The sequence below is a fragment of the Macaca nemestrina genome, chromosome 17, assembly GCF_043159975.1.
Source record: "Macaca nemestrina isolate mMacNem1 chromosome 17, mMacNem.hap1, whole genome shotgun sequence".
Taxonomy (NCBI): domain Eukaryota; kingdom Metazoa; phylum Chordata; class Mammalia; order Primates; family Cercopithecidae; genus Macaca; species Macaca nemestrina.
The window spans coordinates 40,741,772-40,885,264 of NC_092141.1; the positions used below are offsets into that span (position 1 = coordinate 40,741,772).

At 44.5% G+C, this 143,493-nt stretch overlaps 2 protein-coding genes and 1 pseudogene across 15 annotated transcripts in view; 2 read left to right on the forward strand and 1 right to left on the reverse strand.

Moving 5' to 3' along the window:
• Window positions 1-3,408: 3,408 nt before the first annotated feature.
• On the forward strand, window positions 3,409-112,881 carry LOC105485218 (ras homolog family member T1). 11 transcript variants are annotated; one of them, XR_011615591.1, is made up of 22 exons: window positions 3,409-3,541; window positions 35,572-35,630; window positions 38,955-39,036; window positions 40,445-40,488; window positions 41,077-41,130; window positions 41,276-41,328; window positions 45,694-45,802; window positions 46,115-46,216; window positions 55,659-55,757; window positions 56,588-56,696; window positions 57,437-57,557; window positions 60,152-60,236; window positions 60,610-60,755; window positions 62,322-62,422; window positions 64,125-64,255; window positions 65,275-65,358; window positions 68,673-68,792; window positions 69,803-70,005; window positions 71,055-71,150; window positions 72,846-72,968; window positions 74,480-74,593; window positions 86,731-86,854. XR_011615591.1 is itself a non-coding variant. In XM_071082680.1 (22 exons), exons 1-22 carry the CDS (start codon window positions 3,466-3,468, stop codon window positions 86,846-86,848), a joined length of 2,259 nt encoding a protein of 752 aa, XP_070938781.1. In that variant the 5' UTR covers window positions 3,409-3,465; the 3' UTR covers window positions 86,849-87,840. The 11 variants fall into 11 exon arrangements, 9 of the variants coding, with proteins under 9 accessions (XP_070938781.1, XP_070938777.1, XP_070938775.1 ...); XM_071082680.1 differs by lacking the exon at window positions 74,480-74,593 and adding an exon at window positions 84,875-85,018 and having other exon boundaries at window positions 86,731-87,840; XM_071082682.1 differs by lacking the exon at window positions 74,480-74,593 and adding an exon at window positions 84,875-85,018 and having other exon boundaries at window positions 3,438-3,541; window positions 35,576-35,630; window positions 86,731-87,840.
• Window positions 16,055-17,100, reverse strand: LOC139359392 (arginine-fifty homeobox-like; annotated as a pseudogene).
• A 12,655-nt stretch (window positions 112,882-125,536) lies between the features above and the next one.
• The window catches only part of LOC105485192 (rhomboid like 3), a 61,643-nt gene continuing 43,686 nt past the window's right edge, over window positions 125,537-143,493 (forward strand). The window contains exons 1-2 of one of the 4 annotated variants that reach the window (XM_011747408.3): window positions 125,537-126,005; window positions 127,620-127,643. In XM_011747408.3, coding sequence (XP_011745710.1) covers window positions 125,895-126,005; window positions 127,620-127,643 — 135 coding nt within the window. In that variant the 5' untranslated portion in view covers window positions 125,537-125,894. Of the gene's footprint in view, window positions 126,006-127,619; window positions 127,644-127,781; window positions 127,806-143,373 lie in introns of those variants that run through there. The other 3 variants (XM_011747409.3, XM_011747412.3, XM_071082690.1) reach the window with 3 other exon arrangements.

Below are 143,493 nucleotides of genomic sequence, written 5' to 3' on the forward strand. Positions count from 1 at the left end.
GGCTAGTTTCGAACTCCTGGCCTCAGGTGATCTGTCCACCTCGGTCTCCCAAAGTGCTGGGATTACAGGCGTGAGCCACGGCGCCCGGCTTAATTCTTTAAAATTCTTTTGTAGAGACAGGGTCTCCCTATGTTATTCAGGCAGGTCTCGAACTCCTGGGCTCAAGCAATCCTCTCATCCCCAGCCAAGCTTCCCTGCTTTAACCACCGACCTGTGCTGTCTCCAGGAGAACATCAGAGTGACCCCTAGTGGACATTTGTTAACATCATAAGGAGGGCATAAGGTTCAAGGCAAGTTAGGGAGTCAAACTGGCAGACGTATAGATGATCAGGAGATGGCTGCGGACTGTATAAAGAAACTTACATTGCAGGGGAGGCAAACCCTGGCATCCCAGACTCCCTCTCCCCAACTTTAGCAAGTGCTGGCCTCAGTTTGTACCAAACCATATCCATTGCTCGCTGAAAGTGCTTGATGTTGCCTCTTTTCTGCAGTTATTGAGTTAGGTTTTTTTTTTTTTTTCTGAGATGGAGTCTCACTCTGTCACCCAGGCTGGACTGCAGTGGTATGATCTCAGCTCACTACAACCTCCACCTCCTGGGTTCAAGAGATTCTCCTGCCTCAGCCTCCCGAATAGCTGGGATTACAGGCATGCGCCACCACACCCAGCTAACTTTTGTATTTTTAGTAGAGGCGGGTTTTCGCTATGTTGGCCAGGCTGCTCTCAAACTCCTGAGCGCAAGTGATCCTCCCACCTCGGCCTCCCACAGTGCTAGGATTACAGGTGTGAGCTATTGTGCCCTAGTCAGATTTTTATTTTTTTTTATTTAGAGACAGACTTGGGCTCCGTCACCCAGGCTTGAGTGCAATGGTGCGATCATAGCCCACTGCAGCCTCCAACTCCTGGTCTCCAGTGATCCTCCCACCTCAGCCTCCCAGCTAGAACTACAGGTGCATGCCACCACGCCCAGCTAATTTATTTTTTGTAGAGATGGGGTTTCGATGTTTCCTGTCTTGAACTCCTGGCCTCAAGAGCTCCTCCCACCTCAGCTACCCCAAGCTTTGGGATTATAGGTGTTGAAACAGCATACCTGACTGGATATGGATTTTTAAGTAAGTTTTATTTACAAAGGAGTTCTTTGCAATATTATCTCTGTGATATCCCTCTAAATAAATGCTTTTTCCCAGCCCCTGCCTACCAGACATTACCCAGTACACATCTACAACCCCATGAAGACCTTGTTACTGCTCACCCTCCTGGAGAAGCCCCAATGAAACAACATTGTCATTAACTGGCAACGCTGATTGAGAGCTCCTAGGCTAGCTCCGAGATTCTTCACAAAGCTGTGTGGTGCAAGCAGTGCCCTAAATAATTTGCCCCTCTGTAAAAGGCTTTTGTCCTCTGTGCTCTGATATTTGTATAACTTTTTTTTTTAAGGAAAAAGATTTATAGTTCATTACATTACTCATATGAAATACATTATTCACGTAAAATACATTATTTTATGAGCTCCTCCAAACAACTTCATAAGGAAGAGATCATAGCCTTCACTTGGTAGAGAGGAAACTGAGGCACAACTAGGTGACATGAGTTGCCCTAGAGTATGCACTAGGAATGGCAGAACAAAGCTCAGCCTCAGCCATGCCATCTGTGCCAGGTCACTGTGTCTTTGTGGGCCTTGCTTTTCTTATCTACAGAGTAATGGGATTGGAATAGGAGCTCTATCAGGGTTCTTCCAACTCAAACATTTTGTAACACTAAAATTCTGAGGGCTACTTTTCCCTGAAAGATCAGGTAACCAAGCCTCCTGAACTTCACATTTCCATTCAGGAGATTGAGACCATCCTGGCTAACATGGTGAAACCCCGTCTCTACTAAAAATACAAAAAAATTAGCCGGGTGTGGTGGCGGGCACCGGCAGTCCCAGCTACTCGGGAGGCTGAGGCAGGAGAATGGCATGAACCCAGGAGGCGGAGCTTGCAGTGAGCCGAGATGGCGCCACTGCACACCAGTCTGGGCAACAGAGCAAGACTCAGTTTCAAAAAAACAAAAAACAAAAAACAAAAAAACCTGTGGATTAAAACTTTTTAATAACTTTTTAATATGATAATAATGATAGCTGAGATCAGTAGGGCACACACTCTTGAGTCTGGCACTGTATCAACTGCTTGACAAGTATTATGGTATTTATTACTAACCACCATCTCAAGAGGAAGGTATTATCATCATTATTTCCATGCTACAGAAGAAGAAACAGTGGCTGAGAGAAGTAAAAATAAAAGCACTTACTTAGGATCACAGAGCTATTATGTGGAGCCGAGATTCAAACCCAGGAAATTTGCCAGCAACTCTTAACTGCTGCAAGAGACCACGTGACTTCTCCTACGCGAAAGGGAGATTGGTATTAGGCACATTTCATTCCCTTTAAATGTTCATTATGTAATATTTAAGATAGAAAAAAGGTACATTATGCACAGATAGTGCCTCCTCATTAATTTATGTGTTTTATATTTCCCACTGTGTGCCAAGCATTAGAGATGTGACGCATATTCGCACGCGCGCGTGTGTGTGTGTGTGTGTATTTTCTCATCGTGTACCAAACATTAAGCATGTAGCAACAAATTCCTCCAGATGGAGAGGGTCAAGAGAAAATTAAGGCAATGTTAGAAAAATCATTTAGAGTTTATTATCCAGTGCCACCTCCGTGTCTAGCATTACGCCGGGTAAGCCTGAGTAGAGTATCCGAAAACCCTGCCATAAAATAAACTACAGAGACAGAAAAAAAAGTCACTTAGTTTGGTTATAAAGAAAGGAGTCTGTTCACACAGCATAAAAACGAATCTTATAATCGTATTTTACAAGCATCACAGGCAAAAGCAACTAGGGTGACGGGCTTTCGAAAGTGGAAAGCGCCGGATCCTGGGAGCCAGTCGCCCTATTCTCAAGCATTTTCTGAGGGCTCTGTCCAATAACGTGGGGACGCAACCGAAAACCATGCAAGCAGATTGCTGCTCTCCCAGAGTTTAGAGTCTGGTGAGAAGATCCCTGCTCTGAGTCACTGCCAAGCTCTAGCTATGTGACTTTGAACAGGGAATTTCTGTCCCTGTCTATAAAATAAATGGGGTTAAACCAGGGAATCCGCCATTCAAATTCCGGGCCCAAGCGTCTCCCGGGTCGCGGTGCCCAGAGGAGGGTGGGTGAGGCTCCCTGGGCCTGCGCTGCGGCTGCGTGGCCGCGGGAACGCTGTTCCGGCGCTGAGAGCATTCGCGTTCCGAAAGCGCGTGTCCCTCGCCGCGTGCCGTCGTCCCCGCCGCCGCCGCCCGCTGGGCCGGAGGAGGCGGAGCTGGTGCTGTCCCAGCTCTCTTGCAGGGAAGCAACTGAGGGGGCGGCACGGCGGGCCCCGGCGGCCGAAGAGGCTGGCAGGTGGCGCCGTGGGGTGGGCGCTCCCGGTGAGAGGAGTCCACTCCATGCGTGCGGGCGGAGGCCGGCCCCCGAGAGCCGCCGACATGAAGAAAGACGTGCGGATCCTGCTGGTGGGAGAACGTGAGTCCGCGCTCTAGGGCCGGCCCCTGAGTCCCTGCCCTCCCTGCCCCTGCAGCCCCTGTCGCCCCTGCAGCGCTAACCTTTGCAGCCTGGGCCCTTCTCGCGCCTCACAGCTCCTCTCGCCTCTCTCCGCGTGTGTTTCTAGGCCTTCCAGCCCCTTCGCTCGTCTCTTTTGGCTGCCCGCCGGCGGCCCTCATCCTGTCACCTCACCTGGGCCCTCCAGAGATCTCCTTTCCCTGTTCCCCAGCCGTCCTCGCAAGCCATGTTCCCATTAGCCCCTAACCGCCCGACCTCATCCCTTCGAAGGTTCTCTCCTTTTCCTTTTCAAACCCTGTACTTCTGGGCCTCACAGTTTCCCAGGCCGCCTCCTTTCAGACCTTCTCGTCTTCCCCTGGAGATTCCCTTGTCACTGCCAGGCAGGTGCTGGAATAAGCAGACTGACCAATTGGGATTGCGTGAACCGGCTCCCGGGGAAGCTGGGGGAGGGGTGCAGAACTATTCGACTTGTGGGCAAGGTCAGGTTTCTGCATTTTTTTGGGCACTCGCAGTCTTCGCTCCCTTTATGCATTACATTAAGATGTGAGTAGTGGAAAGGGCCGGATCCTTTTTAGTAGCACTTGTACTTTGCATTGGACTAACTTCTGGTACTCGAGATATTTCCTCAAAAATTTTTTCTCAACTTCGAGTTATGCAAGCGTTCAATGAATTAGAATTATCTGGGGAGGGTCCAATTATTGTTACCCTAAAGCCTAATCTTTGCCCTCTTTTTAAGCATTATTTATTCCGTAATTACTTGGTAGTTAACTTATTAATAACTATAGGCACACAGACATTTGGTATCTCCCCCCACCCAGAAATTTCATACATTTCATCTTTTGAAAATATAATAAAGGAGAGTTGCCTCTGTCACTGACATGAGGACACAGCAGCGGGGACTTCTTGTTATCAGTCTGCAAGTTATGTGACTCATGTGCTAGGACTAAAATAAGAAAGTGGGCCGGGGACAACTGGATTGTTTGTTTTAAAGTGTTAATACATTTGTTAATACTCTGCCATTGCTGTTTCGAAGCATTCTATTCTAAATCATTATTTCATTCTTAGTAACCCCTCAGGGTCACCATGATGGACTCCCAAGGAAAGTTAACACATTTTTTACCCTCTTCTGTAGCGTTCTTTGATGTTCATTGAAATTTCATCCACCTGCTGTTTGGAGAAATCTTCCTTTAGAATTAGAATTTAGGGGTAAGCTTAGCCAGCCATAGTTTACTTTTTGATTTGCAGTTGTAAATTTTAATTTTTATTTATAACTATATCTTAATCTGTATTTTTCACGGACTTCCTTGACAAAGTTCAGGAAGGTGTTATTTAATATATGATTCCTGCTTATGCTTTTGGAGCAAGGTAGGGAAAGTGAGTAGACGACTTGCTTAAAAAACCAGATCCTCAAATATATGATGAAATAGTTTGTTGTTGTTGTTGTTTTGAGACAGCGCCTCGCTCTGTCACCGAGGCTGGAGTTCAGTGCCGTGATGTTGGCTCACTGCAACTTCCACCTCCCGGATTCAGGAGATTCTCCCACTTCAGCCTCCCAAGTAGCTGGGACTAAAGGCACATGTCACCACGCCTAATTTTTTTTTTTTGTATTTTTAGTAGAGGTGAAGTTTTACCATGTTGGCCAAGCTGCTCTCAAATTCCTGACCTCAGGTGATCTGTCCGTCTCAGCCTCCCAAAGTGCAGGGATTACAGGTGTGAGCCACCTTGCTTGGCCATGAAATAGTTTTATAGTATAATAATTTTTAATACTCATTTTTTAAAAAATAGAGTCTATGTTTTGGATTTATTTTTGAATATAGGATCAATATTTTGAATATCGTTAGTGTGTAAAACATCTAAATAGGCTGGGTATGGTGGCTCACATCTGTAATCCCAGCACTTTGGGAGACTGAGGCAGGTGGATCACCTCAGGTCAGGAGTTGGAGACCAGCCTGCCCAACATGGTGAAATCCCATCTCTACTAAAAATACAAATATTAGCTGGGTGTGGTGGTGGATTCCTGTAATCCCAGCTGCTAGAGAGGCTAATGCAGGAGAATCACTTGAATCCAGGAGATGGAAGTTGCAGTGAGCTGAGATCCTACCACTGCACTCTAACCTGGGTGACAGAGTGAGACTGTCTCACATACACACACACACAAATCTAAATAGAAGTGTTATACATACAAATAATATGTCATCCTTAGGACGTGTAGGTTAAATCATTAGCAGTATTACTTGGGCCGGGTGTTCTGACTCACGCCTGTAATCCCAGCACTTTGGGAGCCCGAGGCGGGAGGATCACGATGTTGAGATAGAGACAATCCTGGCCAACATGGTGAAACCCTGTCTCTACTAAAAATACAAAAATTATTTGGGCGTGGTGGTGCGCGCCTGTAGTCCCAGCTACTCAGGAGGCTGAGGCAGGAGAATTGCTTAAAGCCGGGAGGCGGAGGTTGCAGTGAGCCAAGATCATGCCACTGCACTCCAGCCTGCGCAACAGAGAGAGACTCCGTCTCAAAAAAAAAAATAAATAAATAAAAACATTAACAGTATTATTTAGGAATACATGAAAGGATTCAAAATTTGTTAGAAAACTTATGATCCACGTTCTGTAGAAAGCAATAAGAAAGTTGGTAAAACTATATGTATGTGCTAGAGTTTTCTGATTATAGTGAGCAACTTGACACAAGAGAAAGCATTAGTTTTTGAGAAAGAAACCTTTCTTTCCTTTTTCTTTTCTTTCTTCCTTTCTTTCTTCCTTTCTTTCTTCCTTTCTTTCTTTATTTCTGTCTGTCTGTCTGTCTGTCTTCTGGGCTGGAGTGTGGTGGCGTGATCTCGGCTCACTGCAACCTCTGCCTCCTGGGTTCAAGCGATTCTCCTGCCCCAACCTCTCGAGTAGCTGGGGACACAGGCGCGTGCCACCACGCCCAGCTAATTTTTTATATCTTTAGTTGAGACAGAGTTTCACCATGTTGGCCAGGCTGCTCTTGAAATCCTGACCTCGTGTTCCGCCCGACTCAGCCTCCCACAGTGCTGGGATTACAGGCATGAGCCACTGCACCTAGCCCTTTTTTTGTTTGTTTTTAAAGAGATGGGTCCTCACTATGTTGCCCAGGCTAGAGTTCAGTAGCTGTTCACAGGAATGATCATAGTGTACCACAGCCTCGACCTGTTGGGCTCAAGTGATTCCTCCTACCTCAGCCTGCAGAGTAGTTGAGACTACAGGTGATGGCCACCATGGTCAGCCACAGGAAGACACTTGTTTTTTCTTTTTTTGAGATCGAGTCTCACTCTGATGCCCAGGCTGGAGTGCAGTGGCGTGATCTTGGCTCACTGCAACCTCTGCCTCCCAGGTCCAAGCGATTCTCCTGCCTCAGCCTCCCGAGTAGCTGGGATTACAGGTGTGTGCCACCATGCTTGGCTAATTTTTGTATTTTTATTTTTTTATTTTTATTTTTATTTATTTATTTATTTATTTTTTTTGAGACGGAGTCATGCTCTGTCGCCCAGGCTGGAGTGCAGTGGCCGGATCTCAGCTCACTGCAAGCTCCGCCTCCCGGGTTCACGCCATTCTCCTGCCTCAGCCTCCCAAGTAGCTGGGACTACAGGCGCCCGCCACTTCGCCCGGCTAGTTTTTTTTTGTATTTTTTAGTAGAGACGGGGTTTCACCGTGTTAGCCAGGATGGTCTCGATCTCCTGACCTCGTGATCCGCCCGTCTCGGCCTCCCAAAGTGCTGGGATTACAGGCTTGAGCCACCGCGTCCGGCCATTTTTGTATTTTTAGTAGAGACGGGGTTTCACCATGTTGGCCAGGCTGGTCGAAGACACTTTTCTTAAAGAATGGTACCAAAAACCTTAGGCCATCAATCATACATGTTATTTTTCACATTTAAAAATATTAGAAATAGAGTTACTCTTTTTTTTTTTTTTTTTGAGACGGAGTCTCGCTCTGTCCCCCTGGCTGGAGTGCAGTGGTGCGATCTCGGCTCACTGCAAGCTCCGCCTCCCGGGTTCCTGCCATTCTCCTGCCTCAGCCTCCCAAGTAGCTGGGACTACAGGCACCTGCCACCGCGCCCGGCTAATTTTTTGTATTTTTAGTAGAGACGGGGTTTCACCTGGTCTCGATCTCCTGACCTTGTGATCCACCCGCCTTGGCCTCGCAAAGTGCTGGGATTACAGGCGTGAGCCACCGCGCCCGGCCGAAATAGAGTTACTCTTAATCAGAATATGTAATTTTAATTTTAAAGGCTGATATTTTGGGAGGAAGTGTTAGAAGCTTTACTTTGTGAGATTTGATGTAAGTATTTGGCAGCTGTTAGCCTAGGTGTATCACTTTTAAATGCTAGGTCTTGGCGGGGCGCGGTGGTTCACGCCTGTAATCCCAGCACTTTGGGAGGCCAACACAGGTGGATCACCTGAGGTCAGGAGTTCAAGACCAGTGTGACTAACATGATGAAACCCCATCTCTACTAAAAATACCAAACTAGCCAGTTGTGGTTTCCCATGCCTATAATCCCAGCTACTTGGGAGGCTGAGGCAAGAGAATGGTGTGAACCCAGGAGGTGGAGGTTTCAGTGAGCCGAGATCGTGCCACTGCACTCCAGCCTGGGCGACAGAGTGAGACTCTGTCTCAAAAAAAAAAAAAAAAAAAGCTAGGTATATTCTAGTATACCTGGAATATATCTAATATCTTTTGACATTAGAAAAAAAGTAGTGGTGATTTGAGTTATTACTTACCTGTTTGAGCGAGTCTAGTTTTCAGATGTAGTTTTAACATGGTTAATTGAGAGGAACAGGAAAAGCAAAGAAACAGAAGTATTGTTGTAAAGAAGTATTGTTGTAAAGCCTGTTCATTCATTCACTATCACTTCAGTAGTTGCACAGTGATATTTTGTTGCTATCAGTGTCTTTCTCTGAACCATAGTAGCAGCATCATTCACCAAAGCTCTGAAATAGTTGTGAATGGTTTCAACATTATGTTGACTAAACCATTATGCTGTACTGTTGAGGTGAAATGGATCTTTTCTTGGCCTGCTTCTCATCTATCCAGGCTTTAATGCTAACTAATTGCTTAATGATTGTTTAGTGCTTAGATCAAAGAAGTTACTATTTATATATATATATATATAAAGGTATTTATTTGCAAAGAAAGCCAAAGTGTTTTAAATATTATCTGCATCTTACTTATTTATTTATTTTTAGATGGAGTTTCGCTCTTGTTGCCCAGGCTGGAGTGCAATGGCGTGATCTGGGCTCACCGCAACCTCTACCTCCTGGGTTCAAGTGATTCTCCTGCCTCAGCCTCCTTAGTAGCTGGGATCACAGGCATGTTTCACCACGCCTGGCTAATTTTTTGCATTTTTACTAGAGACGGGGTTTCACCATGGTAGCCAGGATTGTCTTGATCTCCCAACCTCAGGTGGTCCGCCCACCTCTGCCTCCCAAAGTGCTGGGATTATAGGCATGAGCCACCGTGCCCGGCCCGCATCTTAATTATTGAACAAACCAAATACAAATCAGGCCAAATCAAAAGTCAGCTACTATTCCTTAAACAAAACAACATTTTGCCAGGTGCAGTGGCTAACGCCTGTTATCCTAACACTTTGGGAGTCTAAGGTGGGAGGATCGCTTGAGCCTAGGAGTTAAAGATCAGCCTAGGCAACATGGCGATTCTCCATCTCTACATAAAATAAAATTTAAAAAAATTAGCTAGGCATGGTGGCACACACTTGTGGTTCCAGCTACGTAGGAGTTGAGACAAGAGGATTACTTAGGCCCGGAAGGTTGAGGCTTGGTGAGCCATGTTTGTGCCACTACACTCCAGCCTGGGTAAAGACCCTGTGTCAACAACAACAAAAAAAACAAGGCCAGGCACGGTGGCTCACACTTGTAATCCCAGCACTTTAGGAGGCCAAGGCAGGAGGATAGCTTGAGCCCGAGGAGTTCGAGACCAGCCTGGACAACATAGCAAGACCTCGTCTTTATAGAAAATAGAAAAAATTAGCTCGGCATGGTGGCACGTGCCTCTAGTCCCAGCTACTTAGGAGGCTGAAATGGGAGGATTGCTTGAGCCTGGGAGGTCAAGGCTACAGTGAGATGAGATTGTGCCATGGTGCTCTAGCCTAGGTAATAGAACAATAGCCTCTCTCAAAAAAATAAAAACAGACTGGGCATGGTGGCTCATGCCTGTACTGCCAGCACTTTGGGAGGCCGAGGCAGGTGGATCACCTGAGGTCAGGAGTTCGAGACCAGCCTGGCCAACATGGTGAAACCTTGTCTTTACTAAAAATACAAAAATTAGCCAGGCATGGTGGTGTGCACCTGTGATCCCAGCTACTCGGGAGGCTGAGGCAGGAGAATTACTTGAACCCGGGAGGTGGAGGTTGCAGTGACTGAGATCATGCCACTGGACTCTAGCCTGAGTGACAGAGTGAGACTCTGTCTAATATAAATAAACAAACAAAATTTTTAAAATCTGATGGACATGGTGGCTCATACCTGTAATCCCAGCACTTTGGGAGGCCAAGGCAGGCAGATCACTTGAGGTCAGGAGTTCGAGACGAACCTGGCCAACATGGTGAAACCCCGCCTCTACTAAAAATACAAAAATTAGCCGGGTGTGGTGGCACACACCTGTAGTCCCAGCTACTCTGGAGGCTGAAGCAGGAGAATCGCTTGAACCCTGGAGGAGGAGGAGGAGGTTGCAGTGAGCCTAGACGTGCCGGCCTGGGCAACAGAGCAAGACTCTGTCTAAAAAAAAAACACTTAGGCCGGGCGCGGTGGCTCAAGCCTGTAATCCCAGCACTTTGGGAGGCCGAGACGGGCGGATCACAAGGTCAGGAGATCGAGACCATCCTGGCTAACACGGTGAAACCCCGTCTCTACTAAAAATACAAAAAAGTAGCCGGGCGAGGTGGCGGGCGCCTGTAGTCCCAGCTACTCGGGAGGCTGAGGCAGGAGAATGGCGTGAACCCAGGAGGCGGAGCTTGCAGTGAGCTGAGATCCGGCCACTGCACTCCAACCTGGGCGGCAGAGCGAGACTCCGCCTCAAAAAAAAAAAAAAAATAAAATAAAATAAAAAACACTTTAATAGTGCACCCACACAGCTGGCTGAGGTGGCTCATACCTGTATTCCAAGCACTCCGGGAGACTGAAGCAGGAGGATCACTTGAGGCCAAGGAGTTCGAGACCAACCTGGGCAATGTAATGAGATCCTGTCTCTACAGAAAATTTAAATATTAATGGTTGGGCACAGTGACTTGCTCCTGTAATCCCAGCACTTTGGGAGGCTGAGGCAGGAGGATTGCTTGAACACAGGAGTTTGAGACCAGCCTGGGCAACATAGTGAGACCCCGCCTCAAAAAAAAAAAAAAAAAACCACAACACTGTTAGCTAGGCAAGGTGGTTTGCACCTGTAGTCCTAGCTACTGCGGAGGCTGAGGTGAGACAATTGCTTGAACCCAGAAGGTCGAGGTTGCAGTGAGCCATGATCACACCACTGTACTTCAGCCTGGGTGACAGAGCAAGACTCTGTCTCTTAAAAAAAAAAATTAATTTTTAATGGCTGGGCGCAGTTGCTCATGCCTGTAACCCCAACACTTTGGGAGGCCAAGGTGGGCAGATCACCTGAGGTCAGGAGTTTGAGACCAGCCTGACCAACATGACGAAACCCAGTCTCTACTAACAATACAATAATTAGTCAGCAGTGGTGGCATGCGCCTGTAATCCCAGCTACTCAGGAGGCTAAGGCAGGAGAATGACTTGCACCCAGAAGGTGGAGGTCGCAGTGAGGTGAGATCACACCACTGTACTCCAACCTGGGTGACAGAGCGAGACTCTGTCTCAAAATATAAAAATAAAAATAAATAGTAAGCAGGATAGTTTTCATTTTAATGGAGTCTTCTTTTTAAATTAAATTGAGATATATTTGTTTTCTACTAGTTAAGTTCATTAAGCAAATGGAACTGTTACCTTCTTTTAAAATGGATCTGGCAGCTCTTTAACTGGTTTGTCTAACTCTGATTATCATTGCAGCCTCTGCCAAACTAGTTCAAACTTCCATTGGCTTTGGCTTTGAATTTTGCAATATCTCCCTTAACCAGTCTTTCTGCTCCTGCTTTCCTCCATTTTCTACGGAGCAGGCAGATTCATCTTTATTTTTTTTATTTTTAATTTTTTTACCCTGGAGTATAGATTCAAGCTGTCCTGAATATATACTCCCAGATTCATATTTAGAAAATATCTCAGATTCTGCTATGCCCCCTAAAAATCATCTAATGTGCCAGGTGTGGTGGCTCATGCCTATTATCTCAGCACTTTGGGAAGCCGAGGCAGGAGGATCGATTGAGCCCAGGATTTTGAAACCAGCCTGGGCAACATGATGAAACCTCATCTCTACAAAAAATACAAAAAATTAGCTGGGTGAGGTAGCATGCACCTGCAGTTCCAGCTACTTGAGAGGCTGAGGTGGGAAAATCACCTGAGCCCAGGAGTTTGAGGCTGCTGTGAGCCGTGACTGCACCCCTGCACTCCAGCCTAGGTGACAGGGTGAGAATCTGTCTCAAAAAATATATGTATCATCCAATGATTTCTACTTTCACTTAGAATAAAGTCCAAACTTCTTCTTTTTTTTTATTATACTTTAAGTTCTAGGGTACATGTGCACAATGTGCAGGTTTGTTACATATATAAACATGTGCCATGTTGGTGTGCTGTACCCATTAACTCATCATTTACATTAGGTATATCTCCTAATGCTATCTCTCCCCGCCCCCCTCAAGTCCAAACTTCTTAATGCAGTCCTATAAGGCCCTCCACAATCTGGCCCTTCCCTTTTATGCTACTCTGTCCTTCATTGCTCTCTCTATAAGAAGGCTCTGACCTAGGCATTATCCCCATAACCATGTATATTTGTACATTTGTTGTCCTGACTCTTGGGCTAGAAAAGAATCGTCATGAAGGCAGGGGATTTGTCTTCCTTCTTGCTGTATCTCCAGTGGCTAGAGTAGACCTGGCACAAAAGAGGCACTCAGGTATTTCTTGAAAGAATGAATGAGTTCAAGCTAGTTCAGTTTGTTTAGACTTTCCTTGTTTTCCAGCCATTCCTCTCTGTCATAAAAATGGGATCATTTTTCTTTCTTTATTATTATTATTTTTTTGAGACAGGGTCTTGCTCCCAGGCTGTTTGTTTCCCAGGCTGGAGTACAGTGGTGCCATCTCGGCTCACTGTAACCTCAGCCTCCCGAGTAGCTGGAATGACAGGCATGCGCCACCATGTCTGGCTAATTTTTGTTGTTGTTGTTGTTTTTTCTTAGTAGAGACAGGGTTTCACTATGTTGACCAGGCTGGTCAACCTCAAGTGATCCACCCACCTTGGCCTCCCAAAGGCTGGGATTATAGGTGTGAGCCACCATGCCTGGCCTGCTCTTCTTTCATTTTTTTGAGACAGTCTCACCCTGTCATCCAGGCTGCAGTGCAGTGGCGCAGTCTCGGCTCATTACAGCGTCAGCCTCTTGGTTTCAAGTGATTCTCCTGCTTCAGCCTCCAAAGTAACTGGGATTACAGGCACACGCCACCATGCCTGGCTAATTTTTGTATTTTTAGTAGAATACAAAAATACACCATGTTGGCCAGGCTGGTCTTGAACTCCTGACCTCAAGTGATCCACCCACCTTGGCCTCCTGAAGTGCTGGGATCATAGACATGCGCCACTGTGCCTGGCCTAAGATCATTTTAAAGCCATATTGCTAATCCCAGCACTTGCGAGGTCAAGGCAGGAGACTTGCTTGAGCCCAGGAGTTTGAGATTGACCTGGGCAACATAGTGAGACCCTGCCTCTACTTTTTTTTTTTTTTTTTTTTTTTTTTGAGACGGAGTCTCGCTCTGTGGCCCAGGCTGGAGTGCAGTGGCCGGATCTCAGCTCACTGCAAGCTCCGCCTCCCGGGTTTACGCCATTCTCCTGCCTCAGCCTCCCGAGTAGCTGGGACTACAGGCACCCGCCACCTCGCCCGGCTAGTTTTTTGTATTTTTTAGTAGAGACGGGGTTTCACCGTGTTAGCCAGGATGGTCTCGATCTCCTGACCTCGTGATCCGCCCGTCTCGGCCTCCCAAAGTGCTGGGATTACAGGCTTGAGCCACCGCGCCCGGCCTTTTTTAACCTATTACATTGCTTTCCATTCTGGTCTTTGTTGGAATGATATTTAAAGATTAAACTGTCCAGGTGCGGTGGCTCACACCTGTAATCCCGCACTTTGGGAGGCCGAGGCGGGTGGATCACAAGGTCAGGAGTTCGACACCAGCCTAACTGACGTGGTGAAACAGGCTGGAGTGCAGTGGCATGATCTCGGCTCACTATAACCTCCACCTCCTGGGTTCAAGTGATTCTCTTGCCTCAGCCTCCCTAGTAGCTGTCTCTACTAAAAATACAAAAATTAGCTGGGCGTGGTGGTGCACAACTGTAATCCCAGCTACTCAGGAGGCTGAGGCAGAAAATCACCTGAACCCAGGAGACAGAGGTTGTGGTGAGCTGAGATCGTGCCACTGCACTCCAGCCTGGGCGACAGAGTGAGATTCCGTCTCAAAAAAAAAAAAAAAAGATTAAACTGCTCCAGTTTCAATTATACTGTGTTTACTACCTAGGTAATATTCTATAGCCAAGGATATTCAAACACCCATTGTGGTGAAATGGATCTTTTCTGGGCCCACTTCTGATGCATGCAGGCTTTAATGCAAATTGCTTAATGAGTATTTAGTGCTTAGATAAAAGAAGTTAGGCTGTCTTTAAATGCAGAGAAAGCCGAAGTTCAAACATCCCTGGCCATAGAGTCCATTCTGCATAAAGAGTCTGTTCTGTACATACAGAGTCTTTTCTATATCATCCTCACATATGTATTGAAACCTATTCTCTGCTGCCTTTTTTTTGCTGCACCAGTTGGTTACTAGTGTTGATCTCGTTTGAAGGAGAGGGATAGCTGAGCAATAGCTTTTGTTCTGCAGGCCACATCATCTGCATATGGGCAATGAAATTGTCCTCTGGAACAGTGTTTAGCTATTTCGCCAAATGCTAAAGTTTTCCAGTTAAAAATATAACTCCATAGTTACCCTCCTCCCCCCAGTGTATTCTAATTTCAATAACTTAGGAAGAGCCAACAAGTCTTCTTACTAAAGAAACATAAAAATGAGGAGTAGGTCTCTTTGCCACTTGAAGCAGGGGGTGTTTGTTATCAAGAAAAATAGCCAGTATGGGGTAGAGTGGTAATTGGAACCAGATAATGTTATTTCTGCTTCACGAATATTAGGAATTTGCTGTCATTTGAAACTAGATGTTCAAAAGATGTGATGAAAAGACAAATTTGTAGCCTGGATAAATCTAGATAATTTGTTCTATAGTGATGAATTATGTTTTCCATGGATGACCTACTTAGATGCATGGAGTCTCAGAACTGTGGCATATTCTATTGAACTGGATTAGAAGGCCTTCTGTCCTTGCGGATAATTGTGGTCTTCCTTTTAGTTTTTATAGATTACTTCAATATTTCTCAGGCAAAATAGAAGAAATAGAGGCCATTAGTCGGTTGGCTAATAAAGGATAATTTTTGTGTCCTCTATATTAATAACATACTAAATGTTTGCATCAAATGTATTTATATTACATTTTATACATTTTATTATAAATTTTATTTGTAATTATTTGTTACAAATTTTATTATAAAATACAATGTTTTATATGCATTTGTCCTATAATTTTTATAATAAATATAAAGTTTAATTAGTACAATTTAAGAAGAGCTTGGGATTTTTGTCTCCTCATAAACAATCTTTATTTTCTGAAGCAGTTAAAAATACAGTGTTTATATCATATTTGCCATTATTAAGATACCTTTTTGATTTTAAGCATATTTAAATAGTTTTTAGAATTTAATATTCTAAAATGTTTCGTTATCTTTAAGGCACTCTTACTTATTTCTCAGTTAAAATTAGCGTAGTCTGGGTGTGGTGGCTCATGCCTGTAATCTCAGCGCTTTGGGAGGCCAAGGCAGGTGAATCGCTTGAGCCCAGGAGTTCCAGACCAACCTGGGCAACAGAGTGAAATCTCGTCTCTAAAGTATATGTGTGTGTGTGTGTGTGTGTGTGTGTGTGTATAAAGAGAGAGAGTGTGTGTGTCTTGCTTTGTTGCCCAGGCTGGAGTGCAGTGGCATGATCTCGGCTCACTGTAACCTCCACCTACTGGGTTCAAGTGATTCTCTTGCCTCAGCCTCCCTAGTAGCTGGGATTATAGGCATGCGCCATCAGGCCTGGCTAATTTTTTGTATTTTTTTAGTAGAGATGGGTTTTGCCATGTTGGCCAAGCTGGTCTTGAATTCCTGGCCTCAATTGATCCAGGGAGGCCTCAGCCTCCCAAAGTGCTGGTTATTACAGGTGTGAGCTACTGCACCTGGCCAAAATATTAATTTTTAAAAAAATAGCTTAAAAGTGGCTTTTACACTTGCTGCTTTATTATTCCTTTGATAGTCTCACATAGGGTTAGGTAGGCAGGCCCTAAGGAGAGCAAAAAGCCCTAGTTTAGATTCACTGAAGCATTTTTTTTTTTTTTTTTTTTTTTTTGAGACGGAGTCTCACTCTGTCACCCAAGCTGGAGTGCAGTGGCCGGATCTCAGCTCACTGCAAGCTCCACCTCCCGGGTTCACGCCATTCTCCTGCCTCAGCCTCCCGAGTAGCTGGGACTACAGGCGTCCACCACCTCGCCCGGCTAGTTTCACTGAAGCATTTTTTAACCAAGTCACATTTGTCTGATCCTTTATTAAAGTAGCTGTTATTTCACTGCCCTTCCAAAAGGAAATACAAAAATGATACTGATGAAAATGTGCTATTTTTTTTTCCGCTAAATTGACTGTCATCTGTCTCTCTTGCTCCAATTTTGAACTTTTGCTGCTAATGAACTTTTTTTTTTCCATGTATAAGAGGCAAGAAGACCTCTTTTCTAAATGGTCCATATTTATTAGTACTCTGGTCAGAGAAATCCAAAGTCTGCCATATTGGAGGTTTTCTGGATGCTTTATCATACTGGGCCAGGTTTGTGTGGGAGATAGGCCTACAGCTGGACCAGCAAAGGTGCCGAGAGAGGAACCCTGTCCTCTTACCTGGTACTTTGTGAGTGAGAGATACTGATACAGACAGTGGAAAGAATAGCTGGATATCTCATTCTTATCAGGAAGATTGTACAGTTCTATGATTTGGGATATGTCATAGGCATCAGAGTACAAAGCAGGAACTGAGGCCACAAGCCTCTCCCATTGAGTATCTTGCATTTAGAAGTCACTTGTGGGACTCTCAGTGAAAGTAGAGTTCCATGCCCAGTTGAAAGAGTCTAAGGGCTGAGGTGGAAGGGAGCTGTAGAAATCTGAAACCACAGGAGAAAAAGCATAAGGATTGGGGGATGTTCTGGGGGAGGTGGGCACATTCTTCTTGGATGGAAGGTATCTGGTTTGGTTGCTTTGCTGATTGCTGCTGCTGCTTCAGTTTGAATCACCGGTTCCTAAACCAAACCGGGGAGTGGGGGAAGAGAGGAGATTGTGGTCTGTTCTTGGAGAAGGCATTCCAGGCTTCTCCTGAGTGAAAACAACCAGGTTATCATCTTCATGTCCTCTCCAATTCACCATGACACTGTGTTCTTTACTTTTGACTCTGGTAGGTTGAGTTTCAAAGCTAGTTTCTCCTGAAAATTTCTATCTAGGAACATGGTCTGGCTAAACAGAACTTCCTAAGCTCTTCATACTGTTGGCGGGTGAATTAAATATGTTCTTGATGCTTTCTCCATATTGCTGTAGTCCCACCTTCTTGGAGGCTAAGGTGGGAGGATCACTTGAACCTGGGAGGTTGAGGCTGCAGTGAGCCAAGACTGCACCACTGCACTCCAGCTTAGATGACAGAGTGAAACTGGGACTATCTGGATCCTGTGGTGGTATCACCTTCATGTTGGAATCATTCCTGTTGATGAAAGGGTCTGGCTGGGGATTCTCTGGGGCCATTCTGTTCATCATGGTTTCTGAAATCTGTCATGAATCCCCTTAGACGAACCATTTTCAGTCCTGCGTGGTGTGTCTCTCTCTCAATGAACTTTTTTAAAAAAGGAAATCACGGCCTGGCGCAGTGCCTCGTGCCTGTAATCCCAGCACTTTGGGAGGCCGAGGCGGGCAGATCACAAGGTCAGGAGTTCAAGACCAGCCTGGCCAACACAGTGAAACCCCGTACCTACTAAAAATACAAAAAATTAGCTGGGCATGGTGGTGGGTGGCTGTAATCCCAGCTACATGGGAGGCTGAGGCAGGAGAATTGCTTGAACCCGGGAGGTGGAGGTTGCAGTGAGCCGAGATCACGCCGTTGCACTCCAGCCTGTGCGACAGTGCAAGACTGACTCAAAAAAAAAAAAAAAAAAAGGAAATCACTCTTGGATTTTAATGTGGAAGAGATTCATGTTCTTTGATTTTTAAAAGGTCTTTTATTGTACAATTACTTCACAAACTAGATGGTATTTTTTATAATGTACTAAGTGCTGAATTACCTCAAATTCTTTTCTAGATGAGGCAGGATGTGAATAAATTTTTTAAAATCACACTTTAAAAGATAGTGACTGATATAAATAAACAGAATTGCCCCCACTCTTTGTTACTACTGTGTTGTGTGTCTGTATGTTCAAGCGTGAGTAAAGCTACTTGATTGTTGTCACCTTTACGACTGCCAAAGTGTTTTCTTTCCTGTCTCTGAGGCCTGCCCTGCTGGAATAGACCTGGTGGCAGGTTTGTACTTTGGCAAGAGCCTGCTGCTACACAGGCAGCCAGAACTGCCCTTCAGACTAATGAGCAGAGCTGTGAAGAAATCTGAATTTCCTCATAATGTTTGTTGTCTGTTCTGAAAATATCACTGCAGATATAGGGAGTCCATGGGAAAAGCAGAAGGGGACTGCGACTGGGAAAAAGGTTGTTCTAATGAGTTTTAAGAAGAGATGAGGGTCTTTTCTCTCTTGGACCTTCAGGCCCCCACTTGGGTTTCTAGCAAGCAAATTTTTCATTTATTTTCTCTTATAAAGCCTTTTAAAATAAATTTCCACTCCTGCTCTGAAAAAAAAAAAAGAAGAGAGTTGAGGAAGAATGGATGAGTTTTAAGGGCCATGGTGAGGGAGGGAACTTCAAAGGGAACAAAACATATCTTGAAAGCCTGGGCTGGGCGTGGTGGCTTATGCCTGTAATCCCAGCACTTTGGGAGACCGAGGTGGGCGGATCACGAGGTCAGGAGATGGAGACCATCCTGGCTAACAAGGTGAAACCCCGACTCTACTAAAAATACAAAAAAAAAAATAAATAAATTAACCGGGTGTGGTGGCAGGCGCCTGTGTCCCAGCTACTCGGGAGGCTGAGGCGGGAGAATGGCGTGAACCCGGGAGGCAGAGCGTGCAGTGAACCGAGATTGCGCCAGTGCACTCCAGCCTGCGTGACAGAGCGAGACTCTGTCTCAAAAAAAAAAAAAAAAGCCTGAATTTTGCTAAGAAATCCTGTGTGATTGGGATTAAGGAACAAGTGCTTTCTTGGAAACCAGTAGACTTTCAGTGTTTGGGGATCGGCTTAATTTTGATCACATTATTTATCTTTTTTTTTTTTTTTCTTTTTGAGACAGGGCCTCACCCTGTTGTCCAGGCTGGAGTGCAGTGGCATGATCATGGCTCACTGTAGCTTCGACTTCCTGGGCTCAGGTGATTCTCCTATCTCAACCTTCCAAATACCTGAATATAGGCATGCATCGCCATGCCTGGCTAAGTTTTAAATTTTTTGTAGAGATGGAGTTTCACCATGTTGTCCAGGCTGGTCTAGAACTCCTGGGCTCAAGTGATGTGCCTGCCTCAGCCTCCCAGCATGCTGGGATTACAGGTGAGAGCCACCTCACTTGGCCTGTTTAACGTTTTTTGAACTGTGGACTAAAAGGTAGATTTTTTTTTCTTTCTAAAACTGGTGAGGGCCTTAGAGTGCTAGAACATGAGCAAAATTTTAAAAAGATAATTCTGAAAAGGGGATTATGAGAAGAATCAGGGTCTTAAGCATATTAAGGTAGGCACATTTCTTAAGGACCTAGAGTGGGACTGAATTATTGAATGTCAGCTTCATTTTTGCCATCCTTAATATAGTAGATGAAAGATGAGAATATAGAAATATTTAAAATATCCAGGTAGCTGGGCTCTGTGGCTCATGCCTATAATGCCAGCACTTTGGGAGGCCAATGCAGGAGGATAACTTGAGGCCAGAAGTTTGAGACCAGTCTGGGAAACGTAATGAGAACCTATCTGTACAAACAATTTTTAAAATTAGCTGGGTATGGTGGCATGCACCTGTAGTCTCAGCTACTTGGGAAGCTGAGGCGAGAGGATCACTTGAACCCAGGAGTTCAAAGCTGCAGTGAGCTATGATCATGCAACTGTACTCTTGCCTGCACAACATAGTGAGACTTTGTCTCTTAAAAAAAAAAAAAAAAGAAAACAGGCCAGGCACAATGGCTCATGCCTGTAACCCCAGCACTTGAGAGGCCAAGGCAAGAGACTCACTTGAGCTCAGGGGTTTGAGGCCAGCCTGGGCAACATAAGGAGACCCCATCTCTACAAGAAATTAAAAAAAAAAAATTGGCTGGGTGCAGTGGCTCATGCTTGTAAACCTGGTACTTTGGGAGGCTGAGGTGGGTGGATCAGTTGAGGTCAGGAGTTCGAGGCCAGCCTGGCCAACATGGAGAAACCCTGTCTTTACTAAAAATACAAAAAAATTAGCCGGGCATGGTGGCACATGCCTGTAATCCCAGCTACTCGGGAGGCTGAGGTAGGATAATTGCTTGAACCTGGGAGCGGAGGTTGCAGTAAGCCGAGATTGTGCCATGCACTGCAGCCTGGACAACAGAACAAGATCCTGTCTCAAAAAAGAAAAGAAAAAGAAAAACAGAAGTATGGTAAGTCAGGGACTATCTTTCTGTGTTGCTAGCATTAAATACATTTTCTTTCTTTCTTTTCTTTTTTTTTTTTTTTTAGTTTTGGTTGCCAGGGAGGATCCTAACACATTAAAAAAATTTTTTTTGAGACAAGGTCTCACTTTGTTGCCCCAGCTGGAGTGCAGTGACTCAATCATGGCTCACTGCAGCTTCGACTTCCCAGGCTCCAGGGATCCTCCCACCTTAGCCTCCCAAATACCTGAGACTATGGGTGTGCACCACCATGCCTGGCTAATGTTTTATTTTCTGTAGACATAGGGTCTTACTTTGTTGTTCAGGCTAATCTTGAACTCTTGGGCTCAAGTGATTCTCCCACCTCAGCCGCCCAAACTGCTGGGATTAGAGACATGAGCCACTGCATCTGGTCTAAGTGTGTTTTTAACTTATATTTTCAACTTGTGATGGGTTTATGGGGAAGAAATCCCATCATAAGTGAAGGAGCATCTGTGTTTTGCTTCCATCGTGCATAATCATCTGGAATCAGGATGAACTACTATGAATGTTGACAGCAATATTACCTTGAGCTAGCTGACGGTTTGGGGTTGCTGGAACCTTAAGCAAGGGCAGGATGAATGTAGTTATTTAAGGAAAAAGGGTTATGAAGTGTTGCACGTAAGTTGGCAAGACCTGAAAATTCCGGGACCCAACATTGGCTTGGTGAGTTTTACTTTGTTCTTGTAGCTAGACGAATGTTTCTGCCAAATCACTTTCCCACACACAGTTAAAACAGATACAGTTTGCAGATCTCTCTGCCATTTCTACGGTACTATATCTTACCTAGTGTTGTGTGAATGTGTGTTTTGAGACAGGGTCTCACTGTGTCACCCAGCTGGGACCAGCCTGGTGTGCAGTGGTGTGATCATGGCTCACTGCAGCCTCAACCTCCTGGGCTCAGGTGATCCTCCTACCTCAGCCTCCCAAGTAGCTGCGACTACAAGCACACGCCACCACGCCTGGCTAATTTTTAAAATTATTTTTGGTAGAGACGGGGTCTCGCTGTGTTGCCCAGGCTGGTTTTGAACTCCTGGGCTCAAGTGCTCCCCTCACCTCAGCCTCCCAAAGTGCTGGGATTATGGGCATGAGCTGCCATGCCTAGCCCTTAATGTTAATGTGCACTTTTTCTCATGTTACAGACCAGTTTTCTAGGTGTGCTCCATGGAAGTTTAAGCATATGCTGTAAGCATGTAGATAACATCTAGTCCACCTATCCCCACCTTTTCTTTTGTTAACTGATTTAACTGGTGAGAAAAATTGAGGCCCAGAGAGCTGTAACTCAGGATCATACTGTAATGGCAAAAACCGGTTCCTGAATCCAGATTTTCTGACCCAGGCCAGTGCTCATTTTAACATCTTTAATTCAAACTGATTATCATCATGACATTTACCATTTGTGTACTTAATGTGTGCCAGGTCTTGTGCTAAGCATTATATAGCTCTCATCTTGATTAATCCTCTTAACAATTCTACGAGGCCGGTCAGTACTTTATAGATGAATAAACAGGCTTGATGACTTGCTTGAGGAAGCACAGCAAGTAAGTGCTGGAACTAAGATTTCAGCCCAATTCTCTCTAGTTCCAAAGCCTGTGTTCTTTTTTCTTCTTTTCTTTTTTGATTAAATATTTATGTAAAAGGTAATAAAGAATAATATGACAAATACCCAACACCCAGTTTAAGAAATAAAGTATTACCAACCATTTGAAGCTCCCTTCCCATTACATTGTCCTCTCTTTCCCTCCGAAGTAATCATCCACTTTCCTGAGTTTCAAATTTGTTCTCCTAACCACCAAGCTATACAGCTGCATTTATTAAGTGCCATGGGAGCTGGAGCTACTGTTAATCAACAGTAAACAAGAAAGACATGTTTTCTGCCCTTGAGGAGTTTCCTATGGGTGATAATGAAATATTTGTTTCTTAATCTTTCTGGAGATCTTCAGTAGCTGGCAGGAAATGTCACATTTTCATCAAGGAGGTTTAAGAAGTCCTTCAGGGGATCACTGGTGATATGTTGGGAGGTTGCCTAGATATTACACACATGAATCAGAGTTAAGAATACATGTGTTGGCTGGGCTCAGTGGCTCATGCCTGTAGGGGACGCAATGCAATTTCGGCTCACTGCAACCTCTGCCTCCCGGTTTCAAATGATTCTCCTGCGTCAGCCTCCCTAGTAGCTGGGACTACAAGCGCATGCCACCACGCCCAGCTAATTTTTGTATTTTTAGTAGAGATGGGGTTTCACCTTGTTGGCCAGGATGGTCTCTATCTCTTGACCTCATGATCTGTCCACCTTGGCCTCCCAAAGTGCTGGGATTACAGGCGTGAGTATTTTAGCTGTAAGTTCTTTTGATAAATACAGAGCTCACATACCCTCTGAGTTCCAACACCAATTTTCCTATACCAACTGAGTGTCATACAATTCAATTCAATTCTAATGATGGCAGTGGCAGCCATCCGGAGTGGCCGTTGGCTGCAGCAGGGAGGCGCAGGCGGTGGCAGCAGGAGCAGCTGCTGGAGCAGCAGTGGTGTCGGTGGGACCCCTGTGCTCTGCATCCCTGAGGCAACTGAGTGCACCATTACCACCTCTCATGGCTGGGCAGGACCTGCTTCCAGGCCCAGAGCCTCCACTGTGGCCTCAACCTGTCCCCCGACTGTGTCTCAGGAGCCCATCAGCACTCTGCTGAAGGTGCAGCTGGGACTCGTGGGGCCAGCCTCAAGATCATCGGGTTCGTTTGTGCGGCGTTGGCCGGGGCTGCCACACCACCTGTACCTCATCTGCTGCTGTTGCAGGGGAAATGTGGAGAGGAGAGGTGCAGTCCTCAGAGCCCACCCCTGGGAGCCCCCTGGAGCCTGATACCCTGAGAGCCACCATGATGGGGCCGGGCCGAGTCACCCACTGGCAGGGGAGCAGTCTGGTCAGGCACGGAGGGGTGGGCAGAGAGGGGCCCCGAGGTGGAGCTGGGTCCTGAGCGGTGCCGCGCTCCGTGGAGCTGGCAGGAGCTGGAAGCAGGCAGGAGCCCCACCTCCCAGTCGCAGCTGCAGCTGCCCAGCCGTGGCTGTGGACCCAGGCATCTCTGCAGTCTCAGGGGCCTGGGAAGCCTGTGGACTTGGAGGTGTCTGCTCCTGCTGCCTGGCCTCTCCTTGCTCCTGCCACCCGTTCTGATCTCAGAGTGAGGTTGGGGCCAAGCCTAGGTGCTGTTGCAGCCTGGCCAGGTGTGCACGTGCTTGGGGCAGTGGTGACATGCCAGACCCCTGCCACTTTGGCCCGCTCCAGACTTTGGGCACTGGCGAGCATGGGAGGGAGGCCGAGGGCAGCTTGGCGCAGGCCTGCAGGTACCCCCTGGCACTGTCTTGGCGCCTTGAATGCCAGCAGGAGGCAGACAGGCTCCTGGGCAGAAGGGGGCAGGTCCGCACCTTCAGGCTGGGGACGGCCTGAAGCCCAGGGGCTAGGCTGCTGATCCCGCAGACTAGTGTGGGAACCTGTGGCGCGGGTCCTCCCATGGCTTCCCATGGACCAATTGGCACACTCTTCCTCCCCTGTGAGGCCCATAAAAAGCCCCCCCGGACTCTGCCAGACCAAAAGAGAGATGACGGGATGACCTGCCTACAGAGAGGAACTACCCTCTCTGCTGAGAGCTGAACATTCTTCGGGACAACATGCTAAGCAGAGAGGAGCTATCCTCTCTGCTGAGAACTGAACACTTGTTGGGACACCCTGGCTACAGAGAGGAGGTACTCGCTGTAGGTTTCCTCTGAGCTGTTCTGTTGCTTGGTAAAGCTCCTGTTTGTCTTGCTCACCCTCCACTTTCCTGTTACCTCATTATTCCCAGATGCAGGACAAGAACTCAGGACCTGCCGAATGGTGGGGCTAAAAAAGCTGTAACACAAACAGGGCTGAAATATGCCCCTTGCTTGCTACCTCGAGAGCGTAGAGAAGGAGAGAAGAGCTGCAGCCCTTTAGGGAGCCCGGATCTGGGAGCTCCCTTAGCCAGGGCTGTGACTCCCTCTTTGGGGCCCTGTGGTTCCTGGAGTTGCCAAGCTTCTGGGCACCACTGTGTTCTCCATTGCAGCTGTGGAAGCTGCTTGTGATGCGCCTGGTCCACCTGCAGCCTTGCAGGGAGATGGTACCCAAGCTGGCACCTGGAGCTGCCCACCCCACAGCAGCAGCCGGCATGCCTGGCTGTGCACAGTGGTCAGACCCCTTGCTTGTTCACACACCCCTCACCACTTTGTGCCTGGCTCACCTTTGGCAGGCATGGGATCCAGGCTGGTCGTGTGAGTTGAGCACAGCCTGCAAGGCTGAGTGGGTGGAACGAGCCCAGTGGGCCAGAGCAAAACTTGAGCAAAGGCACCACTGGCCACAGAAGTTTCCAGTTGGTGAAATGACACCCCAAGGATCCTGTAACACTGACACCACCCAGAGTTAGCTTCAGATCCACTATAGTCGCCCAGTGGGTTCTTCTGCCTGCTACACAGACAGACCAATTCACTGAGACCACAGTATTGTAGTAAAGAAATAACTTAATTAACACAAGGCTGGCCATGCAGGAGAACTAGATGTATCACTCAAATTAGTCTCCCAGAAGGCTCAGAGGTTTGGGTTTTTCAAGGATAGTTTGGTGGGCAGGGGGCTAGAGAATGGAGGGTGTTTTGATTGGTTGAGGATTAAATCATAGGGATGCAGAAAACGTTCCTCATGTGCTCAGTCAGCCACTGATTAGGGGCCACAGGATCGATTGAGTCACAAGTTGTGGGTCCTGGTAGAGTCAGTCCTTCACCAGAAATGCAAAAAAAATCTCAGAATGCCAGTTGTAGGCTCCGCTATAGTGATGTTATTCACAGGAGTCACTGGGGAAGTTACAAATCTCCTGACCTCCGGAACAATGGTTGGTATTGTTTACACCTATATCTTAGCAGAATTCAGGTCCCTCACATAATCCTAACCTTGTGGCCTTTCATTAGTTTTACAAAGGTGGTTTAGTTTTAGGAAGTGCTGTTATCATTCTTGCTTTAAGATTAAACAGTAAACTTAAATTCCTCTCAAGGTTATCTTGGCTTATTCCCAGGAATGACCAAGGACAGCTTGGAGGTTAGAAGCAAGATGGAGGCCGGGCGCGGTGGCTCACGCCTGTAATCCCAGCACTTTGGGAGGCCAAGGCGGTCAGATCATGAGGTCAGGAGATCTAGCCCATCCTGGCTAACACAGTGAAACCCTGTCTCTACTAAAAATACAAAAAATTAGCCGGGCGTGTGGTGGGCGCCTGTAATCCCAACTGCTCGGGAGGCTGAGGCAGGAGAATGGCGTGAACCCGGGAGGCGGAGCTTGCAGTGAGCGGAGATCTGGCCACTGCACTCCAGCCTGGGCGACAGAGCGAGACTCCATCTCAAAAAAAGAAAAAAAAAAAAAGAGGCAAGATGGAGTCAACTATGTCAGATTTCTCTTACTGCCATTCATAATTTTACAAAGGCAGTTTCACCACCAGTTAAAGAGCACAGTTCCCAACAACATTGCCCTTACTTCAGCAGTGTGCACTGTGGCCTGACCAACTACAAATTCAGGGCTTCCTACTGCCCCCTCAGACTAGAGCGTGTCACAAAACTCGGGAAAGTGCTATATTCACGATTATACAAATGAACAACCAGATTGAAGAGGTATGTGGGGAAAGGTCTGGAAGGGTCCTGAGCTCAGGAGCTTCTTTCCCTGTATGGTCAGTGTGCACCACCTTCCTGGTACATTGACCTGTTCACTAACCAGGAAGCTCTCCTGATCTTTGATGTTCAGAGTTTTTATATGGGTTTTCAGTAGGTAGACGCGATTAAGTCATTGGCCACGTGCTTGACTCCAGGTCTTTCCCCATTGGAGGTTTTGGGATGGGACTGAGAGTTCTGACCCTCTAATCATGTAGTTGGTTTTTCTGGTGAAAACCCTGCTAGCATGCTCTGTTGCCTCCTTCTCCCCATATGAGTCACCTTATTAGGATGAACTCAAGTATGGTTGAAAGGGACTCATTATTCATAATAAAAGACACTCCTATCATTCAGGAAATTCCAAAGGATTCTGATGCTCTGTGCCAGGAGCTGGGGACAAAGACCAGATGTATTCTATATCACACCCTCCTTTATATTATTTGAAATTTTAACATTTTATTTTTTACTAAAAACAAATTGAACAAAGTAATTTTAGCATATGTTTATATTTTAACTGCTTCAGCAGTTACCTGTTTTTCCCAGTTCTCCGGTTGCTGTTAAGAAAATATTTGAATGGTAGTTCCAGAATCTCCAGGAGGTGGGACTAATTTCCTTAGTGATGATGCTGAAAATACAGCAGTACTGCTGTGCTTGGGCCAGGTGAAGTCAAATCAGATGATTCAGTCTGGTTGATGTGCTAGAGGCCCTTTTCCCATTCATGTAAAACTGGAAAATTTTGTTCACTATCCAAGTGTTTCCAAATATTTGGTTATTGTGTCAATGTAGACTCATATATATTAAGTATATATCTTGGGTATAAATTTAAGTTATAATTTGGCTGGGCGCGGTGGCTCAAGCCTGTAATCCCAGCACTTTGGGAGGCCGAGACGGGCGGATCACGAGGTCAGGAGATCAAGACCATCCTGGCTAACACAATGAAACCCCGTCTCTACTAAAAATACAAAAAAAAAATTAGCCAGGCGAAGTGGCGGCACCTGTAGTCCCAGCTACTCGGGAGGCTGAGGCAGGAGAATGGCGTGAACCCGGGAGGCAGAGCTTGCAGTGAGCCGAGATCGCGCCACTGCACTCCAGCCTGGGCGATAGAGCGAGACTCCGTCTCAAAAAAAAAAAAAAAAAAAAAAAAATTTAAGTTATAATTTAATAGAAATGTGGCACAGAAGTAGTTCAAAGGAGGAAGTGGAGGAAATAAGAGCTATAGGTAGAATTTGAACCATCCTTGAAAGGTAATTATTAATAACATTTGGAAAAGTAGAGAGGAGAGCGGGAATGATGTTTAGATGAGGGAAACTGTGAGGTGGGCAGGATTTATCGTGGCTTGTTTGGACTTATACAATGCAGAATGGCCTTATTTGAGCAAATTGAGTGGGGGATAGTGGGAAATGAGATTAGATAGGTGAGCTAGGGATAGATTATGATATTCAAAGGCCAGTAGAATGATTTCATTTTGATGTGGTAGATAATTGAGAGTCAAAGAAAGTGTTTGGTCAGGTGAGTTAGAAAATGAAAAAAGCATGTAAGAAAAATGGACCAGCATTTGTATTGGTAGATTAATGAGGAGAGAGACTGGAGAAAGGGATAGGAAATTTGGGACTGGGAGATTTTTCAGTAAAAGTACCATAATTAGGGAAATAGGGGAACAGCGAGGGAAGGAATGAATATTAAAAATGTCAAAGGAAAATTTGACAGATCTTGACTGCTAAATACAGAGGAATGATGAATCGGAGATGGTACATTTTAAAAATTTTTCTTTTTATCCAGATATGTGAAAAGAATGTTAGCCAAGGCTGGGCGTAGTGGCTCATGCCTGGTAATCCCAGCACTTTGGGAGGCCGAGGTGGGCAGATCACAAGGTCAAGAGTTCGAGACCAGCCTGGCCAATATGGTAAAATCCTGTCTCTACTAAAAATACAAAAAGTAGCCGGCGTGGTGGTGTGCACCTGTAATCCCAGCTACTTGGGAGGCTGAGGCAGGAGAATCACTTGAACCTGGGAGGCAGAGGTTGCAATAAGCTGAGATTGTGCCACTGCACTCCAGTCTAGGCAACAGAGCAAGACTCCATCTTAAAGAAAAAGAAAGGGGGAAAAAAAAAAAAGAATGTTAACTATATTGGTGATAACTATCTAAGTCTGTTACAATGTAATGTAAAAGTAGAGAGGACCGCCTAGTGGCCATGATCAGTGGTATCCCCAGGATCAAGAATAGTGCCTGGCTTATAGAATTGCTGAAGAAGTATTTATCAAAAGATGAAAGAATGCATTTAACCTGTCAACTTTGGGGTAAATTTTATTTTATTTTTTATTTATTTTTATTTATTTTTTATTTTTTTTTTTGAGATGGAGTCTCACGCTGTTGCCCAGGCTGGAGTGCAGTGGCGCGATCTCGGCTCACTGCAAGCTCCGCCTCCCGGGTTCCCGCCATTCTCCTGCCTCAGCCTCCTGAGTAGCTGGGACTACAGGTGCCCGCCACCGCGCCCGGCTAATTTTTTTTTGTATTTTTAGTAGAGACGGGGTTTCACTGTGGTCTCGATCTCCTGACCTTGTGATCCGCCTGCCTCGGCCTCCCAAAGTGCTGGGATTACAGGCTTGAGCCACCGCGCCCGGCTGGGGTAAATTTTAGTTGTCATCTTTAACATCCCAATTTTTTTTTTTTTTTTTTTTTTTTTTTTACGGAGTCTCGCCTTGTTGCCAGGCTGGAGTGCAGTGGTGTGATCTTGGCTCACTGCAGCCTCCACCTCCCAGGTTCAAGCGATTCTCCTGCCTCAGCCTCCCAAGCAGCTGGGACTACAGGCATGTGCCACCATGCCCAGCTAATTTGTTTTTTTTTTTTTTTTTTTTTTTTTTTTTGAGACGAGTCTCGCTCTGTCGCCCAGGCTGGAGTGCAGTGGCCAGATCTCCGCTCACTGCAAGCTCCACCTCCCGGGTTTGCGCCATTCTCCTGCCTCAGCCTCCCGAGCAGCTGGGACTACAGGCGCCCGCCACCTCGCCCGGCTTATTTTTTTGTATTTTTAGTAGAGACGGGGTTTCACCGTGTTAGCCAGGATGGTCTCGATCTCCTGACCTCGTGATCCGCCCGTCTCGGCCTCCCAAAGTGCTGGGATTACAGGCTTGAGCCACCGCGCCCGGCCAATTTGTATTTTTAATAGAGATGGGGTTTCACCATGTTGACCAGGATGGTCTTGATCTCTTGACCTCATGATCTGTCTGCCTTGGCCTCCCAAAGTGCTGGGATTATGGGCTTGAGCCACTGTGCCCAGCCTAACATCCCAATTTTTAATACCAAAAATGGACTTTAAAAATAATACTTATTGAGGCTGGGCGTGGTGGCTCACACCTGTAGTCCCAGCACTTTGGGAGGCTGAGGCAGGTAGATGGCTTGAGCCCAGGAATTCAAGACCAGCCTGGGCAACATAGTGAAACCCTGTCTCTACTAAAAATACAGAAAATTAGCCAGGTATAGTAGTGCACACCTGTAGTCCTAGCTACCCAGGAGGCTGAGGTGGGAGGATCATTTGAGCCTGGAAGGTCAAAACTACAGTGAGCTGTGATGATACAATTGCACTTCAACCTGGGTGACAGAGTGAGACCCTGTCTCAAAAATAAATAAGCTGGACGTGGTGGCTCACACCTGTAATCCCAGCACTTAGGGAGGCCGAGGCGGGTAGATCACTTCAGGCCAGGAGTTCAAGACCAGCCTGGCCAACATGGTGAAACTCCCTCTCTACTAACAACAACAACAACAACAAAAAAAACAAAAACAACAATACAAAAATTAGCCAGGCATGGTGGCACACACCTGTAATCCTAGCTACTTGGGAGGCTGAGGCACAAGAATGGCTTGAACCTGGGAGGTGGAAGTTGCAGTGAACCAAGATTGTGCCGCTACACTCCAGCCTGAGTGATCGAGAGAGACCCTGTCTCAAAAAAAAAAAAAAGTTACTGATCTTTTCTAGTTACAAAAATTTTGTGTTTGTTTTTCAAGATAACCACTGTTAGTATAATATATTCATCCAGGGTTTTTTCTATGCACAAACATATTTATCTTTAAAATGGGATCATATTGCACATGTTGACTTATACCTGCTTAAGTGTCATTTTTAGAAGTGAAATGGAACTTCGGCCTCCAAATAATGACAAACCATATAATAATAGGATAATACAGGAGTCTGTTACTCTGTACTCATATATAAATAAATAAACAGGCATACTTCAGAGATACTGTGAGTTTGGTTCTACACTGCCACAGTAAAGTGGCTTACAAATTTTTTTGGTTTCCCAGTGCATATAAAAGTTATGTTGACAGGCTGGGTGCAGTGGTGCATGCCTGTAATCCCAGCACTTTGGGATGCCAAGATGGGCGGATCTCCTGAAACCAGGAGTTCAAGACCTGCATGGCCAACAAGGTGAAACCCCATCTCTACTAAAAATACAAAAAACTTTAGCCAGACGTAGTGGCACATGCTTGGAATCCCAACCACTCAAGTGGCTGAGGCATGAAAATTCCTTGAATCTGGGTGGCAGAGGTTGCAGTGAGCCAAGATTGTGCCACTGCACTCCAGCTTGGGTGACAGAGCGAGACTCTATCTTAAAAAAAAAAAAAAAGTTATATTCATACTATGAGTAGTCTGTTAAGTATGTAATGTAATGTCTAAAAAATGTACATACCTTAATTAAAAAATACTTGATTGTCAAAAAATGCTAATGATTATGTGAGCCTTCAATGAGTTGTAACCTTTTTGCTGGTGGAGAGTCTTGCCTCAGGGTTGATGGCTGCTGACTGTTTAGGGTGGTGATTGCTGAAGGCTGGGGTGACTGTGGCAATTTCTTAAAATAAGACAACTATGATGTTTGCTGCATCGATTGACTCTTCCTTTCACTAAAGGTTTCTCTGTAGCATGTGATGCCATTTAATAGCATTTTACCCACAGTGGAACTTCTTTCAGAATTGGAGTCAGTCCCCTCAAACCCTACTGCTGCTTTATCAACTAAGTTTGTAATATTCCAAGTCGTTTGTTGTCATTTCAGTATTGCTCACAGCATCTTCACCACTAGATTCTGTCTCAAGAAACCACATTCTTTGCTCATCCATAATAAACTCTTAATCTGTTCAAGTTTTATTATGAGATTGCAGTAGTTTAGTCACATTTTTAGGCTTCACTTCTAATTCTAGCTCTTTTCTTGCTATTTCCACCATATCTGCAATTCCTTCATTGAGGTCTTGAATCCCTCAAAGTCATGTGAGGGTTGGAACCAACTTCTTCCAAACTCCTGATAATGTTACTTTGATCTCCTCCCATGAATCATGAATGTTCTTAATGGCATCTAGAATAGTGAATTATTTCCAGAAGGTTTTTAGTTTACTTTGCCCACATCCATCAGAGGAATCACTGTCTATGGTAGCTATATATAGGCTTACAAAATGTAAATAGTAAGCCTAAATAATAAGTCTTGAAAGTTATAATTACTCCTTGAACCATGGACGGCAGACCGGATGTCTGGTTAGCAGGCACAAAAATAATCTCGTACGTCTCCATCAGTGCTCTTGGGTGAACAGGTGTATTGTCAGTGAGCAGTAATATTTTGAAAGGAGTCTTTTTTTTGAGGAGTTGGTCTCAGTAGTAGGCTTAAAATATTCAGTAAACCATTCTGTAAACAGATGTATTGTCATCCAGGCTTTGTTATTCCATTTATAGAGTGCAGGCAGAATAGATTGAGCATAATTTTTTTTTTTTTTTTTGAGTTGAAGTCTCGCTGTGTTGCCCGGGCTGGAGTGCAGTGGTGCAATCTCGGCTCACTGCAAACTCCGCCTCATGGGTTCATGCCATTCTCCTGCCTCAGCCTCCTGAGTAGCTGAGACTACAGGCGCCTGCCACAACGCCTGGGTAATTTTTGTATTTTTAGTGGAGCCTCCTGGGTAACTGAGATTACAGGTGCGAGCCACCATGCCCGGCCAGATTGAGCATAATTTTTAAGGGCTCTAGGATTTTCAGAATGGCAAATGACCACTGGCTTCAATTTAAAGGCAACCTGCATTAGCCCCTAACAAGAGTCAGCCTATCCGTTTAAGCTTTGAAACCAGGCATTGATGTCTGCTCTCTAGCTATTGATGGCATCTTCTTCTGATATAAGGCTGTTTCATCTACACTGAAAATCTTGGTTGAGTCCTATAATACCAGCAACTTGGGAGACCAAGACAGGAGGATTGCTTGAGGCCAGGAGTTTAAGATCATCTTGGGCAACATGGTGAGACCCTGTCCCCACAAAGAATAAAAAAATTCACTGGATGTGGCGGCGTGGCCTGTAGTACTAGCTATTCAGGAGGCTAAGGCAGGAGGATTGCTTGAGCCCAAGAGTTCGAGGCTACAGTGAGCTATGATCATCCCACTATGCTCCAACCTAGGTGACAGAGACCCCCATCTCAAAGGAAAACAAAGGAAAAGTGCACACACACACACTCTCTCTCACATACACACACATATATTTTTTCCTTCAGACAGAGTTTCACCCTGTCACCCCAGCTGGAGTACAATGGTAGGATCATGGAGCACTGTCTTCTCCAACTCCTGTGCTCAAACAGTCCTCCCGCCTCAGCCTCCCAAATAGCTGGGACTACAAGTGTGTGCCACCACACCTGGCTAATTTTTTAAAAACTGTTTTGTAGAGACAGGGTCTCACTATGTTACCTAGGCTGGTCTGGAACTCCTGGCCTCAAAGAGTCCTCCCACTTCAGCCTCACAAAGTGCTGGGATTACAGGCATGAGCCGCTGCACCAGACATACATACACACACACACACACACACACACACACACACACACACACAAATATATATAATATTTATATATAAAAATATATTTATTTATATATATTATATATATAAGCCTCATAAATTATTCTGATACATGGCTTTAGGGGTCACCATTCCCTTTTGATGTTAAGTATGGCACAATAAAGAGAAAGCATTGACTTGACCATCAGGAGATGGGTTATTCTCTTAAATCTGCAACTAATCTTTTAGTGAGACTTGGAGAAAATGACTGTCCTGGATCCCAGGTTCCTTATCTGAAAATTTTCTGGGGAGCTGAATAAACTGACATTGCTAACTAGATTCTAGCGGTTCTATGATGATGGATTCATGGACATCATCAGAACTCTGTGAAATGTGACCTGTGGTCAGCCATTTGAAAAAGGCCCAAACCTTACACAAGTCAATTGAAAAGGCCTGTAGAAATCAGAGCTAGAAGACACCTGTTAAATCATCTAATCTATCCCTCTATCAGCGGTACTCAGTTGTTCATAGCATTCTCTAAGCTGTTTTCACTGTCCTTCCTGTGTTCTAGACATTCACTATTTTCCCAGAGACTCGGCTTGTGTTCATCCTTCCTTTTAATCGTTTAAGAAGGGAATGGGACTTTTCTTAACTCAAAAAATTTCATTTCTTTTATATTTAGACTTTAATTTTGGAAACTATAATTTGTTGATAATGGCAGAGATTAGTAAGCATGTGGACTGTTTTCCTCTAGATTCACAAAAGGATTTAGTTGATGAGTTGAATGTCTAACAGTAGTAATTATATGATCAGAAAGTGACAGGAATAGAAGTCAAATTTCATAATAAAAGTTAAGATTTTAAAGTTTGTGTATAAAAAAATTGCTAGAATAGAAAATGTAATAGGAGACTTTCTTTGCTTTTACCTTGTTACTAACCCTTTAAATATGATGCTCTATGGAAGAAAGAATGTAGAGATGCATAGAAATGGGCACTCTGATATTCTGTTTACGAGGATGTAAATTGGTTTTTTCGTTTTTGGAGATAGTTTAACAATGTCAGTTAAAAATAAAAAAGATCTTGTGCACTAACTTGAGTTCTACTTCTAGGAATTTATTCTGTGGAAATACTAATTGTTGCATTGTTTATAAAAGTGAAAACTTAGGGCTAGGTGCAGTGACTCACACCTGTAATCCCAGCACTTTGGGAGGCTTAGGTTGGTGGATTGCTTGAGTCCAGGAGTTTGAGACCAGCCTGGGCAACATAACGAAACCCTGTCTCTATTAAAAATACAAAAAAATTATCTGATTGTAGTGGCATCTGCCTGTAGTCCCAGCTACTCGGGAGGCTGAGCTGGGAGAATCACCTGAGCCTGGGGAGGTCGAGGCTGCAGTGAGCGAAAAAAATCATACCACTGCACTCCAGCTTGGGCAATCAGAGTGGGACCCTGAATAAAAAAAAAAAAAAAAAAAAAAAAAGTTAAAACTTGGAAACCATTCCAATGTTCCTTGTTAAGAGTTTATTTTAATAAATTATAATACATCATACAGTGGATTCTAATACAACTATCAAAAATAATGCAGGATGGCTGGGCGCGGTAGCTCACGCCTGTAATCCCAGCACTTTGGGAGGCCGAGGCAGGCAGATCACCTGAGGTCAGGAGTTTGAGACCAGCCTGGCCAACATGGGGAAACCCTGTCTCTACTAAAAATACAAAAATTAGCTGGACATGGTGACACATGCCTATAATCCCAGCTACTTGGGAGGCTAAGGCACGAAAATCGCTTGAATGAACCCATGCGGTGGAGATTGCAGTGAGCCAAGATTGCGCCACTGCACTCTAGCCTAGGCAACACAGTGAGACTCCATCTCAAAAAAAAAAAAAAAAAAAAATTTTAAGAAATATAAATATAAAATGGGTTTATTATTGCTGCTTTTAAAAATTGTTTAAAATATATATAACTTATTAACTGTAAGTATACAATTCAGCAACATTAAATTTATTCATAATGTTGTGTAACCATCACCACTATCTGTACTTAAAACTTTTTTTTATTATCCTCAACAAAAACTATGTACCCATTAACCAGTAACTTTTGTCTTCTCTTCTCCTAGGAGTTTTTATGTACTGACATGAAATACTGCCCAAATGCATAATTAAGTGATAAAGGAAAATTGCAAAGTAGTGTGATAACTATGATTCCATTGTGGTAAAATATTGCAAGTTAATATAAGTATAGGAAAAATCTGGGAGAATATTAAAATGTTAGTAGAGGATGTTAGGAGGGATTTGTGCTTTTACAGAATATATTTTGGCAAGTTTTTAAAAACAATGAGTATGTGTGACTTTTCTAAACATAAAGATATACTTTTAAGTATTATACTAAAACTTGATAATTTGGATGCCTTAGATTTTAGCTAATGAGTAACAAACTTCCTTATGTGGTTGCCGAATTGAGCTTATGTAGAACCTAAACACTTTATTAAAGTAACGATTTTTCTTTTCACAGCTAGAGTGGGGAAGACATCACTGATTATGTCTCTGGTCAGTGAAGAATTTCCAGAAGAGGTAAACATTTTGATTTCCATATTTAAATTTTTAAAAAAATTATCAAAATCCAATTAAAATGAACTGAACTCTGTCTCTTTTGGCCTGTGTTATGTGCTTTCTTTTGGACAGTTGAGACTTTTTTTCTTCCTTGTTTAGAGACAGGGTCTCACTCTATTGCCCAGGCTGGAGTGCAGTGGTGCCATCATAGCCCACTGCAACCTCCAACTCTTGGACTCAAGCAATCCTCCTGTCTCAGCTTCCCAGAGTGCTGGGATGTACCACTGTGCCCTGCCAGTTGGGACTTTTTAAAAAGCTACTATTTGTTTATCAGTTATGTCTATGAAGTACAGTATAGAATAAATAACCAACCTATATCTTTTTTTTTTTTTTTTTTGAGACAGAGTCTCGCTTAGTCGCCCAGGCTGGAGTGCAGTGGCGCGATCTCGGCTCACTGCAAGCTCCGCCTCCCGGGTTCACGCCATTCTCCTGCCTCAGCCTCCCGAGTAGCTGGGACTACAGGCGCCCGCCGCCTCGCCCGGCTAATTTTTTGCATTTTTAGTAGAGACGGGGTTTCACAGTGTTAGCCAGGATGGTCTCGATCTCCTGACCTTGTGATCCGCCCGCCTCGGCCTCCCAAAGTGCTGGGATTACAGGCGTGAGCCACCGCGCCCGGCCTAACCAACCTATATCTAAGTTCACCTAAGTCTTTTGCATTTTCTTCCTTTGACTTTGTCTAGGACCTTTGTACTCTCTGTGCCTCAGTTGTCTCATCTATAAAATGGAAGCTGAAAGGGATATAGATATAATATAAGCTCTATAACCCTTTCTTAAAAATAAAATGTTGCTTATAAACCCAAAATATAAAAAAGATAATGAGCATTCCATGAGTTGAAGTTAAGGGGAAAGGTGTGAATCCCTTCTTGCCTTCTGCCTGACACTCCCTGGTCTGTGAGGTGTTTTTGTCGGAACCACTAGAATTATGATACATATATTTGAAAACCCTTAATATGATCTACCTGCTTCATTTCACAAATGATGAAACGACCTCATTCTACCTTTGCCTACCTCAAAGGATTGTTATGGGTCTCAAATGAGATGAATTTAATAGCAGGGAAGTGCCACCAAAGGTAGTAAGGCGGTTTTATTATTACTGGCAATAAATTTACATTTTGGAAGTTCTAGAGTGAGGAGCTATTGGCTAAACTTTACATAAAGTTAGCATATAATTAGAGGGAATGAAATTTGTACAATGGGATGAAAATAATTTCAAATTACCCTCTTTCTTGCATAGCAGGTATCATAGTGTCACAGTTTACATTTATCCTTCTTTTACTCTAGTTTAGATAGGAATATCTGTATAATTTCATTGTTCAAATAAGAATTTGATGTATCATGTGGTAGTGTTTTCAACATTTACAGCTGCCAAAAGACTATTTATTATTATTTTTTGCCTTTTTTCTCTTAGACAAAGTGGTTAAATAAGTAATTACTTAATTTAAGAAATGAAGTATATTTTCATGTATTATTTGTAGAATCAGTAACATTAATTTATAATTACTCTGGATATAACATCTAAAAGTTTTCTGTGAGAGTTTTAGTTTAGAATTGTTTTAGCATAGTCCTCTTGATTGTGGATAAGGGTTTTGTGTTTTTGGTTTTTTTAAATTTATCTTTTCACTTTTTTAGCGATTATAAGTAATCTAGAAGGGTTTTTAATTAATTAAAAAAAATTCAGTCCTTGTGAAAGATGGAATCATTAAACATAAGGCTTGGCTGGATGTGGTGGCTCATGCCAGTAATCCCAGCACTTTGGGGGGCTGAGGTGGGCGGATCACTTGAGGTCAGGAGTTCAAGACCAGCCTGGCCAACATGGTGAAACCCCGTCTCTAGTAAAATACAAAATTAGCCAGGCATGGTGGTGCATGCCTATAATCCCAGCTACTTGGAAGGCTGAGGCAGGAGAATAGCTTGAACCCAGAGGCAGAGGTTGCAGTGAGCTGAGATCGTCCCATTGCACTCCAGCCTAGGCAACAAGAGCGAAACCCTGTCTCAAAAAATAAATAAAAAACAAACAAACATAAGGTTTATGTAGCCAGTCAATTATTTTCTAGAGGAAATGAATGTTGATAACCTGTTGGTTTATTTGCAGATTGTTTTGGATTAAAATACCTCCTCATTTGCAGAGTATCTTCAGCCTTCAACAAAATAGAATGAAAACAACATATTTAAAATATGTAACACTGAAACACCAAATTAATTCAATAATTATTTGAGTCTGTGTCAGATCTGAAGTATCCTGAATGTGTTGTGTCTATGTAGTTAGAAATATGCATTAAAAATGTTTTTATCATACAGTTTTAATATATATTTGCATCTGTGGTAAAGCACAAAAATAAACACTTGCATGTACAACAAATGGGTATTGGTGAGAGGGACTAATACAAGTTGAGCATCCCTTATCTGAAATGCTTGGGACCAGAAGTGTTTCAGATTTCAGATTTGTTCAGATTTTGGAATATGAGCATTATACTTACCAGTTGAGCATTTCCCTAATCTGAAAATCAGAAATACTCCAATGAGCATTTGCTTTGAGTACCATGTTAGTGCTAAAAAGTTTCAAATTTTGGGCTTAGAGATACTCAGCCTGTGATCCCAGTACTTTGGGAGGCCGAGGCGGGTGGATCACAAGGTCAGGAGTTCAAGACCAGCCTGGCCAAGATGGTGAAACCCCATCTCTACTAAAAATACAATAATTAGCTGGGCGGGCGCAGTGGCAGGTGCCTGTAATCCCAGCTACTCGGGAGGCTGAGGCAGGAGAATCGCTTGAACCCAGGCAGCAGAGGTTGCAGTGAGCTGAGATTGTACCACTGCATTCCAGCCTGGGCCATAGAGTGAGACTCTGTTAAAAAAAAAAAAAGAGGCCGGGCGCGGTGGCTCAAGCCTGTAATCCCAGCACTTTGGGAGGCCGAGACCGGTGGATCACGAGGTCAGGAGATCGAGACCATCCTGGCTAACACGGTGAAACCCCGTCTCTACTAAAAAATACAAAAAACTAGCCGGACGAGGTGGCGGGCGCCTGTAGTCCCAGCTGCTCGGGAGGCTGAGGCAGGAGAATGGTGTGAACCCAGGAGGCGGAGCTTGCAGTGAGCTGAGATCCGACCACTGCACTCCAGCCTGGGCGACAAAGCGAGACTCCGTCTCAAAAAAAAACGAAAGAAAGAAAGAAAGAAAAGAAATACTCAATCTGTGTAGATAAATTTATATCATCTCTTACAAGTTTGAGTGATAATATTGAAAGGTTGGTTTTTTCTTTTTTCTTTCTATATTTGTTTGTAAATGAAGGTTCCTCCCAGGGCAGAAGAGATCACCATTCCAGCTGATGTCACCCCAGAGAGAGTTCCAACACACATTGTAGATTACTCAGGTAAGGAATATCCTCTTGTAGGTGAAGGTGTAGGTTAATTTAATAGACTTGAAAAAAGATACTTACTGAGCTTCTACAAATGTTGCGAGAGGTGGTCTTTTCTCTGTAGCAGTAAATGATCCTTTACGATTCTTACCTCATTTATGTCTCTCTGTCAGCCTCTACCCCATATCCCACTGGGTGCCTCCATCTGACAGTTCTTCATCCCCAGATTACTAAGTTGGGTTCCATAATACCTGTGGCTGTTGAACACTTGAAATGTGACTGTTCTAAATTAAAATGTGTTGTTAAGTGTAAAATATAACTGGATTTTGAAGACTTAGTATGAAAAAAGGATGTAAAATATTTCATTAATTTTTCTGTTGAGTACATGTTGAAATTTAAATATTTTTGATATTTTGGGTTAAATGCAAATTTAATTTTACCTTTTTTTACTTACCTTTTTAAAGGTTGCTACTAAAAAATTGAAAACTATATATGTGACTTGCGTTGTCTGTATGTTGGACAGCACTGTACTGGAAGCTGAGGGAGGTGAATGCCTTCTGCTACAATCAATCTCATAACTAGATTTATTTACAGAATTATTCTTCAATATGTATAGCCATATAATTAGATTCACTTCAGTATTAGAATTGAAGCCTTAACCCATTGATTACTTAACATGGAAAGATATTAAAAATATGGCCTGTTATTTAGCATAGTATAAAATACCATTGAATTCATGTATGGTATTAGTTTATATGTCAGAAGTAACAGGCATTTTTAGGGGAAGATATATGTAACCTAAGGTGGTCTAAATCAATATGTCAGTAATTGCTTTGCTCTTTAATTATTTGCTTTCTATCCTAGCTGTATCATTCATATCCCCACATCCGTGGAGTTACAGGCACACCTACCCATTGAGACCAGTCCTAGCTAAAGATACATGCTAGAGAGGGAATTCTCATCACTTCACTATCAAGCTATAGTTTTGCCTCTGGGTCCTGGTTATTATTACTCCCACTTGCTATCTAGATCTTAAGCTTGTATTACCCAGAATCTCACCTGCCTTTTGATCCTGTGTGTATAGATGCTTTGTCTGAGCTTTTAACTCTTAAGCACCCAGTCTGCTAGCTTGGATTTCTGAGGTCCTTTGCCTGAGCCTTTTCAACTCTGAATCAGATGCTGGCCTAGATTTATTACACAGTGCTTCTGCTGTTCCATGCCTGAGTTATCCTTTTAGAGACTCGTCTTTCAGTGCCAGCTGCCTTATCATAGTTCAACCTTTACTTCCCTTGGCTTTCCCTTGTGTTTGCTATACCATGTCATTTTGAGGGATGTTAGATGGGTGTTGCATAGAATTTAGCTTGGCCATTAGTTTTTATGAAAGTGTTTGCAATATGAAACATTGACTTTTTGTCGTTTGTAGAAGCAGAACAGAGTGATGAACAACTTCATCAAGAAATATCACAGGTGAGCTTTAAAAAACAGAGGTATGGGTTTTTGTGTAGAAAAACAGTGATGATTTTATGAGCCTGCCTTTTTCATTCTCTTTTTGTTTTTTGTTTTTGTTTTTTTGGGACCGTGTCTCACTGTCACCCAAGCGTGCAGTGGTGCAATTTTTTGCCTTACTGCAACCTCCATCTTGCAGGCTCAAGCGATTCTCATGCCTCAGCCTCCTGAGTAGCTGAGATTACAGGCATGCACCACCATGCCCAGCTAATTTTTGTATTTTAGTAGAGATAGGGTTTTGCCATGTTAACCAGGCTGGTCTCAAACTCCTGGCCTCAAGTGATCCACCCCATCCCTTCTTCATTCTCTTAATTACCAAGAGTTCTTTTTCAGTTCTTTGTTGTTATGGCTGTTACTGAGTATGTGTTTTTGCTTTAAGTCCTTAGGAACATTTTCTCTTAGAGGCCAGCTAATTCATTTTTTGTTTTATTGTTTTAGCTTTTAAATTTTTTCTTCCTTTCTCCCAAATATATTAACAAGTTGCTAATTAAGTGCTGTCTCCATTTTTATTATTTTTAGATACCGCTAATTTGTTAATTTTTCTTCAAGGCTAATGTCATCTGTATAGTGTATGCCGTTAACAACAAGCATTCTATTGATAAGGTAGGTGTGACCTTTTTTTCACTATAGTTGGTTTCAGTGGAGCGCTTCCAAAGTTGATCCTCAGTTTAGAATTTTAGGGGTCTAAGGTAAGAGTGTTTTGTAAAGATCCTCATCATGGCTAAGCGCTTGTTAATTTTCATTTTAGGTAACAAGTCGTTGGATTCCTCTCATAAATGAAAGAACAGACAAAGACAGCAGGTATGTTTTCCTCTCTCAAACTTTTTATGTTAAAAAGTTTAAAGCTTGCAGTAAAGGTACGGGAAGTAGTACACTGACCTTCCCTAAATCCGTCACTTAAATTTACTAGTTAAGATTTTGCCATATTTGCCTTATCTGTCAGTTTTTCTGTCTGTTCATACACACACCCACATGCCTTTGCTGGGGGGACTCATTTGAGGCAGTAAATATACTTGAGAGCAAAGCAAGAAACAGAACTCTGATATAATGATTCACAACTTCAGACAGATTATTTTTGGCTGGGCGCGGTGGCTCAAGCCTGTAATCCCAGCACTTTGGGAGGCCAAGACGGGCGGATCACGAGGTCAGGAGATTGAGACCATCCTGGTTCACACGGTGAAACTCCGTCTCTACTAAAAAATACAAAAAACTAGCCGGGTGAGGTGGCGGGCGCCTGTAGTCCCAGTTACTCGGGAGGCTGAGGCAGGAGAATGGCATAAACCCGCGAGGCGGAGCTTGCAGTGAGCTGAGATCTGGCCACTGTGCTCCAGCCCCACGACAGAGCGAGACTCCGTCTCAAACAAACAAACAAACAAACAGACAGATTATTTTGGTCATAAATCTTACATTTCTCTTTGTCAAACTGCTGCTTGAAAAGTCTCAGATTAATTAATTAATTAATTAATTTTGAGGCAGAGTCTTGCTTTATCACCCAGGCTGGAGTGTAGGGGCGTGATCTTGGCTCCTTGCAGCCTCCACCGCCCGGATTCAAGTGATTCTCATGCTTCGGCCTCCTGAGTAACTGGCACTACAGGCACGTACCACTAACGCCTGCCTAATTTTTGTATTATTTAGTAGAGAGGGTTTCGCACATTGGTCAGTCTGGTCTCGAACTCATGACCTCAAATGATCTGCTCACCTTGGTCTCCCAAAGTGCTGGGATTACAGGCATGAGCTACTGTGCCCAGCCTGAATCTTTTTAAATAGGAAAATCAGACTAATACCTATGTATTGTACACATTTGGTCCTTTTCTCAATTTTTTAGATTTATCTTTTAGTTGGCCATTTTCGTGCCTTGAAACTCTAAAGATCTGGTTCTAAACATATGACTATGGTCATTAACTCTCTGTCTTACATATTTTGGAAGGGAGACAGATGACATTATATGTGCTGTGAACAATGCTGTGGCATTGTATGGCTTGTCTTTTATCATGGTTTTAACTTTGTGATGATTTGACAAGGTGGAAAGGAAAGAATGACCCTTTACAACTGTGCTGTCCAATGTAGTAACCTCTCGTCAGTTGTGGTGATTTAACTTTAAATTAATTAAAATTAATAAAACTAAAACTTGTTCCTCGGATACACTTAGCCACATTTCAGGTGCACATAGCCACATGTGACTAATGGTTACAGTAATGGAGAGTAGAGATAAAGAGCATTTCCACCATCATAGAATGTTGTATTGGACAGAGCTGCCTTGGGGGATCCAATACCCATATGCTCCTAATATCTGCTTTTCTTGCTCTTCCTTGAGCCATTTCTGGGAGGGAATCTTTAAGAGAGGGCAGTTTTGCTAAGATCTATCAAGCACCACCTTGGACCACTGAATTAAAAAATTTTGGCTTTACCATGACAGCCTCCCAAGTAGCTGGGACTGCAAGTGTGTGCCACCACACCTTTCTAATTTTTAAAAAACTTTTGTAGAAACAGGGTCTCACTAAGTCATCCAGGATAGTCTTAAGCTCCTGGCAGAACTCAAGCAATCCTTCCGCCTTGGCCTCCCAAAGTGCTGAGATTACAGGCGTGAGCTGCTGTACCAGACATATATATATATATATATATATATATATATATATATATATATATATATATATAGGCCGGGCGCGGTGGCTCAAGCCTGTAATCCCAGCACTTTGGGAGGCCGAGACGGGTGGATCACGAGGTCAGGAGATCGAGACCATCCTGGCTAACACGGTGAAACCCCATCTCTACTAAAAAATACAAAAAACTAGCCGGGCGAGGTGGCGGGCGCCTGTAGTCCCAGCTACTCAGGAGGCTGAGGCAGGAGAATGGCGTAAACCCGGGAGGTGGAGCTTGCAGTGAGCTGAGATCCGGCCACTGCACCCCAGCCTGGGCGACAGAGCAAGACTCCGTCTCAAAAAAAAAAAAAAAAAAAAAAAAAAAAAAAAAAAAAAAAAAAAAAATATATATATATATATATATATATTTTTTTTTTTTTTTTTAAGCTCCATAAATTACTCTGATGCACACCTTTGGTTACAAACCACTACATTTTTGGAAACCCTCCTGGTTCTGTTAGGAATTTATATTTGGGCTATATGGTGGTCAGTCTTTTCAAGCATAATGGCACACCAAGGGTTAGGTAAGCTAAATGCTTTCAAGTGCTTCTGTTGCAGTCTAGAGTTCCAGCAGGATGATTTGCTTTCCCTCCAAGCTCTCTTGCAGGATTCACAACAGTTCTCCACTAGGTTGGTCCTCCTTAATATCCCCATTAAGATTTTCCCCCATAGGCTTATCAGATTTAACTTTAGATCTTTAGGAATTAAAGATCAGAGCCGGGCGCGGTGGCTCAAGCCTGTAATCCCAGCACTTTGGGAGGCCGAGATGGGCGGATCACAAGGTCAGGAGATCGAGACCATCCTGGCTAACACAGTGAAACCCCGTCTCTACTAAAAATACAAAAAAAACTTAGCCGGGCGAGGTGGCAGGCGCCTGTAGTCCCAGCTACTCCGGAGGCTGAGGCAGGAGAATGGCGTGAACCCGGGAGGCGGAGGTTGCAGTGAGCCAAGATCACAACATTGTAGCTTGTAGTGAGCTGAGATCCGGCCACTGCACTCCAGCCTGGGTGACAGAGCGAGACTCCGTCTCAAAAAAAAAAAAAAAAAAAAAAAAAAAGGAATTAAAGATCAGAATCTTTAATTCCTGGTCTACTCCCTGCCAAAAACAGAAACAAAAAATTATCCTCAATCTTCTCTATCTTTTGAGATCTACCCATTTTTTTCCAGCCAAAACCTAAGTATTTTTCTTGGTTTCTGCTTTTCCCTCAATCTTCATATCTAACCTATCAGCTGTTTCTGTCTTATAAAATATATCTGAAATTTGAATATTTTCCTTTTCATCTTTACTGTCACTGCTGTAATCCAAGTTACTATTATATTTTTAAAAATTTGTTAGTGAAAAAATGTAACATATACTGAGGTACATACCTGTTATCCAGCTTCAACAATTAACTCATGGCCAGTCTTGTTTCATCTATTACCCCTCCCGCTGAGATTATTTTGAAGCAAATAGAGATATTATTTTCATGTTGTAAATATTTCAGTATATAGCTCTAAAAATCACTGCACTTAAAAATGTTAACCCCCTTCTTAGAACCATTCAGTGGCTTCCCATTTTACACTAACAATAAAACCTACACTCCTTACTGCAGCTTGTTAAGTTCTTATGTGTCTGACCTTTGATCCTCTTTCTAACCCCATTGTATACCTTTTTCTCTTTACTCAGTACTCTGTAGCCATTCTGGCATTTTCCTGTTGTTTGGCCCCATCAGGATGTTTTTTCAGTTTGGGGCCTTTGCACATGCTGTTCCTTCCTCCTGGCTTGCTCTTCCCTGACTCTTTACATGGCAGATTTCATCTTATCCTTCACCCCTTGGCTCAAATGTCACCTTTGCATAGGGGGTTTTCCTTAATTATTATACATAACTAGCTCCTTCCCACTACTCTATCGCCCTTTTTATTTCTTGCGTAGTACTTATTGAATTGGAAATTATTTTATTTGCTTATTGCTCATTTTCTGTTTTTCACTATTGGAATGGTCAGGTTTCTGGATCTGCCCAGGCATGGTAGCTCATGCCTATAATCCCAACACTTTGGGAGGCCAGAAGTTTGAGACTAGCCTAGGCAATGTAGCTAGACCCTTCTCTACAAAAAAATTTTTTTTAATTAGCTGAGTGTAGTGGCTTGTACCTATAGTCCTAGCTACTAGGGAGGCTAGGGCAAGTGGATCACTTGAGCATAGGAATTTGAGGTTGCAGTGAGCTGTGTTCCTGCCACTGCACTCCAGCCTGGACAACAGAGCTAGACCCTGTCTCAAGAAAACAAAAAACAAAACAGAATGGGTAGAGACCTTCTGTCTTGTGTCCTTAATACTTGGAGCAGTATGTGGCTTATAATAGGTGCTCAACAGATAACATGTTGAGTAAATACATGTTATCTAGGGGGCTTGACATGACTGTAGAGGAAGGTTCATGTTGTTGAGAAGATTAAATAAAAACTTTTTAGTTAGAATGGGTTATGATGTAAATTAAAATATAAATCTAATGTCTTTTGCCTTCCTTATTACAATGTGCCCTGTTTATTTTAGGTTGCCTTTAATATTGGTTGGGAACAAATCTGATCTGGTGGAATATAGTAGTATGGAGACCATCCTTCCTATTATGAACCAGTATACAGAAATAGAAACCTGTGTGGAGGTATGCCTCATAATTTGATTTGAAAATTTATTTTTGATGAATTCTTACTAAATTGGGGTTTTAAATAGGGGGGACAATGTGGAATGGAATAAATTTCCTGCTCTTTGTAAAGTCATGTAAACCAAATAAAACAGAGAAGTTGGAGTTGGCCTCTGAGCTCTTTCTAGACATTCATATTGTGATGTCCACAAAGATGCATTTTTCATTTTTTTTCAAGGAATCTTTCTTTTGCCATATGGTGATAGTTTGAAAATTGTTTTTAGCTCTCCTAATTGATTTCAGAGTGTAAAATTTTAATTTTATTTTTTTCAGTGTTCAGCGAAAAACCTGAAGAACATATCAGAGCTCTTTTATTATGCACAGAAAGCTGTTCTTCATCCTACAGGGCCCCTGTACTGCCCAGAGGAGAAGGAGGTAACAGGCTATGTTTATAGGGGCTGGAATGTGTATGTAGTAACTCGAGTAAGGTAGTGATTTTCAGTATTTGTGTAGAGATTAAACTGCTAAAATTTAAATTTATTGCTTATTAAATGGTTACATTTACCAGGTACTCTTCTTCAATGACATTCACATTAAATATTCATAGTATTTTCCACATCAATGGAATCTAATCAAGTACTGCTTCAGGAAATGCCATTAAAACAAACAGAAGAATTGGCAACAGTAACAACAAAAAAGTCCAAAGACTTAGCTAATGGTCTTCTTGTTTTGCTACTATAAAATCTACAAATTGAAAAACACACACAAACAAAAATCTTATATAGTTTTTTGACATAGGCGCAACGTAATACAATGTGACTACTCCTTTTGTTTTTGTTTTTTTTTCTTTTGAGACAGAGTCTCACTCTGTCACTCAGGCTGGAGTGCAGTGGCACGATCTGGATCTCGGCTCACTGCAACCTCCACCTCTGGGGTTCAAGTGATTCTCATGCTTCAGCCTGCCAAAGTAGCTGGGATCACAGGCATGCGCCACCATACTCGGCTAATTTTTGTATTTTTAATAGAGACAGGGTTTCACATGTTGCCCAGGCTGATCTTGAACTCCTGACCTCAAGTGATCTGCCTGCCTGGGCCTCCCAAAGTGCTGGGATTACAGGCGTGAGCCACTGCGCCCAGCTGCTTTTGTTTTATAGCTAAGAAACACAGTAACTCCTTATTGAAATATCCAAAATTTAATATTTTGCCATAGACATTGAAAAACTAAATCTTTTTGAGATATATTTCAAGTACCTTAAAATTCATCCTTTTAAAGTTATACAATTCCGTGGTTTTTAGTATATTCACAAAGTTATGCAATCATCACCACGCTCTAATTTCAGAAGTTTTCATCACTCCAAAGAGAAACCCTGTACCCATTAATTAGCAGTCACTCCCCATTGTCCCCTTACTCAACCCCTGGCCAGCACCAATCTACCTTCTGTCTCTGTGGATTTGCCTCTCTGGACATTTTATATAAATGGACTTATACAATATGTGGTCTTTTGTTTCTGGCTTCTTTTACTTAGCATAATATTTTCAAGGTATATCCACGTTATAGCATGTGTCAGTATTTCATTTCTTTTTATGGCCCGATAATCATTTTATGGATACACCAAGTCTTTGGTGGGTTTTATTTTATTTTTATTTTTATTATTTTTTGAGACAGAGTCTCATTCTGTCACCCAGGCTGGAGAGCAGTGGTGTTATCACAGCACACTGCAACCGCAAGCTCCTGGGCTCAAGTGATCCTCCCGCCTTAGCCTCCGGAGTAGCTAGGACTATAGGCGTTCGCCACTGTGCCCAGTTGATTTTTTTTTTTTCATTTTATTTTTTGTAAAGACAGGATTTTGCCATGTTGTCCAGGCTGGTCTCAAACTCCTGGGCTCAAACAATCTTCCCGCCTCTACCTTTGCCTCCAAGAGTGCTGGGATTACAGGTGTGAGCCACCACACCTAGCTGGATACATATTTAGTTTATCCCCATATCTGTTGATGGATATTGAGTAGTTTCTACTTTCAGGCTATTATGAATAGACTGTTGTAAACATTCAATACAAGTTTTTGTTTGAACACTTGTTTGGTTTTTTTTTTTTTGAAGATAGGGTCTTGCTGTCACCCAGGCTGGGGGGTGCAGTGGCATGATTACAGCTTACTATAACCTCAAAATCCTGGCTCAAGCAGTCATCCCACCTAAACCTCTCAAGTAGCTGGAAGTATAGGCACACACTACCCATACCTGACTAGTTTTTCTCTTTCTTTCTTTTTTTTTTTTTTGAGACAGAGTTTTGCTCTTGTCACCCAGGCTGGAGTACAATGGTGCAATCTTGGCTCACCACAACCTCCGCCTCCTGGGTTCAGGTGATTCTCCTGCCTCAGCCTCCCGAGTAGCTGGAATTACAGGCAAGGGCCACTACACCCTACTAATTTTGTATTTTTAGTAGTTATGGGGTTTCTCCATGTTGGTCAGGCTGGTCTTGAACACCCACCCTCAGGTGATCCTCCTTCCTCGGCCTCCCAAAGTGCTGGAATTACAGGCACGAGCCACTGCTCCTGGCCTGTTCTTTTTTTTGGGGGTCAAGGACTTACTGTGTTGCCCAGGCTAGAGTGCAGTAGCGCATTCACAGCTCACTGCCCCCTCAACTTCCTGGCTTCAGCAATCCTCCCACCTCAGCCTCCCAAATAGTTGGGATTACATGTGTGTACCACCACATCCAACTAATTTTTGTATTTTTAGAAGAAGATGGGGTTTCACCATGTTGCCCAGGTTGGTCTTAAACTCCTAGGCTCAAGCAATCCACCTGCCTTGGCCTCCCAAAGTGTTGGGATTACAGGTGTGAACCACCATACCTGGCCTTTTTTTTTTTTTTTTTTTTTTTTTTTTTAATTTAGAGACAAGATCTTGCTTTGTGGCCCAGGCTGGAGCACAGTGGTGTGATCATAACTCACTGCAGCCTCAAACTCCAAGGCTCAGGCCATCCTCCCACCTCAGCCTCCTGAGGAGTTGGGACTACAGGCACATGCCACCGTGCCCAGCTAATTTTTAAATTTTCTTGTAAAGTCAAGATCTCACTATGTTGCCCAGACTGGTCTCAAACTCCTGGCCTCAAACAGTTCTCCCATCTAGCCTCTCAAAGTGCTGGGAGTACAGGCCTGAGCCAACACTCCTGGCCTGTTTTAAATTCTTTTGCATACATTTAGTAGTTGAATTGCTGAGTCACATGGTAATTGTATATTTAACATATTGAGGAACCAGCAGCTACTTTACACAATGACTAGACCATTTTACATTCCCACCAGCAGTGTATGAAGGTTCCAGTTTCTCCACATCTTTGCCACATTTGTTATTTTACTTTTCTTTTTTGGTTTATTATAGCCATCCTAGTAGATGTGGTTGGGATCTCATTGTTTTGATTTGCATTTCCCTGATGGCTAATGATGTTGTGTAATTTTTCATGTGCTCATTGGCCATCTTCTTTGGAGAAATGTCTATTGCCTATTCAAAGTCCTTTCCCATTTTTGTTTTAAAGAGACAGGGTCTAACTGTCATCTAGGCTGGAGTACAGTGGCATGATCATGGCTCACTGCAGCCTCAACCTCCTGGACCCAAGCAGTCCTCCCACTCAGCCTCCTGAGTAGCTGGGACTGTAGGTGCATGCCACCACACACAGCTAATTTTTAATTTTTTTTTGTAAAGATGGGGTCTTGCTGAGTTGCCCAAGGTGGTCTTGAACCTCTAGCCTCAAACAGTCCTCCTGCCCCAGCTTCCTGAGTAGCTGCCGTTGCCCATTGTTTAGTTGGGTTGTCTTTTTTTTTTTAAGTTAATTTTTCTTTTAAGAAGCAGGGGCCAGGTGCAGTGACTCATGCTTGTAATCCCAGCACTTTGGGAGGCTGAGGCAGGGGGATCACTAGAGGCCAGGAGTTCGAGACCAGCGTGGCCAATGTGGCAAAACGCCGTTTCTACTAAAAATACAAAAATTAGCTGGGCATAGTGGCGCATACCTGTAATCCCAGCCACTCACGAGAATCGCTTGAATCTGGGAGGTGGAGGTTGCAGAGAGCTGAGATTGCACCACTGCACTCTAGCCTGGGCTACGGATTGAGACTTTGTCTCAAAAAAAAAAAAAAAAAAAAAAAAGAAGTCTTTGCTATATTCCCCAAGCTGGTCTTGAACTCCTGGCCTCCTCCTGCCTCAGCCTCCTGAGTAGCTGGGATTACAAGTGTGAGCCACCACACCACCACACCCAGCTTGAGGTGGTTGCTTTGGTTCTGTTTGTCGAGAGAGGTATTGTTTTTAAGAATAAAAAGTTGCAGATCTCTTTCAGGAAAAGTTTATAGTATAAGTGAGTGGTTAGCAAACTGACTCATGGGCCATATTTGGCCTACCACCTGTTTTCACACAGTCTGTACACTAAGGAAACATTTTATATATATATTTTTATATATATATATTTTGAGATGGAGTCTTGCTGTGTTGCCCAGGTTGGAGTGCAGTGGTATGATCTCAGCTCACTGAGTTCAGGCGATTCTCCCACCTCAGCCTCCCAAGTTGTTGGGACTACAGGCATGTGCCACCACATCTGGCTAATTTTTATATTTTTGGTAGAGAAGGGGGTTTCACCACATTGGCCAGGCTGGTCTCGAACTCCTGACCTCAGGTGATCTGCCTGCCTTTGCCTCTCAGTGCAGGGATTACAGGCATGAACCACTGTGCCTGGCCATATATTTTTAAATGATTGAAAAAAAGTCAAATAATATTTTGTGATAGGTGAAAATTATGTTACATTCAGATTTTATTATTTCATAAAAATAAAGTTTGACTGTAACATAGCCATGGTCATTCTTTTATGTTATCTGTGGCTGTTTGCGTGCTACAAAGGCAAAGTTTAGTAGTTTCAATATGTGCTACTCTCATCTCTTCTCACTGCTGCTGAGTGTACTACTAATTGCGCTGACACACCTAGACAGCATTTCAAGTACTATGTATATCACTGTACCAGGACCTTTTATTTATATTCATTGCATACCCATCATGCCAAAACATGAAAATAATAATAAAGTATTTTTTTAGATGGGAAAGCAGATAAATTTTCCAGGTTCGAATTACAGTTCCAGCATCATTTTTTTAGACATCGGTGCAAATGCAAAGGAAATTTCCATATTTCGTAATCCATTTAACTATGCAATTGAGTTTCCATTAACCTTCAACTGGAATTGATTAATCTGCATTGTAATGACACGCTAAAAGGCAAACATCAAGAAAAGAATCAAATATAATTTTATAAATACCTTGTGTTCTATTGAAGTCATAGGTTTGTGGATATGTACCAGTATTGGCAGTATATATTTGTGCAAAAAGACATTTTCAAAGATGGGACGTGTAAAATGTCAGTACAGATCAGCATTAACATATAAACATTTGCAATTAATTTTCATGGTAGACAACACTAACTTTGAACCCTAACAAAGCAAAATGTTTTCCTTCCAAAAAACAATTTCATTCTTCTCATTAATAAATTTGTGTTGCAAAACTGTACTCAGTTGTATTTTGAGTTTTATCAGAAAAACTTGGTAGAAGTTTGATTTCTTTCTTACGATGTAAGTACCTAAATGACATGCTTAACTTTGCCTGTTGGCCCCAAAGCTTAAAAAATTGCTGTGTGGCCCTTTACAGAAAAAGTGCCAACTCCTAGTATAAATAATTAATTTGAGTTATCCCTTAATCTGATTCTAGTTTACTCTTATTCTTGGTTTACTTTTCCTTAGTTAGGATTCTTCTTTCTAATTTACTCTGTTCTTTTCTTTTTTTCTTTTTTTTTTTTTTTGAGACGGAGTCTCGCTCTGTCGCCCAGGCTGGAGTGCAGTGGCCGGATCTCAGCTCACTGCAAGCTCCGCCTCCCGGGTTTACGCCATTCTCCCGCCTCAGCCTCCCGAGTAGCTGGGACTACAGGCGCCCGCCACCTCGCCCAGCTAGTTTTTTGTATTTTTTTAGTAGAGACGGGGTTTCACTGTGTTAGCCAGGATGGTCTTGATCTCCTGACCTCGTGATCCGCCCGTCTCGGCCTCCCAAAGTGCTGGGATTACAGGCGTGAGCCACCGCGCCCGGCCTCTAATTTACTCTGAATCCAGTATTTCCCAAACTTACCTCATCATAATAGTCACTAGGTGTTACTTGTTAAAAACATAGATTCTGGCTGGGCGCGGTGGCTCACGCCTGTAATCCCAGCACTTTGGAAGGCCAAGGTGGGCGGATCACGAGGTGAGGAGATTGAGACTATCCTGGCTAACATGGTAAAACCCTGTCTCTACTAAAAATACAAAAAAATTATCTGGGCGTGATGGCAGACGCCTGTAGTCCCAGCTACTCAGGAGGCTGAAGCAGGAGAATGGCGTGAACCCAGGAGGCCGAGGCTTGCAGTGAGCCGGGATTGCGCCACTGCACTCCAGCCTGGGCGACGGAGTGAGAAGACTCTGTGTCAAGAAAACAAAACAAAACAAAACAAAAAAACGAAATACATAGATTCCATTCTGATTCAGCTAGGTATTTTATGTATGATAAAGGAAATTTGGGAAACAGTCTTAATACTGTGGGAACTGTTACAGGGATTTACCTCTGAGGCCTTAGCCTAGCAGTATATGAAATCCCCTCTATTAGTTTGTTCTCAATTTTTTAATTGCTACTTTGTTCTCAGGCCTGTTATTTGTTCTGCTAATCTGTTAATCCCTCATCCCCATCCCCATCCCATAAGAGTTAAAATATCTACCACCATCTGTTACTCAATTCTTAGGTGGACCTGAGTGAGAGGTAAAAATTTCAACTTTTAGACTATACCTTGTTTTACACAAGTACAAACTTTAAATTGCCTATAACAGAATCTTTTATTTAAACAACAATCTTTTCGTTTCCCGTTTCCCGCCTCCCCTCCCCTCCCCTCCCCTCCCCGCCTCCCCTCCCCGCCTCCCCTCCCCCTCCCCTCCCCGCCTCCCTTCCCCCTCCCCTCCCCGCCTCCCCTCCCCCTCCCCTCCCCCTCCCCTCCCCGCCTCCCCTCCCCGCCTCCTCTCCCCCTCCCCTTCCCCTCCCTTCCCCTCCCCTTCCCTTTTCGAGATGGAGTCTCACTCTGTCTCCCAGGATGGAGTGCAATGGCATGATCTCAGCTCTCTGCAGCCTCTGCCTCCCAGGTTCACAGGATTCTCCTGCCTCAGCCTCCCAAGTAGCTGGGATTACAGGCGTGCACCACCATGCCTGGCTAATTTTTGTATTTTTAGCAGAGATGGGGTTTCATCATGTGGGCTAGTCTGATCTAAAACTTCTAGCCTCAAGTGATCTGCCTGCCTTGGCCTCCCAAAGTGTGTGAGCTACCATATCCAGCCAAATACCATAATTTTTTACAGCTTTATTAAGTAGAATTTTTAATACTTTTTAGTAGTCCTTTTTTTGATGTTACATTTTCAGGTGGTTAGTTTTTAAATATGACATTGGGCCAATACCTTAGAGTTCTTTTCAAGCTTTAATGAAAAGTGTGTATATTGTTGGCTGGGTGTGATGGCTCATGCCTGTAATCCCAGCACTTTGGAAGGCTGAGGCAGGCAGATCACAAGGTGGGGAGAGCGAGACTATCCTGGCTAACATGGTGAAACCCCGTCTCTACTAAAAATACGAAAAATTAACTGGGTGTGGTGGCACATGCCTGTAGTCCCAGCTACTCGGGAGGCTGAGGCAGGAGAATCGCTTGAACCTGGGAGGCAGAGGTTGCAGTGAGCCAAGATCGCACCACTGCACTCCAGCCTGGGCAACAGAGCAAGATTCCGTCTCAAAAAAAAAAAAAAAAGAAAAGTACATTGTTTATTTTTCTTAAAATTACTTTTTGAAAATGTACCCCTTTATTATGTGAGGAAAAATCACTTAGACAAAATAAAAGGTTATCTTTAGGTTCTGTTTTGTATATTATTCTTGCTGTTGCTTCTTTTGGAAACATATAAATTATTCAACTTATTTTAAAGGAGAGTAAATGAAATATAACAGTGTAGTTTTTATTAATCTTTAATGTCTAACATTAGGATCACATTTATAGAAGCATCATCTTACCATTCATTATTTTAAAGAATAAATCACCTGTGATTGTAGATGTTATAGTCCATTTAGTACTCTTTTATAAAGGAAGCCCCATTAGATGCTTTCTTTTTTTTGAGACGGAGTCTTTCTTTGTCTCCCAGACTGGAGTGCAGTGGTACAATCTTGGCTCACTGCAACCTCTGCCTCCCAGGTTCAAGCGATTCTCCTGCCTTAGCATCCCAAGTACTGGGACTACAGGCATGCGCCACCACACACAGCTAACTTTTCTATTTTTAGTAGAGATGGGGTTTTGCCATGTTGGCCAGGCTGGTCTCGAACTCCTGATCTCAGGTGATCTGCACTCCTCGGCCTCCCAAAGTGCTGGGATTACAAGTGTGAGCCACCACACCCAGCCTCAAATGCTTTCTAAATGTTTGACTTCTTTTTCTCATTTCTTTCTAATCTCTTAGTATCTTAAGTTTTATCTTTTTCTCACTATATCAAATTACTCTCCCAAAGATCCCATTTAAAACAAGAATAGAAGGGGTTATCTGTGTATGTTTGGAAGATAATTATTTTCTTTCCTATTTTTAAAAGAATTTCTTTTCTGCATTTGAGTTTGATAGCATGATCAAAGCTGTCATCATTACCATTTTGTAAGTTAATAAGTTTATATTTCCTCAGCTTGACATGTCATTTCTCTGATTTAGGTAGAACCATAGGAGATCTATTTCCAAGCTTAGACAAAATTCGAAGCTCTCCTTGAAGTTTTATTCTCAAAATTATTGACAGTGATTACCCTATAGTGGTTATACAGTGAAGAAGCATGTGGGCCTTATTTTAAAATAGTCATTTATTTATTCTATCCATGATGAATCATAAAACAAAAATGAAGGAAATTGTCAGAATATATTTCCAGCAGCATTAGTCATAACAGTTTTAGAGTCACAAAAGGCAAAGTTCTTTTTAAAGTATAAATTCTTATACTAGGAAGTTAGTAAAAATTTTTTACACTTACTAACTAGTGATAATTTTGCCACTTGTTTGTGAATGAGCGTATTTTATTTTCCAGCTTTAACATACACACAGGGGACAGATCAAAACAAATCTCATTCTGCTACCAGAAGGTGGATGGTCAGAAATCGGAAGTTGAGGGGAAAGTCCTTAGTAGTTTTATAAGTCAGTTCATATTGTCTATGGAATGACAGAAGATATAGATAAATAAATAGTTCTTCTTTATGTGACTAGAAAAATGAATCCCTCCTAAAGATGAACTTCTCCTGGCTGGGCGCGGTGGCTCACGCCTGTAATCCCAGCACTTTGGGAGGCCGAGGCGGGCGGATCACAAGGTCAGGAGATTGAGACCACGGTGAAACCCCGTCTCTACTAAAAATACAAAAAATTAGATGGGCGCGGTTGTGGGCGCCTGTAGTCCCAGCTACTCGGGAGGCTGAGGCGGGAGAATGGCGTGAACCCGGGAGGCGGAGCTTGCAGTGAACCGAGATCGCGCCACTGCACTCCAGCCTGGGCGACAGAGCGAGACTCCGTCTCAAAAAAAAAAAAAAAAAAAAAGATGAACTTCTCCTTTGCCTGTTCTTAAAGGATTTGTGGTCATAAGGGGAGAGCTTGACCATTCCAATTATCAGTCCCAGCAAATATTGCCTCATTTACTTAAAAAGGTTTGCATATAAAAGTAAATGGCTTTGCTTTAGTTCATTTTTTCATGTTGGTGGTATTTGATACTGTGTAAAAACAATCAGAATTTTTCTCAGCATTGCTTATGAAAATCACAGTTTAAATAATTATTTCTTTTCTCAATGATTTATAGATGAAACCAGCTTGTATAAAAGCCCTTACTCGTATATTTAAAATATCTGATCAAGATAATGATGGTACTCTCAATGATGCTGAACTCAACTTCTTTCAGGTAATGGTCCTTTATTTCAGATATTTGCATATCTTTTTTTTTTTTTTTTTTTTTTGCTGAAAGCTATAAAATGTATTAGCTTAAACAACAAGAACAGTATGTTATAAACATAAGTTTCTTTCACATAGAACTATCACATCAACCTATATATGCCTTTACTTAGTCTATAAAACTCTCTTATGCCCAGGAATTGAGGGGATTTGGTAGCTTCATTTTATGGTATAAAGTAGGTGTGTTAAGGATGACTTGGAGTCTGAACTCTGAATCGTTTTGCTTTCTTAGTTTTGAATAACATAGCTACACAAATAGCCCTGTGTTTTAGATACAGGATGGAGGGAGTTGGAAATATTTCTTTCTAAGTATGACATGTTTTACTTTTGTTTTTTGAGATAGAGTCTCGCTCTGTCACCCAGGCTGGAGTGCAATGGTGTAATCTTGGCTCACTGCAACCTCCACCTCCTGGGTTCAAGTGATTCTCCTGCCTCAGCCTCCCAGGTAGCTGGGACTACAGGCATGTGCCACCACACCCAGCTAATTTTTGTATTTTTAGTGAAGATGAGGTTTCACCATGTTGGCCAGGGTGGACTCGATCTCCTGACCTCATGATTCACCTGCCTCAGCCTCCCAAAGTGCTGGGATTACAGGCGTGAGCCACCGTGCCCGGCCCATGTTTTACTTAAATAATACAAAGTGGAGACTATTCCTAATGTAGAATATGTTTCTTTGGTTGCAGTTATTGGATTTAATGTTGCTTTGTAGATTACCATTTTATATTATTTGTGGTTTTAATGCTGGTTTGTTTTTAAATATATTTTTATGTTTTTTGCTAGAGGATTTGTTTCAACACTCCATTAGCTCCTCAAGCTCTGGAGGATGTCAAGAATGTAGTCAGAAAACATATAAGTGATGGTGTGGCTGACAGTGGGTTGACCCTGAAAGGTAGGTGAATGGTATTTTTCCCCCTTTTGAAACTTAATATTTTCAAAATTTGGCAGAAGGTGAAGGTCTTTATTGCATTATTTATACTTTAAGGAAACGTTAATATTTACTAGTATGCCTAAAGTCTGATTTGGATATTTACGAGTTGGGAGGGACAGACCATTGTTGGGGATTATCATCTTTACTACCAGTATAAATTAGAGGTGGGGAAATTGGTTGGATCTCAAGGATACAGAGGTCCACCTGAGGGAAGGAGATATCTGGAACAAAAAAAAAGTGTCTTAAAATTCTTCCTACTCATAAACAGCCTTTAAATAGTCATTATTTTTAGGGAATTTTGTCTATGGGTCAAATTTACCAGTATAGAATGTTCCCTGGAGAATATATTATAGAGGCACAGTGAAGTTAATGAGATTGAAAACCAGAATTTTCCATGACAAAAATAAACTCAAAGATCTGTAGAACACTACTCTTGTATAACTTTGTGCATGTCAATATATTCCTTGAGATGTAATGTTGGCCATTTCCTCCTGTGCTGTCTCTTGCTGAGCTGGGTGTATATGTGAAACAACTCTGAAATCAGCTGTTTCATTGAGATACTTGTGAATTTTGTTTTGTTTTGAGCTTTACAATGCAAAGCTAGCATCCATATGTTCATGAATCTAGTTCTTGCCATTATGTTACATGCTTTTCTCCTATGTGACTCTGTATCCTTTATTTACTAATTTACTTTATTTCAGGTTTTCTCTTTTTACACACACTTTTTATCCAGAGAGGGAGACACGAAACTACTTGGACTGTGCTTCGACGATTTGGTTATGATGATGATCTGGATTTGACACCTGAATATTTGTTCCCCCTGTATGTACCTTTGCTTTTGTTTTTTAAATTTTTTATTGAGACAGGATCTCACTATGTTGCCCAGGCTGGTTTTGAACTCCTGGGCTCAAGTGATCCTCCCACCTCGGCCTCCCAAATTGCTGTGATTACAGGCATTGAGCCATGCCTAGTCACCTTTGGTCTTGTAATTGATTTTACTTGCTAAATATTTTTAAGGTTGATTTAGCACACATGGGGAGGTGGGCTTTAAGCTAATTGGGAATATTTTAGAATTATAGCAGAGCTTTATAGTAGGATTTCTCAACCTCAGCACTATTGACATTTTGGACCAGACAATTTTTTGTTGTGGATGTCCTGTGCAGTATAGGATGTTTATCACATCTGTAGAAGTCAGTGATACCTCCAGTTGTGACAACCAGAACTGTTGAGAAATTGCCAAATGTGCCCTCTGAAGTGAAATTATCCCCAGTTGAGAACCACTGATTCCCTCATGACTCTAAACTTTTCCTCTTCTTGTGGAGACTACAAGTATCTTTTTTTGTTCGTTTTACTGAGGAAGGAAAAATAAGATGCTAGACAATAAACTTGTTTTGGGAGTCAAGAGATCTCAGAAATATGCTGGTTAACATTTTTCTTACGTTGTTCTTCTCCCTTAGTTTTATAGCCTGTTCTTCTTAGCTTAAGTTGAAGTCGGTATTTTCCTAAACAGCTTAAGTTGAAGTAGGTATTTTCCTAAACGACTGGTCTATTTGTGGTTCTTTTTCTTCTTCTTTCTTTCTTTTTTTTTTGAGACGGGAATTTTGCTCTGTTGCCCAGGCTGGAGTGCAGTGGCGCAAGCTCTGCCTTCCGGGTTCACGCCATTCTCCTGTCTCAGCCTCCTGAGTTAGCTGGGACTATAGGCGCCTGCCACCACACCTGGTTAATTTTTGGTATTTTTAGAGAGGCAGGGTTTCACCGTGTTAGCCAGGATGGTCTCGATCTCCTGATCTCATGATCCGCCCGCCTCGGCCTCCCAAAGTGCTGGGATTACAGATGTGAGCCACCGCACCCGGCCTTTTTTTTTTTTTTAAAGAGACGTCTCATTTTGGCTAGCTCACTGCAACCTTGAGCTCCATGGCTCAAGCAATCCTCCCACCTGAGCTTTCCGAATAGCTGGGACTATAGGTGTGCACCACAATGCCGTCCCCTCCCCTCCTTTTTTCTTTTCTTTTCTTTTCTTTCTTTTCTTTCTTTGTTTCACTATATTTCCTAGGCTCATCTTGGGGCCTCAAATGATCTTCTTGCCTCAGCCTCCTAAGGTGCTGGGATTACAGGCCTGAGCCACCATGCCTGGCCCGTTATTTTCCTTTGATAATGCTATGTTTAAGTTCTGTTTGTTTAAAAATAGACCCAGTGCCATCCCCAAACAAGAGACTGCCTTGTTGCAGGATCCCTCTTCTATATCCCAGGGAAGTGAGCTCTTCAGGGATGGTGACTTCCCAGGATCTGGCCTCAGAGTTTTCAGTCATTCTTCATTTTTTCGTTGGCACATTACCTTCATGGTACTCTGTTATTTTAGCATAGCACCTCCAGCTATCTATGTAATGGTTCAGAAAGACTGTTATTTTTTACTTCTCCATTTTTGAGGAAGCAAAGTTCTTTCTGATTAGATTCCTAGTCCATTAATCAGTTCTAAACTGAAACTTCCTTTGACTAAGTTACTAAATCTTGGCTCAAGTTAATTTCCTAGATTTTTCAATAAATATATACTGAATGAATGAATTTGTTATAGGACTCTCTCATAAGGTTTTCTTTTCTTGTGTCATTTATGTGAATAGATGAATTCTATGGGAGGTTGCTTATTGCTTTAAGTATGACAGTTGGGAAATTCCCTGTCTTATGGCATTGTGGCTTACACTAATCATCTCTTTCAGTTTTTTTAATCCTCTTTGCCTTTAATTTTCTGCAAAATAACTTCCTGGAGCTACTACATGAATCTCTCTATCCTTATGGAACCTTCTTCCTCTCTCCTTCACATTGCTGCTAGAATAGTGGATAAATAAATAAAAATTTGGCTCTGTTACTTCCCTTCAACCTGCTTTTCTGATATTTAAGAAAATGGGCCTGGTACAGTGGCTCATGCCTGTAATCCCAACACTTTGGGAGGCCAAGGTGGGTGGATTGTTTGAGCCCAGGAGTTCAAGCCAGCCTGGGCAACGGGGTGAGACCCCATCTCTACAAAAATACAAAAATTAGCCAGGCATGGTAGTGTGCGCCTGTGGTCCCAGCTACTCAAGAGGCTGAGATGGGCAGATTGATTGAGCCCAGGAGGTCGAGACTGCAGTGAGCTGTGATCGTGCCACTGTACTGTAGCCTGGGCAACAGTGAGACCCTGTCTGAATTTAAAAATGGGAAAGAAAGAAAATGTTGTTACTTTGGAATGAGCATTATTATGACTCTTCTGAAGAGTGGCAAAATCACTCCAGAGAGTTTCCTTGGGAAGTCTCAATGATACCAAGTGAAGATATTCTTGTAAATGGTATTACCTCACAAAAGACTTGTTGCAATTTTATATTCATTTCTTAAATTTTAAAATTTGAGTAATGATTTATTTTACTCTTGAATTTTTTCAACAGGCTAAAAATACCTCCTGATTGCACTACTGAATTAAATCATCATGCATATTTGTTTCTCCAAAGCACCTTTGACAAGCATGATTTGGTAAGCCTTTAGCTGTAATTTTCCATAATATATAGCAAAATATTTTTCAGTGAATGATACAACTCTGTTCCCTGAGCTATGGGATGTGTATGTCACATAGCCAAAAACTGCTTAACCTCTCTAAGTAAAATTCACAAAAATATTTTCTGCTGTTTACCTTTGTTGTTTTCTCAAGATGAAAATGTCTAATTTCTAATAGACTCTCTTATCGGTTTTCTTATATACACGTGAGGAATTTTCTTGATAAAATGTAAAATTTCTTGTCACTTGTTAAGTAGTTTTAAAAAGCATAGCTTTACTAGATTGGGGGACTTTTGTGTTGGAAATTAGTATCTTCGCTATCTAAACATTATGTATCCTTGTGTTTCTTCAGGATAGAGACTGTGCTTTGTCACCTGATGAGCTTAAAGATTTATTTAAAGTTTTCCCTTACATACCTTGGGGGCCAGATGTGAATAATACAGTTTGTACCAATGAGAGAGGCTGGATAACCTACCAGGGATTCCTTTCCCAGTGGACGTGAGTATAGAGCTCACCTCTTTCCTCTAGAGTTGCAAATAGTTTAAAGTTATTATGTATTACATTTGTTACTTTGTAAGCTTGTAAGACCTTATGAAATGCTTCAATCATAATTGCCTCTAAGCAAGATTAGCTGCTGATATCTCTAAGATGAACTATAAATGTTCTATAAATTTATCAGGAAGGGACAGTTTTATTTTGGATGATGTATTTTTAGTAGAGACAGGGTTTCACCATGTTGGCCAGGCTGGTCTCGAACTTCTGGCCTCAAGTGATCTGCCCGCTTCAGCCTCCCAAAGTGCTGGGATTACAGGCATGAGCTACCACGCCTAGCCTTTAATGAACTCTTAGTAAGATTTTGTGAGGATTTGTCTACAACCTAGTTATAGCATGGTTGATATTATACCTAGGGTATTAAGGGAATCTTCTGGTCTTGCATAGTGACATAATTGCTTTAGCCTTAACTGACTCAACATTAGGATCTTTTCTTTTTTCAAATATGTAAGAAAGGCTAATTTCAGATTATTTTTGCACCTTTGTCACTTTTTTTTTTTTTTGAAACAGAATTTCGCTCTTGTTGCCCAGGCTGGAATGCAATGGTGTGATCTCAGCTCACTGCAACCTCAGCCTCCCGGATTCAAGCGATTCTCCTACCTCAGCCTCCCGAGTAGCTGGAATTACAGGCATGCGCCACCACACCTGGCTAATTGTGTATTTTTAGTAGAGATGGGATTTCTCCATGTTGGTCAGGCTGGTCTGGAACTCCTGACCTCAGGTGATCTACCCACTTCAGCCTCCCAAAGTGCTGGGATTACAGTCATGAGCCACTGTGCCTGGCCACCTTTGTCACTTTTTCATATGTGTTTTATTAAGTCCTCAACTGGCTAATATTTGAAAATATATTAACTTTATATTAACTTGGAAAGTAGATCACGTAAAATATCCCCACTCTATCACGATTTTACCAGCCACTCACTGCTTATCTTTGTGGCCTTGGTGTTTCTGGGCAGATGGAGTAGAGAGAGGAATTTCCTGCCATCTTGCATTCTTCTCCCTTTTCTTCTCTGCTTTAAGAACGGCAGTGTAGGGCCAGGCAACGTGGCTCATACCTATAATCCTAGCACTTTGGGAGGCCAAGGCGGATGGATCACTTGAGATCAGGAGTTCGAGACCAGCCTAGGCAACGTGGCGAAACCCTGTCTCTACTAAAACATTTTTAAAAATTAAAAAATAAATTAGCCAGGCTTGGGGGCACATGCCTATAGTCCCAGCTACTTGGGGGGCTGATGCAGGAAGATCACTTGCACCCAGGGGGTTGAGGCTACAGTGAGCTGTGTTTGTGCCATTGCACTCTAGCGTGGATGACAAAGTAAGACTCTGTCTTTCAAAAAAAAAAAAAAAAAAGAATGGCAGTGTAGGAAAAACTATGGTTGGGCACATAGGAAATTAAAGTAGTCTAGACAAAAATTATCTAGGTGTGGTGCATAAAGTTTTTTAGCTATTGGATTTTTTTCCCATAAATATTCATTTAGGAATTTTCACATTTTAAATTCTTTTCTTTTGTAGGCTCACAACTTATTTAGATGTACAGCGGTGCCTGGAGTATTTGGGCTATCTTGGCTATTCAATATTGACTGAGCAAGAGTCTCAAGCTTCAGCTATTACAGGTAAGTATCTAGATACTGTTCAGCTCATGATTAGAGATTTGCACTCCATTTTCAAACGTAACAAAGAGTAAGAATAAATTCATCTTCATTAGTCTTCCATCTACACTCGATTAGTTTTCCTTGTGATCTGATCATTTCTTTTGTGTTGAGGTGTTTGATTTTACTGTTTATGAAAAGAAAGGAAGAGTAGAGACTTAGCTTCAAGTCTACTCCCTGGGGTTACTCCACTGATGAAAATGAAGAAGAGCTACGGGCATTAAAGGATTTACCAGTTGATCTTGCATTTTAATTTTCTTTAAACATTAAAAATAATGCCTATTAACTGTTTTCTGTATTAATACAGCTTTCACAAATCTTGTAATGTAAGCCAGGCATTCTTGCCAAGGAATGTGCACCACTTAAAGTAAACCAAATGTATGGAAATAGCAAGTTAAGGAACTGATCATTTCAAGAGTTTCTTATATCCCTGTTGGTGGAAAATGTGCCATATCTTACGGGAAGCCCTAGCACAAGAAGACAGCCTTTCTTAAATTGACAGAGCAGGTACCCTTTAAAATACTTAACCAATTAGACAGTATTTAATTCAACACCAGAAAATAAGAAAATAGTCACTAGCCAGCCATGAGGTTCTTTCACTCAGCACATTGTTTACATCTTTCTGTATCAGTAAGTATACTTTATATATCTTAATGTTAATAATGTGTCACAATATGGATGTTCTGTAACTTATTTAACTATCCCATAATTATATATTTTTATCATTTTTGGTTTTTTTCTACTATCACTAGTATCTCTGGTGAGGTCTGTAGTTCAGTCTTTAGGTATAGCCTAAGGAGGTTGTTGGTTTTTTTGTTGTTGTTGTTTGAGACAGAGTCTCTCTCTGTCACCAGGCTGGAGTGCAGTGACGAGATCTTGGCTCACTGCAACCTCCACCTCCTGGGTTCAAGCGATTCACTTGCCTCAGCCTCCCAAATAGCTGGGACTACAGGCATGTGCCACCATGCCCAGCTGATTTTTGTATTTTTAGTAGAGATGGGGTTTCACCATGTTGGCCAGGATGGTCTCAATCTCTTGACCTTGCGATCTGCCCACCCTGGCCTCCCACCGTTCTGGGATTACAGGTGTGAGCCACCGCGCCAGGCTCTAAGGAGGGCTCTTTACCTCAGGAAGGGTTACCTGCTGTCCTGATGATACAGCATTGTTTTCTGGCATGCCTCTTTTACAGTTTACATTTGAAAGGATGGCTAACCCCGAAGTGTGTGTCCCTTTTCCTTTTATGGATCCAGCTCCAAGAGAGTGCAGATTTGAAATAGCATCTTTTAGTTTATAATATGTGACAGTTTATCACAGAAAAAATTAGATGGAATATAATGTTGGCTATATTCTTAGTAATTTTCATTCATTTGTAGGATATTTTCCTTATGAAAATACACTATTTTATGATGAAATAAATGTTTGGTTACATGACATTCACATTCCAGTCAACTTTCAGAAATGCATTTTTCCACTAACTGGGGCCCTTCTGCATTCTATTTACTTCATTCACATACAGCTTGACTGTCGTACAATATGTTTGTTTATAGATCAACTACTTCATAAAAATGATAAGCAGCAATGCCCTATTTTGCAAAAGGTGGAATGGAGGCTCATTGAATCTAAGTGGTATATATTTAGTGGGTTTTTATTATTATTTTTTTTTTAGTAACAAGAGATAAAAAGATAGACCTGCAGAAAAAACAAACTCAAAGAAATGTGTTCAGATGTAATGTAATTGGAGTGAAAAACTGTGGGAAAAGTGGAGTTCTTCAGGCTCTTCTTGGAAGAAACTTAATGGTGAGAGTTCTTGTAAAATACAATTTTATCCAACAAATTTTTATATTTACAAGTTTATATGTTTTCGTAGCCACTGACATTTTTAGATAATTAGTAGAACTCAATGGCCTATATTAGTCAAGTACAGTCTAAATGTAACAATAATCCTGTTGAACTGTCTTTATCTTTGTTTCATTGATATTAGCTCGTTCATTTGTCTTTTTTTAACCAGTGTTTAAATGGGCATTAAACGACTATAGATGTGAAAGTACCTAACACAGTTCTTGGCATGAAGGAAATGCACAGTAAATATTTTGAATTGAATATTGTTATCTAGTTCTTACTACTCCCTTGAGTAAGAAGAAGAAGACATATTTCTTTTCTTCTTCTTCTTTTTTTTTTTTTTTTTTTTTTTTTTGAGGCAAGGTGTTGTTCTGTTGGCTAGACTGGAGTTCAGTGACGTGATCATGGCTCACTGCAGCCTCAACCATCTGGGCTTAGGTGATCCTCCCAGCTCAGCCCCCAGAGCAGCTGGGACTACAGGCGTGAACCACCAGGCCCAGCTAATTTTTGTATTTTTAGTAGAGATGGGGTTTTGCCATGTTGCCCAGGGTGGTCTTGAACTCCTGAGCTCAAGTGATCCTCCCACCTTGGCCTCCCAAAGTGCTGAGATTACAGGCATGTGCCACCACACCCTGCCGACATATTTCTAGGTGGGTATTCATCTCGATCAGACCAAATTATAGTATAATGAAGATTGCCAGCAGGTGGCTCTAGAATATACTTGCAGTAATAGGGATAGTTTCCTTCCTTTTTAGCTACTGCTTGTACTTTATGCAGAACAAATACATCTTTTTATTTTAGGTCTTAAGAACTAAGAAACATAAAATCAGTATCTCCTTTATACTGATAAGTAGTACACAGTGTAGGGAAGAATGCCCTTTTATTTATAACACACCTGCACATATACACAGAGGTGTTTGTGTATTGTTGAAAACTAGTTACTGCAGATACTGAGATTTTCGGTGTTCTGTTTTCAGAGGCAGAAGAAAATTCGTGAAGATCATAAATCCTACTATGCGATTAACACTGTTTATGTATATGGACAAGAGAAATACTTGTTGGTAAGAAATTCTGTGGCACACAAAAATTTCTAATTATTGGGTACATTTTAAAATGGCTCTTTGAAAACAAATTGGCTTCAATTGAATGACTCTATATAGAACTTGTGTGTGATTTTTTTTTAATATATTTCTTTAGAAAATTATAAAATTTTTTATTTTTTTTTATTTTTTTTATTTTTTTGAGATGGAGTCTCACTCTGTCGCCCAGGCTGGAGTGCAGTGGCCGGATCTCAGCTCACTGCAAGCTCCGCCTCCCAGGTTCACGCCATTCTCCTGCCTCAGCCTCCCGAGTAGCTGGGACTACAGGCGCCCGCCGCCTCGCCCGGCTAGTTTTTTGTATTTTTTTAGTAGAGACGGGGTTTCACAGTGTTAGCCAGGATGGTCTCGATCTCCTGACCTCGTGATCCGCCCGTCTCGGCCTCCCAAAGTGCTGGGATTACAGGCGTGAGCCACCGCGCCTGGCAAAATTTTTTTTTTTTTTTTTTTTTTTTGAGACGGAGTCTAGCTCTGTTGCCCAGGCTGGAGTGCAATGGCCGGATCTCAGCTCACTGCAAGCCCCGCCTCCTGGGTTCACGCCATTCTCCTGCCTCAGCCTCCCGAGTAGCTGGGAGTACAGGCGCCCGCCACCTCGCCCGGCTAATTTTTTTTGTATTTTAGTAGAGACGGGGTTTCACCGTGTTAGCCAGGATGGTCTCGATCTCCTGAACTCGTGATCCGCCCGTCTCGGCCTCCCAAAGTGCTGGGATTACAGGCTTGAGCCACCGCGCCCGGCCCAAAATTTTTAAATAATTTCTTTAGAGACACAGTCTTAACTGTGTTGTCCTGGCTAGCTCTTGGGCTCAAGGGATCTCCCACCTCAGCCTCCCAAGGAGCTGGGACTACAGGCATGTGCTACCAAGCTTGATTTTATTTTTTTTCATCTGGTTTATTCATTAGAATTTTAAGTCTTTTTGGCTGGACGCGGTGGCTCATGCCTGTAATCCCAGCACTTTGGGAGGCCAGGGCAGGTGGAGCACCTGAGGTCAGGAGTTCAAGACCAGCCTGACCAACATGGAAAAACCCCGTCTCTACTAAAAATACAAAATTAGCCGGGCATGGTGGCTCATGCCTGTAATCCCAGCTACTCGGGAGGCTGAGGCAGGAGAATCGCTTGAAAACGGGAGGCAGAGGTTGTGGTGAGCTGAGATAATGCCATTGCACTCCTGCCTGGGCAGCAAGAGCGAAACTCCATCTCCAGGGGGAAAAAAAAAAGAATTTTAAGTCTTTTTATCTATGTGATAATTGCATAGGTATAGATATAAATAAAAATTCATCTATTGGTACGCTTAATTGCACATTAGCTATACCACAATAAGAAAGTGGAAGAAAACGGGCCAGGTGTGGTGGCTCACACTACCTAAGACTGGGTAATTTATAAGGAAAAGAGGTTTAGGCCAGGTGCAGTAGCTCATGCCTGTAATCCCGACACTTTGGGAGGCTGAGTCAGGTGGATCACCTGAGGTCAGGAGTTCGAGACCAGCCTGGCCAACATGGTGAAAGCTTGTCTCTACTAAAAATGCAAAAATTAGCTGGGCATGGTGGCACGTGCCTGTAATCCCAGGTACTTAGGAGGCTGAGGCAGGAGAATTGCGTGAACCTGGGAGGCGGAGGTTGCAGTGAGCCAAGATTGTGCCACTGCGTGCCAGCCTGGGTGACAAAGTGAGACTCCACCTCAAAAACAAAAACAAAAAAGGTGAAAAAAATGAACTCCCCTTTTACTTTCTTCTACTTCTATTTTTTTTTTTTTTTTTTACTTTAAGTTCTGGGATACTTGTGCAGGTTTGTTGCATAGGTCAACCCATCATCTAGGTTTTCAGAACCACATGCACTAGGTATTTGTCCTAATGCTCTCCCTTCCCTTGCCCCTCAGCCCCCGACAGGCCCCGGTGTGTGATGTGCCCCTCCCTGTATCCATGTATTCTCATTGTTCAACTCCCACTTATGAGTGAGAACATGCAGTGTTTGGTTTTCTGTTCCTGTGTTAGTTTGCTGAGAATGATGGCTTCCAACTTCATCCATGTCTCTGCAAAGGACATGAACTCCTTATCTATGGCTGCATACTTCTATTTTTTAAAAAATTATTTCCTGTACTATTGACTAGAAATTAATATGAAAATCCTGCTAATGCTTGGTAGTTTACCTATAATCTGAATCAAGTTTATTTAGCAGGGAAGGGAATATTTAACAAATATGTTAGCCTTAAAAATGTATAGGCTACTCTAGGCACACTGCCTGTGGGTTAGCCCTGCTCTGCAAGTAGCAATAAAATCAAACAAACAATAAAAAAAGTACAAAAGAAGGGCTGAAAAGATACCATGAAATATAGTAGAAGGACAGTTATATGGGCCGGGTGTGGTGGCTCACACCTGTAATCCCAGCAAACTTTGGGAGGCCGAGGCAGGTGGATCACCCCAGCCTGACCAACATGGAGAAACCCTATCCCGGGCTGGTCTCAAACTCCTGGGCTCAAGCGGTTTGCCCACCTCAGTCTTCCAAAGTGCTGGGATTACAGGTGTGAGCCACAGTGCCCATCCCTGAATTTTACTCTTGTTGGAGATCATTATATCATAGATGGAATATTTAAGAAATTTTATAATAAACACCAAAGAGTGGCAGTGAAACAGAGCAAAATGACCTTACTGTAAAGAGTTATTTGCTTTTTGTTTTTGATTAGTGGGGGAGAAAAGGTGGTGTGGTAGAAAGAAAATAGATTTGAGAATCATATCTGAGTTCAAATTTTGATTTGATAACTTCCTAGATGTGTACCATGGGCAGCTGACTTAATCTTTCTAGCCCGTCTCCTTTTCTGTAGAATGTAAACAATGCATGTAGAGGGTCTGCTGCCACACATTAGTCACTCACTAATACTAGCTGCCATTGAATCTTTTTTTTTTTTTTTTTTTTTTTTTTTTTGAGACAGGGTTTCACTTCTGTCACCCAGGCTGGAGTGCAGTGGCACGATCTTGGCTCACTGTAACCTCTGCTTTCCAGGCTCAAGCGATTCTCCTGCCTTAGCCTCCCCAGTAGCTGGGACTACAGGCACATGTCAGTGTGCTTGGCTAAGCTTCCACAGAATCTTAATCACCATTTTTAGTCTACAGAAACAGAAGATACTTATTTGTCTATACTTTCTACTTTTAAAAATGGCCCGAAAAGTTATGCTTAACCAGTACTTTTAAAGCTAGGAAATCCAGGGGAGGAAGTAATAAGCTATCATGACTTAATATATCAATATTATGATACTTATATATTTCATTGTCTTTTTCTTTTACAAGTTGCATGATATCTCAGAATCGGAATTTCTAACTGAAGCTGAGATCATTTGTGATGTTGTGTGCCTGGTATATGATGTCAGCAATCCCAAATCCTTTGAATACTGTGCCAGGATTTTTAAGGTTTGTTGCTCCTACAGACTATGACTAAATGTAACTTCATATGGAGTTTTTATGGAATTGCAGTGTGGTGTTTCCTAATCACAAAAATGCAACAAAATCATGTGTGGAGCTTTTTAAAAATACATACATCTTTACCCTATCCCTAAAGGTTCTGGTTTTGTTCTAAAGTGGTAGAGTCTCAGACCTATATATTTCTAAAAGTTTTCTACATGTGATTCTGAGGTGCTTCTTGATTGAGAACTTTTGCATTAATGCAAGGTCTTCCTGGCTGTTAAAGTTACATATGTCTGCCTTCTCTCTGATGAAAAAAAAAGAGTAGTACGTATGGATTATATATTGCCAAATATACCAAGAATAACAGCCAGAGGAAAAGGATAAACCTGAAGCTTAGAAAGTCTATCAGTCACTTAGAGATTATGAAATAGCAAAAAACTGGAAATAATCAAGATGGCTGACAATGGACGATGATTTACTGAAGATAAAATAATCTAGTGGAATATTAGACAATATTTAAAAAATAAATTAAAAACAATAAATGGAAAATTAAAAATGGTTTTGAATTCTGAAGAATATGGAGGACACAGTATTACATTTTTAAGTGATTATGTCCAGCATGACTGCAACTGTACAAACACCATATGAATACATGTGTTCAAGGACTAGAGGTGATATGAAAAAATGAAAGTAGTTTTTATAGAAGAATTTAGGTGGATTTCTTCATATTTCAAAATAATGTGTGTTTAATGTGTGTTTTTAATTACTTTTTTTTAAATTGTAATCTAAAGAATCAGTATAGGTCTGTTTTGTCATCCGCATTGGAAAAGTGGTCTGGGTCTTATTTATTATATGAAATTTACCTAGACTACTGCTAATCTTTGCCTTTTGGTTCATTTTTTCGCTTTGAAACTACTGTTGCTTTGCCTCTCTGGAGGAAATGTGTGGTTCACATTTAATTAAATAGTAATTTTTGAACTTATTATCAGATTTTGATTTCATTTTTTATTCCATAGCAACACTTTATGGACAGCAGAATACCTTGCTTAATCGTAGCTGCAAAGTCAGACCTGCATGAAGTTAAACAAGAATATAGTATTTCACCTACTGATTTCTGCAGGAAACACAAAATGCCTCCACCCCAAGCCTTCACTTGCAATACTGCTGATGCCCCCAGTAAGGATATCTTTGTTAAATTGACAACAATGGCCATGTATCCGTAAGTACTTGCTCTGTCTTCATTTTCATGTTGCATGGTTCATAACATTGCATGCCATTATTAGCCATGAAGGGAATATCTTTGTCACATAGGAATTGTTCAGCAACAGAAAGATACTTTGTAATGAGAAGGTACAAATGTGAGTAAATGCAAGTTTGGTTTGAATGCCTCAATAGAACAATATAAACAGTACTTCTGGCAATATTTTTATATTTTTGAGCAGGCTCTAACTATCTTAATAGGATAGTACAATAAAACACAACGCCCTACCCAGCATTAAAAAATAGTTTTACTGGAATAAAATGGGGTTGGCATCATGTTGTTTTATGCTTATAAAGCATTTTCATATGAACAAAGTTTATTTTTACATTTTTCTGTTATTGACCTTCGGTATATGAAGTTTTCTAAAATCTTTTATTAATTTATGTTGAAATTATGGGTATGCTTGAGTTCAGGATATGTCTTTTTTAAGTGCCGTAAAGAGTAGTTGTAATTGGAATTTCTACTGTATAAATGTTTTACATTAAGTGTTATGAGCCACAAATTTCATGTACATTTATTATATATCTATACATGCATATGCACAAGCACATAACTGTGGTCATCTCTGTAGTTTACTAACTGCCTTAAAATTGCATGGTTCTTAATGGCATTTCCCTCAAGTAGTGTGTTTGTATAAATTCTGTTTTGTAACTAAATAGTTTTTCAGGCAGTGCGTTTCTCAGGACTTTATAGCTTATTCTACTTATTCTTATGTTAGTCTCTAAATTATTTTTCTTCTTATAAAAACTGTAGTGTAAAATAGAGTAATAATCAAACATTGCTATAAACCAAGACTGACATTTTTCAAAAAGGTGTTGATTTGTACAGATTTTTAAAGTCAGAGTTAACTTTACTGCTATTTTATTACCTAATACTTTTTTTAGATGCAACAAACCCTTGAATTTCTATTTGTATTCGAAGACAAGTCATTCCTATTATTATAGAATAACCAAAACCTTATTTATGTTTTACCTTTGCTTTAAAACTCTCATGTATGTTATCTACAGAGAGGATCATTACAGAGACAGACTCTCCCGAGACATGGGCCACACTGATAGAATAGAGAATTTGAGAAAAATCTGGGTCTTTCTAAAAACTGCTTTGTAAGTTACTTTTTCTTTATGACTTCTGTGGGATTTTGTTGATATTTTCTTAGAGAATGACCAAATCTCCTTTCTTGCCATAATTAACATTTAGTAATTATGTAGAAACGCACTGCTTGGTCAGGCTTGCTGCCTAACTGTATATTACGTTGTCTTCCTTACTATATAAATGTACTTCTTTAATCTTGTAGTTACAGTAACTGCAACTGTGTTTTTACATCTGCATTTTTAAAACATGTTATTGTAATTCTCTGTGTGTGTGTGTGCGCGTGTGTGTGTGTGTGTTATATGATAAATGTACATACATGGACCACTTGTTTATACGGTTAATCCCAAACTACTTCTCATGAAGCATCTCCCTGTTGCTAAGCATACTTTGCATCTCTCCTTTTTGGTGGGTGGAGCCTTGTGTATGTTAAAGAATCAGATTTGATTTATAAAATAACAGATGGATTCCAGTATGACAGCTGGCAGTGACTTAGTAGCAGTGATTTGTTCATCATCACAAGTCAAAAAAAAAAAAGAAAAAAAAAAATGAAAAAGGAATGTCTTGAGACTATACAGATTTTTTTAAAAATTAATTCTTGTTTTTCTTCATGTTGGGAATTAGGCATTATTGGAATGCTGCTAATCGCCACAACCATGCCACCGTGTGCTGTGGTCTCATCAGATCTCACAAGCTAAGCCAAGTCAGATTGGGCCAGTCCTTTGACTGAGAAGCCTATAAAAAAATGTTCAGGTGTTACAGGAATTGATGTCATTGATTCATCAGGTGGTGCTCTTCTGAGTGGGTTCTGAGCCAGTACCTCTTCATGGGTGGTGTGATGGCTTTGTATGAATGAGTGGCTCTGACCACTGAACAGTCATTGGAGACCCCCTACTTTGGTAGTTAGAGCTGAGGTGAAATGGGTTGTCCCCTGTGCCTGCACCAACTAGTACAACTCTACTCAACCAGAAAGGAGTCAAAAAGCCTCCCTAAATTTCATATCTAATTTCAATTGGATCCATTGTTGATTTTTACATCCTTACCCAGAGTTTCATACTGTCATATTTAGCTGCTGTGTTTGGGTAGCAGATGAAATCAACCCTATATTTTATTTGAGTAGAAATTTATAAAGCACCTTGATTTAGTTCCTTTGAGAGCCAGGGTGCTTGATGAAGTAAAGACGTTGTTGTTCACATCTTCTCAGGGTTGAATATACTTGTCTTTTGACTCATTTGTGTATTTATCATTCTTCTCCTTCCTGGTTTTCAGGCATGTGTGTATGCTGAGGGAGGAGGAGGAGGGAATGGTTATTTAAACGCTAGCAAACTTTGTCCTTTTGGTGGGTGCTTATGGCTTACTCAGTTTTTCTTTTTATTAATTTAGACAAGGGTGCCATCTATTGCTGTGCATATTTATTCCACAAAAATCCATGTAATAATAATTCCATCCCCCCTCCAAAAAAAGCAAAAGTGTCAGCTAATTTCCCCTAGATTTTCTACAGGGAGGGAGGAGGAAGCTATTACTGTTTATTATGTTTTTGGTAAATGTGGAATTCTGCACAACTTTAGCATGCCCCACACTGTCCTTTTCCTTTCTACAAAGAGTGTTGCTTATGCCTAAGTCTTTTTTTTTTTTAAGTTGGCACGCCCTGACTTGTGCCATATTTGTAAGTAAGAACTCAACTCCTGTCCTTCTGTGTGTTTTCGCAGCCATGCCCGGTTACGCTGTATGTGCACCTGCAACAGGTGTACATTTTGCATCTGTCAGAACTTCCTCAACTCAGACTTGCTGCAATCTGTAAAGAACAAAATCTTCACTGCAGTTCTTAACAGGTTCTTAACTTTATTTACTGGGTACCAGGCATTCTGTTAAAATACAAAAGAAAAAAGTGGATAACTATTTATTATACAGATACTCACTACAAAGACAAGCTGACTGATGCCCAACTAACTTCCACTAAAATTCTCACTGTGATGACAATGTTTAGTTTTGGAAGCATCCTTAATAATGTTTTAAAATTAATAGGTATATTTAGAGGACTGTAAAATAAGATTTTGGATGATTTTTTTCATAAGGAAAATAAATTATCTTTCCTATTAAAAGATAATATGTATAGGGAAATTAAAATCTTTTGGCTGTGAGTTATAGAAATAATAGAAATAGATTAGGACTTTTGTAGTAAAGAAAAGACACATTGATCCTAAATGAAAGATATTATATTATACTGTACTCAGCTTACATTGAAATAATATATCTCATTAAAACCATAGTAATGCAAACAGTATTTTGGGTTTGAAAAAATATTCTATTCTTGAAACCATTTATAATTATAATCTACTTTTACTTTTAAGCACCTGGAGTGTTTATTTGAAAGAACATGGTTTCTAGACATGAGGATAATAACCAGCTTTAAGAACTCAAAGGAATATGGAAAAGAGAAAAAGATCTGTAGTACTGGTTTTTTAGGTCTTTATAATTGAACCAAAAGCATGAAGTAATCCTATAAAGTAATATGCTTTTAAGAAAGAAAGAGAAAAAAAAAAAAGGATGCATATATTCCCTCAAAGCAATAATCTTGGAAGGTTGTATTCTTATTCTGATCATGCTACCTTTGTTCAAAACAGTTTTACATTTTTTGAGCATTTAGGAGCTGAATACTAATTTGTACCTGATGTCATATTTATATGCATTAGGTTTTTGAAATCATTTAAAAGTCATTGGGAGCTGGGCTGGATTAAGATGGATGTCAACCTAAATATTCCGTTTTGGTTAGAAATGGGTCAGTTATTTGGCTCACCATTCGGACACTCACTGAGGGCTAGACTTTATATCAAATGACCATAGTTTGTATCCACCAGCAATATAGTGGATATGTCTGTGAAACAGTGAGTTTATTTCTTCTATGAGTCAGAAACTGATTTTGAAGGCATTCTAAGAGTTTCAGTGATGTTTCGAGCACTAGCAGCTCTGGAATAAGAATGCAACCATCTCAGGTGACTGCTTTGAAGGGATCACCACACTCATTTGGTGGCAAAGTTCTGCTTCTGTGCTTCAGCACCTTGTAAAGTAGTAACATAGACAGATTCTCTCATGATGACTGACAGAAAATGCAAGGCTAGTTCAAACCAAACAACACTCAGGTGCTCCAGTTTTGGGAATCGTTGAGTTGGAAGAGATTCTGGAATTCATCTGGCCTGACCTCCTGTTAGAATGCCTTCCTGCAAGCCTTCCTGAGAGAGTGCTGTTTATCTGCTGATGGCTTGCCTCATTGGAAAGCGTTTTTGCTTTTGCTTTTATTATTTTTTTTTAACTAAATGTTTTCCCTATAACTTTCTCTCTTTAGTTTTAGTTCTGCCCTTTAGAACAACATACGACTATTCTACTCCCTCTTCAACATAGCAATCCTTCAGGCATTTGAAGACGGCCATCATGTCTCCCCTAATTTTCTCTTCTCCAGGTAGAACATCCCCATTTCTTTCAGCCTTTTCTTAAATTAGATGGTTTAGTGAACTCATCATTCCTGGTTGTCTTCATTTGAAAGCCCCTTAGGTTTTCACAGTACCTCTTAAAAGGTGCCACCAAGAATAGAAAGCAGTGTTGCACTTCTAGTGTGAGTAGTCCAGAACAGTGGGCAGCTGTGTTTCACAATTAGGACGGCATCTGTCTAGGGCATGAATTAACTTTTTGGCAGTCCCATCCCACTGTTGACATATATTATCTTGGGGTTAATTAAAGTCAGATGTTTTTCATATGAAGAGACAGATGTCTCCTCCTTTCTAATTGTGTATTTGGCATTTTTTAGTTGATGCTTTAAATCTAAATGCAGATACATACATATCTCTATCAAATGTCATATTCTTCTTTTTGATCCATTTGTTCTAGTTCAATCATTTCGAACATTATTTCTGTCATTTGTCCCATTATATATCTCTCTAAGCATTGTGCTGTTTGCAAATTTGGTAGATATGTACTGTCTTTCAAGTTACTGATAAAAAAAAAAGATGTTGAATACGCAGAGGTTGGAAAGAGGGAGAGTACTAAACTGAGCAAGCCCTATAATATAATGACAGGTTCAAAATTCTTGGGAAAGGATTTTTCAGTCAATGAAAAATATGCTATTATCCAGCCCACATTTTATCTTCCTATCTTATCAGATATTTCATGAAGGATTTTTCTAAAATCAGTATATAATTTCTTCCATATTCCTCTGATCTACCAATATCATAATTTTATCTAATTAGCAAGCAACATCTATTTGATATCTTATTTTGGTGGACTCACCTTGGCTCCCCATAATTGCTGATCACAAACCACCTATTTTTTTTTTTTTTTTTTACCTATTCTAGAAACTCTTGATTGTCCATAATTACAGATTGATTCATCGTCTGTGTCCCTGGTGACAATTTTATTCCTAGATTGGTTTAGTTAGCTTTCAAATAAAATTGGTTTAGTTAGCTTTCAAATGAAATAGGATAGATTGTGCATTAAATGAATACAATTGCACATAGTAAATTATATAGTGACCCTCAAAGAGAAATCAGTAAGTTTTGGTCATACCTGTTTATAAACTGGTAGTAATTTAATGGTAATGTCAGCACACATCCTGACATCTGGTAATCAAGAATGGAAAGAATGAAAACAACAAGTAGAGGATCCAGTGTACTTTTCAAACAGCTCCTTCCTTATCCCCGTTAGTATTTCAATTATTTAAGAGAAGTACAGTGGAATTTTAGGGGCTGCATACTGGAGTTTCTTCTACTTTATGAAAGGTAAGTAAGATAGGTAGGTGGGGGCCAAAAACTCAGTGCCCACAGGTCCTGGATGGATAATATAAAAGAATGAAGGTGGCCAAGTATAAGAAACAAGGAGAGGTGGGGACTGTGACAGGCACTGTCTAAAAGAGGCAGCTACCACTCAGCTCTGGCCATTTGTTGTTGTACAGGTCTGGTGTTGCCAGATTTTCTGGTTTTACAAGAGACTGGAAATCAAGGCTTTGGTGTGAAATTTCCTGATATTTAGAGATTAGCAATTAATTAACAAATTTTTAAAGTACTAATCAGAGCAAAGCATGCTTATGGTCCACCAGCTTGCAACCTCAGTCTTAAGGTATGGCCTAGTTGTGAAAATGGAGGCCCAGGAAAAGGACACCTACAGAATGAAAATGTCTCTGGTCCCATCACCACCACCACCATTTTACTCCTTTTCCATGAAAAATTGGAAAAAGTTATTGGGTGGTGGGATGAGAATGGAACCACTTTTCCCTGTTAACTTCTCAGGTTTTGGCAGCTGTTATTAGTTGGTCACTATTGGTTTCCTGTGTTAGACATATCCTAATGTTAAGCACAAAAAAGACTGATTAAGTAAAAGTCATTTAAAACTTTTTCACTGTAGTTTATTCATAGGGAGGGTGGAGGGTTCTCACTTACCACTAGGTCCTAAGTCTTTGTTTTTAGATATCAGAACTACCATGCTTAGTGTTTGATTTAGAATTGTAAAAGAGCAGTTCTAAAAGGCTTGTCTTTGTTTGTTTGTTTGTTTGTTTGTTTTTTGAGATGGAGTCTCACTCTGCCACCCAGGCTGGAGTGCAGTGGCATGATCTCAGCTCACTGCAACCTCCACCTCCCAGGTTCAAGTGATTCTTGTGCCTCAGCCTCCTGAGTAGCTGGGAGCACAGGCATGTGCCACCTTGCCCGGCTAACTTTTGTATTTTTAGTTTCGCCGTGTTTCAAACTGGTCTCGAACTCCTGACCTCAGGTGATCTGCCCGCCTCAGGCTCCCAAAGTGCTGGGATTACAGGTGTGCGCCACCTCGCCCAGCCGTCATTTTTATTTAAGTAAAAAGTTTCATTGAATGTCTGCAAAGAATTAAATTAGTAGACAAGTATTGGTCTCAAATCAGCAATTGTTTTAGAGTGCTTGTAAAAATTTTGGTCACTGAAATACAAATTGCTACCAGATATGATACATGTTTGATTGAGGCCACATTCTCTTATTACCCTACTCTCTCCTAACCCCACCTTGATTTGGTTTATTCATTCAGAGTACTTAATTTAAGTACCTGCTTTGAATAGGAACCTGCTGTGAACTGGGGCAAAATTTGAAAATGAAGAAGATATGGAACCTGCTTTTACGCATCTTTCTAAATATTATGTCTCTAAGAAAAACATTTTTTAACTTTGCTTATATTTTCAGTGATGTTAGTCCTTCATGCTAAAAAGAAAAGTGCTATATAACCTGATAATGAATTAGGCAGTTTCAAGAGGTTAATTTCTGCAAGTGTTTTTTCTTTTATGAGAAAAAAATTGTCTTTTTTCTTGAACTTATTTACTAACATTATATATTTTAAATATAGAAATAATAAATTATTTCCAATTTAATTGAACGTATATTGACTTTGACATGTGAGAGTAGTATTAAACACACATCTATCTCACATGTAATCTTTCTCTTGGTAATTATGATCTCACTCTTAGATCTGGATAGGTTTATGTTTTCCTTTAGACTAATTTATGAGTAACTGGAACTATTTGAATTTAAATACATTTGGAGAATGATTAACATGTGGTCAGATGATTTTAATCTTTGGGACTGCTTTCATTTCAAGTGGTATAAATTACATTACTGGAGAAAAAGATCTTTTGAATATATTTTATATTTTAAATATCTGTTAAATTTGAAAGTGATTATATATAGATGAGCTTGATTGTTGGTTTGAACTACCCAGGATTTTTATTTGTTAAGTATTTATTACTCTGACTTGAGAACACTCCTGCTTTGCATGAGAATGTTTCTAGATTGTAGTGTGTCGTGAACTTTAATTTGTCCTTTTTTTAGATGTTTGTTTTCATTTGTTTGTTTGTGTCACTTAGTAATTTTTTAATACTCTCAATCTCCTTCCCAGCTAAGTTTTTGTGTATAATCCCATCACTTCCTCTAACCTGTTATTTAATCAAATATTGTTTATTTTACAGTTTGTTATTTGGGCATGATTTCCTTTGTGCATGTTTTGGTTTTAGGATTTCTTTCATTCTATTTTATTACTTGCATTAGCCATATACATTGTTGGTTCGTGCTACTTCTTAAGTTCAGTGGCAGCATTAGAGTTTGACAACCAAACGCATAGTTCACACTGAGTATTTACAGAGGCCCAAAAGCGTGATGGACAGCATACCTATTGCATTTTTTACCCTATTTATAATGTATTTTTAGATTAAATATGTGTGTGACATTTAAGCCATTCATTAATGACTGACTTCATTCACCCATATTGCTTTAATAATCACCCAAGTTCTTCCTTTATGTAGCGTGAAATTCATTACTTAATATAGGAGTCCTTTGTTGAAAAAAGGATTTTAATATTGTCAGACAAAAATGAACTGCTTTTTCATAGGATTGCCTTATGAAGAGGATAGGTTTCTAAAAATCTTAATGTTGTTAAATGTTGGAAATCTAAGAGTCCTTGGAATATTACGTTATAGTAAAATATTTTATCCAAGGAAGTCCTGCGTTAGTTTCTTTTTTTTTTTTTTTTTTTTTTTTTTTTTTTTTTGGAGACGGAGTCTCGGAGTCTCGCTCTGTCGCCCAGGCTGGAGTGCAGTGGCCGGATCTCAGCTCACTGCAAGCTCCGCCTCCCGGGTTCACGCCATTCTCCTGCCTCAGCCTCCGGAGTAGCTGGGACTACAGGCGCCCGCCACCTCGCCCGGCTAGTTTTTTGTATTTTTAGTAGAGACGGGGTTTCACCGTGTTAGCCAGGATGGTCTCGATCTCCTGACCTCGTGATCCGCCCGTCTCGGCCTCCCAAAGTGCTGGGATTACAGGCTTGAGCCACCGCGCCCGGCCAAGTTTCTTATGAAACTTATTTATTCCCTTGTATGAAGGTCCTTATAAGATTGTTCGTGAATTTGTATACATAGTTATATATTTAAAGTTATACAAGAGTTTAATAGATTTCATTAAGTAAGCTGCTGCTGCTTATAATTTTTAAATTTTTTGTCATTTGGTTAATATATTAAAGGACATGACAAGGTGAAGTTTGTCTTACGTGATCGTTAAGTATCACTAGTTAACATATAGATATTGGAGCATTTCCTTTGTATTCATGATCATCTGTAAATTCAGATTGTTCTAATGCTTGGTGAAGCATTTCTTGACATTAGTACACACCCGTGTCCTTTCCCAAAGTGTGTTACTATTTAGGCATGCTCAGTTAACAGCTTGCTTATGGTTTGTTTTGAAGCTGCTAGACACTGTATATTGATTCCTTAACCTATTTATCCTATTAAATATTTATCCTAATAAATATCCTATTGAAATATTTTATGCCTATTGGCTCAGTTAGGAGAATTGTCCTTATTAAAATTGTTATTAGCTATAGTGGCATTATTATTAAAAGTAGATATAGAAAATATGGCCAGGCACTGTGGCTCACGCCTGTAATCCCAGCACTTCGGGAGGCCAAGGAGGGCAGATCATGAGGTCAAGAGATTGAGACCATCCTGGCCAACATGGTGAAACCCCGTCTCTACTAAAAATACAAAAATTAGCTGGGCGTGGTGGTGCGCACCTGTAGTCCCAGCTACTCAGGAGGCTGAGGCAGGAGAATTGCTTGAACCCAGGAGGCGGAGGTTGCAGTGAGCTGAGACCGCACCACTGCATTCCAACCTGGTGACAGAGCAAAGACTCCATCTCAAAAAAAAAAAGAAAGAAAGAAAATACTTCACCAGATTGAAACATTTGGAGAAATAAAAGCAGAGAGTTCAGAAGACTTTTTTTTTTTAAATTTCTAATATTTTATTTTATTTTATTTTTTATTTTATTTTATTTATTTTATTTTTTTATTTTATTTTATGATAGAGTCTGACTTTGTTGCCCAGGCTGGAGTGCAGTGGCCCTATCTCGGCTCACTGCAACCCCCACCTCCCAGGTTCAAGCGATTCTCCTGCCTCAGCTCCCAAGTAGCTGGGATTACAGGTATGCACCACCACACCTGGCTAATTTTTTGTATTTTTAGTAGAGATGGGTTTCACCATGTTGGCCAGGCTTATCTTGAACTCCTGACCTCAAGTAATCTGGCTTCTTCTGCCTCCCAAATGCTGAGATTACAGGCATGGGCCACCATGCCCGGCCTCAGAAGACTTTTTTTTAAGTGGAATATTTGAAAATAGAAAAGGGCCAAGTGCAGTGGCTCATGCTTCTAATCCCAGCACTTTGGGAGGTCAAGGCAGGAGGATCACTTGAGCTCAGGAGTTCGGGACCAGCCTAGGTCACAAAGTGAGATCCTGTCTCTACAAAAAGTAAAAAAAAAAAAAAAAAAAAAAAAAAAAAAAAAAAAAAAAAAAAAGCTGGGTGTGATGGCACACACCTGTGGTCCCAGCTATATAGGAGGTTGAGGTGAGAGGTTTGCTTGAGTCCAGGAGGTCAAGGCTGTAGTGAGCTGTGTTTGTGCCACTGTACTCTAGCCTGGGTGACACAATGAGATTCTGTCTGAAAAAAAAAAAAAAATAGAGCTGGGCACAGTGTTTCACACTCATAATTTCAGCAGTTTTGGAGATCGAGGCAATAGGATTATGTGAACCCAGGAGTTCCAGACCAGTCTGGGCAACAAAGTTGTGTTAAGACCCCCCATCTCTACAAAAAATCATAAATTAGCCAGATGTGGTAGCATGCTTTTGGGGTCCCAGCTACATGGGAGGCTAAGGCAGAAGGATCACCTGAGCCCAGGAGGTTGAGGCTGCAGTGAGCTGTGTTCATGCCACTGCATTCCAGCCTGAATAAGAGCAAGACCCTGTCTTTAAATAAATAAATAAAGACAGAAAAATTTACTGTAGTTTGGTGACCTCAGTATAGTTTTCAACTTGAGATACGTAATTACAAATAAGAAAAAGCTAAATATGGTATCTCTGTGCCCTGGTAACTTTAGATACACTCACATTACAGTTATGTTGGTTGTTTTAGAGTATTATCTTAAAAATCTATACCTGAGATATACATATATGGATAGAGTTGTAAAATTAGAAGACCATTCACATTAGTGCATTTGTACATCTCTTAGTTGTATTTTGGAAAGAATAAGATGGTGAGATGAGGAGTGAAAAATAGGAAATTCAAATACATTTCTGAGAAATTGTGGGGAAGACTGATAAAAATGACTCTCTGGAGCGCCTCTGAGTAAAGTCTCTCAGTTTTGCTTCCTTTGAGTATTTTCTACTGAACTTTTCTTTTCATCTGCATCACAGTTTATAGTCTAAGACAAGGTTAATTGATATCTGGGTAACAATTTCTGAATTCTTACCCTTCCTCTGTGTTGCCCAGGCTGGTCTTGAACTCCTGGCCTCAAGCAGTCCTCCAGCTTCAGCCCCCCAAAGATCTGGGATTACAGTGTGAGCCTCTGTGCCCAGCCAGTTCACGTTTTTATATTCACCTTAAGTTGCAGGGTTAATTAAAAGTATTTTGTATGCCCTTGCACTAAAGATATTCAGTGCAAAGGTACATAGGAATTTTGGCCAGTCTGCATATGCCTTTTGTGACTGTTCACACAGTTATTCATTTAACTCTTTATTACCTGAATTTTTGCAACATTTTCTTCTCTCTGCATTATTAAGTAGCGGCCTTAATAAAACCCAAGTCCAGATGTGTTGGTTGGCTCCTACACCTATGTCAAGGAGAACTTGACGTCTGATATATTTATGGGCCTTCAGCACTTCTAAGCCAGAAAGCCAACATCCCAGACACAGTAATTTTCAACTAAGAACTTGAAAGCTCTAACAAACTGTGAATGATTAGTCAGGGTTATATTCAACAGTTAGTCATTATTTCTAATGTTGTAAAAAGACATACTGCTTAACTAAATGATCTTATTCCACATAGAGTAGGAAAGTTTGGTGATTTTGATATATCACTAGGTTAGAAAAAACCCTTTTTACATAGACACACATACACGTTTTTGACCTTGTAACATTTAATTCTGGGAAGTCTATCTTAATGAAAACATCCTAAATATGGAGAAAAATTTTATGTAGAAAGATAGTCTTTTTTTTGTAGCCACAAATAAATGGAGATAGCCAGGTTGGGCATGGTGGCTTATGCCTATAATCCCAGCACTTTGGGAGGCTGAGGCCAGGAGTTCAAGACTAGCCTGTGTAACATAGCAAGACCCCATCTCTACAAGAAAAATGAAAATTATCCAGGCATGATAGCATACACCTGTAGTCCCAGCTACTTATGTGGCTGAAGCAGGAAGATCACTTGAGCTCAGCAGTTCAAGGCTGCGGTGAGCTAGGATTGTACCACTGCACTATCCAGCCTGGGTGACACAGCAAGACGCTGTCTCTGAAAAGTAAAATAATAAAACAAAAGGAGATAGCCAGCAATAGGATAATAGAATATAATCCAGCTATTTAGAATGTTTCCATAATTGATGAAGAAGTCCATGCCTTATAACAAGTGTGAAAAATATATAGAATTATACACACACTGTGTTTGCAGCTATGTAAAAAATACATAGAAAAAGTCTAAAAGGGGCTGGTCACAGTGGCTCACACCTGTAATCCCAGCACTTTGGGAAGCTGAGGCAGGCAGATCACTTGAGGTCAGGAGTTTGAGACCAGCCTGGTCAACATGGTGAAAACCCATCTCTACTAAAAATACCAAAAATTAGCTGGGCATGGTGGTACACACCTGTAATTCCAGCTACTCGGGAGCCTGAGGCACAAGAATGACTTGAAGCCGGGAGGTGGAGGTTGCAGTGAGCTGAGATTGTGAGACTCTGTCTCAAAAAAAAAAAAAAAAAAAGTCTAAAAGGAAATACCTGACATTTTAATTTGTTGCCTTGGGTAACATAAATGATTTTTTTTCTTACTTTGCCTTATTTTCTAATGAGTGTATATTAACTTTTTTTATCTTTGAAAATAAACTTTAGAAAGAAAGAAAACTATGCAATAAGATACTGTAAGTTATTCTAAGATGGTATTTTCTGTAAGTCATTTTGAAAGAATTATGCTTTTGAACTGTGGAAGAATTGTTTCTGCTTAAGTTTAGAAATGAGCCAGAAGCAGCTGGGCATGGTGGCTCACGCCTGTAATCTCAGCCCTTTGGGAAGCCAAGGTGGGCGGATCACTTGAGTTCGGGAGATCGAGACCGTCGTGGCCAACATGGTGAAACCCTGTCTCTACTAAAAATACAAAAATTAGTTGGGCGTGGTGGCATGCACCTGTAGTCCCAGCTACTCGGAAGGCTGAGGCAGGAGAATCACTTGAACCTGGGAGGCGGAGGTTGCAGTGAGCTGAGGTCACGCCACTGCACTCCAGCCTAGCGACAGAGTGAGAATTCGTCTGTCTCCAAAAAAATAAAAAGAAAAAGAAAGAAAGAAAGAAATGAGCCAGAAGCTTTATGAAACTGTTACTTGCCTCTGTTTGAGAACTGAAAGGACAAACATGAGTTAGTTTTTGATACTTTTGGAATACATGCGAGACCACACTATTCTCTATTGAAGTGGTATCAGTTAAGCAATGATAAGTGTGCCCTCCATTTTAAATGCTTTCTCTTTTATAAATAGAACCTGGTAGTGCAGCCTTTACATGCAGGTGGTAAAGGTGTAAAATAGTTCTGTAAGTAATTTTCCATGTCTAAAATTGTCTTAAATAGCTACTGTAACATTGATGGAGCCATTGAAATATATTTTATAAGTTAATATTTACCTTAAGTTTTAAACTAGCTGTATCTTGAACATGTATCTATATTAATCTTGAAATGCAAAAGAAAACTAAGCAATAAGATCAGTCAGAATATATTATTTCATGTGTCTTAAAACACAGGGGAGACCAGCCTGTAGTTCCAGCAGTTATAGAGGTCAAGGTGGAAGGATTGCTTGAGCTCAGGAGTTCAAGACCAGCCTGGACAACATAGTGAGACTTCATCTCTATAAACAAACAAACAGAAAACCACAGGGAGCTCTGTGAAACAGATGTCCATATTTGAAGACTATTTATGAGAAATCGTTTTGATTGATTTCAATGTGATTATAGTTAGCTTAAATCCTAATTCTTTTTCCCTCCTAAGTTAAAAAATAAATGTAAAAATTTTAAAATAAAATAAAATAAATCCGTCAGTGCAGATGCGTGATAATCACAGGGAGACCAAAGATGAAGAGAAACCTCTAATGCATCTTTAGCCTGTGATCTGACTTTAAATTCTATACATCTGCATTGACTAGGAGTTGTAAACTTTTGTTACTCTTGTCATAGATCCATGGTGGTCTATGAGTTTGGGATGTTGGACTCAATTTTTTCACAGATATATATTTGTAGTTTTTGATAATCCAAAGTTATAATCATCTGTAAACTTCATGACTAATAGTCGTTAACCTCATTTCTGATGAATACTTATGGTTACTACATGTTGTCAGGTACTGCTTATGGTGTTGGTTTAGAGGACTTGGTATTTCAGATGTACCAAGACCAGACTCATAGGGATGTTTAGAGAATATATATAACAGCTTTAGATTTCCTTGTCTGGGGTGGGTGTGTGTGTGTTTGTTGAGAGAGTACATACAGATAGATTTTTTTTTAAGTTTGGCAATTTGCTATAGAATACATTTATTTTAAATATAGAAAACATGAGATCCATCATATAGTGTGGCAACTCAGTTTATGTGTGGGATGCATAATTGAGAGATGTTATTTTGAGTCCCCTTTTTTGTGAGCTCTGCTGTGAACTGCAAACTGTATGCATGTATATAAAAGGTTAAGAGCCCGGGTAGCTGAGTGGGGTGCCATGCTGTTAGCAGACGACGAAGGCAGTATTACTCACCAGGTGCACGCTGTCAGCTCTGTAGAAGATTCCATCTTCATGGAGTCATCTCATGGTCCACTTTTTCTTGAAGCCAGGTAACATTTCCAATGGGTTGGTCTAGTTGGAATTTTTCCAACTTGAAAAACCTAAGCGTTTTCTTCTCTGACTTTTTTTTTAATGAAACACTGCCTGTTGGAAAAACTAACTTGCAAGCTGGAATGAATCTGTGATATCACTTTGCTTTGTAAGAAATAATTATGTGAGGAGTGATTTTTTTAAAAATAGAAACTGGTGAGGGTGAGAATTGGAGTGTTGTGTCTTGCTTTGTTGTGGTGTTAAGCATGGAGCACTCTAGCTTGTGTTGTAGACTTTTGTCCTAGGGATGTACAGACTCTATTTTGTGATAACTAATCTGTTCACTTTGACTGTTACTGAGGCAAAGTAGTTTTGTGCAGTTTGAATTCTTGGCTCTTAACTCTTTTGCATATGTCAGTACCTTGGTCTTTTAATGATATCTGACTTTTGCTTCAAATCTGTTTAACTTAGTTATAAAATAATCTAAACTAGACAGTCTCTCTAAGCTCTTAATTTTGTAAGTTTTCTTTCTTTTTTTTTTTTTTGAGATGGAGTCTCACTCTGTCACCTAGGCTAGAGTGCAGTGGCATCATGTCGGCTCACTGCAGCCTCTGTCTCCTAGGTTCAAGCAATTTTCCTGCCTCAGCCTCCCAAGTAGCTGGGATTACAGGCACCCACCACCATGCCCGGCTAATTTTTATATTTTTAGTAGAGACAGGGTTTCACCATGTTGGCCAGGCCGGTCTCGAACTCCTGACCTCAGGTGATCCACCCGTCTTGGCCTCCCAGAGTGCTGGGATTACAGGCATGAGCCACTGCACCCGGCCAATTTTTTAAGTTTTCTACATCATCTCAATTGTGTTCACTTAGTAACTAAGACTTCAGTGACATTTAAATAAAACGTTCTGACCTTTTCTTTAGAGCTTTATCCTCTTCATGGTAAGCTGTCATACTTGAGACTCTTGAGGGTACTTACTAAGCATGCTCACAACTCAGTTTGTGGTACAGGCTGTCCCTTGTCATGCATACTATGGCTTCCTTTATGTCATTGCCTTTCAACCCATCACGTTACATTATGTCCGTTAGTTGGTACCATTATCACTGCCTGTCTGACTAACACCAGGGATTGTTTTTTTTTCTCTTTAATTAGCAGTAACCAAATTAATGCAAACTGATAAATCTTCCCCTCCCCCTTTCGGTTTTTTGAGGTGGTGTTTTTTGTAAATTTTTATGAGGCTCAGTGTTTCCAAAGTTGACTTTAATCATTTCTCTTAGAAAAGTATTGTCACTTGTCACTTAACTGCTTACAAAATAGCTTTCAGTTCCTGGGGATAGGAGATTGCACATTATTTAACCATGAATATGATCCTCAAAATTGTGGGAACACCACCTTAATTTTCATTTTGAAGGACCATGATGGTATTACAAAATGCTAGATTGATTTGTCTAACTTCTTTATTTCCCGTGTGAAAAAAACGTTTACAAATTTGGATGTCTACTCCCACAAAGTAGCTAATTGTCTTTATTAGTGTCTACATTATGTCATTTTCTTAAACTAATGATTAAGTAATTATATACATGGCTATATTGATCAATGTTTTTGATAAACATTACTGTATGCAATTAGCTTGACAAGTGTACTAATACTTACCTAAAAGTAGACTGCTAAATAACTGGTATAGGTTTTCATACTAATCATGTTTTAAGTAATAATTATATTTTCTGACTACAGGCACGTGACACAAGCTGACCTCAAGAGCTCCACGTTTTGGCTTCGAGCAAGTTTTGGTGCTACTGTTTTTGCAGTTTTGGGCTTTGCTATGTACAAAGCATTACTGAAACAGCGATGATATAAAAAGAAATACTGGCCCTACCAAAAACAAATACTTTTATGTACATTCTGAATGCTTTAAGTTCTGCTAGAAATATTGAGATATTTATACATGCAGAGTTACTTTATTAATATTTGTAATTCATGCATAAGAGTATTTTAATGATAGTTATAACTGCAGTATTGGCTAGCATATGGAAAGAAAACAGCTAACAGCCAAACTAAAATGGCTAAATTCCAGAGGCCAAAAGGGAATATTTTGTAAATATATGTACATATTCAGGTAAGATACGGTCTCCCAAGCTGAGTTCTAGAAATGGTGTTTCTAGACATTTCTAAATGGTATTGTTAGTGCTCACTTGGCTCACTCTCCTAGGTTTAAGTTAGCCCAGAGATTGTATTTACTCATGGAACACTTTATTTATTTCACATTTACTCAGAATGATCCTTTGGATTCTATAAGGACATGAGGCACAATTTGCCATTCTCTCTCCGTTTTTAAAAACATAAGCAGTGTCAGCTTACCAACATGACTTTTTTTCAGTCAGTTGTGGTAGGCCAGCCTTGAAGCCATCGCACAGTCTAGAAAATTGTGTAGCTGAGTGTGCAGCTCACCTTTAAGGGTGAAGTAAGGTAAAAGCAATTAGCAGAGACGTTATCTATGTGATTATGTTGCTTCTTTTGTCAGTATGTTGAATTTTATAGCCCTTTCAATGAAATGAAAAAAAAAACCAATTTGTATATTACCAATGTTTTTAGTTTAAATAAAGAGTCACCCTTACTACTGTTGAATTTCCTCCCAAGTGTAAATCATTCTATAATGGCTGTGTCTATTATAGTCTATTACAGTAACTGCATGTGTCACCAAGTGTTCTATATCAGGCTAGGATAACCTAGAGGCAGTAATTTTTTAAATGATAAATCTAATGAATATAAACTCTCATGATAAACCTATTTTTTCCATCATCCGCCTTTTCAAGTATTTAAATAAATAACTGCTGTGTACTGTGATCTTGAGTTCTTTTGTCTTCTGAAGTATTTCTGTACAGATGTGAGTGAAGTCCTCTGGTTTCTGTCTCTCATATTGAGAATTGTTTGTGTAAAAGGAATACTCAGTAGGGAGTGGTGGCTCAATCATGTAATCCCGGCACTTTGGGAGGCCGAGGTGGGTGGATCACCTGAGATCAGGAGTTCGAGACTAGCCTGACCAACATGGTGAAAACCTGTCTCTACTAAATACAAAAAATTAGCTGGGCATGGTGGCACATGCCTGTAATCCCAGCTACTTGGGAGGCTGAGGCAGGAGATCGTTTGAACCTGGGAGGTGTAGATTGCGGTGAGCTGAGATCGCGCCATTGCACTCCAGCCTGGGCAACAAGAGTGAAACTACATCTCAAAAAAAAAAAAAAAATGCTGAGTCAGTTGTGATGCCTCACGCCTGTAATCCCAGCACTTTGGGAGGCTGAGGCAGGCAGATCACTTGAGGTCAGGAGTTCAAGACCAGCCTGGCCAACACGGCAAAAACCCATCTCCATTAAAAATACAAGAAATTAGCCAGGTGTGGTGGCGCATGCCTGTAATCTCAGCTACTCGGGAGGCTGAGGCAGGAGAATTGCTTGAACCCAGGAGGCAGAGGTTGCAGTCAACCGAGATCATACCACTACACTCCGCCTGGGCAACAGAGCAAGACTTCATCTCAAAAAAAAAAAAAAAAATCATTAGGAAAACGGTCAAGTACGATGTATACATGTAAGAGGATATTTATTTAAAAGTTGTAGAGAAGTCTATTCTGGTAAAAGGCCAATTGTTTTCCCCTTCACATAGCTAATTAATGTGGTTTCTACTGTTGTTTGCATGTTTATTTTCTCCTTTAACATGATTTTTCCCCTTTGCCGTTCTAAGGGACATTTTCTTACAAGATCACACCTCTTGAGCAACTAGTAACAGTATCACTTACTAGCTTGCAAAATAACATAGACACTTCATTTTTAATTTTAATTTTTTTTTTTATAAGACAAGGTCTCACTCTGTTGCTCAGGCTGGAGTGCAGTGGCACGATCATAGCTCACCGCATCCTTGAACTCCTGGGCTCAAGCAGTCCCCATCTCAGCCTCCCAAAGTGCTGGGATTACAGGTGTGAGCCCCCACACCCGGCCTGACTCCTCATTTTTATTATTTTCTGAGAATTTCCCACTTACCAAATTTATGTCAGTTGTATAGTTTGCAATGACAGTTAATTTTTTCCAAGCTCTTTTCTAGTTTGTCTGAAATACTGCTTTAAATGCTTTATAGGTTGTTGCGTTTGTGAGAAGCAGAGGAAAGAAGCTAGCTTACCAAGAGTTAATGAGTGGTGTGTTTATATATTTAGATACTCTCTCTCCATCTTTTCATTTGGGGAACTTACATTTCTTTGGTTCAAAAGAAGGGAGGGAGCAGCTGCCCTATCTTGCGCTTGCTCTGGACACACTCCCTTGCTAAGCTAGCCCCTTTCCTCGCTTGTCAATCACTCCAGGTGGGGTGGATTAGTAGAGGGAATGCTCACTGTTTTCTCATCTTTAACCTACAGGCACATAGCGGTTTTTTCTTTCTTTTCGAGACAGAGTCTTGCTCTGTTGCCAGGGCTGGAATGCAGGAGCGTAATCACAGCTCACTGCAACCTTGACGTTGTGCGCTCAAGTGATCCACCCTCCTGAGCCTCCAAGTAGCTGGGACTGCAGACATGTGCCACCACACCTGGCAAATTTAAAAAAAATACTTTTAGTAGAGATGAGGTCTCACTCTGTTGCACAGGCTGGTCTCAAACTCCAGAGCTCAAGTGATCCTTCTGCCTCAGCCTCCCAAAGTGCTGGGATTATAGGTATGAGCCACCAGAGCTGGCCTATTTTTCTTCATTTTGCATCTACTTTAGAGACTAGTGAATGTGAGAAAATAATGTGAACACAAGAAAAGGCTTCTTCTGGCTTTTACAGTTTGCTCAGGAGATGCAAGCTTTAAGAATACTAAGGAGAAATGAAGAAAATAGAAACTTGAGAGTCGAAAGGAGATCTTTCACTTTACACCAGTTGCATTGTCTTTTTTTTTTTTTTCTGAGACAGAGTCTTGCTCTGTCACCCAGGCTAGAGTGCAGTGGCACGATCATGGCTCACTGCAACCTCAGCCTCCTAGTAGCTGGGACTACAGGCGCCCACCACCATGCCCGGCTAATTTTTTTTTTTTTTTTTTTTTTTTTTGAGACAGTCTTCCTCTGTTACCCATAGGCTGGGGTGCAGTGGCACAATGTTGGCTCCCTGAAACCTCCACCTCCCAGGTTCCAGCAATTCTTCTGCCTCAGCCACCCGAGGAGCTGGGATTACAGGCACGCGTCACCATGCCTGGCGAATTTTTGTATTTTTAGTAGAGACGGGGTTTTGCCATGTTGGCTAGGCTGGTCTTGAACTCCTGATTTCAGATGATCCACCCACTTCGGCCTCCCAAAGTGCTGGGATTACAGGTGTGAGCCACCGTGCCCGGCTAATTTTTTTTTTTTTAATTTTTAGTAGAGACGGAGTTTCACCATGTTGGCCAGGCTGGTCTCAAACTCCTGACCTCAAGTGATCTGCCTGCTTCAGCTTCCCAAAGCATTGTCTTTTTTTAAAATTTTTTTTCAACATCTAAGTCTTTATTAAGGTGAGCTTATACAAACAAGCATCTATGCCAGTGTGGGGGTGAGGATGGCAGAGGAGAGTGGGGCAGTAGGAAGAAGAGCATTCTCATTTTTTGATAATAAAGCTCCAGGTTCATCCCATCGTGGATTTCATAGTCCCCCAGAGACACATTGTCCTTAAAAATCGTGTACCACTTCTTCAGGACAATCTTGTTCCAACGGGTACCAGTTTAGGCTGCAATCGGTTTCTTTTTTTTTTTTTTTTTTTTTTGAGACGGAGTCTCGCCTTGTTGCCCAGGCTGGAGTGCAGTGGTGCAATCTGGGCTCACTGCAAGCTCCACCTCCTGGGTTCAAGCAATTCTCCTGCCTCAGCCTCCCAGTGGCTGGGATTACAGGCGCTCACCACCACGCCCAGCTAATTTTTTGATTTTTAGTAGAGACGGGGTTTCACCGTGTTAGCCAGGATGGTCTCGATCTCCTGACCTCGTGATCCACCCACCTCGGCCTCCCAAAGTGCTGGAATAACAGGCATGAGCCACCGCGCCCGGCCGGCAATCGGTTTCTTAAGGTCCCCAATGGTATCATCCGTGTTGCATTTAGCATGGACCTTCTTCCCCAGATGGTCGTTGCAAACAACCTCCATCGTCCTAGCTGGAGCTCGAATCGCCTGGAACCTGTCGACACCACTAGCTCCTCAGCATTGTCTTTCAAATGGACAATTCGAGGCCGTTTACTACAATGTCTTAATGAATAATAAGGCAGTTGTGTGAAGAAACATTGCTTTGAAGGTGTGTAGTCCTAGCATAATGTAGTAACTTAGCCTTATTTATTATATCAGGCGTCTGTTGCTTCTTGCTATTCATGTCTTTCTCTTTCACATTTGACCAAAAAATGAGCAATTTCCCGCATTGTTGGCACTAATAATGCTACGGTAGGAGTGGGCACTGATGTTAGGAATTTGGGGAGCACATGACCATTCTGAAATGGCCTATGAAAGTGGTAGGACTTTGGGTATCAGTGCATATATGCACATCACCTGCCAGGGAAAGGCATCAAAGAAGAAATATACTGATGAGGCCGAGCACAGTGGCTCATGCCTGTAATCCCAGCACTTTGGGAGGCCAAGGCAGGCAGATCATTTGAGATCAGGAGTTTCAGACCAGCCTGACCAACATGATGAAATACTGTCTCTAATTTAAAAAAAAACAAGAACAGGCCGGGTGCGGTGGCTCAAGCCTGTAATCCCAGCACTTTGGGAGGCCGAGACGGGCGGATCACGAGGTCAGGAGATCGAGACCATCCTGGCTAACACGGTGAAACCCCGTCTCTACTAAAAAAATACAAAAAACTAGCCGGGCGAGGTGGCGGGCGTCTGTAGTCCCAGCTACTCGGGAGGCTGAGGCAGGAGAATGGCATGAACCCGGGAGGCAGAGCTTGCAGTGAGCTGAGATCCGGCCACTGCACTCCAGCCTGGGCGACAGAGCAAGATTCCGTCTCAAAAAAAAAAAAAAAAACACAAAAACAAAAAAACACCCGGGTGTGGTAGCACACACCTGTAATCTCAGCTACCCAGCGGGCTGAGGCAGGAGAATCGCTTGAACTCAGGAGGTGGAGGTTGCAGTGAGCTGAGATCACGCCACAGCTCTTCAGCCTGGGCAACAGAGCGAGACCTCATCTCAAAAAAACAAAGGAAAAAAGAACTATACTGATGAGCCAGTCTTTTTTTTTTTTTTTTTTTTTTTTGAGATGGAGTCTCACTCTGTCGCCCAGGCTGGAGTGCAGTGGCTGGATCTCAGCTCACTGCAAGCTCCGCCTCCCGGGTTCACGCCATTCTCCTGCCTCAGCCTCCGGAGTAGCTGGGACTACAGGCGCCCGCCACCTCGCCCGGCTAGTTTTTTGTATTTTTTAGTAGAGATGGGGTTTCACCGGATTAGCCAGGATGGTCTTGATCTCCTGACCTCGTGATCCGCCCGTCTCGGCCTCCCAAAGTGCTGGGATTACAGGCTTGAGCCACCGTGCCCGGCCGATGAGCCAGTCTTGAATGAAATGAGAACTTTCCCAATCTCTGAAGGCAGCTGAATAATGAAGAGAGGGAAACAGAGGTAAGTGCCTGACCTGTGTGGTAGAGCATAAATCTTTCCTAAACAGGCCCTCAAAATGCAACTTGGGTTGGCTTTTTTTTTTTTTTTCGGCCCATCATTGGCTGTTAGGTTAGCTTTGATGTCCCTTTTGTCTGAATTGCACTAGTAAAAGTCAATACAAAGATGCCTTTAAAATATATGTGCAAATCCTAAAAATAAGTGTGTGATCTAGTTCCATTAACATGTTTGACTTCATACTTTAATACTTCTTATTTTTTATTTGTTTTTTTAACCAACATACCAGATTCCTGAATCATACTTTCACAGTCCACGTGTTTTTAGGAAACTGATTTGAGACTAGGTACTTTTTGAGAAATACCACATGTCAAGATGCTAAATTTAATGTTCACAGTATGAGAATGATCCATGCAGGCAGCTTGACCTCTCCAATGCCTTTATCACCAGATTCACAGTCCAATAACACACTTATTTAAACCCCTAAGGTTACAAGTAATTTGTGTCTTTTTAACTCTTTTTATCAAACATTGCTGTCAGTGAAAGCAAGTGTCTGTTAACCTGCTTGGCCCTCAGCTCTGTGGAAGTGTGACCTGTGAGTATCACAGCTGTGTATTTTAGGTTTCTCTAGTGCATCTCAGTTTCATAAAATATCCTCTTGCTCCCATGGCACTCAGACTTGTCAGACCGTTTGTCCCAGATATTTTGGGTTCAGAAAGTATCTTACCCAGAAGGTAAGATTTTATTTTATTTGAGACAGTCTCACAGTGGCACCACTCGGCTCACTGAAACCTCTGCCTCCCGGCTTCATGTGATTCTCCCGCCTCAGCCTCCTGAGTAGCCGGGATTACAGGCATGTGCCACCATGCCCAACTAATTTTTGTTACCACGCCCGGCCAATTTTATCTTCTTTAGCATAGATAGTTGCAGAGGTCCAATGGTGAAATCGAGAGATTGTTAGTCCTTCTGGGTTTGAAAGCTGAATGTCAGCTGTGTACACATAAGGAGGAATTGCCAATATTATTTTTATACATTGAAAATTCCAAATTCCACAAGAACAGTGTTTCTCTTTCAGCATTTTCCTATTTATAGTTTATATACAAGTTTTTTTTTTATTTTTTTGAGACAGAGTTTTGCTCTTGTTGCCCAGGCTGGAGTGCAATGGCATGATCTTGGCTCACTGCAACCTCTGCCTCCCAGGTTCAAACGATTCTCCTGCCTCAGCCTCCCGAGTAGCTGGGATTACAGGTGCCTGCCACCATGCTCACCTAATTTTTGTATTTTTAGTAGAGATGGGGTTTCACCATGTTGGCCAGGCTGGTCTCGAACTCCTGACCTCAGGTGATCTGCCACCTCGGCCTCTCAAAGTGCTGGGATTGATTACAGGCAGGAGCCATCATGCCCAGCCCATATAAGTGTATTATAATCAACTCTTAGGAGTTTTATTAGGATAACATGAATGTATAGGCTGCAGTTTAAGTTATAAGTCGCAAACTTTTTCTGCAAAGGGCCAGATTGGAAGTATTTGAGACTTTCACAACTACTTAACTCTGTTGTAGCATGAAAACAATCATAGACAATATATAAGCAAATGAGTGATTTCGTTCTAATGAAACTTCATTTATGGACACACAGATGTGAGTTTTGTGTCAGTTTTATGTACCAGAAAATATTCTTATTTTGATTTTCTTAACCATCTAAAAATGTGGAAACTAGCCAGGCGTGGTGGCTCACGCCTGTAATCCCAGCACTTTGGGAGGCCGAGGCGGGCACCTGAAGTCAAGAGTTTGAGACCAGCCGGTGCAATGTGGTGAAACCCCTTCTTTACTAAAAATACAAAAATTAGCCAGATGTGGTGGTGCATGCCTATAATCCCAGCTACTCGGGAGCCTGAGGCAGGAGAATAGCTTGACTCCAGGAGGCAGAGGTTGCACTTAGCCGAGATTACATCACTGCACTCCAGCAAGACTCCATCTCAACAGCAACAGCAACAAAAAAGTGGAAACCATTCACGTGCTGTACAGAAACTGACAGCCAGATTTGATAAACACCCCCTGTAACTGATGAAAATATAGTAGTAAATGCACAGCAGCATTTACTAATGATTTTTAAAAATTACCTGATTGTTTTGGAATGTGAAAAGGTTCAATATTAGGAAGAACTTAAAAATACTGTAGTCATGTTTTGTTTGTGTGAAAACTAAGAGTGGATGTAGGAGTGTTTGATTTTTTTCACTTTTACTGATCATATTGCTCATAAGAGCACGGTGCGCCCGCCACCGTGGGATTAACCTCAAAGAGCAGTTTGATGCTTAGAAGGTAAAGGGAGCATCGGTTCCACTTCTTCTGAGGACTCATGTGGAACTATTCTTTTGGCACTTCATCCATGCTTGTTTTCAGTTGTCCAGTTGTGTAACTGGTATACATGGAAAGTAAAGGAATCCCATGAGAATGGTTAGTTTGAACTCTAGTTATCTGGGGAATTTACCCCCTTGTGCGCATGAACGTGTGATCATCCTTCTTATATTTCTTTAAATTTTAAAGCCAATATTTCAAAGCTTAAATAGCTTACATAGTATAAAGGTCATCTGTCCAACTCCATACTTTCATAGCATACAGGGAGCACAAAAAGGCGAGAAGTGATGGCCGGGTGCGATTTCTCACGCCTGTAATCCCAGCACTTTGGGAGGCCGAGGCGGGCAGATTACGAGGTCAGGAGATCGAGACCATCCTGGCTAACACAGTGAAATCACGTCCCTACTAAAAATACAAAAAATTAGCCAGGCATGGTGGTGGGCGCCTGTAGTCCCAGCTACTCGGGAGGCTGAGGCAGGAGAATTGCTTGAACCCAGGAGGTGGAGCTTGCAGTGAGCCCAGATCCCTGAACTCCAGCCTAGGTGACAGCAAGAAGTGACTTACTCAAAGCCACAGTATTAGTTTGTCCTCGAGCTAGGACTGAAACCGGGTATCTTGTTTCCCAGTTTGGTACTCCTTCCACTGTAGGAGCCAACCTAATGACTGGCCTTTTTTTCCTACCTTTGGTAAATTTGCAGTATATTCTGTGAAAACAAAAAACAAAAAGAAACAGGCCTAAGGGGAAAAAGAGAAAGAAAGAAAAACCCCACTAAACAGTTTTGACATCTCTTTAACTAAAAAGGGTTAAAGTTGGCAAAGCAAATTTTCTGGAAGACTTTCATTTCCTCTGAGGCATTCTGCTTTCATTTCTGCTAGCTGTCACTAGGTAATTGATGTGTTTATTGAGAGGAGTGCAGACACGTGGTTAGGTTTATTTCAGGTACAGATAACTGAGGGGAAGTAAGGCTATAACTACTCTTTGAAAAGCACTTTTTATGATTTTTAATTGTTCTTAAGTTGTTAATTTTGAAAAAATGCTCTTAAAATTTATTCACATTTTATAAATGGAAAAGTACTTGTGTCAGGGGCTTTAACGGGGGGAACCTCCTAGAATAAAGTTTTGTCACTAATATTTTTCATATCTGCTTCTGTAATCTGCCTCCAGGATTTCCGTAATTCCAGTGCCATCTGGAGTGCAGTGGCCAGATCTCCGCTCACTGCAAGCTCCGCCTCCCGGGTTCGCGCAATTCTCCTGCCTCAGCCTCCCGAGTAGCTGGGACTACAGGCGCCCGCCACCTCGCCCGGCTTATTTTTTTGTATTTTTAGTAGAGACGGGGTTTCACCATGTTAGCCAGGATGGTCTCGATCTCCTGACCTCGTGATCCGCCCGTCTCGGCCTCCCAAAGTGCTGGGATTACAGGCTTGAGCCACCGCGCCCGGCCCAGCCACTTCTATATACCATCTAGAGAATGAGTGGCTGAATATGTTTTCACACATTCACTACACTTTTTCCTGACTTCCTCTTACTTTTTTTTTTTTTTTTTTTTTTTTTGAGATGGAGTCTCACTCTTGTCGCCCAGGCTGGAGTGCAATGGCGCTATCTCAGCTCACTGCAACCTCTGCCTCCTGGGTTCAAGCGATTCTCCTGCCTCAGCCCCCCAAGTAACTGGGATTACAGGCACCCACCTCCACGTGGGCCCAGCTAATTTTTTGTATTTTTTGTAGAGACGGGGTTTCACCGTGTTAGCCAGGATGGTCTCGATCTCCGGACCTCGTGATCTGCCTGCTTCGGCCTCTCAAAGTGCTGGGATTACAGGCATGAGCCACCGCGCCTGGCCCTTGTCCTGCTTTTTAAAGCCTGACTGCACTGTTCCTTGCCTGCTTCTCTGATCTCAGTTTGCAGACCTATTGCCTGCTTCCTTCAGAGCCTTTGCACCGGCTATTCTCTGCTTGAAATGCTTTTCCCTCTTTTTTTGCAAAGCTGCCTCATGCTTGTCACGTACATCTCAATTTAAATGTTACCTCCTCAAAGTGGAGCCTTTCCAGACTGTAAAGAAACCATCTAGAAACTCAATCTGACGGTCAGGTGTGGTGGCTCACACCTGTAATCCCAACATGTTGGGAGGCTGAGGGGGGTGGATCACTTGAGGCCAGGAGTTCAAGACCAGCCTGACCAACATGGTGAAACCCCTTCTCTACTAAAAATACAAAAATTAGCTGGGCATGGTGGTGGGTGCCTGTAATCCCAGTCACTTGGGAGGCTGAGGCAGGAGAATCCAGGTGGCAGAGGTTGCAGTGAGCCGAGATCACACCATTGAACTCCAGCCTGGGTGACAAAGCGAGACTCTGTCTCAAAACAAATAAACAAAAACTCTATCTGACATCACCCTGATTGTCAGCATCTCACCACCAGCCATCCTCCCTCCCTCCCTTTCATCCTCTCTCGTTCCCTCCCTTCCATCCTCCCTCCCTCCCTCTCTCGTTCCCATCCTCCATCCCTCCCTCCCTTCCATCCTCCCTCCCTGTCTCATTCCCATCCTCCATCCCTCCCACCATTCCATCCTCCCTCCCTCCCTCCCTTACTTCTTCCTCCCTCCCTCTCTCATTCCCTCTCCCCCTCCCTCCCCACTATCTTCTGTCCCTCCCTCCTTCTCTCTCCTCTTTCCCTCCCTTCCTTCCTTTTCCACATGTGTTCTTTCATTTGTCGAGGGTCTCCCTGCTGCTTCAACGTAGGCTCTATAAGAGTAGGGCTTTGACTGTCTTTGTTTTTTTTTGTTTGTTTTGTTTTTTTTTTTTTTTTTTTGAGACGGAGTCTCGCTCTGTCGCCCAGGCTGGAGTGCAGTGGCCAGATCTCAGCTCACTGCAAGCTCCGCCTCCCGGGTTCACGCCATTCTCCTGCCTCAGCCTCCCGAGTAGCTGGGACCACAGGCGCCCGCCACCTCGCCCGGCTAATTTTTTGTGTTTTTAGTAGAGACGGGTTTCGCCGTGTTAGCCAGGATGGTCTCGATCTCCTGACCTTGTGATCCGCCCGTCTCGGCCTCCCAAAGTGCTGGGATTACAGGCTTGAGCCACCGCGCCCGGCCGGCTTTGACTGTCTTAATCACCACTTTATATTCAGGGCCTAGAACAATACTTGGTACATAGTCGATGCTCAATAAATATGTTTTGAATCAATGAGTAAATGGACAAATAAATGAACTTTAAGCCATTTGCCTTAAAATTCTATGAAAGTCAGTGCAGCTTGTTGGACTGAGTGAGGAAATAAAGTTAAAGGACAACCAAAATATTTCCTGCAGAGCTGGCTCAAACAACTGAGCTGTGGGGAAGGGCTTCCACAAAATCAACGACAGAATGTCAGGAACTTGCACAATTCAGAGCCAGGGGTCACAGGCCTCAGACTTGGGGTCTGAGCCTTTCTTCAAGTCGTCTGGTCAACTAGGCCTCTTGGCCGGGGCTCAGTGATCTCTCTTCTACTGCTACACTTAGTTTATCACAAGGGATTCTGTTCTGCTTGGTCATTCTTTCCTTCAGAAATATGTACTTGGAGCCTCCTTTGTATAAAGTGCTGGGCTGTATGTTGTGAGAAATAGAGATGAAATAGTTATGGGGGAGGTGCCTGATTCAAAGATCTTCTGATACAATAGGGAGAAGTAATACGTAAATAAGTATTTAGGTAGAAAAATAAGAACTATAAGAGATAAAATCAAGTACAGGCTGGGTGCAGTGTCTCACGCCTGTAATCCCAGCACCTTGGGAGGCTGAGGCAGGTGGATCACCTGAGGTCTGGAGTTCAAGACCAGCCTGTCCAACATGGTGAAACCCCATCTCTACAAAAATACAAACATTAGCCAGGCATGATGGCAGATGCCTGTAATCCCAGCTACTCGGGAGGCTGAGGTGGGAGAATCGCTTGAACCCAGGAGGCAGAGCTTGCAGTGAGCTGAGATTGCACCACTGCACTACAGCTTGGGTGACAGAGCGAGACTCCATCTCAAAAAAAAAAAAAAAAAAAAAAATCAAGTGCAGTGGGAATTCGAGCAGAGGGGGGATTTTCTCCTGTTAAGGAGCTCCCAGAAAGCTTTTATGGAGGAGGTAGTGTTCACCTTGCACCATAACAATTCATACATAAAGAATATTTAGGCCGGGTGCAGTGGCTCACACCTGTAATCCCAGCACTTTGAGAGGCCAAGGTGGGAGGATCACAAGGTCAGGAGATCAAGACCATCCTGGCTAACATGGTGAAACCCCGTCTCTATTAAAAATGCAAAAAATTAGCCAGGCGTGGTGGCAGGCACCTGTAGTCCCAGCTACTCGGGAGGCTGAGGCAGGAGAATGGCGTGAACCTGGGAGGCAGAGCTTGCAGTGAGCTGAGATCTTGCCACGCGCTCCAGCCTGGGCGACAGAGCGAGACTCCGTCTCAAAACAAAACAAAACAAAACAAAACAAAAGAGCGTTTAGTTAGTTTCATTTGGCCTGGAAGAGTTCAGGTGCCTGTGTGCCTCACGCTTCTGGGTTCTGGGGCTGGAGATCAGTAATCACCTCACTGGATAAATTTCCTCCAGTTTGGTATATAAAAATTGAGACACATACTTTCTGTAAAAACTGTCAAAGTGCAGCTGAATTTAAAAAAATATGCCATGTAATAATGTGCTTGGAACAGAATGGGTGTTCATTTCAAGCAGCAGGAACGCTGTGCTCACCTGTTATGTATAAGTGGCAGCTGAAACATGTACCAGATTATAACTCTGCCGCCATCCAGGTGCAGCTGTAGCATCTTACATTGTTATCAGGATTCTTCCACATTTTAGGATCCACATTTTGGGAGTAACAGTTACTGTTTGCCAAAAATGACCTCCCAAGCCCAAATGAAGAGGCCCTACCAGGGCAGCAGGCAGCTAGAAAGAATTAGGAGATGCCTGTTACCCGCAGAGAGAGCCTTCCTTATGTGGCCAGGACCGTGGAAAGCCCAAAGCCAAGGGACCTGGGAAGTCAGCCAAGGACGCTTGCCTGGGTGTCTCCTGGCTGGTTTCTCTGAGCTGTGGAGCCACCTATGTTTAGAACCTCTTGCCGCGCTCCCTCTGCTGAGCTTATATTTATGCTAGATCAAATGTTTAAACTGCTTTTCTCTTTGTGGATCATAAATTTTAGAACAGAAAATGTGGGTTCTGGAGGGTGTGAGAGACAGGGACAACCATATGTGTTGCTTCAGTAGATGCTTCAGAGAAAGAAGACACTTAGTTCTCTAGTTGTTCACCCAACCCAATATGGTTTCTGCTCCTTAAGCTACATTCCTATAAAGATTAGCTTTCAGTTGCTACCGCCAAGAAATAGTTCAAGTGCTGCTTACATTGTATTTTAACTAAAGATCTCAAGAACAAAAAAGAAATCCCTAGATGCTGACATTCCAAGCAAACTTAGGTCAGGGGTGGAGGCAGGGAATTGACAGATAAAGATTTCGGTGAACAGGCGGTTCTCACCTTAGGTGAGTTCACACTGTGCAGGGGTGCTTGGTGGGATGGTATCCACTTCTTTCATCTTTGAGATATTTAAGGGGTGCCTACAATAAGGGGATACCCAATGTGCCTATCTTGACACATTCAACATGAGTTCTTTTTTTTTTTTTTCTTTTTTCTTTTTTTTTTTTTGAGACAGAGTCTCGTTCTGTCGCCCTGGCTGGAGTGCAGTGGCCAAATCTCAGCTCACTGCAAGCTCCGCCTCCCGGGTTTATGCCATTCTCCTGCCTCAGCCTCCCAAGTAGCTGGGACTACAGGCGCCTGCCACCACGCCCGGCTAGTTTTTTGTATTTTTTAGTAGAGACGGGGTTTCACCGTGTTAGCCAGGATGGTCTCGATCTCCTGACCTCGTGATCCACCCGTCTCGGCCTCCCAAAGTGCTGGGATTACAGGCTTGAGCCACTGCGCCCGGCCTCAACGTGAGTTCTTAAATTCCCAGCTAATGGGTTGGATCCCCATTCATTTTATAGGCAGGATGTCTCTATTTGGATGACCCTTCTCAAAAGTAGAAACAATAAAGGCAAACAAATCCTTCCAAGAGAGAGTATGGGGTTATGGCAGACAAGGTAAAATGCCTGTCACAGGAGATAAATTATTTTGCTCATTAATGAGTCATCTGTCCTTTGATTTCTCAAAGTCCTAGAGAAACAGGACCTCAGCTGACAATGACCTGAGGGGACCCCTACAGTGTTTCAAGCAGTGGGTGGAGGAGGAGGTGCCTTCCTGGTTAAGAAATTATTCCTGGCCGGGCGCGGTGGCTCAAGCCTGTAATCCCAGCACTTTGGGAGGCCGGGATGGGCGGATCACGAGGTCAGGAGATCGAGACCATCCTGGCTAACACGGTGAAACCCCGTCTCTACTAAGAAATACAAAAAATAGCCGGGCGAGGTGGCAGCGCCTGTAGTCCCAGCTACTCGGGAGGCTGAGGCCAGAGAATGGCGTGAACCCGGGAGGCGGAGCTTGCAGTGAGCTGAGATCCGGCCACTGCACTCCAGCCTGGGCTACAGAGCGAGACTCCGTCTCAAAAAAAAAAAAAAAAAAAAAAAAAGAAATTATTCCTGAGCCCTTGTAGAGGACAGTCCAGCATAGGAAATTCTGGAACTGCAAGATGAAAATGTGTGCCAGCATGCTTCTACTTTCAGGGTACAGTCTGAGGCCCTAGGGAGGAGGAGTTCCTCAAGTGCTTTGACCTCTTGCCAGGACAAAGATGGAGAAGTATTTAGAAGCATCTGGATTTGTTAGCTCTTCAATTTTCCTCCTTCACTCCTCACCCCACACACAGAGCCTCAGAAGGAGAGACCAGCTTCACCCCCTTACCAGCAATACTGAAGAATCACCCCCCACCCACCTCGGGATCACCGATCTCCCTCCTATATGGGAACCCCGACCCTTGGAGAAAAACTGCTGACCCTACAGACTCCCCACATTCACCTAGAATGCAGCCAGAGCAGAGTTTTGAGTGAGGTAATCAGTCCTTTAGGGGGACCTGTTTTTCCAGCTTTCATTTTTCTCCCCTTGTTTCCTTTATTTCTAGAATTCTAAGAGCTGTACTGTTCATTGTTTCTACCCATCATTATTAAGGGAGAGATATGGAAACATTCCCATGGTAACAGTTTCATCTCAAAATATCTGAATGCTATTAGCTGCCTTTCCACTCCAGGGAAAAGATGAGATTTTTTAAAAAAAGAAATCTTTCTTCTCAGAGTACAGTTGACAGGTCCTCTCCACACTGCAGGGAGGCCTGCCCAGATCAGCGAGATGGGAAAGGGCTCAGAAAGCCAAATTTGTTTCTTAGCTGACTTCACTTCCTGAACATTTCAAAAACTTCTTATTACATGGTTCTGACACCGACCCAGAGAATTGCTGGTGGAAGTACTGATGAAAACACCAACATCTCTGGGGGAAATCATCAACTGGGAGCACATGAGATGGGCCAGCACACACTTGGCTCAAAGACCCACAGACCATACTGTGTTACTGGAGAGCGACAGGTTTGAATAAACTCAGAGGTATGTGCTGGTCGCCGTCAGAAAGCTGGGGAGAGAAAATGGGATAGGAAGCATTTTACCTCACATTCATGACACGCTTTATGGCTGGCCAAGGGCTTTTCATATTGAAATGGGATGATGGAGGAGATAGGACACATTTATCCTAAACACGTGTCTTAATTATCTATTGCTGGTGGGGTGTGATGGCTCACACCTGGAATCCCAGCACTTTGGGAGGCCAAGGCAGGCGGATTGCTTGAGTCCAGGAGTTCGAGACCAGCCTGAGCAACATGGTCTCTACCCATCTCTACAAACAAAATTAAAAAATTTGCCAGGCATGGAACTGTACGCCTGTAGTCCCAGCTACTCAGGGTGCTGAGGTGAGAGGATCTCATGAGCTGAGGAAGCAGAGGTTGCAGTGAGTTGAGATCGTGCCACTGCCCTCTAGCCTGAGTGACACAGCAAGACCCTATCTCAAAAAAAAGTGTATATATATATATATATATAATTACATATAGCTGTGTAACAAATTATCCCAAAACTTGGCAGCTTAAAATAAACGTGTTGGCCGGGCGCGGTGGCTCAAGCCTGTAATCCCAGCACTTTGGGAGGCCGAGGCGGGCGGATCACAAGGTCAGGAGATCGAGACCACAGTGAAACCCCGTCTCTACTAAAAATACAAAAAATTAGCCGGGCGCGGTGGCGGGCGCCTGTAGTCCCAGCTACTCAGGAGGCTGAGGCAGGAGAATGGCGGGAACCCGGGAGGCGGAGCTTGCAGTGAGCCGAGATCGCGCCACTGCACTCCAGCCTGGGCAACAGCGTGAGACTCCGTCTCAAAAAAAATAAATAAATAAATAAAAATAAACGTGTTATCTCACAGTCTCTGTGGGTCAGGAATTTGGGAGCAATTTAGCTGGGTGATTCTGGCTCCAGGTCACTAATTAGATTGTATTCAGACTGTCAACCAGGGCTGCAGTCACCTGAAGGCTTGACTGGGGCTGGGAGATCCCTTTCCAAGATGGCACAGTAGCCATTGGCAGGAGGCCTCAGCTTCTCACCACATGGGCCTCTCTTCACACGGCTGCTTGAATGACATGACAGTTGGCTGATCCCAGAGCAAGTGACCCAAGAGATAGAAAACAGGAGGAAGTTACACTGTCTTGTTTGACCTAGTCTCAGAGGGCACACATCATTGCTTCTGCTGTATTCTGTTCTACAGAAGCATGTCACTAAGTCCAGCACACATGTTTGGGGAGGGGAATCAAGCCACCTCTTGAAAGGAGAAGTATCAAGGACTCTGTGAACATGTTTTAGGACCACCATGTCATGGCAGTTATGAAAACGAATGTATCAGTGCTGTATGTACTGATACGAAGCAGTCTCCAAGATGTATCTTCAGTGAAAACAGCATGATGCAGAATACTAGGTAAGTCTGGATACTATTTATGGTTTTAAAAAGGGAAGAGAGAGCCGGACGCGGTGGCTCACGCCTGTAATCCCAGCACTTTGGGAGGCTGAAGCGGGTGGATCACAAGGTCAGGAGATTGAGACCATCCTGGCTAACACGGTGAAATCCCGTCTCTACGGAAAAAAATACAAAAATTAGCTGGGTGTGGTGGCGGGCACCTGTAGTCCCAGCTACTCAGGAGGCTGAGGCCGAAGGGCATGAACTCAGGAGGCAGAGCTTGCAGTGAGCTGAGATCGCGCCACTGCACTCCAGCCTATGCGACAGAGTGAGACTCCATCTCAAAAATAAATAAATAAATAAATTAATTAATTAAAAAGGGAGGAGGGATAAATACGCAATTGTGCGTAGACTACCTCTCAGAGGATATACAATAAACTGGCCTCAAGGAGGAGGGCTGGGGACAGGTGGGAAAGAGATTTGCTTTCTATACCTTTTGGATTTCATTTGAGCAAGTATCAGTCTTTAATAATAAAATTTAATTTCAAAAATAGATTAAAATAACATAGAAATAAATAACATTGTTGAAAGAATTCAGAATGACCAGTTTGAGATAGAATTTTTTTTTTTTTTTTTTTTTGAGTTGGGGTTTCACTCTTGCCCATCAGGGAGTACAGTGACAATCATAGTTCACTGCAGCCTCGCCCTCTCGGGCTCAGGCAATCCTCCCACCTCAACCTCCCAAGAACCTGGGACTACAGGCACATGCCACCACACCTGACTAGTTTAAAAAAATTTTTAGAAGAGGTGAGGTCTTGCTAGATTGCCCAGGCTCCAATTCCTGAGTTAAAGCAGTCCTCCTGCCTCGGCCTCCCAAAGTGCTGGGATTACAGGCATAAGCCACTGTGTCCCTGGCTGGAATTCATTTTTTAAAGCTGTTGGGGCCAGCGGTGAGCTATAATTGTGCCTGGATGACAGAGCAAGACCCTGTCTTGAGGAAAAGGAATAAAGCTTTCAGGGTAGATGATTTTAGGGGATTGGTTTGTTTGATTTCTTGCTTGTTTTCTTGGAAGCAAGTGTGCTTTCTTGGCAGGCACGTTTTGAAATAGGAGGCTATAAGCAAGATGTTGAAGGAAAACAGACCAAGCTCTCTGAAGGAGAGCACTTGGAAGAGAATCTCATCCAGCTCTCATCCCGTGCGCGCCCACCTACCTAGACTTGCACGTATCTGCTGTATTTTCCCTTCTGTGACTACAGAGAAACTGTCCCTAGGCAGCTCCTTCGGTTAAGCACTAGATTCTTCCCTCTGTCGTCTGCATCCTTCAACAGTTCCCCCTGTCTTTCTTGGATCTTTGATTTGTTTTCCTCTGGATTTACTAACAAAGTTATTTCCCCCATATGAAAAAAAAATATCTCTTCGTCCATATTTCTCTGTTCCCTTTATAACTTGCTTGAAAGAGTTTCCTCAGTGTCTCCTATTCTGTCTCTTTTCAGAACCTGAGATATAGCTCACACTCCATAAAATTCACCTTTTTAGCATGTACAATTCAGTGGTTTTTTAGTATAGTCACAAACTTGTGCAACCATCACCACTATCTCATTTCATCACTCCAGAAAGAAACTGTACCCATTAGCAGTCCCTCCCCAGTCCTTTCTCCGAACCCCTGGTAATCACTAATCTACTTTCTGTCTCTACGAATTTGCCTCTTCTAAATATTTTATGTAAATGGAATCATACAATATGTGGATCCACCAAGGCAGGCAGATCACTTGAGGCTGGAGTTCGAGACCAGCCCGACCAACATGGCGAAACCCCATCTCTACTGAAAATATGAAAATTAGCTGGGCGTGGTGGTGCATGCCTGTGATTCTAGCTACTGGGGAAGTTGAGACATGAGAATCACTTGAACCCAGGAGGTGGAAGTTGCAGTGAGCCGAGATCACCTGGGCAACAGAACAAGACTCTGTCTCAAAAAAAAAAAAATTATGGATATTTTGGGTTGTTTCCTCCTTTTCATTATTATCAGTAATGCTACAAACATTCATATGCAAGGTTTTGTATGGGCATATGTTTTCAATTTTCTTTTCTTTTTTAATGACAGGGTTTCATTCTGTTGCCCAGGCTGGAGTACAGTGGCATGATCTCGGCTCACTGCAACCTCTGCCTCCCAGGCTCATGTGATCCTCCCACTTCTGCCTCCCCGGTAGCTGAGACCACAGGCACATGCCACCACACGCAGCTTTTTTCTCTTTCTTTCTTTCTTTTCTTTTCTTTTCTTTTTTTTTTTTTTTTTCAGAGTTTTGCTCTCGTTACCCAGGCTGGAGTGCAATGGCTCCATCTCGGCTCATGGAAACTTCTGCCTCCCGAGTTCAAGTGATTCTCCTGCCTCAGCCTCCAGAGTAGCTGGGATTACAGGCATGTGCCACCATGCCAGGCTAATTTATTTTTGTATTTTTAGTAGAGACAGGGTTTCTCCATGTTGGTCAGGCTGGTCTCGAACTCCTGACCTCAGGTGATCGGCCCGCTTCAGTCCCCCAAAGTACTGGGATTACAGACGTGAGCCACTGTGCCCGGCTACTCTTTCTTTCTTTCCCTTTTTTTTTTTTTTTTGGTGGAAACACAGTCTTGCCATGTTGCCCAGCCTGATCTCCAACTCCTGGGTTCAAGCAATCCTCCCTCCTTGGTCTCCCAAAGTGCTGGAATTAGGCGTGAGCCACCACACCAGGCCTAGGACTTTCTATACATAAGACCATGTCATCTGCAATTAGAGATAGTTTTATTCCTTCCTTTCCAAAGTGTATGTCTTTTACTTATTTTTCTTTCTTAATTGCCCGGCCTAGACCTCTCAGTACAATGTTAAGTACAAATGACAAGAGCAGACATCCTTGTTTTGTTCTTAGGGGGGAAAGCATTCAGTCTTTTCAGGAGTAAGTTACGGGTTAGCTGTGGGTTTTCTCTTTTTTATTTTTTTTATTTTTTGAGACAGGGTCTTGCTCTTTTATCCAGCCTGTAGTGCAGTGGCATGATCTTGGTTCACTGCAACCTCCGCCTCCTGGGCTCAAGCAAGCCTCCCAGCCCCCAAGTGACTGGGATCACAGGCACACACCACCATGCCTGGCTAATTCTGTTTTGTTTGTTTGTTTATTTGTTTTGAGACGGAGTCTTGCTCAGTCGCCCAGGCTGGAGTGCAGTGGCCCAATCTTGGCTCACTGCAAGCTCCGCCTCCCGGGTTCGCATCATTCTCCTGCTTCAGCCTCCCCAGCAGATGGGACGACAGGCGCCCACCACCAAGCCCAGCTAATATTTTTGTATGTTTAGTAGAGACGGAGTTTCACCATGTTAGCCAGGATGGTCTCGATCTCCTGACCTCGTGATCCACCTGCCTCGGCCTCCCAAAGTGCTGGAATCACAGACGTGAGCCACTGCACCCAGCCCCAGCCTTTTTTTTTTTTTTCTTCAGATACAGAGTCTTGCTGTGTCACCCAGGCTGGAGTACAGTGGCACAATCTCAGCTCACTGCAACCTCTGCCTCCTGGGTTCAAGCAATTCTCTTGTCTCAGCCTCCCGAATGGCTGGGATTACAGGCACGTGCCACCATGCCCAGCTAATTTTTGTATTTTTAGTACAGATGGGGTTTTGCTATGTTGGCCAGGCTGGTCTTGAACTCCTGACCTCAAGCAATCTGCCTGCCTCAGCCTCCCTAAGTGCTGGGATTATAGGGGTGAGCCACCACACCCAGCCTCCGGCTAATGTTTGTATGTTTTAGTAGAGACAGGGTTTCGCCATGTTGCCCAGGCTGAGCTGTGGGTCTTTCACAGATGTCTTTCATCAGATTAAACCAATTCTCCTCCTAGTTTGTTGAGTGTTTTTATAATGAAGCAACATTGGATTTTATCAAGTGCTTTTTTTTGTTTACTGAAATGATCATTTGTTTTTTGTCCTTTATTCTATTCATAGAGTATATTTATTACATTGATTTTTGTATGATGAACCAATCTCGCATTTCTGGGAAAATCCTGTTTGGTCATGGTATATACTTCTTTTTATATGTTGTTGGATTCAGTTTGTTAGTATTTTGTTGAGGACGTTTGCATCTATAGCATAAGGTGTATCATTGTATAGTTTTCTTGTGATGTCTCTGTCTAGTTTTGTTATCCAAGTAACACTTTTCTTTTCTTTTTTTTTTTTTTTTTTTGAGACAGAGTCTCGCTCTATCGCCCAGGCTGGAGTGCAATGGCACGATCTCAGCTCACTGCAACCTCCCTCTCCCGGGTTCACGCCATTTTCCTGTCTCAGCCTCCCGAGTAGCTGGGACTATAGTGCCCACCACCACGCCCAGCTAATTTTTTGTATTTTTAGTAGAGATGGGGTTTCACCGTGTTAGCCAGGGTGGTCTCAATCTCCTGACCTCGTGATCCGCCCACCTCGGCCTCTCAAAATGCTGGGATTACAGGCATGAGCCACTGCGCCCGGCCCCAAGTAACACTTTTCATGGTAATACTGGCCTCATAGAATGAGTTGGGAAGTGTTCTCTCCTTTTCTATTTTTTGGAAGAGTTTTTGAAGAGATTGATGTTCCTATTCTGTCTTGAGCCGCTCCTCCCAGCTTGTTGCCTCCCCTACCATACCGAAACTGCTCTTGTAAAGGTCTCCAATGTCCTCCACATTGCCAAATTCAACAATCGGTTCTCAGCCACCGTCTTACCCTCAGCAACAGCATCTGATCTCAGCCACCGTCTTACCCTCAACAACAGCATCTGATCTCAGCCACCGTCTTACCCTCAACAACAGTGTCTGATCTCAGCCACCGTCTTACCCTCAACAACAGCATCTGATCTCAGCCGTCGTCTTACCCTCAGCAACAGTGTCTGACACATTTCCTTTCTCCTCAGAGCACTGTCTGCTTCTGGCCTCCACAATCTCCTGGTTTTTTTTCTGCTTCGCTGGCCACTATTTTCTGGGCTTCTTTGCTGTATTGTCTTTCTCTATCAGATATCTTAATGGTGAAGGGACACAGGGCTGAGTACTTGACACCTTTTTTCTGTCTCTTCTCAGATTTTTGGTAATTTTATTTCTCTCCTAACTTTAAACACCAACTATATGCTGAAGCCTCCCAAATTTAGAGCCCAAATATGGTCTCTCTCTTTATCGTTGGATTCATATATCCTCTGCCTATTAGACGTCTTACCTTGGATGCTCAATGTATATCTCAAACTCAACATGTCCAAAATTAAACTTTTGATCTATTCCACCAAACTCTGCTGTGCCCACCATCTTCCCCATCATTAGTAACCACAACTTTAGCTTTTCAGTTGATCAGTCCAAAAATATTTGAGTCATCCTTATTGGATACTTTCTTTCCCTCACTCCCTACAGTCATTCTATTAGCAAATCCTATTGGGCCTACCTTCAAGATAATCAGAGAGTGACCACCTCTCACCACCGTCATGATTCAATTCTCTCCCTAGTCTTTCTCTAGCTGGGATTGATGGAATAGGCTTCTAACTGGTCTCCCTCCTTCCCCCTTTGCCCACCTTCAGGCTGTTGCTGGGACAGCAACCACCTGAGAGTTCCTATCATAAATAGATGTTGAATTTTGTCAGATGATTTTCCACATCTATTGAAATTATCGTATGTTTTTTCTTCTTCAGTCTGTTAATATGGTAAATAACATAGTTTCGGTTTTGTTTTGTTTTAGATAGGATCTCTGTCTCCCAGGCGGGAGTGCAGTGGTGCAATCATGGCTCACTGCAGCCTTGATCTCGGCTCACTGCAGCCTCGATCACCCAGGCTAAAGCAATCCTCCCACCTCAATCTCCCAAGTAGCTGGTACAATGGGCATGTGCCACGATGCCTAGCTGACATTTTAGAAACAAAGTCTCATTATAAGGTCTCATAATGTTGCCCAGGCTGGTCTCAAATTCCCGAGCTCAAGCAATCTTGCTGCCTCAGCCTCCCAAAGTGCTGGGATTACAGGCATGAGCCACCATGCCCAGCCAACATGGATTTGCAAATGTTAAACCAAGTTGCTGTGCTAAATTAACCCCATTTGGTCACGATGTATTATTCTATTCATATATGTTAGAGTTGACTTGCCAACATTTTAAGAATGTCTGAACCTATGTTCACGAGGGATATTGGTCTGAAGTTTTCTTTTCTTAAAATGTCTCAAGTGTTTGTTGAGTGTATAAATGAGAGCCTGTTGGTCCAAGGGGGTGGGTGGGAGAGTGTAATAAGAAGGAAAAAATAGGCTGGGTGCGGTGGCTCACACCTGTAATCTTAGCACTTTGGGAGGCTGAGACAAGCAGATCACCTGAGGTCGGGAGTTGACCAACATGGAGAAACCCCCGTCTCTACCAAAAATACAAAATTACCCAGGTGTGGTGGCGCATGTCTGTAATCCCAGCCACTCAAGAGGCTAAGGCGGGAGAATCACTTGAACCTGGGAGGCGGAGGTTGCAATGAGCCTAGATCGCACCATTGCACTCCAACCTGGGCAATAAGAGTGAAACTCCGTCTCAAAAAAAAAAAAAAAAAAAAAAGAAGAAGGAAAAAAATTAGCACATTTATAGAACTGTTTCCAAAGCCCTTTTCACATATCATTTATCATAACCAAGAGGTAGATATTACTATCATGCCCATTATAAAAGAACTAAGGCTAAAGGAGTTTAAGGAACCTGTGCTAGACTTAGGTAAGCAGCAGGACTGGGACTTGAACCCATGCCCTCTGTCTGCAGATGCCGTGTTCGAGGTTAGTACCCAGTTAGTGAAGACCTTTAGGGACAGGCAGAAGGGCTCCTTTCAGCTTCAATTATGCTTGTGACCATTTCCCAAAGGAAGGAGCAGAGCTTCTGCCATGAACATGATACAAGTAATTCCATGTTTCTTTCTTCCAGCATCTTAAGAAAACTCCAGCATGGCAGAATGAGCACTCCACCTGCAGATGCCCAGGAGAGCCTGAGACTTATTTTTAGCCAGAATAGGAAAATGCCGAATATCTTCTAGGAGAGTTGGCAGCTGGCGGGCTGCTGATACAGCTATGTTTATATAAGCTGGTGCAGAGGGGAGAATGATGGTTGCAAAGGACGCAGGAGGTGCTTAACCCACCTATACACTTGCTAAGGTTTTCTTGGGAAGTTCTGGTCAGGAGTTACTGTTCAGGAGAGAGGGTCATGGAGACAGTCTGGAGATTGCCTGGAGCATAGGTGCGACTGGCTTCCTCGAGTCAGAGCATTTGTCAAAGCCGCCCTTAAACCACCTGTCCACTGGTTCTTGGCCTCTTCCCACCTTATGATCCAGGGGTAAATAAAAGAACAGAAGCTCTTTCAAATGGTGCCGTTTTATTTATTTTTTTGAGACAGGGTCTCTGTCGCCCAAGCTGGAGTTCAGTGGCGCCATCACGGCTCACTGCAGCCTCCATCTCCTGGGCTCAAGCAATCTTCCTGCCTCAGCCTCCTGAGTAGCTGGGACTAGAGGCCCACACCCCTGCCCCCAGCTTTTTAAATTTTTTTGTAGAGGTGAGGTCTCCTTATATTGCCCAAGCTGGACTTGAACATCCTAAGCTCAGGCGATCCTCCCACCTCTGCCTCTCAAAGTCTTGGGATTACAGGCATGAGCCACTGTACCTGACCCTCAAGTTTTAAAGCATAGCGATTCACCCGATTCTGACCATACTTCTCAGATGTGCTTGGTGAAAGCAATCTGTAACACCCCATCCTACAGAAGCTGTCAAATAGTTTTCTCACAGAGGCAGCAAAATAAGGCTTTTAAAGGAGTTACCTATGGGCTCTCAAAGAGAATTAAAGTAAAACCTTAGTAAGGATTTTTTTTTAATATATATTTTTAAAATGTTCAAATAAAAACAAAAGTAGACTAGTATAATGATCTGTCACGTACCCACCACCAAACTTCAACACTTCCCAACATGGTCTATCTGTTTCATTGTTCCCCCACCCCCTCTGGAATTATGCTGAACAAATCCCAGATAGCCCATTATTCCATCTGAAAATACTTCAGTGTGTACCTCTAAAGTATAAAGAATCTTAAAACCAAACCAAACCACAATACCATCTTCACACTTTAAAAATAACTACTGGCCAAGCATGTTGGCTCATCCTGGCACTTTGGGAGGTCAAGGTGGGCAGATCGCTTGAGCTCAGGAGCTCAAGACCAGCCTGGGCAACATGGCAAGACCCGATGTCGACAAAGAAATACAAAAATTAGCTGGGCGTGGTGGTGTAGGCCTGTAGTGACAGATTCCCAGAAGGCTGAGGTGGGAGGATCGATTGAGCCTGGGATGTCGAGGCTGCAGTGAGACACAATGACACCATTGCGCTCCAACCTGGGCAACAGAACAAGACCCTGTCTCAAAAAAAAACCACAATTCCTTAAAATCAAATATACAGTGTTTGGATCACCCCAAGTTTTTAAATAAGTTTTTTTTTTCACTTGATTTTTTAAACTCAGGATCAAATATGCATACATACATATATATATGATGAAACTAGGAGATTTGTCCTGTAGTTTCCTATGGTATGGATTTTCCTGATCATATCCCTGTGGTGTGTCATTCAACATATTCTTCTAAATGTGTTTATTCATTAATGACCAATGTATTTCCTGTGAATTGGATCTAGAGACTTAAACAGATTCAGGTTCTATTCTACAGCAAAAATACTTAGGGGGTGCTGTATACTTCCATCAGAGGCAGCAAATATCTGGTTTCTTTCTGTGATGTTAGCCTGTAATCATCTCCTAGACCCGTAAATTGACTGACAATGAATTTTAAGGAACAAATGTGGCTGCAATGGCTTTCTGAGTAATACGTGCAGAAAAACACGTCTTGTGAAGTGTGTTGTTTGTTTGTTTGTTTTTTCCAGGCATGAAAACAGCCCTGGAAGTCTGCCCTGGCGCCTGCACTGAGACTAATCCGGGTCACTTTAGGGAAACTGCCCAGCTCTGGCACCGCACTGTGTGTCTTCAACTCTGTGGAGTGCTGTGGCCTCGGTTTCCCACTAGAGGACACTGTGGCTCCAGGACTTCATGTGGCTCCCAGCCAGTCTCGCTGCTCCAGCACCTCAAAGGAGGCAAAGCCTTTAGTGTGCATTTATTAGGCACCAATTGGGTGCTTTCTGTATCAAGGAGAGAAATAAAAGAGGTCAAACACAAGGTCCTGTGGCATTGTTTCCTGATGTCGTTTCTTTTTTTTTTTGAGATGGAGTCTCGCTCTTGTCGCCCAGGCAGGAGTGCAGTGGCGCAATCTCAGCTCACTGCAACATCTGCCTCCTGGGTGCAAGCCATTCTCATTACTCAGCCTCCCAAGTAGCTGGGATTACAGGCACCCGCGACCACGCCCAGCTGATACTTGTATTTTTAGTAGAGTCGGAGTTTCCCCATGTTGGCCAGGCTGGTCTCGAACATCTTACCTCAGGTGATCCACCCGCCTCAGTCCCCCAAAGTGCTGGGATTACAGGCATGAGCCACCGCATCCGGTCATGTTTCCTGACGTAGTTTCTTTGCATTATTTTATTTTATGTGTTTGTTTATTTTTTGAGATAAGGTCTTACTGTGTTACCCAGGCTGGAGTGCTGGGGTGCAAACACAGCTCACTGCAGCCTTGAACTCCCAGGCTCAGACAAGCCTCCCATCTCCACCTTCCGAGTAGCTGGGACTACAGGTGCCTGCCACTGTGCCCAGCTAATTTTTAAATTTTTTATATGTCAGGATGGAGTATCACTATGTTGCCCAGGCTGGTCTCAAACTCCTGGGCTCAAATGATCCTCTCCTCAGCCTCCCAAAGTGCTGGGATTTCAGACATGTATTTCCCTTTAGAAAACAACAGAGGTGCTTCTCCATCTGCTGGAAATCATTTTAGGCCCTGGTATAGGATGGCTGCCTCCTGCAAATTTGGTTACCTAGTTGATTTTTTTTTTTTTTTTTGAGACAAGGTCTCACTCTGTTGCCCAAACTGGAGTGCACTGGTACAATCTTGGCTCATTGCAACCTCCGCCTCCCAGGCTCAAGCGATTCTCCTGCCTCAGCCTCCTGAATAACTGGGATTATAGGTGCGCACCACTACACCTGGCTAACTTTTGTATTTTTAGTAGAGACAGGGCTTCACCATGTCGGCCAGGCTGGTCTCAAACTCCTGACCTCAAATGATCCACCCGCCTTGGCCTCCCAAAGTGCTGAGATTACAGGCATGAGCCACCGCACCCGGCCGTTGGATGCTTTTTTTTTAACTGCAATATTTGGGCTTTGGGGAGTGTGAATATATCCAAGAAAGATGCCAAAGTGTATTCATCTCTGAAATAATTTATTCATTTATTCAACTCCATGTATTGAGTATCCTGGGCGGGGAAGAAATGGGGAGCGAATGCTTACTGAGAGCTACTCTGTGCCAAGTACTGTCCCATCCTTTTTACCTACATCCTCACAAGATGGGTAACGTTAGCCTCATTTAAATCAAAGGAAACTGAGGCTTATTGAGGTTAACCAACCTGCTGAAGGTTATCCTGCCAGATGCAAATGGAAGTCTAAATGAATAAATATGTACGTTTTCCACCAAACCCCTCAATGCCACACTGACAAGCATGGTACTAGGATGTAGAGAAAGTAAGATGATTGCAGAGACATCCTGTCCTTAAGGAGGTCATGATGTAACACAGAAGTCACAATAAATGGATAAGCCATTACAGAATTTCTAATAGGTGGGCACCCTCTCAATACGTAGCTGACCACACACAGCCTCACCCTGCTGCTGTGACACTGTCCTTATGCAGAGGCAGGTGCTGACCACCAAGAATAGGGCCTCTGCTTGTAGTGATGCCTTTGTGTTGACTGTCCACTCACCCTCACCCCATCACCCCCATGACTAAGGTTTGTGGGGGCATCAGCATGATTCAGGCTATAACCACCAATCCACCTGGAGAATGTAGCAAAGCCAAGACAGACATCGTCCCTACTGCTCAAAATCTCTAGTTTAGGTTGGGTGCAGTGGCTTATGCCTGCAATCCCAGCTTTGGGAGGCTGAAGCAGGTGGATCATTTGAGGCCAGGAGTTTGAGATCAGCCTGGCCAACATGGTAAATCCCCGTCTCCACTAAAAATACAAAAAAAAAAAAAAAAAAAAAAAAGCTAGATGTGGTAGCATGCTCCTGTAGTTCCAGCTACTCGGGAGGTTGAGGCAGGAGAATTGCTTGAACCCGGGAGGTGAAGGTTGCAGGGAGCTGAGATAGCGCCACTGCACTCTAGCCTGGGTGACAGAGCGAGAGTCTGTCTCAAAAAAAAAAAAAAAAAGTCTCTAGTTTAATGGAGGGAGACAAACACAGACATATGCAATACCAGGACCAAAGCAATGAGTTCTTGAAAATTCTGTGATAATGCAGCAAATCATTTTAAATGCCCTTCCAGTTATACATATTTTCTTTTTTTTTTTTTTTTGAGGCGGAGTCTCGCTCTGTCGCCCAGGCAGGAGTGCAGTGGCCGGATCTCGGCTCACTGCAAGCTCCGCCTCCCGGATTTACGCCATTCTCCTGCCTCAGCCTCCTGAGTAGCTGGGACTACAGGTGCCCGCCACCTCGCCCGGCTAGTTTTTTGTATTTTTTAGTAGAGACAGGGTTTCACTGTGTTAGCCAGGATGGTCTCGATCTCCTGACCTCGTGATCCGCCCATCTCGGCCTCCCAAAGTGCTGGGATTACAAGCTTGAGCCACCGCGCCCGGCCCCAGTTATACATATTTTCAAGCCCACTTAGCCTGTCCCAGCCTTGTCCCTACTGCCTCATAGTTCAGCCCTGGCAGCACAACTGAATTCATATTGTCAGAGCCCAAGCTGTGTTATTTACTAAAATCTGGCCAGTTGCACTAAGGAGAAAATGACAGCTGGCAGTTGGGAGAACGGACTGGCTGGTGTAAGTTGGGAAAAAGAGACACAGGTGGCAGGTGTCTAAAGAAGCAGAGCTGTGAGTGTTTGGAGAGGCCCAATCCCGAATGCCACTTCAGCTTCAGGCAACCACAGCTTCAAGGTTCTGGGAAGGAAGGACAAGCGTGGGTGTGCTCCAGCCACCACCCTCCTCCAAAGGAGTCCTGGGATAATGAATGAGCGGTCAGCCAGCATCTTTGCTCTCTGATGAAAGGACCTCCGCTGCAGACTGTCCCTCTGCAAATATGATTGTGCCCCAGGAACCATCTGGCAAATGTGCCAGTTCCTTCAGCATTTCTGTTATTTCCATGACTTCTGGCCCCTTTTTTTCCTGGGATATAAATCATTGCAGCAAGCCAAGCCAAAAGAATGTTTACTGCTGCTTCACAGGCTTTCCCTGAGCCTGTCTAACCCCACGGCTCACAGCCTATGAGGCTGCTCATAGCTAACGATGTCTCGGATGCATGCGTCTCCCCTCTGCCGTTCTTGTGTATTTTGGAGTGTGCAGAGCCAGGCATGTGAGCTGCAGCCCAGAGCTGCAGACCAGAGCTGCAGTGACCACATCGAGAAGCTGGCGTGGGGGGAAGTGCATTTCTGTTGCAGGATGTCCTTCACGCAGAAGGGACAGGTTAACTCCATCTCTCTGCAGAGGACTCGGACAGCTCCCCAAGGAGCCACAACAGGCCACCCCAGCTGTAGGACAGATCACGTGCTTTGGCTGCCCAGGGGAGGATGCCCAACAAACCGAGATGGCTCACGTCAGCCACTGGGCCCCATTTTGCACATTGCCACGTTCCTCCTCTGACTCGGCCTGATGGTGGGCGAGGCTGGAGAGCTGTGGGTCACCTTCAGACCCTGTGAACCAGCCCCCCAGTTTCAGTCTGCTTCACTGATTTTCATTCAGAGAACAGATACAGGGGGGTGGAAGACGAGACTTACTCAAGTCACTCATCTCCTTGGTGATACACTTCATGGGCAGGGAAGCCATATGGAGCCATCAACCATGAGTCCCCTCTCCCCTAACCCAGGGAGTACTGGATTGTTCTAAGGGGGTGGGAGAGGAAGCAGTCAATGCAAAAACTCCCAGAATGTCACTGTCAGCCTAATAGTGGACAAGTGGGCAGTTCCAATGCAGATTCACACCTTCCTGCCTTAGTACATGCAGTTCCTTCTGTCTTGAACACATCAGGCCCCATCCACCTGGTGAACTCCTCCTCAATCTTCTAAGATCCAGCTCCAGCATCACCTACTTGGACCCCTTAATGCCACCACATCCTTTGCACCCATTTCGACTTAGTACCTCTCACATTGCACTTACAGTTGTTTTTAGCATGCCTTTTCCACCTGACTTGGAGCTCACTGAGGGCAGAGAACTATGTCTCACTAATCTCCTTGTCTAGAGACTCAGTCTGTAAACACGTTTTCAGCAGTGTTTTAGAAGGGAAAATCAGGGATTACGGAATTTAGAGATGAATTCTGTGGCAGAAATCTCTTAGTCCCTCCCACTGTTTTCACAAAAGACAAAACTGAGATTAGGAAACTGCCTTCCCCAGGGCTACAAGGCTAAACAGTGACAGAGCCTAGGTCTGCTGGCCCCTTGTCCTGCTCTCAGGCACTAAGAAATCAGATCCTGCTGGGAGCGGTGGCTCACGCCTGTAATCCCAGCACTTCGGGAGGCCGAGGCGGGTGGATCCCCTGAAGTCAGAAGTTCAAGACCAGCCTGACCAACATGGAGAAACCCCGTCTCTATTAAAAATACAAAATTAGCCGGGCATGGTGACGCAGTCCTGTAATCCCAGCTACTCAGGAGGCTGAGGCAGGAGAATCACTTGAACCCAGGAGGCGGAGGTTGCGGTGAGCCAAGATCGCGCCATTATACTCCACTGCCTGGGCAACAAGAGCGAAACTCTGTCTCAAAAAAAAAAAAAAAAAAAAAAAAAGAAAGAAAGAAAGAAAGAAAGAAAGAAAGAAAGAAAGAAAGAAAGAAAGAAATCAGATCCTGAACTGTATTTCCTCTGCCAGCTGGGAAGGAGAACTAATGGTGATGAACAGGCTTCTGGGCCCGCACAGGATAGAGAAGGGTTAGAGGGACACCAATTGAATTTAGAGCTGGAAGGGATGTCATGGATCACCTAGTCTGACCCCTGCATTTACAGATGGAAAAAGAATGGAGGCCCATGGGGGTGAGGTGCCTCCCCAAGGTCACACAGCAAGCTGGTGAGAGAACTAAGCTGAGAATGCAGACCGCCTAATTCCTAGGGCTGTGCTCTTGCCCGACTGAATCAACCTCCCACCTCAGAAAGATGGATGACCAAGCCCTCCCAGCCAGCTGCTATCCGAAGGGCAGATCCCTGGAGTCCTTGACTCTTCCAGGCTTTTTCTTCTCTCTCCTGGTGGTGCAACACTTAAGTAGGGTGCATTCTGCATAAATAATAAAGAATGCTTCCTTTGCAGGGAGGAAGGCCGCGTCTGGGCAGGCAGTGTGACAGATGGTATTTACAATGTGTACTGAGAAGTTCTCACACAGCCTCGTTTGGGCTGTGTGGCTGAGATATGGAGGAAACGGATTTGAGTGCCCACTGTCTCACTCCCCTGCCTGATGCTCGCAGGCAGCGGCTGCTGCTGTTACCGCTGCTCCTGCATTTCTGTTCGGGGCTGCTTGCCTCGCGCCCGTTGCCTCTTGCCGAACTGAATGTGGAGCTCCAGGATGTCTTGCTGCTGCTGCTGCTGCTGCTGCTGCTGTTGCTGCCACAGCCTCATCATCAAAAAGCCTGCCTCGTGGACCCCACATCATTCTTCGCTGCAGCCCCTCGCTGGAGCAGGTGCTGGGCTGAATTGATGTTCTTCCCCAGAGGAGACCAACGAAGTCCTAAGAAACTAGACGCTGGGCAGACTTCTCAGGGATTCTGGCCTCAGGGAGGCCTTCTCTAGGCCTGGAGAAGTATAAATAGGACAGGTGCATTCATTGAGCAAATACTTTTTGTGAACCTTCTATGTGCCAAGAATCATTCTAGGAGTCAAAGATGCTACTGCAGGCCGGGTGCGATGCATGCCTGTAATTCCAGCACTTTGGGAGTCTGAGGTGGGTGGATCACTCCAGGTCAGGAGTTTGAGACCAGCCTGGCCAACATGGTGAAATCCTGTCTCTACTAAAAATACAAAAATTAGCTTGGCATGGTGACGCATGCATGTAGTTCCAGCTACTCGGGAGGCTGAGGCAGGAGAATGGCTTGAACCTGGGAGGCAGAGGTGGTAGTGAGTTGAGATCATGCCACCGCACTCCAGCCTGGCTGACAGAGCCAGACTCCATCTCCAAAAAACAAAACAAAACAAAACCAAAAAAAACAAAGATAATACTGCAAACTAACAAAACCAAATCCTTGCCGCTTGTAGACAGTGAGCTCTAATGTCAAGGTTTGCCACAGGTCTTGCAGCTCATTACCCTTGGCTCTACCAGACTCGCATCATTTCTTTCCCTCCACAGTCTGTCGGACACTCTGGTGCCTGGTTCTGTGCAGTGGGGAAGAAAATCAGATCATTCCCTCTTTTTCTGGGGACACTGATTGCACACATAGGTTGAGAGAAACAAAGCAGATAAATAGACCAATGGAAGCTTTAGCTACAAAGCCAGGGACAACCCCCAAAGTTTCTGACTCATGCAAGCCTGCAGCTGGACAAGCCCTGTTTGTGCGCTGGGAATCAGCCTTGTCCAATTGCCCCGGAAAAGCAGTCTCTGTAGGCAGTGGTCAGCAGCTGCGGCCAAGGGCACTCACTACCATCAGGGGCTTTTGTATTTCACTCTTTAAATAAAAACTTTGGTGACAGGCATGGAGAATCAAACCTCCCTTGGGCCCAGGGACTTTAGTGTCCCCTTTTGTAAAATGGAGGCAATTGTATCTGTTCTGCTGACCTCAGAAAGGCTGGCTTTTTGAGGACGAAATGCGATGGCAAAGGCGGAAGTATTTTGAAATAAAGGCAGCAAGCATACAGGCGCATTATTATTATGCAGAAGAATTTTTTCCGGCCGGGCGCGGTGGCTCAAGCCTGTAATCCCAGCACTTTGGGAGGCCGAGGCAGGTGGATCACGAGGTCAGGAGATCGAGACTATCCTGGCTAACATGGTGAAACCCCGTCTCTACTAAAAATACAAAAAACTAGCCGGGCGTGGTGGCGGGCGCCTGTAGTCTCAGCTACTTGGGAGGCTGAGGCGGGAGAATGGCGTGAACCCGGGAGGCGGAGCTTGCAGTGAGCCGAGATCACGCCACTGCACTCCAGCCTGGGAGACACAGCGAGACTCCGTCTCAAAAAAAAAAAAAAAAGAATTTTTTCCTCCATAAAAGTTGTCTCTTGTTGCAGGCTGAGAGTAATAACTATTTAATTAGACTTTGTGTCATATCAAGAGAGGCATCCTGTGTTTTTCATTAAACAGACATTTGTTCAGTTTCTACAGTATGCAATGTTGTGCACTGCGAAGGATGCAAAACTGAATAAGCCATAATCCTCCCCTGCAAGGAATGTACGTTCTAGTGTCAGGAATATAAAACTTAGAAGATATCACTCAAGGTCAAAAGGAAAAAGGGATTCAGAGGAAGGAGTGGTTCATTTGGGTTGGAGAGTTGAGGAAAGGCTTCGTGGAGGAGAGAGCATTCATCAGAGAGATGGGCAAGATTTTCTTTTTTTCTTTTTTTTTCTTTTTTGAGACAGAGTCTCACTCTGTCACCCTGGCTGGAGTGCACTGGTGCCATCTCGACTCTCTGCAAGCTCCGCCTCCTGGGTTCACGCCATTCTCCTGCCTCAGCCTCCCGAGTAGCTGGGACTACAGGTGTGTGCCACCATGCCCGGCTAATTTTTTGTATTTTTAGTAGAGACGAGGTTTCACCATGTTAGCCAGGATGGTCTCGATCTCCTGACCTTGTCATCCACCCGCTTCAGCCTCCCAAAGTGCTGGGATTATAGGTGTGAGCCACCGCACCTGGCCAAGATTTTCTTCTTTATTTATATTTATTTGTTTATTTAAGTCTCCTAGCTATGAAATTCTAGCTCACTGCAGCCTGGTACTCCTGGGCTCAAGGGATCTTCCCACCTCAGCCTCCCAAGTAGCTATAGGTCCCATGCCACCACACTTGGCTAGGTTTTAAATTCTTTTGCAGAGGCAGGGTCTTGCTATGTTGCCCAGGCTGGTTTTGAACTCCTGGACCCAAGTGATCCTCCTGCCTCGGCCTCCCAAAGTGCTGGGATTATAGGTGTAAGCCACTGTGACTGGCTGATGGGTAAGATGGAACAGGGGGTTTACTGAGGGGATAGGACCTGCCTATAGCACAGTGAAGGTCATACGGGTCTTGGGGCCCAAAGAGAATTCAGAAATGGGACCCTGAGGACCAGCCAGGCCCCAAGAAGGTGACAGGAAAGGAAGGTAAGACCTGGCAAAGTAGCTGACTATTTCCCTGAATGTGTGATTGGCTAAATCTTGGAACTGGGAAAGTTTTTTTCTGTGCTTTTCTGAGTTCAACTTTTGGGTGCCCACGCCTTGCTTTGAAAAGGTTTGGTCTGTGAACCTAGACATCTTTCAGTAATGATTTAAGTTACTCAGAAAACTGGGGGCCCTGGAGTGAAAGGAAGAGACGAAAGGGAAAGAAATCCATGTAGCAGTCTTGCTCTGTTTGATCTGGCAGACAGTGGGTGATAATGGAAAAATGCTGGAGATGGAGGTGGAGGGTGGTCGGATTCCACCATCCTGAGCAACGTCTGCTGTTTGGACTTGCAGACTTCAAACATGGCTGGGGGATTCCTGGAAGACAAAAGAATTCAGGGCCGGGGCTTGGATCTCAGTCAAAAATAACTTACGTCTTCATCTCAGGTAGGCAAACAGCGGTAGCTCAGGGCCGGTTTCTCAGAAGATTGGAGCTACAGGTGGGGACAGGGTGCCACGAAGGTCAGTTTAGGTTTAAGTTGGCTGCAGAGAGAGAAGGGGCTCAGAGAGTGTGGGTCTGACCGAGGGAGATGTCAGAACGAACCCCAAGTGAAAGAGGTTCTGGAGAAAAAGTCAGCCCTGTTTACCCCCCTTCTGGGCACTGCCATTGCTTTGAGCAATAATTACAGCCCTTCATGTTTCTTCCCTGGCTTCTCATTAGCTCAAGGTGTCCACAAACTGCTCAGCCCCCTTTGCCTTCCTCTCCCTGCTTCCAGCAGCTACTCCTGGCTTTTCTGTGGCAGCCGATGTCCCAGCTCCCAGGACCAGAACATCGGGTCCTTAAAAAACCTCCTTTCTCTCTTGGAGAGCGCATTCAAGAGACTCAGCCCCCAAAAGGCTCTTTCCTGTCTTCTCCAAATTATCCCACCGGACTGTCATTAGAGGATGACCTCATTTTCCCCCAGGAGGCCAGGGCCTGGGTCTCATCCCCTTTGTATTCTCAGCACCTCGGCCAGGGTCTGGCACATAATGGACACTCAGCACGTGTGAGCTGAATGGCACTGCTGAGCTGTCGCCAACTTAATCTTCCTAAAACGCTGCTCCAGTTAGAAGCCATCACTGCTTCTCTATCTCCCACTGGGCAAGGTCCAACCTCCTCAGACTGGCACTCAGGGACTCTGGCGACACAGTGCTCCTCACCTGCTCGGCCATCCTCACTTTGTGCCCAGCCACTTCATGGTTCCCAACATAGTCAACAGCTTTCCTATCTCTGTGTCTTTGCCTCAGCGGTTCCCTTTACCTAGAAACCCTTCCACACTCTCTACCACAAGCTTGCCCCCTTTCAAGGCTCATCTCAACATCATGCTCCTGCCCTTCTAAACTGAGTTTGATCCACCCTTCCCCAGCCCTTTATCCTGCTCTGCGTTGATTTCGAGTGTCTTGTTAGGAACCTTAAAAGAGGCCATGGTGTGGCGCCCTTACAAAATGAAGAGCAGAGAAGTGCCAATAGGCCCAGTTTGGTGTCACTTCTCATTAGGGCCAAGGGTTTTTCCAGGGTGGGACCTGTGCATGGCACACCTCCAGCCATCGACGAGTGCCTGCCCGCTGCAGCTGGTCAGTGAAAGTGACACCATGCTCATTCCCTCCTCTGCTCCCAAAACGCTGCAGAATATGCCAGTCCTTAGGCTATCTCAGGTGAGAGTAGAACAAAAGGTGTCAGGGAGCCCAGCTACTCCTATCCTCTGGAGCTTTCTAGGCCTGGGCCCCAGGCCCCATATCCTACTGCCTGCTGGGGACTGGGTTGCAGATTCACCTGGGGCTGAGGGGCAGAGTGGCCTGACCAGCTGGGCGTAGGTGACATTGAGGACAACAGGTGAAGGGTGGCCTCAGGCTCATGGAGGATGATGGATGTAACAACTTGTCCTAACAGTCTCCAAGTCCAGACACCCATCACCTCCCAGTAAGGGCCAAGGCGAGGGAAGCCGCCCTGTGAAGCAAGAATCCTGGTGAGCGATCAGGAATTCCTTCTTAGGAGACTCTTGGGAACTCACTCTGCCAAGGCAGGGTAAATGTTCCTAGGGGCAGAAGGAGGAACAGGATAGCCTTCCGGATGTTTCCCATCTTCCCTCTCCCTTTTATTCTAACTGCTACTGACCTTGTGACCGCTTCCTTGAGAGGACAGCACCTGTCATGTCCCTCTGCTCAGGCCAACCTCCCTCCTGTCTAGACTCTACACTACAGCCAGAGGGATTTTAAATATTACTCTCCTGCTCACAATCCTTCAATGGCTCCCCATTGCCCTTAGGTAAAGTCCAAGCTCTTTTCCCATGAAACTCATAGCCCCTCACAACCTTCCCGTCCAGGCTGGGCTCTTTAGACTGGTCATCGTGCTCCAGTTTCCAGTCATGCCAAACCACTTGTCGTTTGCCTCCCATAGGATGCTGCTCCACAAGCCTGGCCGTGCTGTCCCCTCTACCTGGAACACCTCCTTCACCTTTTCCACGTTGCCTAGTTCTGGAGGCTTATCCTTTGGGAAGCCTTCCCGGACCCACAGGGACCCTCTCCTTCGGAGTTCTACACCCTCTGGGCTTCCCTTGAATCCAGGACTCACGCTTGCGTTGAATGTGACTGTCACCCCCAATTATCCATTTCTAGAGGGCAGGGTCTGGGTCTTATCCACCTCTGTATTCTCAAAGCCCTGTCATTGGTACTTAGTAGGAGCTTAATACATGTTCAGGAACAGAACTGAGCCTGCTAAGCTCCCTTCCCCATGAAGGGATGATAGAGTTAGATGCGTTGATAAGAGCTGTCCCTGGGCTGATGAAGAGGCAGCTCCCATGGGTAGCTGGTATCAGAACACTGTCCAGGGCGGCTGGGCATCCCAGCAGAGTGGCCAACCCTTTTCTGTGCCCTTCTCCTTCCAGTTCCCCTGGAACCAGGCTTCCTGGCCCACTTCTCTAGTCCCAGAGATCTAAGTATAACAGAGCCAACACCCATTCAGGCCATGCAAATGACAGCAAGGGGTGCAGGAGGCACAGGCCCCAGGGCCCCAGCAGTCACTTGACCTTCTGGGCTCCTCTCCACAAAGAAATCAGCCTCTCTTCTGTCCCCTGAAGGCTGTTTTCAAAATCACACCCCATGCAGACAGTTTTATTTACAAGAAAATCTTGGCAGGATCTTGACTTGTTAGTAGAGTAGGGATGGGGAGGAGGGTGGTGAGAAACAAAAATAGTTGAAATGATCACACTTTCTGAAACAGAGATGAAAATTGGTGTCTGTAGCAAACTCACCTAATTAGAATCAAGTTAATTCCCTTCTCGGTGTTTAAGGGGAGCAGTCATTGCTGGGTGAGATGGTCACAGATCGGATCCTGGGCACAGGGTTATGTGCTTGCTTTCTGAAGACGACTGCATTAATTGCAGCTCTCGCTAATGGAAAGGAGCCTGCTTCGTTTCCGAGAGGAAGGAAGAGGGCAAGGACTAGTGAGTGAGTGGGTGGTGGGAAGAGGAAAGGAAGAGGCGTGGAAGGGCACAGCCTTGGTGTGGGCTGGGGACTGACTGCGAGATGCCTCTTGGAGAAGCCCCTGAGCCTCTGGGGGAAGCTGGCCCCTGCTGGTCGGCCACTGGCACCATTTACAGCCAGAGCCTCTGCTTCGGGAGATGGTCTCTCTTGGGGGCGCTTTCCTGAAGGGAAACAGCATCGATTTTTTTCTTTAAAAGATCCCCTACTCCTTTTTGGCTAACTTCCTTTCTGATTGCTTTAGTTTCTTTACCGTCCCTCTCCCCAGATGGGGCACTTCCCTGGGTTTACCTTGTTCCACGTGGTCAAATGAAGCCTGGGCATGGTCACTTAGCTCTGGGTGTAGGAAGGGCAAGATTTAGGCTTTGGGGACCAGGACCCCGCAATCTGACTTCTCCCATTTCTGGGCCTCTCGAGACCTCCCAGAATCTGAGACCGCAGTGAATAGGACGTAAGGATAATGGGGCGGGGGAGAAGGGATCCCGTCCTTACAACATCGCGCCCCCAATTCACTCCTAGTTAACCCTGACGTCGCCAACAGAGTGTCTCCATCACATATCTGCCACCTCCAAGTGATGGTTAAGCCGATGGAAGAGCCAAGCCCAGGCCCGGAGTGCAGGCCGGTGGTGACGGGGCCGGGGACGGCGCAGTCCCCATCCCCGCCCCGGGAAGCGCAGCCACTTTCTCGCCAGCCCCGCCGCAGCCCTCCCCCTCCCAGGCCGCGCCGCTCTGACCGACTGGGCCCGGGTGGCGGCGCCCGGGGTGGGGTGCGGGGCGGGGGCCGGCGTTCCCCGCGAGCAGCCCCGCCCCCGCCCGCGCACCGCCCCCGAGGACTCCGCGGGGAGGAGGAGACTCGGGCGCAGAGCGGGGGCCGCGAGAAGCGGGAAGGGAGCGCGGGGAGCGGCGGGGCCGGGGCCGGCCCAAGGGCGCCCTCGCCTCTGAGCCGGGCGCGGGGGCCGGGGCGGAGGCGGAGGCCAGCGGGGCAGCGAGCGCAGAGAAGTTTGGCGGCGGAGGGGCCGGGCGTCCCGGGGTCGCGAGGAGGCGGTGGCGGCGCGGGGACCGGGGCCATGGGGGCGGGCGCGGGCTGCGGGGCTGGCGCGGAGGCGGCGCGGTGCGCACTGAGCCCCGGGAGCGGCGCGGCCGCCGCGGCGCAAAGTTAGCCCGGCGCCCCGGGACGAGCCCCGCAGCCGCCGCCGCCCCCGGACCCCGTCTTGGCCATGGGCGAGCACCCCAGTCCGGGCCCCGCGGTGGCCGCCTGCGCCGAGGCGGAGCGCATCGAGGAGCTGGAACCCGAGGCCGAGGAGCAGCTGCCCGCGGCGCCGGAGGACGTGAGTGCCCCCTCCCCGCCCGGCAAACTTTCTGGGGGCGCCTGGGGGAAAAGCCGCCCCTGTCTCGCCCCACGCCGGGCAACTTGGAGGTTTCAAGGTGACGCGGGAGCGCCCCGGATTGGCCGGGTCCCCGCGGGCAGGAGGGGGCGGAGGGACCGGTTTCCCCGAAACGCGCGCGCACCGCTTCCCTCGCTCTGGTTCCCGCGGCTTCCCTGCGGGACACAGCCCCGCAGCTGCGCCGCGGACCTGTCGCCGCCGGAGCCCCCTCCCCGCCGCTGGTGCAGTGCCGGGGACACGGCGTTTTCCCGCAGAGGCGGCCGCGTCACGGCAGTGACTCCCCCTCCCCTCACGCCCGCGACCTGCGGGCTCCCGGAGCTGAGGAAGGAACGGACGCCGCAGAGTCCCGGTCCCTGGCCGTGCAGGCGGGTCTGGCGACCCCTTCCTCCGCTCCCGGATTAGCTCCCCCCCAGCCCCCGGCACCCGCCTTGTCGCGACTCTGATTGAAATTCAAGCCGGCCCCCTCCTCTGACCCCGGCCGGAGCAGGGAGGGAAAGTGCTGGGAGCGGCTTTGCTCCTAGAAGGAGGCCCGTGAGTCCAACACCGTGGCTGTGCCAGGGGACGGTCCCCTGGGCGAGAAGAGGGAGGGGCTGCCCCAGGGCTTCCCCGCCCTCTGCTGCTCTGGTCTCCATCCCTCCGGTCCTGCGGGCCGGCCCTGGGAAGCCCTGGGAAGCCCTGGGAACTGGAGTTTATTGGGTTAACCTCCCGGGGCTAACCTACAAATAGGGGTGAAAAACCGGGCAGACACCCTGCCCTGCCCACCCCCCTCCTCAGGGTGGGGAGATGAAAGTGAAACCAGGCTCCCAACCTACACAACCAAAGCGGGAAAGTCTGAATGGGGTTGGGGGATAATTTACCATCTTCTGTCTTTGGCGTCTGCAGTTAAATCTATCACTTCCTTCTGGCCCTAAATCCCTGGCAGAATCTGATGTAGTCACCTCTTAGACTCAGCGTTGGAAGAGAATGGGTGGGCTTCACCGCATTCGGCATTCACCCCCCACCCGCCCGCTCCCCCCCCCAATAAAAACAAAAAACAAAACAAAAAAAACTGCAGGCAAAATGTTAGTGTTTATGCAGAGGTGAGTTCTTCTGTGGGGCGAGGGTGTCTAGCCCCCAGCAGGTGAGACCCACTGCGGCAGGGTCTGATGGAATTGCACCTGGCCGTGCTCTCCCAGGCCTGGAGTAGCTGTGGACATAAGCTTTAGGCAGCAGAAATTATTAGAGGCTCTTGGACATAGTTGGACGCCTTTATTTAGTAATTGTTGAGAATCACTTGCTCTGCCAGTTCCAAAACCAGCAACACCCACCTTGCCGCCCCCGCCCCCACCCCATCCCTTACTGTGAGCTTCCTCCCTCTGCTCAGTGTGGACTCATTGGGGAGCTCCTCCCAGACTTCCCCTGCTCTCCTGTGGCCAGTCCCTGAGCCTGGTCATGACTCTTGGGCAGCCGCTGGGAGGCTATGTCAGAAACATCCGAGGACTACAGAGACCTTGGTGATAAGTGTGTCTTTCTTTCTCTCCTATTCCTTCTCTCCTGCATGGCCTCCCTCTCTGCCAGCACTGGAAAGTCCTGTTTGATCAGGTATGTGAGCAGTTAACCCCCCACTTCCTTCCAGCCCTCCCTGAAATCGGTCTCAGTCTCCCTGCTTGCGTGGGCTTCCCTACCTCCGCGCTCCTGAGATGGTGACGTGGGGTGGGGGTGTGGCTTCGTGCATCTCTGGGACTGAACGACGCTGCTCTCCAGGTATCAGGAGGAAGAGATGGACTCCCCTGAGAGGATCTCCCTCCCGCCTCCTCCCTACTCTGCTGCACCAGAGCCGGTTTACACCATATATAAATTGGACGTTATATATTGAATGCCTGGGAAATCCTCCGTATGCCAGGGGATTGCAGTAGGGGGCTGGAGAGGTGGGGGAAGGGCTCGGACTGACAATCCCTCTCCCTTTCTACCTCCACTATGGAGGGTCCATGGCCACCACTGAGGTCAAATCTCTGCCATCCTTGGGGGGCTGACTTACAGTACGGACTCTTTTGAAGGCTGATTCAGTGATTTTAATTCTGTCTTAGGGATGAGGGAGTGCTGGGAGGTTACAGAGGGGAAATTGTATGTGATTCTTTGTGCAATGCCTGGAGTCTAGGTGTAGGGAGTGGGGTTGGGGGTGCCAAGTATTGGCTTTTGAACCTGGAGGTGGACATTTGACCTTCAGCAAGGAAATGGTTCTCCTCTTTGCTTAGCATTCGTGGTGGGTGCTGTTATGTGCTTCCTTCTCCCTCTTTGCCCCATGTTGGAGGATAGTTGAGTGCTGTGGTCCTGGGGTGAGAATGATTGTGCCATGAAGTTTGTGCAACTTTAAGAAATTGGTGTGAGTGGGCCAGAGGGAATGTGTTGGTTGGAGAAGAAGATAAAGCTGAAAAATTAGCTTGAACCAGGACTTAGTCGTAGGCAGGGGAAGCCTTAGAAAGTTTTTTTAGCAGGGTTGTTACGTGATCCAAGCCAGGCTTGGGAAAGCTCCAGTGTCTTAGGGGACAAAGGGTGAATGGCCTGCAGGGACCAGGGAAGCTAGGCAGTAGCTGCAGCACTGAATGGAGGCAAGAAGGTGACAATGAGGATGGACAGGAAGAGGGACATGGAGATGGAAGAATTGGAAGATCTTAGTAGACCATAGATGAGGGGAACCACATATCTAACTTTGAGATTCTGAACCTAGGAGGGAAAGAAAAAGTTGGAGTGGGGCAGGGTGTGGTGCCTCACACCTGTAATCCCAACACTTTGAGAGGCTAATGCAGGAGGATCACTTGAATCCAGTAGTTCAAGACCAGCCTGGCCAACAAAGTAAGACGTCATCTCTACAAAAAATTAAAAAATTAGCCAGGCATGGTAGCACACTCCTGTGGGTCCAGCTACATGGGAGACTGAGGCAGGGGGATTGCTTGAGCCCAGGAAGTTGAGGCTGCAGTGGGCCACGATCTTGCTACTGCACTCCAGCCTGAGTGACAGAGTAGGACCTGTCTCAAAACAAAAACAAAAAACAAGTAGGAGTGCGGAGAGACGTTGGCAAAAATGACAACTTTGGTTTGAGACAAGTTCATTTAGAGGAGCCAGCTGGTTGCAGATGCTGGAGTGGGCGTGATGACACTGAATTGCAGTGTGAAAGGCCTGGGGTGAGGATTTGGGGTTATCATCCACATTAACCATGAGGCCTGGCTGTGGTTTGAAGTTCAGAGCATGCACTGGCTCCTGTCCTGACGGGTAGAGCATCTCTCCCTCTGGCTCCTAAGAGTACAGCAGCTGCTGGCCTGATGCCCCAAGGCAGGAGGGAGCCCGCTGCGCCACTGCCACCACTACCACCAAGCTGCCAGCCCTTCACACCTCCTGCCGGATTTAGAATCAGAACCTAGAACAAAGTGTATCGTTCTTTTTTTTCTCTGTCTGTGTCTGTCTTTCTCATTTGATTTATTTCCTTTGCCAGTCCTTGTGTGTATGTGTACATTTTAAAACAAACCATTTGGGTGAAAGGAAGAGAGCTTTTAGTAGGAAGAATTTGGAACTCAAGGGAATGTGTAGCACCTGATAGTAGCTAGTGGTCTATGAAATCCCAATTTTTTCCAACTGAAGGTAGGTCCTGGGTGTCACAAAGAACATACCCCTGCTTCTGGGAGGCCTGCCCAGAATTAATTCTAGGAAAGAAATTAGGCCAGGCACAGCGGCTAATGCCGGTAATCCCGGTATTTTGGGAGGCTGAGACAGGAGGATGGCCTCCCAAAAAGTGAGACCCTTTCTCAAAAAAAAAAAAAAGAAGCAAGCAACCCTGATAGGTCAAACTGCAGTCAAGGATGGGACATGATGCCCATCAGAGTCCCTGTAAGCACAAGTGGCTCTGGAGTTCACCTTCCAGAGATCAGTGGCATGGGAGGCTAGAACCAGTCAAGCATCTCCTCCCTCCCTTCTTGGGTCAAGCAGACACCAGTGGTCACCCAGTTTAAAACTGGGATCTGTTAGGATCTGTGTTCCAGGTGTTAGGGATGGATTAGACCAGTCCCTCTGTACTGTCTGGTTCTTCAGAATGTGGAGTAGCCTTGATCTAGCATGACACCAACTGGACCCCAAGGGCTAGAAGCCATGGCGTTGGTCTTGTTGGTCCTATATGGTCACCCTTAAACTAAATGGCCAGGATACCTGTTGTGGGAATTGGAGGTGATGAAAGCAGGTGACCCCAGTCCCATGGAAGCTTCTGTGTCTCCCTCCCTGGCATTCTGGCATTTGACCCGCTCAAGCAGGAGTATAGCAGAGTCAATCCATGCCATGCACCCTCACTCCCCCGTTTCTTCCCCATGGGTCCCAGAAGTTAACAGCAGGCGGGAGACCTGAAGGTCATCAGTTCAACTCGGTATGTTCCATGTGTTCATGTCCTGTTCAAACTTCTTCTTGAGGGAGTCGTCTTTTCATATTTTGGAGATCTTGATGGTTTTCCTAAATATTTAAGTAGGTTTAAAATTTACCATAAATATTAGTCTGTTGTTACAGTATAATATCATCGTAAAGATGTTTTATTTTTCTGACTGGGTGCTCACACCTGTAATCCCAACACTTTGGGAAGCCAAGGTGGGCAGATTGCTTGAGCCCAGGAGTTAAAGACCAGCCTGGGCAACAGAGCGAGACCCCATCCCTGTTTTTTAAAAGTTAAAAAAAAAATTTTGTGAAAGAAAAAAGTCTTATTTTCTGTGGAATCTGTTGAGCTTTTCCTTCATGATTCCTTCTGTTGCTTCAGACCTGAGATAGTTTTCATCCCTCCTCAGATCTCATAAATATGCCCTTCTATTTCCTACTGCTTTTTCTATGATTTAAAACATCATATAACCCTGTACTCCACCTGCATCTGATTCCTATCCAGCTATGCTAGCATCACTTATTAAGTAAGCCTTCTTTATTATATTGTTTGAGAAATGTTATTTGGTAAATTTTTGTGTGTGGTTGGGTTTATTTTTTATTTCTGATTTATGCCACTGGTATTTATAATTTTGCACAGGTAATGTCCCCTTTAGTTATCGCTTTATATCTGTTCCATATGTTTCTGAAAAGCTTCCCTTTTTCGGGTTATGCTTTGATAGTCTTATTCTCAGTCCCTTCCTGAATCCCAGGGAGCTTTGATCCGAGGTCAAATATTTAGTCAAAGGCCAAATAGCGAGGCAGTGACAGATATGGGACTGGAGCCCAGTTAACCCACAAAGGGCTTCTTGGGTTGGAAAAGTCATTTCCAGGTTTACCCGTAAAAATGCCTCCAAGATCTCTGAATGTTTAATGAACAAAAGGGTTTGGAGCAGAGTTCTGTTAAGTCAACAAAGCACAATTGCTTTCAAGCTCCAAAGAACAAAAGGGAAAAGGCAAAATTGAAAGTAACTTGACTGTCTTCCTTTTTTCCTTCTCACCGGGAGCCTGTATTTCCTAGACCCCCAAAAGAGACCCCAATTTTGCTAATCTCCCAGAAGGAAAGCAGACAAGTACTATCTCACCAAAATTATAAACATAAACATGTGCTACGATGAACAGAAGGCATGGGGCCACTGCTTCGGTGGGTTGCTGGAGGCAGAAACTTGGATTTGGAGTCAGATAGACCTGGGTTCAAGTCTTACTCACTTTGTGATTGGAGGTAATTACATTAGCTCTCTGAGCCTCAGTTTCCTCCTCTGTAAAATGGGGACAGTAATGTTTAACTCCAGGGTGACTATGAGAATTAAATGGAAGTGGAAATTCCCTTTGCAATATCTGATTCACAGTGGACATTCAACAAATGTATCTTCATTGAGAATCAGAATTAGATTGGAGAAGCACAAGGACCACTTCTGAGATCCGGGCCCCTGTGGGGAAGGCAGCTCCTCAACAGACACTTCTGAGCCCAGAGGATTTTTCTGCTTTCTGTCTTCCAGTGTCTCCCCTTCCCAGCCCCCTGCCCTCCAGCCTGGGGCTGTTTCCTTGGCCTAACTTCATTTGTAGTCCCTGCTTCAAGCTGGCTTAAGGGTGTTCTGATAAGACCCCTGAAGGGATTAGCAAGGAGCTGCAGAGAAAACGCCTGCCCCAGAGACAGGGTGTTGGCCACCCCCAGAACTCACAATTAGCCAATACAACAGGGTTCCCAGAGAGGAACAAAGGCACAGGCTAAACTGGAGCCCTTGGGCTCTGCACCCCCAACTCCTTATCAGGTGGCCTCTCGACCCTTGAGGCTGTGGACTCCTCTCCACCACAGAGCCTGCTTCTCTACCTTGCTCCTGCCCCAGTGACCCCATCAGCTATACTGACATTAACCCTTTTATTCCTGACCACTCACAGAAATGCATTTGATTGCTTTGGGCAACAGGGCCGAGGGATCTGAGATTGAACGTGGCCTGGCTGCCTTCCTGACACATAATAGATACACACGTTTGAGCGAATGACAGGTTGAGCTACACCTCTGCGTGCATTGTCTTGGGTTAAAATATCGTCTCTAGGAGCAGGCCCTGACTGTGCGGCTACGACACTCATGGCAGCCCCTCTGCCACCGTATGGCTGCTGCCACCTCAAGGAATATAAGTTATTAGAAGGTTGATGGAGTCATCTTGTCCAGTCTGCTCATTTTGTTCTTGTTTGTTTGTTTATTTGTTTTGAGACATATTTTCACTCTTGTTGCCCAGGCTAGAGTGTAGTACCGCGATCTCGGTTTACCGCAACCTCCACCTCCCGGGTTCAAGCGATTCTCCTACCTCAACCTCCCGAGTAGCTGGGATTACACGTGCCCGTCACCACGCCTGGCTAATTTTTTGGTATTTTTAGTAGAGACGAGGTTTCAGCATGTTGGCCAGGCTGGTCTCAAACTCCTGACCTCAGGTAATTCACCCGCCTTGGCCTCCCAAAGTGCTGGGATTACAGGCGTGAGCCACCGTGCCGGCCCGTCTGCTCATTTTGCAAATGAGGAGACAGAAGTCAGTGGCCTACTGAGGTCACTTGGTGCAATAGAGCCAGAGCTGAGACTAGATCCCAACCCTGCTTTCTATCTGAACTGTGTTCCTGCCACCAGGCCATTCACTTAGTTGGTGCCTTAAGTAAGCAAAGCAGGTGGAGAGGACACACATCCAGGTCAAGTCTCAGTTCTGCTCCTACTAGGTGTGTGGCAATGGGCAAGCCAGGTGACCTCTTCAGGCTTCAGTTTTCTCATCCGTAAAGTGCCAGACAAATACCTTCCCCTCCACGTTGTTGTGAAGACAGGATGCTGTGTGTATAGTGCCTGGCGCAGTATGTAGTGAGCACCTCATAAATACTATTGGGTGTTACATTTAAAGAAATTTTTAAAAGACATATAATAGAGTAGGTTTTTTTGTTTTTGTTTGTTTGTTTGTTTTGTTTTTTTGAGGCAGCGTCTCTCTGTTGTCCAGGCTGGAGTGCAGGGGTGCCATCTTAGCTCACTGCAACCTCTGTCTCCCGGGTTCGAGTCACTCTCCTGCCTCAGTCTCCCAAGTAGCTGGGATTACAGGCATGTGCAATCACGTCTGGCTAATTTTTGTATTTTTAATAGAGACGGGGTTTCACCATGTTGGCCAAGCTGGTCTTGAACTCCCGACCTCAAGCGATCTGCCTGCCTCAGCCTCCCAAAGTGCTGGGATTACAGGCGTGAGCCACCGCGCCCGGCCAGACCTCGGTCTTGAATAAGTGTTCAGAGCCCCAGTTGGGGTTCCTTCCACCATGTCAGGCTGCCTGCTTTAGGGAAGAAGCTGAAAAATCACATTCCCCTGAACTTTCCAGAGAGAAAGGAGAGAAGGTTTTGGACAAAAGCTGCCTGGGGAGTGTTGTGCATGGCAGAGGGTGAAGGGTGAGATGAGGCGTCTGGCCACCAGGTAGACAGGGCTGGCACTCCTCTGTCTGGTGTTCTGATCTGGCAGTTCCTGCTGGAGCTTTACTTAGTGGGCTGTCATGACATTGGGGCCATTGTCTTGTGCTAAAGAAACGAGTCCATGTGTGTCTTAAGCTGTGAACAACTAGAGGTAGCCCCCATCACCATTCCCCAGGCTTTTGTGAAGCAAGGTACAGGTTGAAATCAGTATATTTGAGTCAGTAAATATTCTTTGAGGGAGCAAACATTGGATGTCTAACTGCGTGCATATAAATTTGTTGTCTCATTTTGATCTCTCAGCAGCCCTGTGAGGTGTGTGGTGCTGCACCTCAAAAGAGGAAACTGGCTTGGTGCGGTAGCTCACACCTGTAATTCCACCACTTTGGGAGGTTGAGATGGGAGGATGGATTACTTGAGGCCAGGAGTTCAAGACCAGCCTGGTCAACATAACAAAACCCGTTCTCTATTTAAAATAAAAAAGAGGAAAGTGAGGTTTGAGGGGGTGGAGTTTGCCCAAAGACAGCAGTGAGGACCTTCTTCTGCAGTCGCATATGTGTGTAAGCGTGCGCGTGTGTTCGTGTGTGTTTGCGCATGTGTGTCCCCACAAGGCTTCTGGGTGGCTCCTGAAACGGGCCAGGAGATACAGGAACAGCTGAGCACCCTTTATCCTTCCAGCCCTTTATCCTGCCTGCCATGCACCCCCTCTGCATCTTGCTCCACTCTCTCCCTGGATCTGTCAGCTCTCTCTCCTCTGGGGGACCAGCGGGACCCTTTGATGGCTGCCAGGGGAAGCAGCAGCAGCCAGAGGTTTAGGCTGAAGGGGAGGGATGGAGTGATGTCAGACCTCTCCCTGCTGACATTCACTCTCCACTCCCTGCCTGCAGCTCCCTTGAGACTCCTGGGCTTCATGGCCATGACTCGGCTTCAGTCCCCAGGCGGCACGTCAGGCTGGGCCGGATGAGTCAGCGTGGATGTTACATCTGCTCCTCCCGGGTACCCAAGGGCCTCTGAGTCACAGCCCCCAGCGGCCCCCTCAGTGGCCTGGCAAAGGCAGGGGCCGATCTGGAATGGGGAGGGAGCTGTCTGTGTGCCTGAGAGTCCTTGTGAGGAGGTCAGAAGGAAAAGGGGCCTGCAGAAGTCCCCCCGGGGTGGGAGGGAATAGGCCCAGTGGAGGAGGCAGGCCCCCACCCCATGCTGCCCGCCCCCCCACCCATCCCCGGCTGCATGCCTTCCAGGGAAGGTGTGTGGCCATTTCTTGCCCTCGCTGCCCAGGTGTTGGGAGAGCTGGGTGGTTTTCCGGAAGCATGCCGATTGTCAAGGGCTCAGCCTGAGCTCAGGCCAGGATCCCTGCCTCTCCCTAGTCAGCCTGCCTACCCCCATCCTAGGGTTCGGCTGTTTGACTTAGGGCAAGGGGGATGCTCAGGGGGCCGCTTGGGGCTTTTGGGAGAAGCCCCATTAGAGGGCTGCGCTGCCTCCCCCACCCCTCTATGGTGGCAGCTGAGGGAGCAGAAATAATACGACTGGGAATCCTGGAGGCTTCTCCAGCCGTCAGGAGCCTGGCCTGGCCAGATCCCAGGGGAGGAGGGGTCACAAGGGCCCCTCATGCCTCCATCTGGGGAGGCTGGAGGACAAGAGGTATCAGAACCTGGTTTTAAGAGCTGGTCTCTCTCCTTCCCACGGAGGCTTGAGGTCTCTGAAAACCCACTCCCAGCCCCAGCTTGAAGCAGGCCAGACTGCCCGGGTCCACCCCTTCCAGACTGCCTCAGGCAGTGGGCATGTCTCTGAGTACCTCAGTTTCTGTATCTGTTAAATGGGACGAACCAGACTTACTCTAGGGTTGGCATGAGAACGAAAACAAAAACAAATTGTGAAAGTCAGTATTTTAAAGAGTCAGGGGAAAAGGTCAGGGGAAAGTGTGAGGTGGTTTTCTCTATGGGCGAATTAGCATCCTCATTTGCAAGGAAGCAGAACTGGAAGAGAAAGCTCCTACTCCCCTCACCTCCCTGCTGACCTCGGCAGCTGCAGCCTGGACCTAATTTATGGGGCTGTAAATATCCATGAATGGGCCAGAGTTCCCTGGTGGGCTGTGGCCGTTGGGTGGGGAGAGCTCTACTGAACCATAAACCCCTGGGCAGCCTCGTTAATTCTGCTCTGCTCAGAAGCCGGGTAATGAGGCAGGGGGCCAGCAGATGAGCCATGGTAACCTTCACCACCACCCACCAGAGGGGAGAGACAGCTGCCTGCACCGTACTCCAGGCCTAGCACCGGACTCCAGCCCTAGCACACATGCCTGTGCTCATTTCCCAGGGCTCATTCTGCCTTGGTATGTGTGCACGGGAGAAGACAATGGGGATCCGGGTGGGAACCTGCTCTAGATCCCAGGTCTCTACCTTCCTGGCCCAAGAGGTCTTTACCCCAGTGGCAGCTGGTTCCTTGGCCCCGGGTACTGCCTTTGAGGTCCTTGAGAGTACTCACATCCCTCCCTGAGGTCCAGGGCCTGTCTAGATCATGGACAGGGAGAGGGTCCTCCTGGGAGAGAGAATTCAAGCTTAGAGGCTGGAGTACGGTGCTAGGGCTGGAGTACGGTGCTAGGGCTGGAGGAGACATGTATTTGTCCTGGAAATGCAGCTGATGAAAATCACACATACATCATAGACACAAGAAGATAGAGGTATGCCCTTCTTCCTCTCGTGCTTTCTTGCTGCTGGGCAGATTCTGAAGCCTTGGCCTGTCTCATGGGCCGGCCCCTGGGAGGGGAGAAGCAGTGCTGCTGTCCTGGGTGCTGAGCAGGCAAATCCCAGCTCCAGCAGGGTTTGCTCCCTAAGAGCTCAGCTCAGCAGCCCCATTAGGCCAGTCACAGACTCCTCAGCCTCTCCCAGGGCCTGGTGTCCCCAGTCAACCCTCAGGCTGGGCCTGGAGCCCACAGACTTCTAGCATTGCTGGAAGACTCCAGCAAAGCGTCAGCTGCCCGGAGAGCCTGTGCTACTCATGGGGCGGAAGTGAAAGGCTCTGGTTCTGAACCAGCGGCAAAGGGGCTGGGTTCACCAAAGGGAAACATGACTGCTGTGGACTCATGCCTTGTTCCCAAAGAGTGTTCCATCGAGTGTTACTGTGAAAAAATACTACGATCAAAGGTCAAATAAGTTTGAAGAATGCTGGGCTGAACAAAATCAGACAGGTTTCTCCAGCCTAAGACCTTGCAGAGTCCGCGATATGGTGCATTATGACCCTCCAAGAGGGTTTTCTACTTGTAGGAGCACAGAACCCTTATTTCAGGTACCATCAGGTACCTGGTATTCCACAGGACACACATGGGGAAACGCTTAAACATCAGCCGGGCGCGGTGGCTCACCCCTGTAATCCCAGCACTTCGGGAGGCTGAGGCAGGCAGGTCACGAGGTCAGGAGCTGGAGACCAGCCTGGCCAACATGGTGAAACCCCTTCTCTACTAAAAATACCAAAAATTAGCCAGGTATGGTGGTGGGTGCTGTAGTCCCAGCTACTCAGGAGGCTGAGGCAGGAAGATTGCTTGAACCTGGGAGATGGAGATTGCAGTGAGCCAAGATCTTGATGATCACACCACTGCACTTCAGCCTGGTGACAGAGTGAGACTCCATCTCAAAAAAAATAAAAATAAAAATAAACTCGGGCTATGTTTCATTCAACTGAACAAGACAGAGAAAAACAAGGGAGGGCAAGATGGGACCAACCAGCACAGTGGAGGAATCCTGAACTCTTTCTATCTTCACCGCGAACTCACTCTCTGACCTGGACTAGTTTATTTTGTTCCTTTTGTCCTCTGCACCCGTTTCCCCATAAAACGAGTGTGATGCCTGGGCCACAGTTGATCCTTAGTGAATATGTGTTAGGTGGACACGTAAGAGGATCGGATGAGGGTCTCTCAAACTCTCTTTAGCCACAGCACTCTAGTGATGGGGGAGAGTGCAGGCTCTCACCCCTCTGCCTGGATATGAATCCGTCTGCACCGATGACCAGCCATTCACACTTGGGCACCCCAGCTCTTGGTGCCTTGGTTTCCTCTCCTGTAAAATGGAGCTCACAGTAGTATCTACCTCTTAGGGTTGCTGTGAGGCTTATATAGGGGGGACCACTCTCAAAGTGACCAAGTTAGGACATTTGAGAGTGAAGGAGCCACTGTAAATCACACTCAAGGCCGGCATGGTGGCTCATGCCGATAATCCCAGCACTTTAGGAGGCCAAAGTGGGAGAATTGCTTGAGGCCAGGAGTTCAAGACCAGCTTGGGCAACATAGCAAGACCCTGTCTGTACAAAAAATAAAAAAAAAATTAGAAATTAGCCAGGTATGATAGCACATACCTGTGGTCCCAGCTACTCAGGAAGCCAATGCAGGAAGATTGCTTGAGCCCAAGAATTCAAGGTAGCGGTGAGCTACAGTCACACCACTGCACCCCAGCCTGGGCAACAGAGCAAGATCCTGTTGTTTCTTAAACAAGAACAATAATTATTATTATGCTTGGACAACAAGTATATGCCAGGACTGTCACAGAAAAACCAGGATGTGTGGTGGCCTGAGGTTTCAGTCGGAGGTGCCTGATACACAGCAAACTTTCCACATATATCAGCCCTTATCGTGTTGCTGTTCACCGGGATAGTATGCAGAAGGTCAGCACATAAACTAGCTCCGAATGGAGCTGCCCTGCCTGAGGAGAGCTGGGAGCTGCTCCTCAGTACCCTCCCCAGCACCTCTGGGCTTTGGAGGCCCCATAGCCCCTAGAACTCTGCAGCGCAGTTTGAAAACCACTGAGTTTCCCTCCTGCTTTCCTGTACCGTGATTTCTGATTCCCTGACCTGCTGTCCCTCTCCCCAGTGTTGCCAGGCCCCTCCAACAGCACAGACCCAAATGACCCCAGCCCTTCCTCACTCCCGTGTGGAATTGCCTGCTCCGATCCCGAATGTCCCGTAGCCCCTTGACTGTGCAAAGACTCCGAATAGAAGATTGGCTGCCCTCGTGGGCTGCAGGGGTTGTGGATTTCTCATTTTCTACCCCCCATTTTCATATGGCACGCTTCTGTGCATGGGGTGGCTGGCCCTTACATCTCCCTGAGAAGACTTTCTGCTTGATTGATGGAGAAACTGAGGCAGGGTGGTTGAATGAACTACCCAAGGTGGCACAACAGCTGCGAGTGGAGCCTTCTGGAACTCTCTTCCTCCCCTTGCCCCAGAGTAGGGAAGGAGCCCCAGATGAACAATACAAAGAGAGAATCTGATGGGTCAGCTCCCCCACCTAGGTGGACTGAGCGCCCCAGGAAGGAGTCCAGCATCGAGGATAGGGGATGGCAGACCATGTGGGAGGCATCAGGCTGGGGCGAGCTGTGACCTGGAGGATTAGGGTCGGACGCTGGGTGCTGGTGTGATTAAAGGCTGAGGCAGGTGGGCGGGCCAGCTCCTCAGTGCGTCTGTATCCTCCGCTCAGGCTGAATGTGGACTTGGCTGCCCCTCCCTCCACGGCGCTGACCCCTATTCAGGAGGCAGCTGGAAGGACGCTCCCAGGCTCCTGGCTCTCTGCTGGGCCCCTGTGGCCCATTCGCAGCCCACATTCTAATGGCTGCCCCGACCAGCCCCAGAGCAGCCCTGGTCAGGCCACCTCAATCCCACCCAGCCCAGACCCCATCAGAAGCACCTCACTACCAAAGTGGGTGAAGCCGGGGCACGGCACCTGGGGGAGGGGAGCTTCAGGACCAGCACCGTGGTATTAACTAGGAAACTGCATTAAAAGGGCTTGTTTTCCCGAAAGCTCCAAACCACAGTTTGGATCTGCCTAGTGATCCCATCCCCCTTAAGCAGGCTGTGAAGGAGGCGAAGGGTAGGATATGTGCCCAGAGAGGGCCGGCCACACCTCCATCACAGCAGGATGCTCCCAGCTTTGCCGCAAGGGAAGCTGGTCTGGCCTTCAAGCCCAGGTCCTGTTGAGCTGCTGCCCTGCGAGAGGAAGGTAGCCCACTTTGTAGATAAGGTAGTTGTGGCTCGGGAGTTTACTGTAAATTACACAAACCCTGGTTAGTGGCAGACACAAGCATGAGGTTTGCCTTGTTCCTTGCTACCCCTGAGTGAGGGGTGCAGCCTCTGTTAGAAGCGCCCAGCTTCCTTCTGGGGCAATGGAATGCACCTCTCTCCTGCTTTCTGGGCACTCATGCTCTCCCTGGCTCTCTCTCTCTGTCTCTTTGTCCCTTTGCCTCCCTTTCTCTCTCCCCCACGCCCCACACGCATTGTCAGCACCTGCCCTTACTCTCATCTTCCTGGGGCTGGGGGTGGGGGTCGAAAGGTGTCCTGTGCATTCACAGAGCCCAGGCAGCCGGCCCCATTGCTGCCTCTCCCTCCCCCTCCCCCAGCTGTCTTCTGGGCATCCCCAAGGCCTCATTATTAGGGTAGCGGTGACCCCCCCATTGTCTGGCCTGTCTGGCCCTGCCATGAAAGGTAGAGTTTTGGCAGAGAACCGAGGCTCGGCCTGATTCCAGCTTGTTCTCTGCTGTCTGGAGCCTGTTACTATGCTCGGGGCAGGGCAGGCAGGCCCTGGTTGGCGGTGGGGGCTTGAGGAGCCACAGGGCAGCCATGTCACTAGGACAACAGCAGGGAGCCCTGGAGGGGGAGGTTGAGGGAGAGAGCAGGTGGTTCTTTGTCTGGAACCTGATCCCAGCACCCCCACCGCACCCCCACCCCACGGCCCTCCCCAGCCTGGGAGGCAGCCCCTAGAAGAGGATTGGTGCCTGCTCCCAGGGCACGCAAAGCCGCTGGGCTCCCTCCCCCAGGCCGAGGCAGGAGAGACTGCACAAGCTGTGCTGAAGACCAGTGGCCCCCTTGCACCCCCAACTAGGGGGATTCCCAGGACTCCACCTGCTCCTTCTCAGCCCGCAACCCCCCCATCTGCCCACCCAGCACATGAGGGCCAGGCTAGTGAAACCCTGTGATGGAGCAGGGATTGGCACAGGTGGCTTGTAGAGATGGGAGGGGTCCCAGGCACCAAGGAAACAGACCCTCCCTGGCTGCGGTTGCCACATTTCCTCTCCAGGCTCCATTTTCTTAGCTGAGCAATGAAGGAGGTTGGAGCTGTTGCTGTCTGGGGCTGTTTCCTGATTTAAAAATCTCTGTCTATGGGGCTGGGCGCGGTGGCTCACGCCTGTAATCCCAGCACACTGGGAGGCTGAGGTGGGTGGATCACGAGGTCAGGAGTTCAAGACTAGCCTGGCCAAGATGGTGAAACCGCGTCTCTACTAAAAATACAAAAATTAGCCCGGCGTGGTGGCGGGTGCCTATAGTCCCAGCTACTCAGGAGGCTGAGGCAGAGAATTGCTTGAACCTGGAAGGCGGAGGTTGCAGTGAGCCGAGATTGTGCCACTGCATTCCAGTCTGGGTGACAAAGCAAGACTCCATCTCAAAAAAAAAAAAGAGTATCTCTGCCTGCTGTAGGGCTGTGAGCCTCCTGGAGCCCCTTCCTCTCCTGGGCCCCGCACTCACCTCTTTGGTACTTAAATTTTGTTCCTGGGCATCAGAGCAGTCTCTGGAGCTGGAGGTCAGAGGCACCTGGCCATGGCTTAGAGGAATCGTGCTTGGCTGGCTGGAGGTGGAATCCAGGCTCTGCCGCTTGCTGGGCAAATCACTTCATGTCTCCGTGATAACTTTTCTGTGCCTCTATTTCCTCATCTGTAATACGGGGACATGGATAGGATCTGCTACATAAGGTTGTGTAGGGGTCAAAGACATTATATGCATAAGGTACTTAGAACAGTACTTGGCTCCATGAAAAGTCAGCAAATATTAGGTGTTTTTATTCTTCAAGATCTTTACTAAGCAACGAGTAGATGAGTTTCCTGAAATACTTGATGTTGTGAACCAAACAGATGTCATTCGTGAAACCTGGCATTTTGGCTTGAAGGTGGGAGATACAGATTTTAAAATATGCCTCAGGACCAGGCGTGGTAGCTCATGCCTGTAATCCCAGTACTTTGGGAGGCTGAGGCAGGAGAATCGCTTAAGCCCAGGAGTTCGAGACCAGCCTGAGCAACATAGTGAGAGCCCATCACTACAAAAAATTTAAATATTAGCTGGTTGTGGTGGCACACAACTGTGGTCCCAGCTACTTGAGAGGCTCAGGTGGGAGGATTGCTTGAGCCCAGGAGGTTGAGGCTTCGGTGAGCTAGGATGGCACCACTTCACCCCAGCCTGGGTGACAAAGTGAGATCCTGTCTAAAACAAAAACAAAAAACAGTAGACCTCATTGGAGATGTCCTTTCTTGTTGAATTTGGTGGACAATTGAAATAGCCCGTGACTGGGATTCCAGACTGTTGCTCTTTGATTGTCTCAGAAGTGCTACACGCGGAATCCACTTTCCTGAAATAGCCTTCATTGACCATCTAGAAAACGCGAAAACGTGGGTTTGGTATTCCGAACTCCCTCGTCATGCACACACATACACCCTCAATGTCTGTTTGCCTTTTAAACAACTCACAGCTGCGTCTCCAGGATGCAACTTGTGAACAGGAAAACTGGCACCTAGGAGATGCTTGGTGTAAAAAGTGTTGCCATGGGCATTGGGTGGGTTCCGTGAGGGAAGGGACAGAAATGATAAGGTCTTCTCTGGGAGAGGTGACTAAGATCCTGTCTTTTCTTCTTCTTCTTCTTCTTTTTTTTTTTTTTTTTTTTTTTGAGATGGAGTCTTGCTCTGTCGCCCAGGCTGGAGTGCAGTGGCCGGATCTCAGCTCACTACAAGCTCCGCCTCCCAGGTTCATGCCATTCTCCTGCCTCAGCCTCCCGAGTAGCTGGGGCTACAGGCACCTGCCACCACGCCCGGCTAATTTTTTGTATTTTTAGTAGAGATGGGATTTCACCGTGTTAGCCAGGATGGTCTCAATCTCCTGACCTCGTGATCCGCCTGCCTCGGCCTCCCAAGGTGCTGGGATTACAAGTGTGAGCCACCGCGCCCGGCCTGATCCTGCCTTTTCTAACTGAACCGATGAGGCTTTTCATGGAAAATCAGTGCGTGTCTGGTCATCTGAACACCCACTATTTATTCATCCAACAAATCTTGATTGAGTGCTGATAATGCCAGGCTCTGTGCTAAGCCTTGGGGATAAGTTGTGATACCCATCTGCGAGGTGCGCAGTCCAAGGAGGAGGCAAAAGCAGACAGACTGTGCCGGGAGTGGTGGCTCACGCCTGTAATCCCAGCACTTTGGGAGGCCGAGGCGGGCGGATCACAAGGTCAGGAGATCGAGACCACGGTGAAACCCCGTCTCTACTAAAAATACAAAAAATTAGCTGGGCGCGGTTGTGGGTGCCTGTAGTCCCAGCTACTCGGGAGGCTGAGGCAGGAGAATGGCGTGAACCCGGGAGGCGGAGCTTGCAGTGAGCCGAGATCGCGCCACTGCACTCCAGCCTGGGCGACAGAGCGAGACTCCGTCTCAAAAAAAAAAAAAAAAAAAGCAGACAGACACTAGTGTGGGCTGGAGGCCCAGAGGTCTGGACAGAGCGGAGGGCGCAGTAAGAAGAGGCCATGCCTGAGGGGAGCCTTCCAAGAGAAGGGCACATCTGAGTAGT

What these genes read in the sequence shown, in the direction of transcription:
- LOC105485218 (XM_071082680.1), top strand. Translation starts at nt 3,466, where the DNA reads ATGCGTGCGGGCGGAGGCCGGCCCCCGAGAGCCGCCGACATGAAGAAA. An exon ending in ACAAGCATTCTATTGATAAG is followed by an intron (nt 41,131 to 41,275) that starts GTAGGTGTGACC and finishes TTTTCATTTTAG; the next exon opens with GTAACAAGTCGTTGGATTCC. An exon ending in TCAAGCTTCAGCTATTACAG is followed by an intron (nt 62,423 to 64,124) that starts GTAAGTATCTAG and finishes TTTTTTTTTTAG; the next exon opens with TAACAAGAGATAAAAAGATA.